The sequence below is a fragment of the Puma concolor genome, chromosome A1, assembly GCF_028749965.1.
Source record: "Puma concolor isolate L17-30 chromosome A1, mPumCon1.1.hap2, whole genome shotgun sequence".
Lineage (NCBI taxonomy): Eukaryota > Metazoa > Chordata > Mammalia > Carnivora > Felidae > Puma > Puma concolor.
The window spans coordinates 734007-869321 of record NC_141667.1 but is presented as its reverse complement, the minus strand read 5'-3'; the positions used below and the strand labels follow the sequence as shown (position 1 = coordinate 869321).

General features: G+C 62.3%; 4 protein-coding genes, 3 long non-coding RNA genes and 1 pseudogene across 23 annotated transcripts; 6 read left to right on the top strand and 2 right to left on the bottom strand.

The window, feature by feature from the left end:
- The first annotated feature begins 8755 nt into the window (after positions 1-8755).
- On the top strand, positions 8756-15368 carry LOC112861723 (ADP/ATP translocase 2 pseudogene; annotated as a pseudogene).
- A 3744-nt stretch (positions 15369-19112) lies between these two features.
- On the top strand, positions 19113-34079 carry CLPTM1L (CLPTM1 like). 2 transcript variants are annotated; one of them, XM_086675385.1, is made up of 17 exons: positions 19113-19545; positions 19947-20047; positions 20974-21163; positions 22373-22521; positions 23525-23603; positions 26019-26136; positions 26362-26456; positions 27194-27278; positions 28308-28411; positions 29307-29372; positions 30529-30579; positions 31284-31366; positions 31828-31862; positions 32328-32383; positions 32460-32504; positions 33075-33190; positions 33576-34079. In XM_086675385.1, the coding sequence occupies exons 1-17, from the start codon at positions 19384-19386 to the stop codon at positions 33658-33660; spliced, it is 1620 nt and encodes a 539-aa protein (XP_086531511.1). In that variant the 5' UTR covers positions 19113-19383; the 3' UTR covers positions 33661-34079. The 2 variants fall into 2 exon arrangements, with proteins under 2 accessions (XP_086531511.1, XP_086531517.1); XM_086675391.1 differs by having other exon boundaries at positions 19115-19545; positions 22376-22521.
- Positions 34080-43994: 9915 nt separating this feature from the next.
- On the top strand, positions 43995-46172 carry LOC147583975 (uncharacterized). Its single transcript, XR_015240295.1, has 2 exons — positions 43995-45065; positions 45341-46172. It is a non-coding gene; the product is annotated as an uncharacterized LOC147583975 (long non-coding RNA).
- Positions 46173-47229: 1057 nt separating this feature from the next.
- On the top strand, positions 47230-72803 carry TERT (telomerase reverse transcriptase). 12 transcript variants are annotated; one of them, XM_086675345.1, is made up of 16 exons: positions 47230-47458; positions 47573-48863; positions 52759-52954; positions 54282-54462; positions 54967-55146; positions 55532-55690; positions 56285-56380; positions 57004-57089; positions 57812-57925; positions 58283-58354; positions 60218-60406; positions 63581-63707; positions 64093-64154; positions 67107-67231; positions 68070-68207; positions 68670-69435. In XM_086675345.1, the coding sequence occupies exons 1-16, from the start codon at positions 47240-47242 to the stop codon at positions 68771-68773; spliced, it is 3339 nt and encodes a 1112-aa protein (XP_086531471.1). In that variant the 5' UTR covers positions 47230-47239; the 3' UTR covers positions 68774-69435. The 12 variants fall into 12 exon arrangements, with proteins under 12 accessions (XP_086531471.1, XP_086531468.1, XP_086531459.1 ...); XM_086675342.1 differs by lacking the exon at positions 68670-69435 and adding an exon at positions 71091-71202 and having other exon boundaries at positions 47230-48863; positions 56282-56380; XM_086675333.1 differs by having other exon boundaries at positions 47230-48863; positions 56282-56380.
- Positions 72804-73654: 851 nt separating this feature from the next.
- SLC6A18 (solute carrier family 6 member 18) lies at positions 73655-89157 on the bottom strand. Of its 3 annotated transcripts, none has more exons than XM_086675352.1 (13): positions 88955-89157; positions 84564-84704; positions 83704-83841; positions 82930-83225; positions 81399-81509; positions 80533-80645; positions 79148-79276; positions 77218-77374; positions 76540-76744; positions 75989-76148; positions 74739-74901; positions 74172-74222; positions 73655-73916 (listed from the first exon to the last, which is right to left on the bottom strand). In XM_086675352.1, exons 1-13 carry the CDS (start codon positions 89112-89114, stop codon positions 73746-73748), a joined length of 1995 nt encoding a protein of 664 aa, XP_086531478.1. In that variant the 5' UTR covers positions 89115-89157; the 3' UTR covers positions 73655-73745. The 3 variants fall into 3 exon arrangements, with proteins under 3 accessions (XP_086531478.1, XP_086531496.1, XP_086531486.1); XM_086675370.1 differs by having other exon boundaries at positions 82930-83111; positions 88955-89156; XM_086675360.1 differs by lacking the exon at positions 74172-74222.
- A 2141-nt stretch (positions 89158-91298) lies between these two features.
- On the bottom strand, positions 91299-107191 carry SLC6A19 (solute carrier family 6 member 19). The gene is made up of 12 exons (XM_086675269.1): positions 106895-107191; positions 101083-101223; positions 100216-100353; positions 98981-99162; positions 98579-98689; positions 98303-98415; positions 97049-97177; positions 96804-96960; positions 95022-95226; positions 94774-94933; positions 92742-92904; positions 91299-92559 (listed from the first exon to the last, which is right to left on the bottom strand). The coding sequence occupies exons 1-12, from the start codon at positions 107094-107096 to the stop codon at positions 92356-92358; spliced, it is 1905 nt and encodes a 634-aa protein (XP_086531395.1). The 5' UTR covers positions 107097-107191; the 3' UTR covers positions 91299-92355.
- Positions 107192-110773: 3582 nt separating this feature from the next.
- On the top strand, positions 110774-112294 carry LOC147583974 (uncharacterized). The gene is made up of 2 exons (XR_015255052.1): positions 110774-111321; positions 111828-112294. It is a non-coding gene; the product is annotated as an uncharacterized LOC147583974 (long non-coding RNA).
- A 5785-nt stretch (positions 112295-118079) lies between these two features.
- Positions 118080-124889, top strand: LOC147583973 (uncharacterized). 3 transcript variants are annotated; one of them, XR_015240253.1, is made up of 4 exons: positions 118080-118917; positions 122440-122620; positions 122938-123020; positions 124017-124889. It is a non-coding gene; the product is annotated as an uncharacterized LOC147583973 (long non-coding RNA). The 3 variants fall into 3 exon arrangements; XR_015240254.1 differs by having other exon boundaries at positions 118082-118917; positions 122488-122620; XR_015240252.1 differs by lacking the exon at positions 122440-122620 and having other exon boundaries at positions 118298-118917.
- The last annotated feature ends 10426 nt before the right edge of the window (positions 124890-135315 follow it).

Sequence of the window (135315 nt, the reverse complement as noted above, 5' to 3'; positions counted from 1 at the left end):
CTGACACCATCCGCCAGATCCCACAGGCTCAGGGCTCGGTCCCGCAAGACGTCCACTTCCGCTCTGGGTGAGTCACAAGCGCGGGCTGTCACCTGCACTTCTGCCCGAATGGCCGCAAGTCAGAGGTTCCCACAGCCCCCTCTTCAGGTTCAATGCTTTGCTCGAGTGGCTCACAGATCTCAGAAAACCAAAGAGCACTGGTTTGTTACCAAGGGTGTCAAAGGTGACGGGTCAACAGCCAGAGGAAGACATACACAGGGCGACGTCCCCAGCCAAAGGATTTCTGGGATTCGGGCCCAGCACGGTGCTGCACGGAGCGGTCCGGCCCGCCAGCCGGGATGCCCCCTGAACCCCGTCCTTCCGGGTTTTAGGAGGCTTCACCGCGCACTGTGGTGGACTGAGTCATGGGCCACTGGTCGCTGATCCAGCCCCAGCCGAGGCTCCCCCAGAAACCAGGGGTGGGGCTGAATCTTCCAACCCTCAATTCAGGGGGGTTCCTCTGGCAACCAGTGCTCCTTCGGGGTTTCCCACAGTGCCCTCGTCGAGTAAGCCCAGCGGGGCTGGAAAAGGGCTGCGGGTAAGACACACACTTCACCCTGGTGGCTGCAAGTGATTCAGGAGCCGAGGACCAGAGACCAAATGCTGTAACACAAGATGCTCCCATGACTCTTCTCTCAGGAAACTCCAAGAGTTTTGGGAGCTGTGAGCCAGGAGCCCTGGATGAAAACCAAACGTATACAAGTATGTGCGTAAGTTATAATTTACAATGTCACAAAAACCCAGTAGGGAGACGGGCAGGTGCAGAGCAGAGGACGCGTGTCCCCGTGGCCGATGTGCCTATGGAAAGGTACTCAGACTTGTTAAAGAAGCGAGGATGTGCGAGGCAGACCACGACGTGACACCACCCGTCACCTGCCCCACGGGCGAAATTTGAGAAGTCCGCCCCCCGCCCCGTGCCAGTGAGCAGGCAGGGGCAGGGAGCCCCGTACATTTCGGGCAGGAAAGCAAATGAACACATCTACTCAGGAAAGCGTTTGCACGGCCTACAAAGTTGAACGTACCGTCGCAAGCCCAGTTTTGGGTGCTCCGGGGCCCCACCCCACGTGCGGTATTTCTTCCGCCACCAGGTGTGACCATTCCCCACCTGCCCGGGCTGCAGCCTAGCAGTTTAGGTCCGGAGCACCCCAGGGACTGCCTCGCCCAGAGATGCCTGGCATTCAAGGCCCACCCGGGAGTGGCCGGTTGCCAAGCCCCGGCTGAGCCGAGTGTACACAAGCCGGGCACCCCACCTGAGGCACAAGTGTGCTCCGGACCCCCCGAGGGTCGGGCCGGGCTCCACTGCACCTGAAACCAGACCTGTTCTTGGCCACCCCTCCCCCTCGCTTTCTCCTGAGGGTGCCCCCTTTCCGAATCGGGCGCACCCCCACGTCAGGCTCTGCTGCTCAGGAGTCCCAACCGGGGATGACGTGCTCCCCCAAATGCCACAATTCCACCCCCAACTATGTGCCCCCCCAAGCGTGTGCACATCTGTCAGGAGCACGTGCGAGTGCTTATGAATGCACAAGGGGACCAGCGGAAATGCCGGTCAGCCCGGGGGTGAGCGCGGTCCAGCTTAGCAGGAGAGGACCTGTGGCAGATGGCAGTGACCTCGGGGGTGGTATCGGAGGTGAACTCGTGGCCCCCCAGCATGTCAGAGCAGGACCTTATTTGGAGATGTAATTACTGTTACGCTGGGGTGGTTCTGGAGGACATTTGAGCCCATGAGCGTTTCCGTGGCCCCACGCACTCGACAGCACAAGTGGTTGTCATTGCACATGTGAAGTGGTGTCCTACGTGGGAAAGACATCTAACGGGACGTAATTAGTTAACGTGAGGTCATAGGAAGGAGGTCCGTGTAACCCACCGTGTCTGGTGACCCTGCAGGGGGAGGAGAGAGACGGAGACGCAGACGCGCAGGGAGAAGGCCATGTGACCACAAAGGGACAGTATGGAGCGATGTGGCCCGAGACCAGAGGTCACTACCAGAAGCCAGGAGAGGAACATGGGATAGAGGAACTCTCTCTCAGGGCCCTGGGGAAGGGGCAGCCCTGCCAATAGCTTGCCTTCAAACTTGAACTCTAGGATAGTGAGAGAGTATGTTTCTGTTGTTTTAGGCCACCCGGCCCTGGCTGTTCTGTGACAGCAGCCCCAGGGAACTAGAATAGGTGGTGGGTTTGCCCAGCATGGGAACTCAGGTTCCCTGTCACCACATGCTGGGGTCCACCTCACCAGTCTTCTCCTCTGCCTGTCCCTCTGTCTAGAACAATCTCCTTTCCACTCCCATCCCCCACTTTCTAACCACTGAACCCTCACACCATCCCTGCTTCTCTTGGACATCACCTCTAGAAGTCTGCTCTAACCCCTGCTCCTGGGCTCAGCCCTGGTGCTGCTTCTTAAACCCCTCCACTCTCCCCAGCTGGCCCCAGCAGGTGCCCCATGGAAGGGGAGTGCTGTCTCTCTCTTCAGTGGGCTGGGAGCTCCCCTGGGAGCAAGGACTGAGGAGTCGGTCTTATCATTTCTGCCAATGTCTTGAATAGGCCCCACGCATGGTTCATAGTGGCACTTAATATATATTTACACAAAAATGAGTTAATGGGTGGGCATTTACATGAACGGGTGGATGAACGGATAGGCGGGGATTTGGTGAATGGGTAGATGGATGAACAGAAGGATAGGTGGAAGAAGGTGAGAAAGGAAGGAAGAAGGAGTAGAGGAATGGATGGGAGGGTGGGTGGGTGGGTGGATGATGAATGGATAGATGATGGAGGAATGGATAGATGAATATGCAGATGGGTGATTGATGGGCAGGTGGCTGGGTTGTTGGATAGTGAATGGATGGATGGGTGGATGGATGGTGGATGAATGGACAATGGATGGATGGATGGGTGGATGGATGGTTGGTTGGATGGGTGGATGGATGGTGGATGGATGGATGGGCGAATGGTTGGATGGATGGATGATGGATGGATGGAGGAGTACTTGGATGGATGAGCAGGTAGGTGAATGGATGGATGGATGGATGATGGGTGAATGGACGGACAATGGATGATGGATGGATGGTTGGATGGGTGGATGGATGGTAGATGGATCGATGATGGATGGATGGGTGGATGGATGGATGGATGGATGGACGATGGATGGATGGATGGATGGTTAGTTGGGTGGGTGGATGGATGGATGAATGGTGGATGGGTGGATGGAAGGATGGATGGGTGAATGGTTGGATGGATGAATGGTGACGGATGGAGTAGTACTTGGAGGGATGAGCAGGTAGGTGGATGGATGGATGGATGGATGGATGGATGGATGATGGGTGAATGGATGGACAATGGATGATGGATGGATGGTTGGATGGGTGGATTATTGGATGAATGGATGATGGATGGATGGAAGAGTACTTGGATGGATGAGCAGGTAGGTGGATGGATGGGAGCATAGGTGCTGGACGGGAGTATGAATGAGTGAAAGGTCCTGTATTACACCTAAAAGTCTGTCGTTCTGGTCCAATCTCAAATCCCTGCTGTGGGACTTGACATGAATGCTATATTTAGCATTTATTCTTCAAGGACATGGCACTCTTTAATACAAGTGAAATTAACCTCCAAACCCTGAAGCCATGTTTTCTCCCCACACTAACCTCCTGCAGAAAGCAAGCTCCCTGGGAGGGAAGAGCCTGCCCCTGCCCCATATCCTGTCTACGCAGGTCTCAGTCCCTGTGTCCACGCTGCACTTTACCATCGGATTTATGCTCTTCACCAAGTGACCTTTAGACACAAAGTCTGGCTGTTAAAGCCCAGAAAAGCCATGTAATTTTTCCTTTGAGAGAAGCATTTTAATAAAGTTTCTGTATCCGTGAAACAGGTGATTTACAGAGTAAATGGATTCTCCGTGTTTGGCTTTTCTTATATTTATTCCACAATCCCGCTTTAATCTCTGTAGATGCATCTGACCAGCCAAAGTTCATGGCTTTTACCTGCTTCCTGATTACTGACAGCAGAAAAAGAGGTTGCCTTTTTTGAGATACAGTTAATTAGTAAGTCCTGTGCGCCACTGTCCCCATGGAAGACACTGCCCGCTGCCCTCTTCTTCCCAAAGACCCCTGGGTCACAACCGTAGCACAAAGCCTGGGGCACCCGCCCGCCCCGCAGAGCAGGGTCCTAAAACCCAGCCCACCTGACTTGCACAGAGAAGGCTCACCCCAGGGCTGGGAAAACAAAACAAAAGCCAGCGGCTCCCCCACCTGTGTCTGCAGGTGGGGGTGGGGGGTTGCCTGGACTCCCCCCCACCCAGCTTCCCGGTGCGGAGTTGGCTGGGCGGGGGAGCAGTCCCTTCATCCAAGCTCGAGAGCCATGGCCTTCTTTCAACTGCCATTTTTGGTGTCCTTACACAGAATGGAAATGGCAGAATATTTCAATTTAGTGAGTCTGGCTTCATTCTTCATTTTAACAAAACAGAAAATACGAGTCAGTGCACCTGAGAACAGGGCAAGTTCCACTGTGTGGAACATGTGCTTCAGGTGTGTGCACATGAGAGCGAGAGAGGATCAGAGACAGAGAGAGATGGAGAGACACAGAGACAGAGCAGGGGAAGGGGTGGCAAGGCAGGAGGAAGGGGCGGGGAGAAGGAGAGAGGGAGACACGAATTTTCAGGTCAGGTTGAAGACTCGGGGCCCTGCACCCCCTCCGTAGGGCGGGCAACCACTTGATCTGCTCAGGAGGTGGGTCACCCCAGGCCCCACTCCGCCCCTCGGCCCAAGCTGGCAGGTGGGGAAGGGGAAGGCCCAGGGCAGGCAAGTCTGAGAAGGGACTGGGTCCCGGGGGGTGGGGGTGGCCAAGAGGGGGATTTGAGGACAGCAGACTGCCCTCGTTGTCTGGGTACACGACAGAAAGGCAACGGAGCCCCGGTGGACTGGGGGGGGTGCTGAGTTACCCCCGTTTCCCTGGGCAGAAGACCTCCCAGCCTTTAGTGTAGAAATATGCACCGCTGTCTGCAGCAGGAATCAAGGGCCCTGGGGCCACAGGTCACAGACACCTGCACGCACTGGCCAGGAGTCAACAGGTGAGGGGAATGGGTGCAGAGCAGAGCAGAGGCTGCTGATGTTAGAGAACCGTTCAATCACATAGAAATGCAGCCTGGTGTCGGCCGGTACCTGTGTCTCCGGGGAGGGAAGCCAGAACCTCAGACTCCTGAGCGAGTGTAGGATGCTGTGTCAGTCAGGATCCTTGGTAGGATCTGTCACCTCCACCCAACTAGAGGACCCGGGGTCACTCACAGAGGCCCCTGGGAACGGCCGGTGTGTGCAGGGGACACAGGAGCTGGCCTAGGGGCAGGCCTCCCCACCACCCCTGCCCTGGCGCCCAGCCAGCGCCTCCCACAGCCACCGCCAGAGCCAAGATCGCAGCGGAGGCTGGCTAGCCGTGGTGCACATCCTGGGCACCCCACAGGAAGTCACGCGGGGACGGCAGTGCCCCCACGGCCATCCACCCCGCACGGGCTGCGGCGTAGCCCAGAAAGGGCAGAGTCCCTTTCTTGTGACTTTACTTGGTCTGTTACAAAGCCGTGAGTCTGACACCCAGGGGAACTTGCTCAGAAACTCAGACTCTGAGTCTCCCCAGGCTCCAGTCTTCCAGCAACGTACGAGGGACCAAAGACATCCCTCCTGTTCCTCCCGGCTTCCTCCTGCTCTCCCCGAGGGGCTTAGACTACCACGGGACCATCATGACACTGGGAACTTCTGCCCTGAGTAGTCCCCTGCTCTTGAGGGGGTGGTGTTTTCCAGGAAGGCTGCCCCCCTGGGGACAGCTGCCTCAGGTGTCCCTCCAAGCACACAGGGTGAACAGAAGGCATGGGAAAAAATAGCACAAATGCTATTTGCTTAGAAATCTGGCTTTTCCAAACAGAATGCAAAGGACTTCTGTTTCTATAACTGAACTTTAAAAACCCAGCCAGTATTGACTTATGCACTAAATGTATTTGTCTAGAATCTAAATAATTTTACTTATTCCAGGAGCTAAATTCCTCTCTCTTCAAGTTGTCAGTCGTGTGGATGAAGCGTCCGGCAGACGCTTCGTCGGGTTCAAACCAGAACGCCTCCGCCCTGGGGCCTCACTGCACGCTCCTTCCCCGTCTGGATCAAAGGCTAATATTTGGAGAGGCTTTTCGACAAACGCATTCAAAGGCGGGTTACAATCCACCAGCTATTAAACATTCGGATATCCGTTAAGCCTTTTTCACACAAGAAACTTCAATCGAAGATTCTAAAAAGTTCTATTATACACAAAATGATCATTTTAAAAGCTGAGAAGGAAAAGGTGATAGTCACCTACAGATCCATTCCAGAAGGCGGCAAACTAACTCTTCCAGCCGCCCCGGCGGCAGGGGGGGGGGGGGGGCGGGGGAAGGGGTGGGCGCTCTGGGGTCTGTGCACCGAGGGGGACGCACCGCAGGGGAGGACAGGCCTCTTCCGCTCCCTCTGCTCCCTCACCGTGCCCGGGCAGCTGTCAGAAGCCTTACGGGAGCTGAACCCTAGCAAGGGGCCCGACAGGTGGGGGCGTGGGTCCCAGCCCCAGGACGACGCTCTGCAGGCCACCGGCTCCTGAGAGGGTGTTTCCAGCACGTAGAAGGGGTGGGGTTTTTTTTTTTTTTTTTCAATGTTTATTTTTATTTTTGGGACAGAGAGAGACAGAGCATGAACGGGGGAGGGGCAGAGAGAGAGGGAGACACAGAATCGGAAACAGGCTCCAGGCTCCGAGCCATCAGCCCAGAGCCCGACGCGGGGCTCGAACTCACGCGAGATCACGCGAGACCTCGCGAGATCGTGACCTGGCTGAAGTCGGACGCTTAACCGACTGCGCCACCCAGGCGCCCCAAGGGGTGGGTTTTTAATCCAGTGAGTAGCTTTCTGACGGCTCCGCGCGACTTTCTAGCTGGAGATGCAAATAGATGGAAACTACCAGCTGAGCTGTCCTGGTGACCATGGCCAGGGGCTGCCGCTGCCCCATGGGTCCCGGCCACGCAGCCTCGGCAGGCCAGGGGTGTGTGCAAGAAGCTGGCCCCGGGGCTGCTGTGCCATAGGTGCGCTCACTTGCTCCCGTCCCCTTCCCTGCGCCTCCCTCCCAGGGCAGACGCAAGGCCACTGCCTGTCTGGTGAGGTGAGTTAGCCTCCCCCACACACGCCGGCCCGCCACCGCCGAGGCCAGCTTCTCTCCACCCAGCCAGAGCCCCCGGGGGCCAGCACCCCACCTCCTGGGCACCTGCCCCCAACTCCATGCCCCTCGGTCCTGCCTCCCACCTCCCACCCCAGCCCCTCCTTGCCCTAAGCAGTGGCTCTGAGGCCTGTGGGGACGTCCACAGGCGGAGGGATGCCTGACCCCCAACCCCCAGCAGGCCCAGGCTGGGCGGACATGGGTTTGGGGGTCCCACTCCACGCTAACAGGTATTTAGCCAGTATTTTGGCCGTATGCTGCAAGACAGAGGGACCTGCGTCTGGACACCGTGCCCTACTTAGGAAATCTCTCTTCGCTGAGAGACAGGAGTTAGCAAGCCTGAAATTACTTTGTGCGTGTTCTCGAACCGAGCAAGCAGCAGATAATCAGAACCCGCTGCATCATTTGCAGGCAGAGCACAAAATGAGCATCCAGGGGCCCTTTTCAAAGCTCATTAAAGGGTCTCAGGGTGGCGGCCGTGGAGCTCTGAACGAAGTCCCCGCAGAGCGCGAGGCCCTGGGGGTCCTAGGAGGGTGTCGCGTCGGGAGACAGAAGCAGCAGAGAGAGAGAGAGAGAGAGGCTGCAGGGAACGGATGGGCTGGGTGCCTGGGGGGTGGTGCAGGGTAGCCCTCAGCTCTGTTCCCAGACAGCCTGGGGTCTAACATCCACCTGCCACGGGGTGGGGGGGGGGGGGGGTGGGTCCGGAGCTGAGACCAAGGAAGTGCCAGGAGGCTGGGCCACGTGAGAGACGCAGGGCCAGGGCGCACCCCGACAGCAGGGCTGTGGGAAGGACCCAAGCCGGCCCGAAGGTTCCCACAGGCCAGGTTTGCCACAGTCTGTGCAAAGCTAACAATGCCGGTAGTGGCCCGGAGCCCCCCGTCCCAGCTCCGGCTGCCACAGGGAAGTGCCTTAGACTGGGGAGTCTGCAGACACATTTATTCCTCACGGTTCTGAGAGCAGGGCCTCCAGGCGCCACCCTCACTCACGTGGGCGGAGCGCACGCTCCGGCGTCTCTCCTACGGGGGCGCCGATCCCACCCTGCGGCCCACCCCGGGAACCCCGTCCCACCCAAGCGCCTCCGGAAGGCCCGCCTCCCGACCATCACAGCGAGAGTCAGGGCTGTGGCACATGAATCCGGGGGACACACCTGTTCAAGCCCTGGCACCACTGAACAAAACAAGTGCCCACAAGTCCACAACAGAGGGAAGGCGGGGCAAGCTCCTCCTTTGGCAGAGTGCTGGGGACAGTAGAACCCGAGGCCAACGCCAGGGCCAGCGATCGTGCCGTAGGCAGGACCCCCAGGGGCGTTAAGTCAGCAGGCAGGTCCTCACAAGGTACCGAAGCGGGAAGTGGTAACTTTGCAGCAGAGAAGCCGCAGACGCCGGGTCACCGAGCGGTCAGGAAGACACAGCGAGCGCCTGGCCACGACGCTCCCAAGGGGGGCCCTGCAGGGCTTCGGCAAGACCGCCAGGAGACAGCAGACGGGCCCAGGCTGGGACACGTACCTCACCATGGCCGACGCCCCCAAACGTGCGGAGGACGAGGCTCCGCCCCCGGGGGAGACCCAAGAGACACTGAACGCGGTTGTGCCCTGGGTCAGGTCCCGGCCCGGAAAAGGAGCGCAGGGCAGGCTGCAGAGACGGGTCTCCCGGCCGCTGCTGTCGGGGAGCCACTGTGGGCCACGTCCGTCTTCCATCGCGTTTTGTAACGTATTTGGTAAGTAATGATTTCAGAGTGAAAAGCTGGACAATAAAACCATTAAAGCAAAGATCTTCTCTGGTCCTCTGAGTCCATCCCACTGAGGACACAGTGCCATGCTCCGCGTCACTGGGACAATTCACTTCTCTCGCTCAGTCTCCCCGCCTCCCACTACACCCGTTAGTGGTGGAGTGGGGCCCCCAAATCCACGTCTGCCAAGAACCTCAGAGCAGGGCCTCGTCTGGTAACATGGGACCGCCCTGGAGCCAGCTGTGCCCTGGCCGACCCCCCACCCCCACCCCCGGCATCCTCGCAGGAGGAAGAGGGACACGCAGACACCTGGTGGAGACGGGTAGAGAAGGGTTGACACAGCCACAAGCAGGGACACCTAGGATGCCAGCAGCCCCAGGAGCGGGAGGGAGGCCCCCAGGGGTTTGCCCTCAGAGCCCCCGCAGCCAACGTGCCCACTCCCCACTCCGTGGCCGTGGACTCTGGCCTCCAGGACTCAAGGGACCAGATTCCTCTTATTCTAAGCCTTGCAATCTGTAGATGCTCCGGGGACAGCTCACTTCGCCGACGTCCACACTAGCATCGGCCCGCTTCCTTCTCTCTGATTCTACGTGTGTGGACCTCCCGCAGAGGCCCGGCCTGCCAGCCCTGCCTCACCTCCCACGTGGCCGCTCCCCCAGACGTTTCGCTTCCCTGTAACTGGATGAACACTAGGTGCATTAACACCTTCTGTTTTCACTTCGGTTCACTCTCAGGAGACAGCTGCCTGCTCCTTCCACGGCTGTCCTTCCCTCCGCATCTGGATGTCGCCGGCGCTCTCCTGCACTTGGGCGTTCCGGCCGTCTCCGATCCTCACTGCTACAAACACCGCCACAGCGAGTGCCCTGTAGCGCAGGACAGATGCCAGCATGGCCAGCCTTGGGGCTGTGGGGACAGTTTGGTGGCCGCAGCCACGGCCCCTCCCCAGGGCAGCAGCCTGCCCCGCGACCTGTTTCCTCATGAGATGCCTTGGAAGGCACCAGAGCACTGCCCTCGGTGCCCTCAGCGGTGGGAACCTGCTTTTGCACGTGAGGTCTGCTTGCCCACGTCTGGGGCGCTGCAGGGGTGGGGCGGGGCGTTGTCATGAGCGGTGGACATGTTTGAAGCCCAGAACCCGTCTCCGCAACCCGGGGCTGAATTCAGTCTGGTTACAGATGTTTACCTGAGTGGCGTGTCGCTTGAAAGGAAAACCCTCCAACAGCAGTAAGCAGATGGGCATAAACTGCCCGCCCCGAGGGCCCCCAAGGCCACTCTGAGCTGGGTCAGTCCCTGGAGGGGCCAGGCAGGGACGTGCACGGGACCCCTGCCCAGCCGCCACCAAAGCACCCAGCGCTCACTGGCCCAGCTTGCCTGACCCACGGCCCCTCCTGCCTAGCCTCACCCCGGGTCTCGGGCACCACGTCTGGGACAAGCCACATCTGAGTTCCCGACTCTCTACCCCCATCACAGATGCGCTGTCACCTTCCTGGCTTCTGTGGTTTCTTCCTCTTGGTGTGACTGCTGCTGTAGGTGCGTGGCCACCCATGGTGCCACGTGGGCACAGTCGGGGGACCCTTCTCCTCACTGACTGGCCCCCGAGTCTGCAGGTGCATGGGGGCACTGCTGACCACCCTGGTGCTCCCTCTGCTCCGGTCCAGCCCAGCTCCTGCAGCTCCGGGACCTGAGACACAGCCCATGTTGGGGCCTCCTGCCTATGGGAAGCCCCAGGACTCCGCAGCCACAGGCATATCCACCCCTTCTAGATGGCTCGGTCTCTAGAGAGGCAGGACCCTGTGCCCTCCCGAGGCACCCCTAGCCCTGCTCTCCTGCCTGGGGAGCACTCACACTTCACCAGTTCCCCCTTCCTTCCTTCCAGATCCTCGTGTATCCACCATCCAGCCCTTCACACACTAGGGGGTGGCAGGCGGCACGAGCTCTGCTCAAGGGGCGTCGGTGGCCCGGCCCCCAGCCCCAGAGGCTTCTTGCTTCAGTTTCCTTGTGTGCAAATCGCTCCAAAGTGGGTAAGTTGTGGGCACTGAACAGAATCGATGCGTGTTGTTCTCAGGACAGCGCCTTCACATGGCGTCTCTTCCTTCCAGACCAGCGGACAGGAATGTCGGGTGCCCTGGGGCCGAACCTCAAGTTAAGAGCACCACCTCCGAGGCCCTGCTCCACGCGTGCACCTGGCGTGGTTTCCAAGGGTCCACCGGTGCCCCTCAGCCTGTGGCAGCGTGCCCGTGCTCCCGGGAGGCCCGGTGCCCTGGCACCTGGGCTTACCACGTAGGAGGTCCAGAGCGATCATTACCACTCGTGACCGAGGGGCAATTACACCAGCAATCAGAGCCCAGGCTGGGAGTCGGGGAAATGTCAGCATGGGAGACAAGGAAGCTTGATCAAGCATTATTTAGGCACAGCCTCCGGCTGACTTCTTCCTGCCACTGAAAGAGCTGTTTCCATGAGCCAGTCAGCTTTCAGACGTTGTTTGGCGGCCCGTGTGTTCCAGAGAATAGAATCCATTACTCGTTCAAGACGGGTTTCCTGAGGTAACCGCGAACCCCAATATTGACACTAAGTCGTATAAAAAGCGTTGTGGGAAGGCCAGCCTGGCTTTTTGTAAGATAATAATAGTGCTCGTGTGTTCTAAGGCTGAAACCTGTAATCTCGTTGATTTTCCACCGGGAAATGGGGCTGTTGATGAGGCCTAACCCTGGGGACCATCAGCGCTGCCCCGGGGGCAGTGGAATCAAGGGACCCCTCCCCCCACCCAGCTCCCGACACCTGAACAGGCCAAACTTCCTCCTGAGACCTCCTAGCAAGACACTGGACCGCCCTTTCTCCTGAGACCCTCCTGGGGGACACTGGACCTCCCCTTTCTGACACCAGCCCCCTCCAACAGGAGGCTGGGGAGCATCTCCGGGGACCAGTGTGCACTTAAGTGTCAGGGATGCAGAGGGACACACAGTCCTGGCTTGGCCTGCATCTCCCCCCTTCCCACGACCTCACGTGCCCCCGGCATTTCCTCCGACCCTCAAAACAACAGGGATTAATTACGGAGACACACTGGGGGGATTTGCAACAGAACTGAGGGCTGCTATGGAAGGAATCGTTTTCTGCAAGTTCGTCTGTTGAAGCCCTGACTCCTAACCCCTTAGAATGTGACTGTGTTTGGACGTCAGGTCTACAGAGGTGGTCAAGCCAAAGCAGGTCACTAGGGTGTCCCTGATCCAACATGACCCGTGTCCTCCTAGGAAGACGAGAGCCGGACACAGACACGCATGGGGACGGCCAGGTGAGGACACAGAGTCGGCACATACAGGCCAGGCAGAGAGGCCTCAGGAGGAACCTGCTCTGCCCCCACCCGCGTCCTGGCCTCCCAGCCTCCCAGCCTCCCAGCCTCCAGCACCGCGAGAAGTAAATGTCTGACGGCTAAGCCGCCCACCTGTGGGACCCAGTTACGGCAGCCACGAGAACTCACTCAGAGCCCAGGGCCTGGCCCTCGCCTCTCTTACCCCAGCCCACCCGACACCTCGCACATGGGCGTTCTAACCAGCGAAGATGACGGGGGTGGTCCACGCAACGTGGCCACTCCTCCGTGCCAGGCACTACTCTGGGGGCCTCTGATCCTTACCCTTCCTGACCACTCTGCCGTGGGCGCACTATGCTGACCACATGAAGGAGAGCGCCAGGGAGCCCACACCTCACCTGAGAATGGGGGCCACCTTCCGGGCTCCCCGGCTGTGGCCGCCTGACTTTCTGAGATAACGTGAAGAAACCCACTTGATCCCAGAGAAGATGCGCAGAGCTGGGCCCCTACCCCAAACTGCCTCTGGCAGCTGTTCTCTCTAAGGTGTGCACCTAGGTGGCGCCTCAACTGCAGCTTCCAACTTCCCGGACCCAGCAGCCCACCGACAGGATCTTGTTTTTACTGGACGAGCCCCGCAGAGTCGGTCTCCGATGCACCGAGACCCGGTGATCCGCGGCGGGGGCTGCTCCTTAGCTTGGAAACACCGCAAGCACAGCACGGCCCGGGACCCAGAATAGCCACAGCCCCTGCTCCCGAGGCCGCTTATTCTCCACGATCAGGGAAACAGAAAGGAAAACGACCCCCAGTCAAGGGACAGCATCTCACCTGTCAGACCGGCAGAACTCCACAGGTCGGACACTGTCCTCTGCTGGCACAGCTACAGAGAAACAGGTTTCCTGAGCCTTTGCCAGCAGGATACCAGCAGCCTGCCACCTGAGGGGAGGCGCCGGGCAGCCGCTGGAGAAGCGTCCCCACGTCCATCGTCTGAATCGACAGTTCCCCGTCCAAGGATCTACCTCAAAAACACACTGGCAAATTAAGACATGGAAAAACGTATGTTCGAGGTCACGCGTTATAGTCCAAGTTTTCACAGCTAAAGGCTAGAAACAACGCAGGTGTCTATTAACAGGGAGGTAGTTGAATAAACTGTTACACCCCCCAAAACAGAGAAGCGTGCCCGCACAAAGATAGAAGAAAGAGATCTATTTGCCACATGGGGTTTTCTCCAGGACACGCAAAAGATTGTAAAACTCAATGAAACTTCCAGAAATGAAAAACAGAACATCTGAAATGGAAAATTCACAGGATAAGCTTAACAACAGTTTGGAAAATACACAAAAGAATCAGTGAACCTGGATACATAACATTAGAAAGGGTCCAAACCTAAGCATGGGAAGGGGGAGAAACTGAAAAACTAAACAGACCTTCCTCACCATCGAACAGCGTCAAGCTGTCTGATATACACACAGCTGGACTCCAAAGAGGAGGCAGACCAAATATTTAAAGGCTTCTTGGCTGCACATTTGCAAACTTGATGAGACTCCCGAAGTAAAGGAGTTCGGTAAGCATCCAGCGGGACAGACAAGAGGAACCACGCTACAGCACGTCACCGACGAATTGCTAAAAAAGCAATGGCTTTAAAAAAAATTCTAAAACCAGCCAGAGAAAAGGGACACACTCTAGGCAGAGAAACAGGACCAGAAAAAACTGTGAATTTCTCATCAGAAACAACACAGGCCAGAAGGTACTGCAACAGTGTGCTTCCACACGCTGAAGAAAACACGCGTGTCAACCCGGGACTCTACAATTACTGAAAATACCTTTCCAAAAAACGAAGGCAGCCCAGGGACCTGGAGTTCCAGCCGGTTCCTACCACATTCCCCCAGTCACCTGCCTCCTCTTTCCTTGGAACGTGACAGAAGCCACGGTGTCCTTCGCGGGTGCAGCGCCCGAGACCATCTCCGAGACCACGACGGTGCCTGCCGAGCGGGTCAAGCTGCCGCCGCAGGTGCAGGGTGCCAGCAAGCACATCGCCACAGACGGCGATGCAAGGGCATCACAGGCTGTGAGGTTCGTGTCCCCAAGGAGCAGGGGGTCCTGTCCTCCTGGCGTGGTCACCGGCCAACGTCGTCAGATACTTCCCCACCCAGGCCCTCGACTTCGCCTTCAAAGATAAACACAAGCGGGTCCTCCCGGGTGGTGTGGACCACAGAGCCCAGTTCGGCGCTACTTTGCAGGACATCTGGCATCAGGTGGTGCCGCTGGGGCCACACCCCCGTGTTTTGTGTATCCTCTGGATTTTGTTCGTACCTGTCTGGCAGCTGATGAGGGCAAAGCTGGACCGGAGAGGGAACCCAGGGGCCTCGACGACTGCCTGGGTGAGATCTACAAATCCGATGGGATGGAGGGCCTGCGCTGTGGAGGGTGTTCTCATGTCCCGAGCTGCCTACCTCAGTGTCTGTGCCGCTGCAAAGGGGTCGCTCCCAGATCCCGAGAAAACACACACGTTCCTCAGCCGGGTGACAGCACGACCCGTCACAGCGGCTGCAGGGCTGACTTCCATCTGTTTGACGCTGTTCATCGGACATCGGGTCCACAGGCTCGCTTCGCTGCCCGAGCAGGACACTCCGCAAGGAAGGAGGCAAAGCTTTCTACAAGGGGGCTAGTCCAGCGTTCTCAGATGCATGGGGCGCTTCTGCGCTTGTCTCGTGTGATGAGTCGAGAAGCTCGTGCAAGTTACGCTAGTGTTTCTCCCTGTGAACAGGCATGTTGTATCATAGAACATCTCTTGAGGATTCTTGACAGACTGTTGGCCCTCTATTTATCAACGATAACTACTGGTTGGAAATGGAAAGCAATGATGTTTGTCTGACCCTTTTATCTCTTAAGGCCATTTCCATGATGGTGGGACTCCATTGTATTTTTTTATTTCAGTCACTCCTGAAAAATAAATTCGAGGAAATAAAAAAATGAAGGCAGGTTAAAAGTATTTTCATTCAAAAATGGTTGACACAATTCACCACCACTAGATCTACGTCGTAAGAAGTGCTTTAAAAAAGCCACGGAAGCAAAGGAGTAAAGAGCAGCTAGAAATCAAGACACGCACAAAGGAGCCGAGAGAGCAGGTGGGTGCATGTGAACTGATGTCAAGTACATCTGTGCTCCTGCTTAACTTACTCAAAGTACAGCTGACCGTTTAAAGCAAAAGGGACGATGTTGTCATGGACTTGACGGCATACATAGAAGTGAAACGTATGACAAGTTAGAAGAAAGCAACAGGAGAACAGAATAGAACTTTGCTGTCCAAAGTTGTTACGGCCCATAGCAACTTTTTTCCTTTTTTCCAGCGATGTCTTCTGAGACACCAACAATAAAATAGCAGAAAGAAACTACACCAAAATGAAAAAGCTTCTACACAGGGAAGGACACAGTCAACAAAACTAAAAGACAACCTACAGAATGGGAGAAGATATGTGGCAATGACATAGCCAATAAAGGATTCGTGACCCAAGATACATAAAGAACCTAATACGACTCAATACTCAAAACACAAAATTTCCAACTAAAAAATGGGCAGAAGACATGAGCAGATATTTCTCCAAACACAGAGATGACCAACAGACACACGAAAAGATGTTCAACATTCCTCATCATCAAGGAAATGCAAATCAAAACCACAATGAGACAGCACCTCACACTCCTCAGAATGGCTAAAATCAAAAACAAAAGAAACAACCAGTGTTGGTGAGAATGTGGATAAAAAGGAACCCTCGTGCACTGTTGGTGGGAACGCAAGCTGGTGCAGCCACTGTGAACAGTACGGCGGCGCCTCAAAAAGTTAAAAATAAGGGCACCTGGGGGCACAGTCAGTTAAGCGTCTGACTGTTGATATTGGCTCGGTCATGATCTCACGGTTCGTGCGACCGAGCCCCGTGTCAGGCTCCGCGCGGTCACCCTGGACTCACATTTGAGGGGCCCTGGGAATGAATAACAGCCTCACCTTGCAGGAGAATGGTTAGCTTTCAAGGGTCCCTAACCAGACACCCACGCCAACACGTGAGTATCCCACCACCCACCAGCAGCAGGAGGGCTAACCCTAGACACAAGAGCTCCTCTAAGGAACTGACAGTGGGATACGTCTCATGGGTGGGAAGGAAAGTCCTGTGGGAGCCATGCCCTTGCTAGGAGGGCCAAGCATCAGGCAGGTCCGGGCTGGACACTCGGGAGTGATCTGCAGTCTAGAAGCTGGGTCCCCAAGTCCCCGCACGGCACCGGGTTTCTATCTGACCTTCCAGAAAGCCACGCAAGGCATTTATTTATTTATTTATTTATTTATTTATTTATTTATTTATTTATTTATAGTCTCTTTATTTTGCGAGAGAGCCAGTGCAAGTGGGGGAGGGGCAGAGAGAGAGGGAGAGAGAAAATCAGAAGCAGGCTCCGCAGTCTTCTTGGAGTCTGATGTGGGGCTTGAGCTCACAAACCTGAGCCACCCAGGTGCCCCCATGCAAGGCTTTTTTATAGCTGTGACGTAGGGAAACTGAAGGACTTTGTAAAAATCTGCTTTTCGCTCCTTTTCCTGATCCTATTCCTGCTAGGACCCGCATCCCCACTTTACACATGCCTTGTAGCACCAACAGTGTGTGTCCTCCTTATAAGGGACAAGAAGTTAACGTTTATCTCAAGTCTTCCAGCACAATAGACGACATCTAAGGAAGAACCAGGTGAGAATAACCAGACCACCAGGAACAGACGTGTGGACGCCAAGGCTCCCTGGCTCTCAGGAATAACTGATGAAGGGCAGCTGGGGGCCTGAGGGGACCTACACAGCAGGCCCCAAGCAAGATGAGATTCTCTCCTTTCCTTTCCAGAGTCTCCCAGACACTCCGTACCTGCATTCTGTCTATACCTTCAGTACACTCTGCACTCACCTCCTGCTGGCTCACATTCAATTTCTATCCTGCAGAGGGCCGGGGACACTCGTGCCTGGTCTCGCAGGACCCCCTCTGGATCCTTGGACCTGACCCGCCTGCATCGGCTTTAGATTCATGAGCAGCAGGACACTCAGCGTCGGGGTGTGGCTTTTGCCCCCGTTGCCAATAAATCTCGACACCTGGGACAGAGTACAAACCAGATCAAAAGTCAGTCTGAGAGGGAGAGGGGTATGAACCTCAGCGTTCTTGGGGCTTTGCGGCCCCTTCCTGAGGCCTGGCTGCATCCTGGCCTTCAGATTCCACGAGACCCCCCATGTCCCTCGTGTCCCACTGATGCCCTCTTGTGCTCACACAGCTGGAGCTGGTCTTTGTTCCCTGCAGACTAATTAGCCTGGCGTTCCTTCCTACACTGTGTAGGCCAGAGCAGTGACAGCAAAGCCGCAGGGTGCGAGCAGGGGCTCCTTAGGTGTGGCAAGAACACGATGGCTCAGGGGCAAAGGTGGCTCTGTGGCCTTGATTGCACAGGACTGGTAAGCCTGTTAAGAAGGGTGGATTTTACACTCAGGGTAAGAGGCAGGTTTGCTAAAGCAGAGGACAGACCAGATAGGGGAGGGTGGAGACGGTCTGTGACACACCATTCCATCGGTTGAACCAACAGAGCCAGGAGTGGATTCTACAAGGGAGAACATGCAGAGGAAAGTTCCTAGTGGCCCCCCAATCTCTGGCCCAGATCCTAGGAGCAGGTGGTCCAAGGCCTCCCTGCACTCAGCCTCAGTGCTTTGTTCCCGGAGGTCTCCATCTCTGCATGAAGTCACATCCCGTCCACAGCGAATCTACTGCCCTACGAATTCCCGCCCAAGCCCCCACCCTAAAGCAGTTTGCCTCCTCCTCTGAAAACCAGGAATAGCACTTTCCATTTCTCTAGGTGCCTCACGCGAGTCTCCCGCAATCAGGCAGGAAAAGCAAGCCCCTGCAGAGGGCTGGCCCACGGCCCGGGGAGTTCTGCCAACGTAGCATGGAAGCAGGAAGGGCGCGGGCCCGCGGGCGAACCGGGACAGCTTTCCCCCGAAGGTTCCCAGCGCCGCCGAACCTGGGAACTAGGAGCTACAGCCCCTGGCTGAGCAAGCCCGGCTGAGGGCAGGGGCGCTTCAAGGGGAAGACCCCTCCCCAGGCCCCCCTCTCTGCGGTGTTGTTTCTTCAAATCGCACCCCCCCCCCCCAAGAGGCTCCTATTGAAACAACCACCTGAAATCAGGTCTCTAATTTTCGGGAGTCTATTGACCATTTTCCTCTATTTTGACGTAACTCCAGACGTAGAAAGGGTTTCAAGAACAGCACACGGTCTCTGTATCGCCTCCAACCAGCTTTCCCAAATGTCAACATTGCACCCACTTGTGGGCCCGGTAGGCCGGGGGACAGCGCAGTCCCCACGGCTGGGCGGTAGGGGGTGGTCCAGTCAGTGTCCGCGGATGTGGGGCGGTGCCTTGGAGACCCCGCGACCCCAAGGCGACGGCTCCGCTTCGGCCCCCGGTCCATGCCCCGCCTCCGCCATGCCCCGCCCCCGCCTCGACCCACCCCCGTCTCACCGCCCCTCCCCACCGGCCCCCTCCGTCCCCGGCCCCTCGCGACCGCCTCGCAGCCGCGCCGCCGCGCCCCATCCCCCTCTGCCTGGCGCCCCCTGCCGGCCGCCTCACCACCCGGTTCCCCGTCCCGCTCCCCTCGCGACCCCTCTGCACTCGACAGGCCCCAGCCCAAGCGCCCGGAACCCGCGAGGCAAGCCGGGAGGAGGACGCGGGCGGGAGCCGTCACCAGCGTGCGTCGCGCCCCTGACGCGTGCGTGCGTGCGCGTGCGTCATTGGCTGGACTGCGTTTCCCAGGGGGCCGCGCGGCGCGCCCACTTCCGGCGGGAGGCACGGGACCCGGAAGCGGCCGCGGGGCGGCGAATCCCGCGGCGACAGGTCGGTCGGAGGGCGGCGGGAGCATGCAGGGCGGCCGGCGGCCCGCGGTGCGCGGTGCGTTCGTTCCCCCGCGGCGGTGGCGGCGGCGCGAGGCGGCTCTTGCGTGAGCGGCGGCGGCCGGAGTGGCCGGCGGCGCGCCGGGCGGGCGGCGGGGTCCGCGGCTGCGAGGCGGGCCGGGCCGGGGTGGGCGCCGCTCTCTGCCCGGGGGGCGGCGGCGCCATGTGGAGCGGTCGCAGCTCCTTCACCAGCCTGGTCGTGGGCGTGTTCGTGGTGTACGTGGTGCACACCTGCTGGGTCATGTACGGCATCGTCTACACCCGGCCGTGCGGCAGCGACGGCAACTGCATCCAGCCCTACCTGGCGCGGAGGCCCAAGCTGCAGGTGAGCAACGAGGAGGTGTGGCCGCGGGGACTACGTGGGGGCGGGGCTGGGGCCCCTTCTTACCGAGCCAGGTCCAGGACAGCCCCCCAGCCCCACTTGCTCCAGGTCTTGGTGCATGGTGGCTCCGGGAGGGCTCGGGGCGCTGCCCCCTTACCCCTCGTCCCGCCTCTTGAAGGCGCCCGGGTCCCTGCCCTGTTCTGCTCAGCTGCACGCCTCAGTAGCTTGTTTGCAGTGGACACAGCAGATCTCTTCCTGGCGCGATGGGAGCTAAAGTGAAACCTTTTCCCATTTGGTAGCTGGTCAGATTGCCACCGCGGGTGTAGCAGTTGGATGCGTGTTTTCTGCCGAGGGGGGGTGTGGGGGGTCCTTGCAGAGCCAACTTTCTTGACGCTCCTTTCCAGCTCAGCGTGTACACCACCACGCGGTCCAACCTTGGTGCTGAAAACAACGTGGATCTGGTCTTGAACGTGGAAGACTTTGACGTGGAGTCGAAATTTGAAAGGTATGATTGGGGAGCAGCGCGTGCCAGTGATGGGGTAAGTGCTGGTAACGTTTAGGTTGTGGAAAAGGCAGTGTCATGTGTGAGGAAGTTAGCGAGGAGAAGCACTGTTCCCTTCTGTCTCGTGAGTGGGGCGGCTTTTAACTGCCCTCGTCTGTGATACGTAAACTAGCCAAGTTTTGCTCTTTGTGAAAGTAGGAGGTGATGAGTTTGTCCCTTAAAAGGTAGCTTCCAGTGTCCGACGGTCCCAGGATGCACGGCAGCCATGGGCGTTTCCAGAGGAGGAGGTGAGGTGGGGGTGACGTGGCTTCCCACAGCAGACAGCTTGTCTCTCTCTTCCTGGCGAGAGTTGCCAGTTAGGTCAGTGTAGTGATGTAAATGCTCAGGTACGAAGAGGGAGCGTGAGAAGTTACACTTGCTGTGTCGTTCTAGTTTTAAGATTTCAAAAGTAGAAGTCGAAAAGCAGCTTGCTTGTCCGGGGTCTCCTTTTTTCCTGTGTGTCGTCTGGGTGATTTCAGACAAAATAGCAGAAGCGTGTAGTCGTTGGCATGAGCGTCCTCTGGCCAGCCTGCCCCATTCGAGAGCTGCGGGAGGCAGTGCAGCAGACGGGGGAAATAGGTGCGGTTGGGGTCAGCCACTGCCTGCCTGGCCACGTGAGCCCTGTGACCAAGGCGAGTTCCTGCCTTCCCTGAGCGCTGCGAAATGTAGGCAGGAAATGCTGCCCGTGGTTTTAGAAAACGGTCTGTGAGCATCTGCACTTTCAGGATTTCGGTAAAGTCTTTGCAGGTGGGTGCGTTTTCAGAACGTGTGAGCTAAAATTAGTTTGAAACGGCATGATTTACAGAGGTACTCGGGTAAGCTGTGCTGTGTGCACATACGAGGCAGCTAACACGCACGTGGTTGTAAAACAGTCGTTTCTTTTGTTTTAGGACGGTTAACGTTTCCGTACCAAAGAAAACTAGAAATAACGGGACGTTGTATGCGTACATCTTCCTCCATCATGCCGGCATTCTGCCATGGCATGATGGGAAGCAGGTGCACCTAGTGAGCCCTCTGACCACCTACATGGTTCCCAAACCAGAAGAGGTCAACCTGCTCACGGGTGAATCCACTACACAGGTGAGTGTGCCTGTTAGGTCACTGACCGCATGAGGCCTGCGCTCTCCCTGTGGAGTTCACACCCACAGGTTTCTGCACGTGCAGCTTACACCGGGAGCTGGGGTGACCATTGGGAAGGGAAGCAGTTTGATGTAGGGACAAGCACGTCTGTCTTTCAGCAGAATTGCTTCCTGTGACTCGCAGATAAATTTTATGCCAAGTTAGTGACGTAGACTCTGAGTAATGCAATGACAGGTTACTTCTCAGGCCCCGGGCCCTCTCAGCCTCCAGGGAGTGTGTGTGCACCCCATCAAGGTGTGGGGGCCTCCCTTCTGCAAAGTCGGCCGCAGCCTTCGCTCACAGCTGGGGGACTCACTGCCCTGTGTGTAGGGCAGGACGGCACTTCGGTATATCTTTTCAGTTGTCATTTGCGATTACGGGAGAGATACCTGTACTGCATACGTGCCATACTGCTGTGAAAAGCTGTGTATACGAGGAAACTAGAGCGGCTTAAGTGGTTATTGACGATACTGTGGGTAAAGCAGAGGAATTCTGTCTTTGGGTCTGTGTGGACTAGAAGGTGAGCTCGTTTACAGATGGGAAGTGTCTGTGAGGCTGCCCCATGCTGGGTCTCCTTGGAAGGACTCCCTCGGCTGCTTTTTCTTGGGGGGACTGTATGGCCCTGCCTCTCGGGGCCTTCCTAGGGAGTCAGTGAGGTGGTGGGTGTTAGTGTGAAGTGATCTCCAGAACATACAAATAAACGTGTGCGGTTAGTATTACTTAGAAAAGCATTCTTAACGTAACTTACCGGAGCTGTATTCTATCTATTTAGGTGGGAGATAGGCGAAATGGTCCTGCAGTGTGGAATTTGTCAGTTAGATCTGGGAGATCTTCCTGGCAGTCATAGCTTCTTTGCTGAATAGAGCTCTGTGTGCGACTGACGCCCAGCCCTGACCCTGTCTTTGCAGACGACGTGACGGACCGGGCCTAGGGCCAGTGTCCTCAGTCTCGCTGCCAGCTGCAGGGGCTGTGAGCTCCGATTGCCTGCCCCCTCCTGCAGGTGTCCCGGGACTCCCTCTTCTCATGGTCCCCGCTCGGGCTGGGGATCTAAATGACAACCCTCTGGCTCGTGTTAAGAGAAGGAAGTGAGGGGTGCCGCTCTGGGGGAGCCGGCGGTCATGCCTCCACCCAGCACTGGGCTTTCCCTGCTGAGCCACTCGTTTCCTTTAGCAGCAGATAGAGGCAGAGAAGAAGCCACCGAGTGCCCTGGACGAGCCTGTTTCTCACTGGAGACCAAGACTGACACTGAACGTGATGGTGGACGACTTTGTCTTTGACGGGGCCTCCCTGCCTGCCGACGTGCATCGGTACATGAAGATGTAAGTACCGCTGGGCCCGCCGGGGAGGAGGGTGGCTCTTCGCGGCGCACGCCCCCGTGCCCAGCCTCGAGCTGGCGGTGCAGGAGTGGCCCCGGTGTGTGGGGTGTGGAGGACACCTGGGGGTCGTGGCCCACCAGAATCCAGAAACGGGGGCCCGCAGTGCTGCCTCGAGCACCCCTGAACCTCTCGAGGTCTTGCTGATAGAGACTGCCACCAGGGCGTGAGACCGTGTCGTGCTGCACCCACTGAGACTTTTGTCCCATCTGCGTACTGATTACCTCTGTTAGGACCCCGTGTTTTGTTTTAACTTGACTTGTTTACGTTAAGTTAAAAACTAGTTTTTAGGTCATTACGTTTAGTGTTTAGCATCGCTAGTTAAACATAAGCGTTGAAATTGTGTGAATAACTTAGACCGCCTCGCGTTTTGGGGGAGCCCACTGTTAAAGTAAGATCTGTTGCCGATGTCACGCAGCACCTAAAAACGGTCGCGCTAAGACTCGTCTTCCTTCACGGGTTAGTTGTAAACGTGCTATCGTCGTGAGGGTTTTTTCTTTTTAATGCGTATGTGTCATTTTTGAGCGTGCAGAAGAGTCACGTAATTAGAAACGTAAACGGTACGAAGGGTCACAGAAAGCCCCCCACTCCTGTTCTCTGGCCCCCGCCGCCTCCAAGGTACGGAAGGCAGGTGGGTTTTTATTTCCACTCTCCCTCTGCATCCCTGACCGTCCCGCATCAGGGCACATGTGGGCCTGTCGCTCTTTTGTGGCCTGGATGGTGTTCCGCTCTGTGGCCACTGGGGTTTCCCTCCCACGGCTGTGACTTCAAGGAAGAACAGCTGGTTAGAGCCCTCGGCTTCTGTGGGCAAGGTGTGTCCCGGGGCTGTGTGCCCAGAGACAGCCGAGGACGTGGGCGGGATTTCTCCGCGCTGCGTCTCCGAGCCGTGTCTGATTCCTCTAATGGTGAAAGTGTTCACGGTGACTCTGGGAACTGCTTGATCCCCCAGGATCCAGCTCGGGAAGACCGTGCACTACCTCCCTATCCTGTTCATCGACCAGCTCAGCAATCGGGTGAAGGACCTCATGGTAAGTGTGGCTCCTCTGGGCTGCTGTCGCCCCGCAGGAGCTTGCTGCGTCTTTCTGACTTGGCAGAGCTGTGCTCCGGGTCTGCCTCCGACTCCCTTCCTGACCCCTGTGCTCTCTGTGGTGGAAGGCTCTGGAACAGTTCTGTATTAAGTGCTTGGATGGCGAGTCTCAGAGCTCGTTGGAGAACCGAGTGTCGCTCAAACAGTTCATGAAGGTTTTTCCACCAAGCCCTAGTTGTTTGGCTCAAAGGCACAGATGGGCTTAGAGGGGGTGCTGAGCAAATTGCTCCCTTTAAAGCTGGCCCCACACAGTGTCACCGCCTGTCTTGGAGCCTGCAGTTGTTCCCCCCGCCCCCCACCCTCGGGTGGCCCTGGGCAGGGCTGAGTGTGGGAGTGGAGGGGAGCTGGCACCCTGCCCTGCAGGGTGGATTGGAGGGCCAGTGCAGGATGGCTGACTTCCGGGCAGTGACAACAGCAGTGACCATTGACACGGAGGGTCACCTACGGTGCCCCAGGCACTGTGCCGAGCACTTCACAAACGTCCCGGGGTCTCGCCCCATGGGCTGTGGAGCTGTGGCATGAGCCGGACCAGTCACCCTCCCTGTGACTCCTGGCCGCCATCCCAGTCTGTGGGCGTTTACCACACGCTGGAGTCCGTGTTCCTTGCTCACAGACGAGACAGCCTGGGCACAGAGAGCTCGGGTCCCCGTGGGATGCACGGCAGTGAGCGGAAAAGGAGGCATCTGACCCGGAGCCCAGCCTCGCGGGCCCCCGCCCCAGCTCTGCCTCCCCCTGCTGACCAAGGGGTCCCTAACACGCGGGGTCCTGCGCTTCCTTTGGGGGTGCCACCTAGATCTATGGGGCTCGTCGGCCCCGGGCAGACCGTCATCCTCCCTCCTGCTGTGTGCAGACCTGGAGCCGGCCCAGTTCTGCCGAAGCACGTGGTCAGCTTTCTGGGGGCCCGGGGCTGCCATGGTGCGGGCAGTGGTGTGGAGAGGCTGCTGGCTGGCTGGGCCGCTGGAGCTCCGAGGCTGCGTCTGCAGGGCGCCTGTGCTCTCCTCATCGTGTGGGTTTAGCGGCCTCATGACGTGGCACCGCTATTCAGACGTGGAAACAAGCTCACGGGCCGCCAGCGTTTCCTGTGGCGTCTTCGTGACACGAATGCCTTGTCTGGATCAGGGCTGCTTTCTGGAAGGAACGCCATCTTTGGGGAACAGCTAATATGCTGGGGTTTAGACAGTGGCACCTGTGTGGGTGGGGTTGGCCCATGCCCGCCTGCCCTGGAGCCAGTGCGCCACTGTGGTGTAAGGGGGTCCGGTGCCTGGGCCTGGCGTCTGGTCAGTCCTGGTTTGGGGTGGGGGGGGGGGGTCCCAGCGCCTGGGCCTGGCGTCTGGTCAGTCCTGCTGAGGGGGGGCCCTGGACCTGGCATCTGGTCAGTCCTGGTCGGGGGCGGGGGGGCCAGCACCTGGGCCTGGCGTCTGGTCAGTCCTGGTGGGGGGGCCCTGGGCCTGGCATCTGGTCAGTCCTGGTGGGAGGGGGCCCGGCACCTGGGCCTGGCGTCTGGTCAGTCCTCGTGTGGGTGGCCTGGTGCCTGGGCCTGGCATCTGGTCAGTCCTGGTCCGCTCCTGTTGCTGGACTGGCCACGTCGGTGTTGACCCAGGAGGGTCTGCTGAGTGAGCTCCGGTGGGTGGAATCAGGTGGCACCATGTTCACACGATGGGGCGTGTGGTGCCTGTGGACTCACCGGCCTCTGGAGGCGTGGAAGGCCGCTGCAGCCAGCGTGGGCCACCAGACCCCACGACCACAGCCGCTCGCAGCTGCCCCTTGCCTCCGCACACACTTAGGTCAGGTGTCGCATCTTCCTGAGGCTTTCTGTTGTCCCCTGGGGGGGCAGGCCGACCCTCCACAAGTCAGTCTCTCCGGGAGCCTTTAGCCCACACACCAGGGCCCCAAGTGCCACCCGCCACGTTTCCCTTCCCTGCGGAGAGGTGTGGAGGCTCCGTGGGGCCCGTGCCCGGCTCGTCCGCAAGAGCAGGTTCCTGGTGCGTGCCGGTGCTGCTCGTGCCGAGAGGCCGGGGTACAGGGCCAAGCCGACACGGGGGTTCGAGAGATACGGGGTTCAGGTGGCAGAGGAGACGAGAACACGTTGCTCAGAAAAGCTTTGAGCCCAGGATGAGGGTGAGTGGCGGGAGGTGGGAGCCACGCCTCCCCCCCACCCCCCGCCCCCTGGGACATGGAACAGACGGTAGTCGAGTAGGCCCAGGGGTGCAGCGTCGGCCTCCAGTGCACGGAGCCGTGGTCGGTGGGGAGCCCACGGCGTGGGGTGAGCCGTGGGGTGAGTGCCCGGCAGCGGGTGGGGGCAGGCGGCGGACCCGGGAAGGGCGCGGCCTCGCTGCCCTGCTGTCCTTCCCGCCAGGTCATAAACCGCTCCAGCACCGAGCTGCCCCTCACCGTGTCCTACGACAAGATCTCGCTGGGGAGGCTGCGCTTCTGGATCCACATGCAGGACGCCGTGTACTCCCTGCAGCAGTTCGGTGAGGCCACGGGCCGACCTTTACTTCCGGGTCTGGGAAGCCGTGCTCAGGCTCCAGCCTCGGTGCCTCCTGCTGGTGTCCTTGACCATGGCTCCCGGCAGAGCGTCGGGTTTCCGCTCTCAGTGCTGAGAGCTGTCCTCGTCTGTGGCCGTGAGCGTGAGGCGCGTGTCTGGCGTTGGATGTCGCTGACCTGGCTCGCCTCGTGCTGTTTCCTTTTCCGTTCAGGGTTTTCAGAGAAAGACGCTGATGAAGTGAAAGGCATTTTTGTCGACACCAACTTGTATTTCTTAGCTCTAACCTTCTTCGTCGCCGCATTTCACGTGAGTGGGCACCGGGCCGGGGGTTTGCGTGGTGCGGCCTGGCGACCTGAGACTTTGTGGCCGCCACGCTGGGGGTCCCTCTTCCGGCTCAGGACGGGGTGTCTGCACCTGGGGCGCTGATCACCTTAAGGACTTGGGGTTTGTCTGCTGGCCCTGGAGGTCATTTTGAAAAGAAACCCAAACTCCACGAGATCAGTGGAGTTTTGCAAAATAAGTATCTCATTGTATAATTCTAGCACGGTGCTTTCGATGTTGAAAACCCAGCCTTTGCGTAGAATCCCTTTTTGAGCATGGAGTCTTACAGCTGGTGGAGGAAAGCTGTCCCCCACGTGGCAGCCGTGTTAGATCTGAGGTCAAGGTGGGCAGGCGTGGTCCCCCAGTGCCTGGAGATTGGCTGCCAGTCTGGCTAAACTTCCCAAAACCGTGCTGGGAAATAGTGGTTTTGTTAAAGGAGCAGGGTCTGAGAATGACCCGTGTGCACGGCCTGGGCACCAGGTCAGAGCCGGCAGCACCTGGCGAGGGAGCCGGGACGTGTGGCCCACGACGGCTGTCGGATGCCCCGAGGTCCCGGCGTGCTGGGTGGGGCACGAGGCCGTGGGTTTCTGAGGTGTGGCGTGTGGCATCCACCTGGCTGTGACCTTGCGATCCGGGTCCCGCGCACACCTGTGTTCTCGCTCGGCGGAGACGAGCCGTCGGAGCGACGCGAGCCGGACGTTGCCGTCCTCTTCTCTTTCCAGCTTCTGTTCGATTTCTTGGCATTTAAAAATGACATCAGTTTCTGGAAGAAGAAGAGGAGCATGATTGGAATGTCCACCAAAGCAGGTAGGTGCCCTCAAGTTTCGGCCGTTCCCAGAGCGCCGTGTCCTGTTGATGGATACGGATCTCTAGGCTTCACTTTGGAGCTTGGGGTCTGCGGTCGTCTCTGGTCCGTGCCAGTCAGGGAGCCAGCTCTTGCGCGGGCGGCGCCTGCGAGCCTGGCAGAGCCTGGCCTCTGCGAGCACAGAGGGGCTGTCTGTGGCGTGTGAACCCGAGGCCACGCGCCAGGCCCCCCCGGCAGCGACACCAACGCGGGATCTTGGCCTCCATCTGTTTGGCTGCTAATCAAGCGTCTCAAGAGGCAGTTCTTTTCCTTCCACAGAAATGACGTGCCCAGGGGTGGTCCGGGCACCTGGGCTGGCCCCTGGTGTCAGCCGGGTCTCACATCCTCCTGTCCTCTGGTGTTCTTCGGGGGGCACAGGGCCCCTGCTGGGTCCTCCGGCCCTTCCTGGGGAGCAGCCGTGAGCGGGGCTCGTGGGTCCCCGTCGGTGCACACGGGGCAGCCAGGTGTCCCCCTAGCAGGCACCCACGGGGGTTGGCCCCGCTGCTCCTGCCCCACAAGAGGCCGTTAGGAAGGTGCATGTTATCAGTCAGTTGTAGCATTTTGTAAAGTTCGGTCTTTATGGAGAAGGTATAGTTTTTAAAAGATGAGTTTCTCACGGAGTTGGGAGGGAAACCGGTAAGGGGAAGAGGTCAAGGAGGCGGGTTCTAATCCCCACCGGTGACCCCTCTGGTCAGCGTGCTCTCTGTGTGTTTGTGTACCTGCGCGCACGTTTCTGTAGCAAAGGGGACCTTGCGTTCCGTGCTGTGGCCTCCGTGGTCGCTATAGAACATTTGCACGTCACACACACCTTGTCCGGTGCAGTGGATGGAGGGGGTGAAACCCTTGAAGCTTTGTGTACGCTGTGGGGGGGGGGGGTACGGGTAGGGGGGTGAGTGTGCACGTAGGGGGGTGGGGGCGTGATGGGACCTGTCAGGTGGGGTGTGGACAGGGCGCGGCCGGCCGCTCAGCGCAGCCCCCTTTCCTGCCCCCAGTGCTCTGGCGTGGATTCAGCACAGTGGTCATCTTCCTGTTCCTGCTGGACGAGCAGACGAGCCTGCTGGTGCTGGTCCCCGCAGGCATCGGGGCCGCCATCGAGGTGAGACGTGTGGCTGTGCTTGGCCGCACCCAGTCCCGAACCACGGGAGAGACGGGGCCCTGCCGAAGGCAGGGAGGGGCGTAGCAGCTGCCGCGGTTCCGGAACGCCAGAGCCCGGCTGCCGAGGGCCCTGTCGCTGGGGTTGGAGCTTCCGCCCATCACACCTGTCCACGCGACGTGTTTTACCACGTCAGGCAGGGAGCCACACGACTTGTGCCGCCCACCGCATGAGGCCATGTGGGACGTGGTGCCCTGTCACAGCCCGGGCCGAGCTGGGCTCGGAGAGCGGTTCCGTGGGGCGGGTGGCTTTGGGCCAGGACACGGCGGGGAGCAGAGGGGGTGGCGGGCTGGGACGTTCTCTGTCCTCTGGGGCTGCCCTGTCCCGGGCCTCAGCCCCGGCCACAGTTCCCCGCCCTACCCGTGCGCCGTGGGCACCGGCATGTGTGGCCGTTGGGCCAGAGAACGCACTTGGTCTGCCCGTGAGCCGTGCCGCGAGGACCCCCCCATAGCCACCCGTCACAGCGCGGAGACCCAGCTCACCGGGTTGTGGAGGCGGGTCCCCCGAAGACGGCAGGACTCAGGGCAGAGGCGAGGGGCCTTGCAGTGACCACCTGGGAGAAGGGGCCGGTGAATCAAGAGGCAGGCAGGATGGGCCGGGAAGGGGGCCCGGCCCAGAGGACGGCAGCCAGGCCGAGTGCCGGTTCCGTCGGTGCAGAGGGCGGCCGAGCTCGATGTTGGCGTGGAGCCCACGAGCACCAGTCAGGCTTGGTGGTGTGACCAGTCAAGGCTGGGGGCGCGAGCAGGCACACGCTGTGGTCCGTCACCTCCCGGGGGTGAGTCCCGGGGACTCCTGGGTCTCAGAGCCGTGAAAGTGTGTTTCTCGTTCTTTCTTTCAGCTGTGGAAGGTGAAAAAGGCCTTGAAGATGAGTGTTGTTTGGAGAGGCCTGAGACCGCAGTTCCAGGTGGGCATTTGCGCGGTAACAACTGTCCCCCCACCCCATCTGCCCCTGGACGCTCCGTGCCTCCCCCCGCCCCACTCCTCGTCTGCCCCTTGGATGGTCTGTGCCTCCCCTCGCCCCCCCCCTCCACCCTGTCTGCTCCCTGGACACTCTGTGCCTCCCCTGGCCCCCGTCTGCCCCCCTGGACTCTCTGTGCACCGCCCCCGCCCGCTCCCACCACCCCATCTGCCCTGGATGCTCTGTGCCTCCCCCCCCCCCCCCACCAGCAGTCACCTTGTTCCTTTGTGTGCCGGTCGCCAGCCCATTCTCATGTCCCAGAGTGTCTGCCCTGTGGCTGCTAGCTGTGCCCCGATCAGACGCCACACTCGGGGGCTGGTGATCCTTGGGCCACCCGGCCAGCCTCCGGCTCCGAGCCCCCCCTCGGCAGACGTAGGTGGCATCGTGCGGTGGAGGCCGGTCCCCTGGCAGCCCTGAGGTCTCCTGGCGGGCCGGCGTGGGCAGCGGCTAGTGTGGGCCCCACGTGGGCAATCCGTCAGGGACAGAGTGCTCCCCCTGCCCTGACGGGATGGGATGCGGGCGTGCTGGGCTCTGGGCGCTCCTCCCGTGCCCGCAGGCCAGCACGGTGCTGCCTGGTGCCCCGTCCCCGCCGGAGTCCAGCACGTGGTGCTGCTCTGGGTTGGCCCTTGCCCCCGGTGACAAGATTTTGCTGCGCCTCCGGGCAGACGGGCTGGGCTGGGGTGCAGCGGCACTTTGGGGTTTGTGGTCCTGAGCCTGACTCCTGCTGGGATGGACCCGGATCGAGGGAAACTCAACACCCTGTCGAGGATGGGAAATTGGGGACCGGGACAGAGTTTGTCCTATTGGGAACTGGCTCTGTGAGTCTGCCTTCACTGACCTGAGTGCAGTGCAGGGGTGTGGCCATCACCGTAATTGCTGGGGGGGTGCGTGGCCCAACAGGACACACTGGCGGGCGTGCCTCTGCACACGCGGCACGTGTCTGGGCCCCGGGTGACCCTGGTTGCGGGGAAGTGGCTGCAGGGGGCCGCCTGGGCTGAGCCCCCTGCACCGCACAGCTGGGCTGTGCACGCCTGCCGGTCCATGTGCAGCTGTCCCTGCCAGCGGCCTGGAACTAACGGGACCGTGTTGGGTTCTGTGACAGTTTGGCACTTACAGCGAGTCCGAGAGGAAGACAGAGGAGTACGACACTCAGGTGAGTGGCGGGGGTGGGAGGGGACGCCAATCAGCCTGGGCTCTCGGACTTGGGGGCAGGCTCCGGGGCGGCTCCACGTCCCGGCCTCGCAGGAAAGCCAGGCCCGGTCTTCGCGGGCGGTCGGGAGGCCTCCTCCTCTCCTGTAACGAGATTTATTTCTGGGGAGTTAGCGGTACGTGCTGTGATCTCCCGTGGTCACCGAGACCCCGGTGACCCTCATCGTCCCCAACCCCCCTGTGCAGGTGTAGCTGCAGCTTTCGGGTTGCCCGGAGACAGCTCCCTTGTGGGGACGGTGTTACTTGCCGCTCGGATGGGCACGTGTTTGTGTGCCAGGGCCAAGGCAAAGCTCAGGGTCAGCATGGTGACGAGCCCCAGCCCCCGAGGGCACTTCGTGCACACGGCTCTAGCCGGGCGTCTCCAGATCCGTTTCCCATCGCTCCTGATCAGTGACCGGGTGTTCACAAGCCGGACGGATGCTGTGAACGTCCGTGCGGTATCAGGCCTAGCTTCTGGAGCCTCGTTCTGCAGGTGTCTGCCGTCCCAGCAGCATCCAGACTTGGTTCCCCAAGGCCGTTGGCCTGTGTGCCCTCCTTGCCGGTTCCCCTGTCCCGGACTCAGGTCCCCAAGGTCGTGGCCCATGTGCCCTCCTTGCCGGTTTCCCCGTTGCGAGTTGGCTTGTCACAGAGGCTCTGTGTTCCCGGCAGGCCATGAGGTACCTCTCCTATCTTCTCTACCCCCTGTGCATCGGTGGCGCCGTCTACTCCCTGCTGAACGTCAAGTATAAGAGGTAGGACGAGCCAGCCTCCGTGCTGGCAGCCAGGGACGCCCCTTGGCCTCCGTGCTGGGCCTGCCCCTCCTCCCCCACCCACCCCGCCCGGGAGACACACGGCCCGCCCAGGGGGCACAAGGCCGGCATGTGGTATTCCCCAGGCCTGTTCCCCAGCAGCGGGCACGGAGGTGCAGGTGTCCGGGGCCCTGGTGTCAGGAACGAGGGCGGACGTGTCTGGCGAGGGGAGCCTAGGGCGGGTGGCCTGGCCAGTGCGTTCGGGACACAGAAGCCCCGGAGGCGCGGCCCTGAGGGCTGGGGCTTCTGACGGAGGACACCGGCCAGTTCAGCCCTGCAGCTACCACCTCACGCTTGTGCTCCGGGAAGAGGGCTGTCCCCGCGGGTCCCCCCACCAGCACTGCAGTTTCCGGGGAGACGGGCGCCGCGGGACAGGGGCGGTGATCACGGTCTCTCTCTTGCAGCTGGTACTCTTGGCTGATCAATAGCTTCGTCAACGGTGAGTTGTGGGGATTCGGCTCCGCCAGTAGCGCCCGTGGCTGTTCCTTGTGGTTCCCGCACATGGCCCGTGTGGTTCGAGGACGGGCAGGCAGGACCTCTGCCGCCAGCCACCCCTGCTCCCTTTGGCGGGGCCCCCCGACACCTGGTTTGTCTACGGCGGCCCCGCTCAGGCTGCCCGTGAAAACGGTTTGGGGCGGGCGGGCAGTAACGCCGTCCGACGTGCAGTTTCCGAGGGCGGCTACGGGGCCTGTGAGCCCTGTGCGTGGGCTGGGTCTGCATCCTCGGAGGGCAGAGACCCAGGACCTGACGGGCCTGGCTTCCTCGCGGGCACTCGCGGGCCCGAGCCGTCTGTGCGGAACACGGTGACAGGCAGCCGCGCTGGGTGGTGGGAGGGGCCGCTGGCAGAGAGCCGGTCTCTGGAGATGGACCCGGGGCCACCCCAGCCTGCCGTCTTTCTCCCCAGGGGTGTACGCCTTCGGCTTCCTCTTCATGCTGCCCCAGCTCTTCGTCAACTACAAGGTAAGACCACGCCCTCCCCGCGCTCGCCCGCGTCCTCCCTACGCCGGCCGCTGATCTGCCGCGTCTCGCCCCCCAGATGAAGTCGGTGGCGCACCTGCCCTGGAAGGCCTTCACCTACAAGGTCAGTGCCCCCCCGCCCCCCCCCCTGCAACTTCTCAGGGCCACCACACCCAGTGGAGGGGTTTTCTCAACCGTGGGCCCCCTGGTGGTGACTTAGGGACGCTGGTTCTCGAACTGTCACAGCAGCACGAGACGAAGCCACATTCCTTTTCGGGGACACGCGTGAGAGCGCATACCCCCAGCCACCCCCAGAGGCCCACGTCCACACGCGGACGCAGACCCTGGGCTCGGGCACACCGGCCGGGCCGTGAAGTGCCGTGACACGCTTGTCAGGGCAGGTGGAATTGAGGTGTGTTTTCCTGTTCGTTCTGCGAAGTAAGACGACTGGCTCTGAGGAGGAAGACGCCGGGGTTTTCAGGGCAGCCCTCGTGGGGGTGCAGTATGTGGAGAACGGGGGCGCGCGAGGGGGCGCCTCGGTGTCCAGCGTCCTTCCGCACTCGCTCCTTTTCTCTTGTCTGTTGTCGCCGGGACCCCGCTGAGCGGTGAGAGGGTGAACGGGCCCCGGCCCCTGGGTAGGCGTCCGGGAGACCCTGACGGCCGGTGTTCACACCTCCCCCACCCCACGTGGCAGGCCTTCAACACTTTCATCGACGACGTCTTTGCCTTCATCATCACCATGCCCACCTCCCACCGGCTGGCGTGTTTCCGGGACGACGTGGTGTTCCTCGTGTACCTGTACCAGCGATGGTGAGTGTGGCCGCCCCTCCCGGGTCTTCTGTGGGCACAGAGGCAGTTTGCAGGTGGCGTGTGTCACCTGCAAGGCCGAGTGAGAGACCACCCCACGGCCTAGTTGGGAAGGACAGGTCTCTGTCTGAGCGACTCCCTCAGTCTCTAAGGAATGCCCCGGCGTGGCGGCAGTCGCTACAAGCACTGTCTGGAGAGCGCGGAGGGGCCGCCACCCCCAGGGCCTGGGGATGGGCACGGAGCTCCGTCCTGACGGTGAACACACGACAGGCGGGCACGAGGGGACTCCAGACATCCCTCCTGCGGCAACTTGGGGTCTCGCGTCCTAACTGCTGGGACTCCAGCCCCTTCGCAGATGGCAGAGCCCGGGGGGCCTCTGTCCTTGCAGGCTGTACCCCGTGGATAAGAGCAGGGTGAACGAGTTCGGGGAGTCCTACGAGGAGAAGCCCCAGCGGAAGCCCCACGCACATTGAGTCCCCGCCCGGCCGCGTGCGGTCAGCCCCTGTGCGGCAGGGCTGGGTTGTCGGCGGAGTATTTTCGGACGCTTCTGGCGGAATTTCCTGGACATTACACCGTGTGCATTGCCAAAACCTGAACGTTTCCCGTCGCCCCCCGAGTCCCTCTGCGTCGTGTTAGGGAGGGGCTCCAGCGGACAGACTTCTGGCCCCCGCATCAGGCTCTGACCATCGGAGGCTCGGCACGGAGGGCGGGGAGCCCGGGCCAGGGGCCTCTCGAGGTGTCCGTGAGTGCTCCCCACACGTGCAGGTGGCTCTTTAAGTCCATTCCTTAGAGACTGGGATCAAACGGCTTTTTTCTTTTTGTTTAAAATTTGACTATTTTAAAGCTTAATGTACGTATGTTTCTATTTTAAAATAAATTTCTTTGGCTGTGACGTTTTTCCTGGCCCGGTGGAGCGTGTCTCCTCTGGCTCACTTTTCCTGTTCTCAGAAACCCACGCACGACGTGGGCTCACGTGTGTGCTTGCCACAGCAGCGGAGGTAAAGACCGCCTCCCCAGCTCTCGAATCGCAAACGTTCCTGAATCTCCGGTGTTGAACGTGTTTTGCACGGTCACCACCTGTCCCCCAGACGGTGTTTTTCAGAAGTGCTCTGGGTTAAGGCGGAGATGAGCTGCATGGCCGGGCGGGCCCGTGCTCCGTGTGGTTCTACGTGTCCGTGAGCACGCGGGCAGCGTGTGCCCTGGGGCTGGCTGTGCACTCCGTCTTCTGCTGTGTCCACCTGGCGTGCTGGGCTCCTCCTCCCGGGGTGAAAGGTGGGGCCGGTCGGAGTCTGAGGAGGCCCAGGCTGAGGGAGCACGTGTGCGTCCTACCTGTCGCCACAGGCCACGCACACTGTCGCGGGGGTCTGTTTGCCGTGGAAACGACACGTGCGTGCCACTCAGGAGCCTGTGGCTTCTGGCTCAGCTGTGTGAGCCGCACGCAGTGAGGGTAGGAAAACAGTTCACGTTGGCCTGATTCAGTTTCGGTGTGAGCACGCGTCAGGAGCCCAGTAAGGAGCGCACAGCGTCCCCCGGGGACTACCCGCCTGCTGCACCCGCAGGGCCAGCTGCTCAGAAGGGTGCAGATGTCCCTGCTGGCTCGGCCTGGGGGCACGGCACCTGCCGGGTGCTGGCTGCGTTGTAAGCGAGAACGTCCGGGTGTCCACCTGTGCGTGGGGCCCGCGGGGCCTGGGAGGTTCTGCCGAGGGGGCCCCTGCAGGTCCCGGGACAGCACCACCGAGTGGCTTTCAACAGCGCGCGCGCGCACACACACACATACGTCGCCGGAGCACCCGGCCAGAGCCCAGCCTTTCCCAGCTCCTGGAGGGGCTGCGTCCTCTGTCTGGGTCCCTCCCTCCACACCTGCTTCCCGCCTCCATTCTCCCATCCCCCCTCCCTGAACTGTGGTGGCCACGTCCGGCCACGGGGCGATCCAGGGCCGTCCCCCCGTGTCCGGGCCGTACCGCAGTCTCAACTGCCGTTCCCAGGCCCTGGGGTGGCACGTGCCTGCCGCAGTCCTCCGGTGCCTCCTTGGCACCCCGCCTCCTCTTCTTCCACCCTTCTGTGTCCTGCCGTCCAGAGTGCCTTCTGTGCCCCACACTGCGGGGGAGCACTCCCTCCGTCTCTTCACACGGCACAGGGACAGTGGAGCAGGAGCGTGTGTGTGTTCTTGTACCCACCACCCAGGTGGGGCTCCCCCATGCCTCCTGGCTGCTCGTCCCCAGAAAGCATTTGGCGACCTTTGTGCCCATCGGCTCCTGGGCCTGTTCCCAGCCCCACCCAGAATCCCACGCTCGACTCTGGCTGCCTGGCTGCTTTGGTTCAGGATTCTCCCTGACCTTCATCCCAGCCGTGGCCGTGGCATTCGTTTGTCCCACGTAGTCTTTAGCAGACTGTGGACAGACGGCAGGGTTTGGCCCACTCTGGTATTGGGAGTGCGTGGGCGTGTCTTCTGTGGACACGGGGGTCCTGGCGAAGCAGAGCCGACGCCCCCGAGCCCCGTGCGGCACACCTGCCTTGCACCGAGTGCTGCCCTCTGGTGCCCACGAAGGGCGACCTTACCGAGGCCTGGGTTCGCATTTCCCAGGCAACAGATGGTGCCGAATGCCTTCTCATGTTCCTCCTGTCCATCTCCACACCTTTCTTGGATGAAGGGCCTGTTCTCTCTTTCCCTGTAATCCTGTTTCTAACCGCATTCGTGCCGCCCTGCTGGCCGGAGCGACCTCACATAAGGCCAGGAGTGCGCATCCCTGTTTTCTGCTCTGGAAAACCTCCTTTTGTGACCGCTGGAGCCTCTGGGCCCCGGGCTTCCTTGCTGGCTTTCACCGCTGCCTGCGTCTCTGCTGTGGTGAGAGTCCCACACGGGCATGCTCCTCTGGAAGTTCTGTTCCGTCTGTCTAAAGAATTTGTCCATCTGGCCTAAGTTGCTCATAACACCCTCTTGTGCTTCTAGCCTGTGGGGCCGTGTCTGCCCTCCGCCCCTGGGTGGTCGTGTCCCCACAGACTGGGTGGTGAGCCGCTGGATGACTAAGCGGGCAGGTGTGCCGCGGGAGTCACACGGGCGGCCCTCAGACCCCGCAGCTGGCGGTGGAGCCGGCGGGGGGTGGGGGGGGGGGGTCCTTCTAGAAAACTGTCGGCCTAAACGGCATTTGTTCCATCCTGGAGACGGAGGCTCGGATGCTGAGGCCGCAGGGCCGGCTCCTTCTGAAGCAGAGGGAGAGTCTGTTCCCGCCTCTCTCCTGGGCCGAGAGACGGCCACCGTCCTCCCCACGCGACGTTCTCCCTGAGTGTGTGTCTCCAGGTTTCCCAGTTTGATGAGGACGCAGTCACGTCAGGTCAAGGCCCACCATGAAGACCTCACCTGGGCCCGGCCGCCTGCAAAGACCCCGTTTCCAAACAAGGTCACACTCGTGGCCTTGGAGGTCAGGATGCCACCACGACCCTAACACCTTCTGACAAAAGCATTTGTATTTTTTTCTTAATTAATCTGCCTTTGTCAGTTTTATTGTTATGGGTTTTTCCAGAAAGAGTAAAAGCTTAGCTTTGCTTGTTCTTTATATTTTGTTTTCTCCTTCACAGATTTCTGCTCAGGTCTTTATTACGGGTTTCTCTGTATGTTTATTCGATGTATTTCAATACCCTCTTCCATACTTTTGGAGATGGTTAATTGGCTCATTAATTTTCAGCCTCTGTTTTTCTCAAACAAGACATTAAAATTGTGTTTTGGGAGTTTCTACTTCTGGACAGGGAGAGGCAGCAGGGTCCCATCCAAAAGGACGACAGTGGGAAAAAATATGTGAGGTGACTGTCCTGAAAACCTGGACATCAGACACGGAGGGCGGGGGGTGCGCCGGGGCCCCAGGTCTCCCTGCGAGAGATGGGGCTGGGAGTCTCGGGGGCCGAGGCGACCAGGGTGCTCAGCACCGGTGCTGGATGGGAGGGGGCTGCACGGGGCCCCCTGCTCGTGTGTGTATGTCAGGAAACGACAGCCACTGGCCAGGATCTGAAGGAATGATCCGTGCAGCTCGCACACGAACTGCAGTTGAATCAGCCAGGGCAGCAGCCTCACGAGTCAGGAGCACTCGCAGGGGTCCAGCCTCAGTACTTGGGGGGAAACCTAATCGCCAACTAAGCACTGCTTCTGTCCCACCAACAAAGTTTAAAGACAACATCTAAATGGATCAAGCTGTTTCCGAGGACTTAGTGTTTCCCAGTAAAAAGCTTAAAAATACCCTTCATCCAACAAGGTGAAATTCACAATGTCCGCGTCCGAATTACAGATCTATAAAGAAGCAAGAAAATGAATCCACAAGGAGAAAAGCCGGTCAACTGTAGCTGAACCAGATACGGAGACAAGGTTATTGAAGCAGTTGTTAAACAGATTCTACATGTCCAAGTAGCTAGCTGGGAGATTAAAGAATTTAAGTGGAAACAGGAAAATACATTGGGCAGGATCACTGGAAGATGAGGTCTTGCACAAGAAGAGATTAATGAGTTTTAAGACAGCAACTGTGTGAATGAAACAAAAGAGTGAGGAAAGACAAGAAAACAGCATCCGTAAACTGTGGGGGCACCTTGGGGGCTGCTGTGTATAAGCAGACCCCCCCCCAGCAAGGGAACAGGAGCTGGGGAGACATTTGAATAAATGATATCTGACAACCTGTCAGATTTGATTAAAAGATTCAACAAGCTTACCAAAAACCAAGCAAAAGAAACAGGAAGAAAACTAAAAACTGTGCCAGAGAAACAACATGCATGATATCCAGAGGAACAGCAAACAATACAGGAGATTTCTCACCAGAAACAATTCAAGTTAAAAGATATTTTTAAAATACTGAAAGGGAAAAAAACCTAACTGAATTCTTTACCCAATATAAGTAAATATAAAAATATATTTACTTAAAAATATATTTAAAAATTAAGGACTTTTACAGACAGAAGCTGGAACAGCAAATCTGTTCTATAAGAAGTGTTCAGGGGCACCTGGGTGGCTCAGTCGGTTAAGCGTCTGACTGGCTCAGGTCGTGATCTTGCAGTTTGTGGGTTCGAGCCCCGCGTCGGGTTCTGTGCGGACAGCTCAGAGCCTGGAGCCTGCTTCGGATTCTGTGTCTCCCTCTCTCTCTCTGCCCCTCCCCTGCTCTTGCTCTGTGTCTCTCAAAAATAAGTAAACATTAAACAAATTTTTTTAAGTGCTCAGAGGAGTCCTTCCAGCAGCAGATGGAACTCTGACCTGAGAAATAGTAACTATTGGGCAAATATAGGCACTTGTTTTCTTACTGCTTAAGTTGTTTTATTTATTTTAAAAAAAATTTTTTTTCAACGTTTATTTATTTTTGGGACAGAGAGAGACAGAGCATGAACGGGGGAGGGGCAGAGAGAGAGGGAGACACAGAATCGGAAACAGGCTCCAGGCTCTGAGCCATCAGCCCAGAGCCGACGCGGGGCTCGAACTCACGGACCACGAGATCGTGACCTGGCTGAAGTCGGACACTTAACCGACTGCGCCACCCAGGCGCCCCTGCTTAAGTTGTTTTAAAAGATAACAGGCCACTTGAAGCTGACATACAGACAATGTTCTGTGGAGTTCTCACACATGGAAGTGACATGTCTGCAACAGTCGCACGAGTGCAAGGAGGGCTGTGCACGGACACTCATGAGGTCTCACGCTGGATGTGAGGACTGATATGTTCTCGGGTAGATGAAGAGAAGTTAAACACGTTCTATAAACCCGACAGCAGCCTCTCAAATATACAGTTACTGCTATTAAGCCAAAAAAGGAGATAAAATCATCATTGAAAAGTACTCGATGCAAGAGAAGGCACAAAAAATATGAACAGAGGAACAAAGAACAGACGGGACAAACAGAAAAGCCAACAGCAGTGCAGATTTCAACCTGTCACAGCAATGCTCACAATAAATGTAAATGGTGCAAACACCCCAGTTAAAAGGCAGAGACTGCCAGACTGCATGAAGAAGTAAGGCCCAGTTGTGTGCTGCATATAAGCAAGCCACGCCTTGGAAATACAAGGACACAGACAGGTTCAAAATAGAACACTGAGAGAAGACCCACGATGTTAACACTCACAGAAGGGAAGCTGGGGTGACTGTATTAACATCAGGAAAGTAGATTTTAGAGGAAGAATATTACCAGGAAATAAAGTCTTTGCATCAAAATAAAGGTATAATAAGTTCATCAAGAGGACAAGATAATCCTGAACGTTTATGTGCCCAATAACAGAGCTTCAAAATATATGAAGCAACAGTTGTCAGAACTGCAGGGAGACATGGGCGACTTCAGTGTCTCTCGGTGATTGATGGGCCGATGCAGCAGGCACACAGCAGATACGCGAGAACACGGAGCAGTCGACCTGTGTGACCCACAGAGACGCACCACCCGGCACCAGAACACACACTCTCCTCAGGGGCACACAGGACAGTTACCAAAAAAGACTGTTCTGAGCCACGAAACAAGCCCAAAGAAGTGTAAATGGTTCCACTCAGACACATTCTGTTATGTTAGAGGCCAGAAACAGACCTCTGGGAAACCTCCAGATATTTGGAAATTAAATATCACACTCTGAGATAACCCGTGGATCAAGAAAGAACTCAAAAGGGAAATTGGTAGGTATTTTGAACTGAATGAAGGTAAAGGTTGTTATATTTTGACAGTGAGGTCAAAGTCCAGCTGAAGCTGCGTGTAAGGGGACACACCTTGTGCTAAAAACCTAGAACAGAGAAAAGGTTTCAGTGTTCTCAACTTCCACCTTGAAAAACTAAGAAAGCATGGGGTGCCTGGGTGGCTCGGTTGAGTGCCCAACTTCAGCTCAGCTCGTGATCTCACAGTTCATGAGTTTGAGCCCCGCATCGGGCTCTGTGCTGACAGCTCGGAGCCTGGAGCCTGCTTTGGGTTCTGTGTCTCCCTCTCTCTCTGCCCCTCCCCTGCTCATGTTCTGTCTCTCTCCTTCTCAAAAATAAATAAACATTAAAAAAATTTTTTTAAAGACACCAAAAAAGCAAATTAAACCCAAAGTAAGTCAAAAAATACAATAAATATCAATGAAACAGAAAAAGTAATTCCAAAAGTTAAACTCAAGCCTTGTTCTTGGAGAAGATGATACAGCTAATAAACCTGTAGCCAGGCCAAGCAGGAGAAAGGAAAGCACGCATTTTGATATCACATGTGAGGGAGATGGCCTCACTACAGAGGCCACACGTGTTTACAGAACAGTAACAGGATGGACAACTTTATTCCAATATGGCCAACGATCCGGACAGATGCACGGACCCCTTGAGACACACAAACCACCAAAGTTCGTGCAGGTAACCTGGGTAGCCCTCCATTTATTTAAAACATTGAATTTGTAGTGAAAATCTTCCCACGACGGAAGGACAAGATGGCTTCGTGGGTGGATTCCACTGAACGCTGAGGGAAGAAGTAATAACGCCACACAGAGTCTTCCAGAAAACTGAAGAGAATGGAGCGCCTCCCGTCTGGCCACACCCTCGTGTCAAAGACGTTGCCGGAAAAGAAAACTATGGACGGTGCCTGCCGAACACGTGACTCCAACCAACCACTGCACCCACCACCACTCCCGTCCCGCGTCACACTCGTGCGTCCGCATCCCTGCTCACATTGCCTTCCATCATCAAGGGCCATCCCTCTCGAAGTCCATTCTTGCCAGCAGAATCCTTCAAGGTTGGTTCAGACGAAAAGGTCCTAATGCCCCTCATCTTTAAAGGCCACGTGTTTCCGGGGTGCCCACCCCCACACTGTCGGTGGGTCCTCATCAGCCTGCAGTCACGCCGTGTTCCTCTGTCCATCCTGGCAGAGTATTCGTGTCTTCCTTCAACAATAGAGAAATCCCAGCCACTGTCTCCCCGAGAGCGCCCCTCCCCTCTTCCTGTTCTCTCCTTCCAGGACTGTGGTCTTTCCTTCCAGGACTGTGGTCTGTTCTGACCTCTTAATCGGTTGTTTCCTGTGTCCGGCCTCCTGCTCTCTGTGCGTCTTTCAGTCCTGTTTTCCACGTCGCTAAGTCTCTCTCCTTTGGTACCTGATTCTCCCTATTTAATCTTGTATTATTTGCTAACGCACATAATTCCAGACGTTCTATTTGACTCCCTTCAAGCCGCCTGGTCTGATTTCAGGGGCTGGCCCTGTACTCATGCTGTACCTTCCGCTGTCGTTCCCAGATGCAGAAAACAAGTCCCGCCACAATATGGACCCTTCCCAACAGCTGCAGAATTTGCGTATCTGGTTCTGCTGCTTTGTTGTTTGACCCTGCTCACCCTCAGTCATGCTTTGTCGTGCGCTTGGAGGGTTTTGATTGTGTGTTCACATGTGGCTGACGGCAGGAATCCTGAAACCCAAAATGTTGAAGACTCCTTCCAGGAGGAGCTGGAGCGTGGCCGTCCACATCTGCTGGGAGCCAGGGTCTCTGTGGACATGTGATGTGTGGGTCTTCCCGGGGCCTTGAGTCACACAGGTGGAGAGACCAGATAAGGTAGATTTCTGAAAATTACAGTAAAAAGTGTAGACTCTATTCCTGGAGCCACGAGCAGATGTTAACAAGGACAACCAGACATGCCGTGTTCTTATCTGCTCTTCGAAGTCGTTCTGGATGCCGTGAGGCTGGGGGGGGCGGTGGGGGGGGGTTGGTGAGCGAGATAGGAAGCCTGTTGCAGCCGACCAAGTAGGAGGTGAAGCAGGGGAGTCGAGGACGTCTGGACCAGTGGCTCTGATCGTTATCCTTCACGGCGGCAGAGCCGTGCCCCTTGTGACCACTGGGGTTCTCGGGGAACAGGCAGACGCCCGGGTCTGCTGCCCTCACCTCCTTCCCTGCTCCCTGTCGTTCCCCACCTCGTGCCGACGGCAACCAGCGGCCAGTCACTGGTTTGCCCCTTCCTCAGTGTCCAGGAAGTCAGCCTTGTCGCTGGGCCTTGCCCGCCAGGGAGCCGGGATGCGGCCGGCGGGGGCGGGGGGCGCGTGCTGTTCGCAACATGAGAGATTAAGGACATGATTCTGTAAGTAAATTCCACCTTCCAGCCTCCAAGTGGGTAATTTTATCTTACCATTTTCTTAAATTTCGACAAATAAGTTTTAAGAGTGCGGAAATCCAGAGCTGGGCACACAACAGGAACCGAGCTGTTTGCCAAGATACGAGAACCAGATACCTGCACTCGGAGGGATTTTAGCCCTAAGTGCTTTTTATTGGTTTTCCTCGGGCGGTTGAGGGCGGGAGAGGGAGTACACAAAGCGGTGGAAGTAGGTCAACGTGGATTAACGTCGCAGAGCAGCCAGGGGAGGGGGCGAGCGGCGTCTCCCGCTAAGGGGACGGGAAGCACGGCCCTTCTCCCGGGGAGCTGCCACCCGGCCTCCCGGCCCCAGGGGCCGCGTTTCCCGAGGCCCCCGCCCCAGCTCGCTGCCCCGCACCAGCCCCAGCCGCGCGCGCTGCGGACACGGGCCCTGCACTTGGAGAAGCTGGGTCTGTGTCTGGCTCCGCCCCGAGTGATGGGGGATTTGGGGAAGCCGCTGCCCCTGAACCTGTAGGAAAGGACGATGCTCGAGCACCCGCTTCCCAGGCTGCTCAGAGACAGCAGCGAATGTGCGAAAAGCTGCCAACAAGGCCCGTTGTCCCTCTGCGGCTCCTGCTCACCAGTAAGGGCAGCAACCCCATGGGGCGTGGCCTGGGCGACGCGGGCGCCAAGCAGACACCTTTTTACTCTGCTCACAGGGACCTGTCCCGCAGAACGGGGCACGGAAAATAAAACGGGGGCTGCTCTCAGCCCCAGGTCGGGGTAAGAGTAGCAGCAGGAACCAGGGGCTCCCTGGATCCAGAGAAGCTGGGAGACGGACAGACACCGAGGTTCCGGGGGCCACCCGCCACCTGGGCGACTGGAAACCGGCAGGGCTGGCCGGGCGGCCGCTGCTGCCCACGTGGGTGCTCCACGCTGCCAGGCACGCGGCCCGTGTCCTCTGCTCCGTCCCCGTTACGTGTTGGTTTGTTACGATTTCAAATCCACTTGTTTGTGACTTAAGCTGTCTTGATGTCAGGGTGAATTTCTTTACTCTGGGGAGGCTGATGGGGGGTGTTGTCTCAGACACCTGTTGCTGAGAAGCACTACGGTGCAGCTGTGGGTGGGGACGCAGAGATGGGGGCGTACGGAAGAGCGGCCCTGATGGGGGGGGACTTAGGGGGGCTCCCAGATCTGGCAAGGCCGGGCTCCGCCGGTCTAAACAGCTCGGCCGCGGCCAGGCGGCTGCCACCGCGGTGAAGCCGTGCAGCAGCCCAGAAGGGGTCCCCTTCCCGCCGACACAGCGCCCACCCCCGGCTGGCTCGGTCGACACCTCTGAGAACCCACTCGTAGAAAGGTGCACCCCAAGTGAGTCGGACACATTCCTTCCATCTCCCCCTTGCCTGGGACACTAGTGTGACGTGTGACCCATCTGCCATTGGCTTCAGTGTGCTGTTCCCGCGTTGTTTATTCAGAGACGTCATCGCACACACGGCCGGCTCGGGTGAGAACCCCCACAGCGAGCCTGTGTTAGATTCGTGGGAAGACAGTGACAGTCTCGAAGGGCGGTTTGCCTCAGACAAAAGAACCCTCTTCCCAGTGGGGACATGTGGCGGCTTTGGGTCCCTGGGGTGCCACACGGAGGTCCCGCTACACCGCCCACTTTGCTTCCGGAAAACACCCCCGAGCCCCAGGTCCCCAACCCTGCCCTCTGCGCCCCTCCCTTCAGCCCGTGTGGTTTGGACGGTGCTCCTCCCGTGACTCCTCCCCCGTGCTCCCTGAGCCGCGTTCCCTGCCCACGCCCAGGCGCCCCCGTGCCTCCCTGGAGGCCTGCGGACAGTCCACACCACCTCGGAGAGGCCCCCAGAAGAAACGGTGAGGGCAGCGAGTGCTGGCGAGAAGCCACAGCAGCGGAGCCCTCTGGGGGCCGGTGCCGCTGGGAACACTCAGCCCTGCAGACACAGTGGACGGTGGGACCCGACACGGCCCTCCCGGACCTTCATCCAGGAAGACGACGAGCTACGTGGTCAGGCACAAAACCCCGTCTGCGAACACGGACAGCAGCTCTATCCACAACAGCTCTGAGGCAGAGGGTCCCAGATGTCCTTCCAGGGGCACGCGGTCACGTTAACGTGCGTCCCCGGCACAGGACCGCGCTGCCCCCACAAGAATGGTGCTGAGTAGAAAGTCAGTCTCCATTTACATCTAATCCTCAAAACGACAGTTTGGCTGCAGAGCCGGCCGGCGGTTGGGGCTCGGGTGCCAGAGGGCGGGGGGGGGAAGCAGCGCGGTGCCCATGGAGCTGGTGGCACCGGTCCGCATGGTGACAGCAGCGCTGGTCACGCCCACGGGGCGGAGAGAGGACAGCGGGCTCTGTGCACGTGCCGCCCCAGGCTCGGCGTGCTGGCTCTGGCCGAGGGTCAGCTGGGTCCGGGAGATCATCCGTCGGGGCACCAGGACCAGCACCCGGAGCCACAGCCTTTTAACGGCTGTGTTCTCTGTCACGCTGAGCGTCGAGGCCACAGTGGGCCAAGGATGCCACGTCCTGTTCCGGACCCTGGGGATGTGGCCTTGCCTGGCACCAGGGACTCACAGCTGGCATTTCTCCAGGAGGGTCAGAGTCGGGGGCACGCAGGCTGAGGCAGAGGCTGGCATCACAGCAGCTTGGAGGGCGCGGCACGGAAGGCCCTTCCCGGGAGCAGGGACCAGCAGGGCTTGGATCGCACCGGCCCGTCTCTCGGACCCCATTTCTCTCTTGTGCTGCCTTCACGGACAGCCTCCACGAAGACGCCGCCTTGCGCTGTGTTCGTGTTGGCCGTGGCCTAACGGGCTGACACCTGCCGGGAGTTGGTGCGTATTTGCCTGGGAGGTAAGGGGGAGGGCACCCGGTGGGGGAGGGCGCCTGGCCAGCATGCCCCCCAGAAGCCCCCCCCCCCCCCGTCCCCCTGCAAGCCCCTCCCCGCACTGCCACCCAGAGCCGGCTCCCCTGCCGGGGCGGCCTGCCCACGCCAGCCCCCCAGGCCCTCAGCCCCGTGGCAGCCCACGAGCGTGCGGAGCAACTTGCTGCCTGCTGGGGAACCACGGACTGACCCTCCCCCCTCCCCCCTCCCCCCCAGGGCTCAGGTCAGGCCTCCCTTTGCTCAGACCACCCTCGTCACTTTCTGGAATCCCTCGTAGACCGGGGACAGACGGCCTATGGACACCCTGCAGCTCCTCCCCCAGCTCCCTGCACGCATTGTCAGCCGTCTCCTGACGTCAGCCTCTCTCGCACGTGCTGCGCCCCCCGTGCATGGGCTGGGGGGCCCTGCAACTCATGCACCGAACGGACAGCACGGCGGCATTCTGGGCTCCTGGCACAGACGCCACTCTGTTTAGAAACCTGGAGGGGGGAGCCGTGACGCCCACAGGCTGCCTCCCAGAAGGCCCCGCATGAGACCGTTGTACTTTATCTTAAGCCAACAGCACAACTTTCTCCTTGGAACACTGTTCAGGTTTAAGGCGCAGTGACTTAAGACCACCCACTTCTCAAGAGAGGTTAACCACACACTACGGCCAGGGGGAGTGTCCTGGAGAGGAGTGATTTCCATTCAAGCCTGGGGGCGTTTCCTCACCGTCAACACGGTATTGATCACGCCGGTGGTTTTCTGCCTCACTTTCTCCCAGCCTCCTTTTTCCTTTTTAAATATGTTTTCTGAAGTCTCTCCAGATGAACCAGAGTAACTTCGTTTTTGGAAAAGAACAAATTTCCCCCAGCAGTGCCAACCCTCCAGTGGCCGAAATGAGCAGTTCTCAAACAACCTTGAAGATTCCAGTGCTCCCTCCGCAGAATTCTAGAACAGCAGCACGTAATCCGAGTATTCCGCAGAAGGGCAGACTGCCCAGCGAGCCCAGTAACTATGCAAACCCTCTGCCCCCTCGGGGCCCAGAGGGGAGGCCTGTATAAATGCTACAGCCAGGAATAAAAGCAATTTCCCGACTCAGCTTCTTACATTATTAAAGGTTAACATTTGTTTGGCCATCCAGTGTTTGCCAAGCTCGGGCACGTCGTCCCCGTCAGCCTCCTGAGACCCAGAGGTTTGTCTGCTTCTTAGGGAGTCAAACTTGGACACGCGGTGGCACCTGGGTTCAGGTGAAATCCCATCTGGGGGTCTCCTCCGAAGTGCCTTGTTCAAGTGTCATGACCAGCATTGTCAAAACTGGCCCCCTGGTCTGGGTGGGGGGCGGTCAGTGTTGTGGGGAGTTTCTAGCTGGGCCGCACGGGGGGCTTCTGGCTCTTCCAGGGGCGCTGCAGGCTGCAGGCAGGTCCGTGACCTGCCGGCGGAGGCTCTGGGTCTGAAAGGAGCCTGCAGATGATGCCGCGGGGATCGTGGGCCTCCGATCTCTCCCCTTCCTGTCTGGACATGGTTTAGGAGGGAATTGATTTAGGTTTTTTGTTTACGGTGGGGCAACAGAAGCCTAAGAACCTGAAAAAGAAAGCCCACAGCTCAGGTCAGGAGGCGGCCGTGCCAGCAGCTAAGTGCTGCCGCCACCAGCTCACTGCCCACCGCCCTCAGCTACCCCCCAGGCCCACGTGGACCAGCGCTGACGACCTTGGTCCTTGCGCATCTTCGCACATTTGCAACCCTGCTCCTTCCACCCCACTCCCACCCCCGGCTGGAGCCCCAGCTCAGTGCCTGGGCCACGGCCTACGTGACAGTGACAAACCACAGGCCCCTCTCAAGAGGCGCTGAGCGCGCACCAGGTGGCCCACGTTAGGGCTCCCCCCGGGGTACTCCCCAGGTGATCCCCCTGACTCCATCGCTGCCCACTGTGCGACCCTCGCTGGGACCGCAGCGTCCTGGAAGGGCTCGTGGTCCCTGGGCGGGGAGGCTGCGGTCAAGGGAAGCAGGGGACTCGCCACACCTTGGTGCGAACACCCCGAAAGGCGCCTCCCCGGCCAGGCCCCGCCCCTTCCTCCGCGAAGCCCCGCCTCTTCGCACCGACACCCTCACCCCCCCCTCCGGGCCCGCCCCTTCCTCCCGCGGACCCCGCCCCTCCCCGACCATGCCGCGCGCGCCCAGGTGCAGAGCGGTGCGCGCCCTGCTGCGTGGCCGCTACCGCGAGGTGCTGCCCTTGGCTACCTTCATGCGGCGCCTGGGGCCGCAAGGCCGGCGGCTCGTGCGGCGCGGGGACCCGGCGGCCTTTCGCGCGCTGGTGGCCCAGTGCCTGGTGTGCGTGCCCTGGGACGCGCGGCCGGCCCCCGTCGGCCCGTCCTTCCGCCAGGTGGGCTGCCCTGGGGACCCCGCTCGGGCCTGCCGGGGTGGGAGAGGGAGGGCTGCGCGCTCAGGCCCCGGGGCGCCTCCGTCCCCAGCACCTCAGGACCCCTCCACCCCGCAGGTGTCCTGCCTCAAGGAGCTGGTGGCCAGGGTGGTGCAGAGGCTCTGCGAACGCGGCGCCAGGAACGTGCTGGCGTTCGGCTTCGCCCTGCTGGACGGGGCCCGCGGCGGGCCGCCAGTGGCCTTCACGACCAGCGTGCGCAGCTACCTGCCCAACACGGTAACCGAGACCCTGCGCGGCAGCGGCGCCTGGGGGCTGCTGCTGCGCCGTGTGGGCGACGATGTGCTCGCCCACCTGCTGACGCGCTGCGCGCTCTACCTTCTGGTGGCCCCGAGTTGCGCCTATCAGGTGTGCGGGCCGCCGCTCTACGACCTCTGTGCACCTGCCGCCACTCGGCCCCTCGCCACCTCCGGCCACCGGCCTGGGACCCGGATGGACCTCAGACCCACGCGCCAGGCCCGAAACGCGGGCGCGAGGCGGCGTCGGGGTGGCGGCGGGAGCAGCCCGCCTCTAGCCAAGAGGCCCAGGCACGACGTGACCCCAGAGCCCGAGCGGGGGCCAGACAGGCCGTCTTCCCGGGCCCCCCCGGGCAGGGCCCACGGGCTGAGTGGCGGCGAACCTGGCGCAGTGACATCTGCCAGGGCCGCGGCGGAGGCCAACTCCGGGGAGGGAGGGCCCCCTGGGACTCGGCTCACCTCCGCAGCAAGCGCACAGCTGTCTCGGCCCCGGGGCGTGCCCCTATCACACCTATCACACCCTGAGACCAAGCACTTCCTCTACTGCCCGGGAGGCAAGGAGCGGCTGCGCCCCTCCTTCCTGCTCAGTGCCCTGCAGCCTAGCCTGACAGGGGCCCGGACACTCCTGGAGGCCATCTTTCTGGGCTCTAAGTCTCCGCGGCCAGGGGCTGCCCGCAGGACTCGCCGCCTGCCCGCTCGCTACTGGCGGATGCGGCCCCTGTTCCGAGAGCTGCTTGCCAACCACGCCCGGTGCCCCTACGACGCGCTCCTCAGGACGCACTGCCCGCTTCGAGCCCCGGCCCCTGCGGAGGGGTCTAGCGACCGGGCCGGCCGGGGGGCGGGCGGCTGCGCCCTGGGGCGGCCCCCGGGAGCCCCCGGAGGCCTGCTCCAGCTTCTCCGGCAGCACAGCAGCCCCTGGCAAGTGTACGCTTTCCTGCGGGCCTGCCTGTGCAGGCTCGTGCCCGCTGGACTCTGGGGCTCCGGGCACAACCGGCGCCGCTTCTTGAGGAACGTGAAGAAGTTCGTCTCCCTGGGGAAGCACGCTAAGCTCTCGCTGCAGGAGCTGACCTGGAAGATGCGGGTGCAGGACTGTGCCTGGCTGCGCGGGAGCCCAGGTGAGGAGCCCGGGCGAGCAGGTGCCTGCTGGACCCCTCCCAGCCTTCCCGCACAGGGGATTCCTGCCTGAGGTGGGCGGTCCACCTGACTCCACCTCGGACCCCCTCCCGGCCTGTTTGCATGCACCTTCGAGGTTCTGACGGATTCAGGCAGGCCCTGGGTGCCAGGGACAAGCGGTGATCAGATGTGACACACACACGGGCAGGGCTATGGCAACAGACGGAAGTGTCCAGAAGCTCTCACGAGCGTACCTGCACGTTGTTCGTCGTCCTTTTTGACTTCAAGGTTTAGCACCTTGAAACGGCGCCGCACGGATAGGAGTGGCCGCTGGGATGAGAGTCCGCTCCTCTGGGGGCGGGAGATGAGGCTCCAGGGTTTCCACACACATCCGCTCAGCCAGCATGCGGGTCCGAACGCCAAGGCAGGGCTGGCGGAGGAGGATGGGGCCCCAGCCCCATCTTTTGGAACAAGGGGGTCCCCGGGGAGCAGCGGGGTGCTCTCCTGCCTCAGGGAAGTGGGCTGCCTGTGGGGCCTTGACTCTGAAGCTGGGCCCGCGGCCTCCCTCCCGCTTTCGTTGTCTGGGCTTGATGTTGAGTTTTCTCCCGTCCAGCCACCATCCAGCCCCCCCGCCGGCCAGCACCCTCCTCCTCGGCACACCGGTGCCCGGAGTGCCAGGGACCAGCCAGGACAGACCGGGTGTCTGCCACTTGGCCTCTCCCGGGCTCCCAGACGTCTAGATCGAAGAAGACTGCGGAGGTTGGCAGCTGGGCTGTATGTCGCAGGCTCCGGTGGTGGGGAGGGCTGGCCATCTCCAAAGACCTCCCTTCCAGTGGCCTCTGCGGGGGGCAGTTCCCTGGAGGCTCTGGGGCCAGCTGCTGGCAGGCAGCCAGGGCGACCTTCTGATAAGTTGGGTTTGTAAGTTGTTTTTTTTGAAACTGGGAGAACAACACACAGCAGCGGCCTGTTCTCCCGACAAATAACTGTGCAGGAGACACTGCCGAGCGTAAGCGTGCTGTCACACGGCAGACCTCTAGAACGTTCTCGCCTGACGTGCTGATGTATCCATAACCAGCGGCTCCCTGCCCCGTGCCACGTGGATGGGCCTCGAAGGGTCCGGCACCCTCGGACAAGCCTCCACAGGGCTTGCGCTCTCGGGCCGTGGCTCACTTTGTGCAAAGGGTTGAGTTCTGTGGCTCCGTCCCAGCTTCACACGAGGTCTGCCTTGCCTCTGTGCACCGCACACGGAAGGGGGCTGGTGCTCCCCTGGGGAGGGGGGGGCCGAGCCCCTGCACCTCCCTGTGTCCCTGCACACTCGAGCTGTGGCTCTGGCCATCTGCTCCTTCCCAAGGCTGTGGTCGCACCAGTTGCCCACCGGGCCGGATAAACGATGCAGGAACAGCCTTGGTCTCTAAGCTCTGCTCTGGCGGTCGTGTCTTCTCACCCCCTGCACCCCCCCCCCCCACTGCTGGAGCACCCCTTCCTCTGTGCAGGTGCTCAGTTCGCAGCTCCCGGGCTCCCTGGCCTCTGTCAAGCCAGCCCTGACCATTGTCCTGCCTACTGACTCCCGTCAGAAACCTGGTCCCCATCCCTGGTGGCCAGACGGCCGGGCTGTCCACGTCCGCCTCCGGGTGTTGCTAGACGTCACACAGTGAATTCCTGGTGGAAACTCTGGAGGTGCCTCAGCACCTCCCACTCACTGCCTGTTCCCCGGAACCTACCATGGGCTGGCGGCTGCCCTTGTCTCCTTACCCTGGGCTCACGTGGCTCTTGTAGGCTGTGCTTTGCTCCCGTCATCCCGTCCCGTTGACTTCTCTGTGACCACGCGATGGCTTTTCCTAACTGTGGGTGGGAGTGTGCCCCCCACCCCCCGCCGGGGCCCCTTTGACCCTTGGAGTAGAAAATGCTGTCTCAGGGCCTCACCGGCTCAGCTGGGTCTCTGGGGGCCGCATCCCACCTTCCCCCAGGGCCACCCGGACTCCCTTCCTAACTTCTCAGGGGTGAGCGGCTGTGATTCCCTCCTGGCTGTGCCTTAGCTGTGCCCCAGGTTTCCACGTGATGCATCGTGTTCCCATTTCAGTCTCCATCGGCCAGTTATTCAGCTGCTTGTTACTGGTTTTATTGACAACAGGAGCTGTGCAGCAGTGTGTGTGTTAGACCCATTTCTCTGAAGCTGTGCAGACACGTGTTCCGTGTGCAGACGTGTGTTCCGTGGGCAGCTGGTCGCCCGCGGCAGGTTGTGGTGCTTGTGCCCCAGGCGTCTCCCTCCCCGAGGGGAGGCGCTGATGGGGGTGTGGGCGTCCTCGGGGGTGGGCTTGTAGGTTTTATCAGGTGGGAGCACATTTCAGAATCCTGATGTCCCTGACGATCGCCTCCGAGTGCCTGTTCCCTTGAAGTGTGTGTTCGTGCCTGCAGGGCGCCCGCTGGCTCTCTCTGGAAGGGTGCTTGCCTCGTGCACACTTCTGATCCGTTGCAGCTCGTGCCTGGCCCTCCCACGGCCTCGTGGTTTGGCTCAGACCAGCAGCACCAGCTGGAGTGTTCATCCTCCCTGCCGTCCAGCCTGGTGATCTCTGCCACTGGCCTGCAGGCTCTCGTGTCTTTCCCGTGACCACAGTTGAGCCTGGATGCCCCCCCTTTCTTCCCGATCCGGCCGCCTTTCCCACGCGGGTCCTCCTTCCCGGTCTGCCCCCGTGCTCTGCGTCTTCTCGGTTTCCCTCCCCCTGAGCAGCACAAGGGCCTAACCCCCACCTCGGTTTCCCCACTGCCTTAGTTCTGTCCCAAGCTGGGGGTCGTTGTGTGCTCTGTGGTCAGTGTGGGCGAGCTTTGTCCCCCGCCCTGCCCTCTTTCACCGTTGTGTCCTCTGTCCCAGACCAGCTTCTGGACCCCCTTTCTTCTCCTTTACGGTTTCTTCTGTGTCAGTTATTGGTGGTGAAGCCCCCAGCCGTATACATGCCACCGCCTCTCACCCTGTGAGACCTACTCGTGATGTTTCTGGGTGCACGTCCCCTGCTGTGCGTCCCACAGGGTGGGGGGCCCTGGTTCATGTCCCTGGGCCCCTGGCGTGCGTCCCGAGGAGGCAAGGGGGCCCCGGTGTGCGTCCCCAGCCCCGTGTGAGTGTTCGCGGCCCCACGGCGTCTGGCCGCCCTTAGCTCCTGTGTGGCCACCTCTGCTTGTCTGAACCTTCGCAGGTTCAGCCTGGGAAACCGCAGGCATTTCTGGGTCCTGCTGCGGCTGGTGATGCCGCTTAGCGTCCGTGCATCACCGTGTGGAGAGCACGTCTCTGCTTCTCCGTCACCCTGCTTGTAAGCCGGGACTGATGATGGAGCCTCGTCATCTCTGGCCGGTAGAAACGTAACGGAGGCACGGGTAGTTCGGCTTTCTGGTAGCCACGTTACAAAGTAAACGAGAGGTGGAGCTAATCTGCTGATGTCTTTTCTTTTTTTTTTTTTTTAATTAAAAAAAAAATTTTTTTTTAAACGTTTATTTATTTTTGAGACAGAGAGAGATAGAGCATGAACGGGGTGGGTCAGAGAGAGAGGGAGACACAGAATCTGAAACAGGCTCCAGGCTCTGAGCCGTCAGCACAGAGCCCGATGCGGGGCTCGAACTCACGGACCGCGAGATCGTGACCTGAGCGGAAGTCAGATGCTTCACCGACTGAGTCACCCAGGCGCCCCTACTGACGTCTTTTCTTAAAGCCCAGCGTGCCCAGAACATTCTCCCCTCAGCGCATGATCGCGAGGAGCATCATCACTGACGCGCGCCCCTCCTCTGGCTGCGTCCCAGGCCCCCCGCCCCCTTTCAAGCAGCCAGTGGTGGCCGCCACGGGCAGTGCCAGCGAGGGGAGCTCACCGAGCGCGAGGCCGAGGCCGGGTTCTGTGCCTTTTCCCGTTTCAGGGGCCCGCTGTGTCCCAGCCGCCGAACACCGCCGCAGAGAGGAGGTCCTGGCCAAGCTCCTGTGCTGGTTGATGGGCACGTACGTGGTTGAGCTGCTCAAGTCCTTTTTTTACGTCACGGAAACCACGTTTCAGAAGAACCGGCTCTTCTTCTACCGGAAGAGTATCTGGAGCCAGTTGCAGAGCATAGGAATCAGGTGTCTTAGTCAGCGTCACTCGGTCGTGTCTCGTCTGGTCCGTGCAGATGAGAGTCCCGAGTCCTGCCCACCCAGCGGGCTCTGGGCTCCCTGCGGGCCCCTTGCCGGGGGAGCCACGCTGGGCACAGACTCCTGGCACCAGCCCCCTCCCGCCGCCGCTTACCTGTGGAGTCAGAGTTTGGGCCAGCTGGGCTCTAGGGTCTCAAAAGCACAAGTTTGTGCCGAGCGGAAACAACCGTACAGGCAGGTTGTTGGCTCACCCCTGGCCTACGGCTCAGATTCTGTTTTAGTTCACACAGAATAAATGGGACTGTGTCACAAGTTGGTAAAACCTGGCCTATTTGACGACATACCTGGGGGAAGTGTCTGGGGACAGAGGCATCTTTGTGAAACTGCCCCGACGCAGTAAGCTCCCGCTTGAGTGGCCTCCAAGTGGCTGCTACATCTGTCTCCGCTGCCCAGAGGCTGTTTTATGTAAAGGACTGAAGGATTGTGGTGAACGTAGGCTGGACGGGGTCCGGTCAGGGGATGGCGTGACTGTTGGAAACCCGAGCCCTGCATCTCTGCAGCCCGGCCGATGTGCCCAGCGTCCTCTCGGGCCTTGGCAAGGACCCTAATGGCGGGACCAGGGGTGCTGAGCCGTGTCTGGCATGTGGGTCAAGCCCACGACCTGAGTCAAGATGTCTTCTGCGGAGGAGGCTGGGCCGGAGTCCCCTGAGCCACGTGGCGCTGGGGCCCGTGTCCTCCTGCATCTGGAAGAGGGTCTGGAGGCCTTTATCGTAGGTTTGAGTTAATAGACAGCACGGCCTATTTAATAACTTAAATATTTCCTGGTACCAGACCCAAAGCAGCCATTGAGGCTTCTTGCGGGGACTGTGGAAACCATCCCCCTGCCCCGGGGGGGCATGTGACTACCACGGTGGGCTGGGTGGGCCACCAGCCCAGGGAGCACCTGCCCCTGCCTGTGGGTGGTTTTGAGGGAAAGGGTGAAGGTCACAGGTGACGAGCCAACAGGTCCACAGAGAGATGATTCTCTTCCCCTGTGGGGGCCACACCAGTCACTGCCTCCCCCTACCCTTGCCCAAAGGTCCCACCTGGTCCCAGCCTGTGCCACTGGCGGCTCTGTGCTGGAAGGAAGCAGGTGTCCTGGCACCCTCGGTGGGAGGGCGCTCCAGCAGGCAGCCGGCCACGGCCACAGCCACAGCGTCCTGGGTTGCTGGGCGCCTGACTGTGCCAACATGCCAGCACTGGTGCTCTCTTCCAGGCTTGCCCACCCTGGGCTCTGGCAGGGCTGTTGAGCTGTATCCCACGAGGTTCTCTGTTTCAGACAACACTTCAATAGTGTGCATCTTCGAGAACTGTCAGAAGCAGAGGTCAGGAGACACCAGGAAGCCAGACCCACTCTGCTGACATCCAAACTCCGCTTCCTCCCCAAGCCCGGTGGGCTTCGGCCAATCGTGAACATGGACTACGTTGTGGGAGCCAGAACGTTCCGCAGAGACAAGAAGGTCATCGCTATTGTTTCATTTCTAAGCAAAGTGCATTTAAACCCCAGCTTGGTTTTGAGGCCGACAGGAGGCCCAGAGAGGGGCCTGTGGCATTGCCAGATCCACAGGAGGGCAGAGCACCACGGGTGGGCCATCCATCCAGGTGTGGAGAAGGAGCTCAGTGGCAGGCCTGTCTTAGGAGATGCCCAAGGTGTCCCCCCACCCCCCATCTGTGGCCGGGGGCTCAGCAGGTGAAGGGTGAGCCCTGTCACCAGCTGCAGTTTGTATACGTAGTTTCCAGGATCGTGGGACAGGTCCCAGGGAGGCCCCAGGGGCTGGGGGTGGGGCATGGTGGGATCGGCCATCTGGCCCTTCTGGGCGCTGGGTGGGTGAGGGGACGTGCAGAGGCAGGGAGCCGCCTCCTCTCTGGGGGCCCGGTAGGTGGGGGCGGGGAGGTCCGACCCGGGCCCCCTTTTGCCTGGAGTTCTCTGATGATGCTGCCCGTGTGCCTGGCTGGCCCCACAGGTCCGGCACCTCACCTCGCAAGTGAAGAACCTGTTCAGTGTGCTGAACTACGAGCGGGCCCGGCGGCCCAGCCTCCTAGGGGCCTCTGTGCTGGGCATGGACGACATCCACAGGGTCTGGCGTAGCTTTGTGCTGCGCGTGCGGGCTCAGGACCCAGCGCCCCAGCTGTACTTTGTCAAGGTGGGCACCTGGCTCCGGTCCCACCGTACCAGAGGGAGAGCCAGCCGGGGACACGAGGCCCATGGGAGCGGCCCCCCCACCAGCTGGCCCTGCACCGTGGGCTCTGGCCAGGGGGTGGGAGCGGCTGGCCTTCAGGCCCCTGCGTTCGCCCCAGTGAGGCGCCCCTCGGTGGAGCCACATCACATCTCGGGGAACCTGGAAGGACGCAGGCCTCCGCTGGGGTGCCGAGTCTGGGGGCCACGGGACAGGTGTGTGCGGGGGCAATGGGGGCTGTCAGTGGGCATCAGGGTCTCTTACCTGGGTCTGCTGATGGCAGGACCTGGGAACCCCGGGGGCCGGGTGAGCACATGAGCAGCTGTAAACAGACACCTCCATTCCCACACAGGTGGACGTGACGGGGGCCTACGATGCCCTCCCTCAGGACAAGCTGGTGGAGGTGATTGCCAACGTGATCAGGCCTCAAGAAAACACGTACTGCGTGCGCCAGTATGCAGTGGTCCAGAGAACTGCCCAGGGGCACGTCCGCAAGTCCTTCAAAAGACACGTAAGACCCAGAGGGGCCTGTGTTCCACACCGAGGGTGTCTGTGGTGCGGGTGTTTCTTCCCAGGCCCCTGTGCTCACCGGGGAGCCCCCTCCTCCCACCGCTGCCCCCTGTGCTCACCTGGCTTCCTCCCTCCAGGCCCCAGGTGGCAGCTACGGGCTGTGGTCATTGCCCCTGTGCAGCCGGAGCAAGCCCCTCGGGCACCTAGCACTGAGGGTTGGTAGGACTCCGGAGGGAATCACGGCATCGGCTCGTTTCCCTGAAGTCCCTCCTCCCCGGACCTGCCCCCGTCCATCCTGGCTGCTTAGGTGGCCCCGGACCCCAACCGCCATCCGCTCGGGCTCCACCTGCCACGACAGAGGCGTCTCGGGAAGGCGGGCTGCCCCCAAAGACTGGACCCCCAGCGGCTTCCTTCGGCATGGCCTCAGTTGTCAGGGGGTGACCAAGGGGCTGTTCTGTGGTCTGTGGCCGTGACCTGCTCCCGGGGCCGTTCCCAACCTCCACTGTCAGACGGCCTGCCTGCCCCTCATTGCGACTAGGTCTCCCGGCCCCGGGGGGTGTGCACCCGTCTCACGCCCCCTCCTCTTTGCCAGCAGGTGTCCACCTTCGTGGACCTCCAGCCTTACATGAGACAGTTCGTGGAGCATCTACAGGAGACAAGCTCCCTGAGGGATGCCGTGGTCATCGAGCAGGTGGGGGTCAGGCACGCAGCTCGCTGCCAGCGTGGGGCGTGGACGTGGCTGAGGCCGCCGTCAGGCCGGAGGAGCCCCCAGGGCAGCCTCTTAGTGAACCACACTGGCGGAGGCTTGTAGCTGCCTGTGGCTGCCTGTCTCCCTTTCCCACCTGGCCAGGTTCTCTGCTGCAGCCCAGTTTGCTAGACGTCCCTCCCCTCAGCTTTGACCAAGGCTGAAGGAACAGGTGCCCCCTTCCTTGGGACAAGTCGGACTTGCTCTGTAGCCCCACCTGGGATCGACCACCTAGTGGGAACCCGTTTTTCCTGCATGTAAGCAGGGGCTGTTCCTGAGTGCGGGGCCCTCGGTGACGGACCAGCCCACGCAGAACCATAACTGGTTGGTGCAGAACCAGTTACCAGGGACAAGCTGGCCCCCCCACTGAGGCTCTGACGTCCCGACCCCTTCTCCGCAGCCGGGGCCCCACCGGGTGATGCAGGTCACACCCTGACGCGTGCCGTCTGGGCCTGCGTGGCTGGAGCCCGGCCGGGGCCACGGGCCACCCGGAGCAGCGTCCGGCACGGTGCACCTGCCTGTGTGCGTCACGCGCCCTGGCCCGCCCGTGTCTCCCTTTGTTCCCCCAGAGCTCCTCTCTGAACGAGACTGGCCACAGCCTTTTCCACCTCTTCCTGCGCCTGGTGCACAACCACGTCATCAGGATCGGGGGCAAGTAAGTCGGGTCCTTGGCACCTTCCCGTCCTGTGAAACCCTCTGTGCTGGGTGGGGTCACGGTCCGGACAGGCGCTGTGGCCACTCGGCCGGCATAGCAGAAGCGAGGCTCCTGGGGTTCCAGAAGCCCTTTGGCGTTTAAATGCTGGTAGATAATTTTTCTGTCTGTGCAAACAAGACTTAGCTTCCCTGGGTAAGCAATTGTACGAGGACCCCAGGGTGTGTCTGCTGAGAGCAGGTCCTGGGGGTTCAGGCTTACAGCCAAGGTCGTTGGAGGTCGGCCTGGAGGGTGGGCACCTTCCGTGGGACCACGCCCTGTGCACTAAGGGTGGGAAGCTTTCTGGGAGGGGCTGTTATGTTATGAATGACCGTAGTTCTTATTAAAACGTAACTACGTGAGGAGGATAAGCCAGCATCTTCCTGAAAAGCACCCTCACAAGTGCACAGCAAGGTGAGCCTTGACGAAGGAAGTGCACCTGCACGTGCATGTGAGTGGCACTGAGGTCAGAAGGGGACTTTCTCCGTGGACAGGGCCACGCCCGTGACACCCGCTTGCTGTCTGCTCTGATCTTTACGAAAAGGGTCGAGCCCCTTGTGGCCATCGCATGTGTGAACAGACCGGTTCACACGCCCCCAGGTCTGCGTGCCTGCGTGTCCGCGGGATGTACAGGAGGCCCACCGTGGCCTGCTGCCACCCGCCGCTACCCACGTCCCATCCCCCAGGTCCTACGTGCAGTGTCAGGGGATCCCCCAGGGCTCCATCCTGTCCACTCTGCTCTGCAGCCTGTGCTACGGGGACATGGAGAGCAGGCTGTTTTCCGGGATCCAGCAGGACGGGTACAGGTCCCCTTTGTGTGTGTGTGTGTGGTCCTGCCTCCAGCCGCCTCGTGTCTCGGGTCCTCTTGACGCGGACGGGCCACCCTCTCGTCTTTGTGTCGGGTCACGTGGTGGTGCTTGCTAGCAGGTCGTGAACACAGGCTCGTAAGCTGCTGCGAATGCGGCCAAGGCTCGGGCTCCCACCGGAGCCGCACCCTGGCCCCAGAGCCCGGCCGCCGCCCGGCCTCCCCCCCCTCGCCCCGCCCCGCCCGAGGTGCGAGCCTTGGGTCAGGTTCTCTGGAGAGAGTTACTTCGTTCCCGTCCTGGTGAACCCCGACACGGGGTCCCCCGCTGCAGTGCTGGGCGGTCCTCTCGTAGGGTGCTCCTGCGTCTGGTGGACGACTTCCTGCTGGTCACGCCTCACCTGGCGCAAGCCCAAGCCTTTCTCAGGTAGGGGCGCTGCCCGTGTCCCACGGCACGGCTGTGGCTCATGAGCCCTCGCCGACTCGACGGGCGGAGTAGTAGTAATTCTCGCCTGGCGGCCGTGCCTCCCAAGTGCCCCAGCCTCGGGCGAACGGCGCACTGCGCTGTCCCGGCTGTCCTGAGAGCCAGGCGGCAGCCACGCTCGCTGAGCCCCGAGGGGGCTGGAGCCGCGGGCGTGGCGGCAGGCGTGCATGCTGCTGTGGGTGGGGGGAAGCGGGCTTGGGTGGCCGGGTGGGCGGGGACTGTGTCCCCGGAGGCCCCCTGCAAGTCAGGGTGTGCGCTGTTCTGGGCAGACAGCAGAGGGGGCAGGGACACCCCCGATGGGGCTGTGCCACACACGGAGGGAACAGAGGTGAGGGCTGCACCTGCCCATACGGCTCCTGGGGCATCTTTCTCTCTGCAGGCCACGTGGGAGGGACAGCGGGCTCAACGGTGCTCCGGGGCCTGGGACCACGTAGGGGGCTGGCTCATTTCTGCAGAGTGAACATGTGGGGGGCCGGCTCATTTCTCCAGAGTGAAGTCTCAAGTTTGGGGTCCTTGCCTTGGGAAGGGCATCCCCAGCACTGCCCCTCCGGGGCCCCAGGAATCCGGGGCTGATTTTCTTTTTTTTTTTTTTTTTAATTTTTTTTTTTTTTTCAACGTTTATTTATTTTTGGGACAGAGAGAGACAGAGCATGAACGGGGGAGGGGCAGAGAGAGAGGGAGACACAGAATCAGAAACAGGCTCCAGGCTCTGAGCCATCAGCCCAGAGCCCGACGCGGGGCTCGAACTCACGGACCGCGAGATCGTGACCTGGCTGAAGTCGGACGCTTAACCGACTGCGCCACCCAGGCGCCCCCCGGGGCTGATTTTCAAGTGTGCTTTTCCAGAGAAGGAGAAGATCATTAAACCCAGGGGTGTTTGCTCCGGTCACTGTGCTATCGTTGGACAGAGCCATCTGGGCAGCGTCCCTGCACCCCGAGCCTACCCACAGGGGTTCCCGGCAGCCCGGGGCAGGATTCCCACAAATGTGCACTCCTCAGAGTTCAGCCCAATGACAAATTCGGATCCTCAGGCACAGCCATGTTCTAAGAGCTCCTTAGCCACACGTGGCCAGTGGCTGCCTGGGGGTTCCGCACGGGGTCCTGCTGCCATCACAGAAAGTTCTAGGGGTGACGCTACAGGCAGGTGGCTCAGTGTGTGTCGGGGTTCCACCCAGGATGCAGACCACTTGGGGTAGACATCCTGTGTCCAGGGGGAGATTTTTGAGGATTCATTCAGCCCTGGCACCGGCGTGGGTGGGCCTGGAGGCCGGAGGTCCACGGGGCAGGCGCTGGGGCTGTGGTCTCAGGAAGACGCTCCCTCCTTGGTTCACCCATCCTGTGTGTCAGGCCCTTCCTGATGCAGAGCCCGCCCCATGGCAGACAGTCACTTCCTTTAAAACTGGCATATTACAGTTGTGGACCTTGTCAGCCGCCACTGTGACACCGTGACCTGTAGCTGTACATGTGGACGCGGCTGGCTGTCCCCAAGAGGGTTTCAGCCCCTGAGCTCGGCCTGCCCCCCGGGCCCCGCCTCCCCCATGGTCAGCTGGTCCCGAGCTGACAGCCCACCTGGGACCTGGGGCCTGGGACCTGGGACCAGGGTCGTCTGGTGTCTGCTCATCCCCCAGGTTTCAGCCTTAGCCCTTCCCTGGCCCAGCCACCCTGCTCTGGGCGCTGGCCTCGCTCACCCAGAAGCCTGTGGGCACGGGCCCCTGGAGTCAGAACAGGGCCCTGCCTGGCTTCCTCGGGCACCTCGCTGGGGCCTGCAGACCCCCTCCGGTGGCTGATGCGGCCTCTCTGCCCCAGGACCCTGGTCAGCGGTGTTCCTGAGTATGGCTGCACAGCCAACTTGCAGAAGACGGCAGTGAACTTCCCCGTGGACACCGGCGCCCCGGGCAGTGCGGCCCCCCTCCAGCTGCCCGCCCACTGCCTGTTCCCCTGGTGCGGTTTGCTGCTGGACACGCGGACCCTGGAGGTGTTCTGCGACTACTCCAGGTGCGTGTGACGCGGGTCGGCATTCCCCGTTCCTGCCTCCGCGTGACCCCGAGAGCTCAGGCCAGGGGTGCCCAGCTTCAGAGGGCGCGGTGGGCACTCGCCAGGTGAGCGGTTTCCTGGGCTTGTTCCTGGCAACAGGAATTTGTGCAGCAGACTTGGGGGTCACCAGTGTGTTCTGCGGGGACCTGCTGGGCACAGGTCTCTTTAGGACCAGGGCACATGCCGTAATGGCCACCATGGCCTCGCTGGGTCGCCTTTACCCCTCGGGAGCGGGGCCGTGGAGCGTGGGGGCTGCTCTGGACACAATACCGTGGCACCTCAGGCTGCCGGGAAAAATGCCACGGGCAGGGCCGCTAAACCAGGTGTTCATGCACTCACATCCTGGAGACCGTGAGCCTGGGATCCAGGTGCGGGTGGGCTGGTCTCTCCTGAGGTCTCTCTCCCCTCGGACCTCCTGCCCCCCATGTTCAAGGGTCACTGGTGTCTTTTTCTTCCTCTAAGGACATCGGCCCTGTTGGATCTGGGCCTATGGCCCTAGCCTTAATCACTTCTTAAAGACCGTGGGGTCGCGTGGGTTAGGGCTGCCACACATGGATTTTGGGGACACAGTTGAACCCCTGACAGCCAGCTTCCCTGAGCCCGCGAGCTCCCAGGCTGAGCTCGGGCTTGGTGTGGACACAGACTCAGGTGGATGTGGATGCACGAATCTGCCTTTTTATGGATAAAAAGTACAGATTGCAGATTCCAAGGCAGCGGGGGATGGCGGGCCTTCCGCTTTGCTGTGTTGGTGACCAGCTGTCCCGGCTTGAACACTCCTGGTCACACTCGGTCCCGTTTTAGGGGTGCTCTCCGGGGAGAAGCGGGTGCAGACGCTCCCCGCTGCCTCAGCCCTGCTGCCCCCGCCCCTCGCTCCGGCCCTCATCCGTGCTCCGTCCGGGGGGGCCCTGGCCTCTCCCCCTCCCCCCGCGCCCCTGTCTTTGGTTGTTGCCGGCTTCTGGCCCTCCCTTGCCGTCTGGGCCCCATCACACTGCCCGGCTCTCTGTGCCCCAACCACACCACTTGGTCATAAACTGCACGCCAGTGTCCTGCTCCCCAAGAAGCTATGGCCATTTTGGGGACAGCATCCCATCCGGGGACTGTCCCTGGGTAAGGACGATGCCCCAGAACAGGTGGGTGTCGCCGGGCAGCTCTGCTCCCGCAGGCCCTGTCAGCAGGTGCCCGTTCACAAAAGCAGCCCCAAAGACCCAGCCGCGGAGGCAGAGGCGCCTGGGAACCCGCGACGGCACTCGAAGCAAGGGCTCGACGGGCTGAGGAGGAGGGTGAGCGCCGTTTCGGGAAGGACAGTGACAACGCAGACCTCCCAGTCTTCCCCGAACCCCAGATCAGGCGAGGTGGGGGAGTGGGGGGGGTTCTGGGCAGTCACACCCGGTGACAGGCGAGTTCGCCTTGGTGCGGCGGGTGGAGCCAGGGTGACTTTATGTCTGGGCGAGTCGGCCCCAGCCCTGGCACCTGGAGCCCAGGAGACAAAACAGCAGACCCAGCGCAGCAGGTGGGTGGAGGCCACCCTACCTGGTGCCGGGGGCGGGGGTGGGGCGTGCAGCCTGGGTGGGCCTCAGGCCAGGGGGAGGCGGGGAGCAGCTCTGAGCACCTGTGAGCAGGGAAGGGAAGGCCACCTCGCAGCCACGTGTCCTCGCTGAACCCGATGTCTGGGGCCCACAGCTGCGTCTTGGGCATGTCCTTCGGGGGCGGGTTAGGGACCTGCCCCGGGTCACCCAGCCGCAGGGAGCGGGAGTCGAACGCGGGCCCGGCTCCAGCACTCTCGCTTCCGTGCACCGAGCTCTTCACGGGTGGACGCGGGGGCTTGTAGCAGACGGCAGCAAGAGGCCACGGTAGCCACCCGGCACGGAGCAGAGGGCGGCGGTCCTGAGTGCGGTCGGCCGGGACCAGCCCGTGGAGGCCCTGGCGGAAGGCTCTGCCCACCCACCTAGGGCGCTCAGGCCCCGTCCGTCCCTCGGGCCCCTCGGCAGTGCTGTGGCTAGCCTCGTGGGCACATTCCTGAGGGTGGGGCAAACTGGACCGACTTTTCTGGAAAGCAATAAATTCACATCATGGTCCTTGAAACGGTCATACGTTTTCCCGGTAACTGCACATCCAGAAACCCGTCCTCAAGAAAAAAATTCCTGGATGTTATCAGAGGTTTCACCTGACCGTTTGGGCCGCGTGACTTAGCACAGCTAACAACGAAACGACCTAAATCGCGGCCGCGTAGGTGTTGATGCCTCACCAAGAAGAAACCTTATTCTGCCATTAAAATTGCTGTCAAGAGGTGCCTGGGTGGCTCAGTCAACTAAGCATCTGGTTCTTGATTTCAACTCAGGTCACGATTCCAGGGTCCTGGGTCCGAGCCCTGAGTCAGGCTCTGCGGTGACGGCACGGAGCCAGCTTGGGGTTCTGTCCCCCTCTCTCTTTCTGAAAATATATAGACGTTTTTAAAAAATTGCTGTCAAATAACATTTAATAAGATGAGAACTCGGACTCGAGATAAGTGTGTCCTAAGCTGGTACAAAGGAACACGTCCCAGGACACATGTCACGCGGGTCAAGGGCTCATTTTGGGGGCTCAGGTGCAGGGAGGCGGTGTGGCTGGAACGCCCACAGGTGTCACTGCTGCCGAGTGGGTGACTTTCCTCCCATTGCCCGTGTCCTCCACATTTCCCACCTTGAGACCACGTCAGAGGGGTCAGGCTGTCTGTGGGGCAACCTCCTCCTCCGAGAAGCCCTCGGGGCTGTCGGAAGGCACCAGGCTGTGGCCTGAAGGCCCCAGCTGCCCGGCCGAGCCTGACGAGACCCCAGCCAGCCTGGACCCTCTCCCAGGAAGGCGCGTGCTTGCGTGCGGTCAATGCGTTGGTTGAATCGCACAGATCTTGCTGGTGCTGTGTGCCATTTGTCAATAACAAACACGTAAATGACCCGCACCGTGACCCAGATGCCTGTGGTGCGTGGGTGCCCCACCCTGTCTGAGTCCTCGTGCCGTCTTGCCGCTGCCACCGGCCCTGGCTTCACACGCGGGCGGGGCCGGGTGCGGGCGGGCCGACTGCACGCCTGGCGTGTGCGGAGGGCTGGAGTCTCGGGGGCCCCCGCTCTCGAGTCTCAGGGGCTCCCCTCTGTGCCGCAGTTACGCCCAGACCTCCATTCGCTCGAGCCTGACCTTCAGCCAGGGCACCAGGCCCGGGAGGAACATGCGTCGCAAGCTGCTTGCGGTCATGCGGCTGAAGTGCTGCGCTGTGTTTCTGGATCTGCAGGTGAGCCCGCGGCCAGGGGGTGCCAGCAGGTGCCCGAGCTCAGCCCGGCCCGCTGAGAGCTACGCGTGTTAAATACATGAGTGTTTGTGTGTGTGCGAGTGTGAACACACGGGTATGAATGCCCTGAGTCCCGCCTGGGCCCCTCGTCCTGGGCACCTGGGTCCCTCCCCACGGAGGGGTGGGGGTCCGAGGCCTTGGGGCTCAGGCTCTAGAGCCACTGGGCGCTCACGTCCCGTCCCTCCCTGACTGTCCTTCCCTCCAGCAGCCCCTGCCACCATGGCAGGGCGGGGCCGCCCAGGCCACTTCCTTCTGCCTCCATTTGACCTGGTGACATAAATTGACGTTCCAGAGGCATTTGCAATGTTTTTCTTTCTTTGTGACCCAGGTAAACAGCATCCACACGGTTTATACAAACATTTACAAGATTTTCTTGCTGCAGGCCTACAGGTGGGTTCACCAGCCACACCACCACATGCCACAGGACCCTCTGTGCCCTGGACCTCCCTCGGCCTGGAGCACACCCTACCCTCTGGGTCCCAGTATCTGCAGAGTTTTCAGTCGCACACGCTTCGGCTTCGTGCATGTACACGGATGCTTCTCAGTGTGGGAAGTGCCTGTGTCACCAGGCAGTGAGGGGTGACCAGCGTGGCCTGGGGTGTCCCCACTCCTGTGCCCTGACCCAGGACCTCGCAGGGGCCTCGGGTCTCAGAGAGGATCAGGCCAGTACCGATGAGGGTCCACAGCCCTCTGATGTCCCCCGGAAATGGGTGGTGGGACGTGGCTCCCGAAGAGCCCAGAGGTTATTCTCGCCCCACTGATCATGTGCTTCTGGAACATTCTCCATCCCTGGGAGCTTCCAGGTCGTCCCGCTGAGAACGAGGACGTGGCTGGGCAGTCGTGGATCCCTTCCGTGCCTGTGCTTTTCTGAGTCGTGGGGCGGGGGGGACGTTTCCCCCTTCAGGCTGTGCCGATGCCTCAGGTCACATCACCGGCCCTGGCCTCAGGGTCGCAAAGTCGGGCTTTGCTTCAGCTCAGGGGAGCAGGCAGCCTCTACCCACAGTCAGGACAGATGGGTGTGTGCACCGCGGGGCCAGACAGGGGCCGAGCATCTGTGTAGAGCCCCCCTGAGTCCGCGTTAGCTGGTTGTGTATTTGTTGTGGAATGAGGCAACTGTCTCACGGGAACTGGGCACGGCTGGGTGGCTGGGTTTCCTGCCAGAAACCCCCTCCAGGCCCCAGAGCACCTGTGCCCCTTGCGGCCGTGGGGGCAGAGCCTGCCCGTCGTTCGTCCACCGTCGTGTCCTGGGAGGGCCTCGCTCAGGGCTCCTGTCCTGTGCTCTGTGGTTGTAATGCTGCCTTTCCCTGCGTCTTCCAAACCCCCTGCCTCTGCTCTCGTGGGCGAGCTGCCTCGAGGTCTCTGACAACGTGCTCGCTATAAGCATGAAGGTGCCCCCACCCCCCTGTCCCGCCACACACAGCTAAAGACTGAGGTGGACACACCCTTGCTTTGCAGCCTTCCTGCAAGGGCAGGCCAGTCCCCCAGCCAGCTCCACGCCCCGGTGGCCAGGTCATGTGTACCTCAAGGAGGGGCCCCACTCTCGTGTCCCCACTTGTGGACCTGTTCTTCGTGAGCCCAGGCCCGGGACACCTGCCCACCAGGGAACATATTCAAATCCTGGGTTCAGGCGAGGCACCCTCGGCAGCTCTGTGCTCCTCATGAGGGCACATGCGGCCCCCAGACGGCGGGTACCCAGAGCTAATGGCTTCTCTGGCCACATGCAGAAGCATCAGCCGTTTCCAAATACAGAGGCTGTGGCAGGTGGGAGGCCCTAAGAACACCACCCTTTCTGGGGCGGGAGTGTGGAAATGTGAGGCTGGCCGGTGATGAGTGGGCGAGGCCGTGTGTGTCCACGTGGCCCTTGGGGCAGGACCCTCTCGTGCAGTGTCCGATCGGAACCCTCGGGCCCAGCTCCTTCCACAGCTGAGGGTGGGCGTCGGGCTGGAGGTGCTGGGAGAGCAGCGTCCACTCAGGAGGGGTTCTCCACCTGCAGAACGTGCTCCCCCCCAGCGCCCTCCCCCAGGGCTCCAGGGACCGTGCTCCCCCCAGGGCCCTCCCCCAGGGCTCCAGGGACCGTGCTCCCCTCTAGGGCTCTCCTCCAGGGCTCCAGGGACCGCGCTCCCCCCCAGGTCCCTCCCCCAGGGCTCCAGGGACCGCGCTCCCCCCAGGGCCCTCCCCCAGGGCTCCAGGGACCGTGCTCCTCCCCAGTGTCCTCCCCCAGGGCTCCAGGGACCGTGCTCCCCCCCAGTGTCCTCCCCCAGGGCTCCAGGGACCGTGCTCCCCTCTAGGGCTCTCCCCCAGGGCTCCAGGGAATGTGCTCCCCCCCCCCCAGGGCCCTCTCCCAGGGCTCCAGGGACTGTGCTCCCCCCCAGTGCCCTCCCCCAGGGCTCCAGGGACCGTGCTCCCCTCTAGGGCTCTCCCCCAGGACTCCAGGGAACGTGCTCCCCCCCAGGGCCCTCCCCCAGGGCTCCAGAGACTGTGCTCCCCTCTAGGGCTCTCCCCCAGGACTCCAGGGAACGTGCTCCCCCCCAGGTCCCTCCCCCAGGGCTCCAGGGACCGCGCTCCCCCCAGGGCCCTCCCCCAGGTCTCCAGGGACCGTGCTCCCCCCCAGTGTCCTCCCCCAGGGTTCCAGGGACCGTGCTCCCCCCCAGGGTCCTCCCCCAGGGCTCCAGGGACCGTGCTCCCCCCCAGTGTCCTCCCCCAGGGTTCCAGGGACCGTGCTCCCCTCTAGGGCCCTCTCCCAGGGCTCCAGGGACCGTGCTCCCCTCTAGGGCTCTCCCCCAGGACTCCAGGGAACGTGCTCCCCCCCAGTGCCCTCCCCCAGGGCTCTAGGGACCGTGCTCCCCTCTAGGGCTCTCCCCCAGAGCTCCAGGGACCGTGCTCCCCCCAGGGCCCTCCCCCAGGGCTCCAGGGACTGTGCTCCCCTCTAGGGCTCTCCCCCAGGACTCCAGGGAACGTGCTCCCCCCCAGGTCCCTCCCCCTGGGCTCCAGGGACTGTGCTCCCCCCAGGGCCCTCCCCCAGGGCTCCAGGGACCGTGCTCCCCTCCCCTGACCCTGGGGCATTTGTGCCTTCCAAACCCATTTCCGGTTCCTGCGGGTAGGAAGTATTTCGCACACCAACATGGTTGCCACACCTGTGAAGACAGGTTACTGGTGGGGCGACGCGCACGCAGAAGGGGCCCGGGTGGTCAGTGAGCACCCGGCGAGGCCTTGTCGTGTGGTCGGCCGCGTGCACGTGCGTCCACGCACACACATGCCCGTGCGCGTGCCTGCCGGCCGGGCACGCGTGCACACGCACGTTGCAGCCAGGGGACGCCGCGCTGACCGGTGTCCCTCACTCAGGTTCCACGCGTGCGTGCTCCAGTTTCCGTTCAACCAGCCGGTGAGGAAGAACCCCTCCTTTTTCCTCCGTGTCATCGCGGACACCGCGTCGCGCTGCTACTCCCTCCTGAAAGCCAAGAACACAGGTGTGCGCAGTGAGCCGGCGCGGCTGGCGGGTTCGGGGGGGGGGTCACTCGGGGTGCCGGCAAAGCCCAGGCTGCTCGCCCGCCTGCTTCCGATCCCGGGCGCCGTGTGTGCTCCAGGAGCCCCCGTGCTGCACCTGCCGCCAGCGGAGTCGTTGGGGGGGGGGGGGGGGGGACTTAGGGAGGCCGGCTCGTGCCGCCTGCAGATGCGGTGGCCCTTGCGGACGGCGCACTGGCCTCTCAGCCGCCCTCTGCCCGAGGGCAGCAGTCCTGTGTGCTGGGAGTGTGACGGTCATTCCTGGCCTCCTCCTGGTGGGCACCTCCGTCAGGCCCGGGCGTGTTCACGCCTCTCCCCGGCCACTTGCGCAAAGGCGGGCCAGGGGTCGGCAGGGGGCCGGCCCCCGCACCGGCTGCCCATCCCAGGGGAACGTGAGGGGCGCCCACGTGGGCCGCTGGCCCGCCTCTGCCTGGGGCTCCCCGTCTGCAGCTCGGCCTTCCTCCGGGCACCCCCAAGGATGGTCTCCGCTCCCCGTGGCCTCTCCAGAAGGTTCTGGTCCGTCTGCAGCCCAGGCCGAGCCGTGTCCCCAGGGTCCTTGCTGTTTTCCGTTTTGTGCAAGTTTCTTCGGGAAAGTGGAAGGAAGCATTTCAGCCATTAGGGTCCCTGGTGCTTGTGTTGGGGCCGTCCTTGAAACAAAATCACCTGTTTGACCCCTGGCCTCTGCCCCTGCTCCTGGGCTCGGGGTGGGGGGCAGGGACCCCAGCTGGCATCGGGAACATCAGAGGGGAAGAGGGTGGGCGGGGCCTCAGTGGTCCCTGTGTCTCCCCCCCCCCCCCCCCACAGGGCTGTCCCTAGGGGCCAAGGGCGCCTCCGGCCCATTTCCTTCCGAGGCCGCCCGGTGGCTCTGCCTGCACGCCTTCCTGCTCAAGCTGGCTCGTCACAGCAGCACCTACAGATGTCTTCTGGGACCGCTCCGGGCGGGTGAGTGGCACAGCGAGCACCAGCCCCTGGAGCGCCCCGCTGGGCAGGCACAGGGCCCTGTCCTCCCATGTGCTTGCACGGGCAGCGTGGCCCCTCCACGTCTCACTGGTGGTGGCTGGGTCTGGAGCCCAGGTGATGGGGTTCAGGTGTCCCGGGTTGCAGGCTCTTTCTCACCGCAGGACCTGGACACCCACCAGCCACCCCACCTCCCCACACCTGCTGTCCGTGGGGAGAGGCCCCCCTCCCTCCACAAGGGAGTCCCGCAGGCCCCTGCCCCGACACTGGCACAGGGCCCCCAGCAACAAGTCTTTCCCTAACGCCCCTCTTGCCCTCCCCACCTGGTGCCCAGAGCCTGGCCTGTGCACACAGACCATGCCTGCCTGGCCTTCAGCGGAGTCCCGAGGCCCGGGGTTGGGGAAGGCGTTTCTTCCAGGCCGGTCTGATTTCACTTGTCCCTTACAGCCAAAGCACAGCTGTGTCGGCAGCTCCCGAGGGTCACCCTGGATGCCCTGGAGGCAGCAGCCTCCCCGGGCCTGCCCGCAGACTTCAGGACCATCTTGGACTGATGGCCCGTCCTCCTGGCAGGCCAGGGCGGGCTCCACGTGGCTCCACGTCACGGGTGGGGGGGGCCAGCTGACCATGCACCGCTGGCCAGGCCAGTGCCCGTGTCCTTGTGGAAGAGAGCCCACCCACCACCAGCTAGCGATTGGAGTCCTGTCCCTCAGCTGCTGACCGAAGGAGGGGGCAGGTGGGAGAACCTGGCTGGGGCGTCAGGCCGTCTGAATAGAGCACGTCCCGACCTTTGTCACGCCCCCATCCCACCCCCTGCTGTGGGGCAGCCCCAGTCTGGAGTGCGGGCGCAGAGAGGCATGTGGGGTGCTCGGCGGTGGATGTGGGCTCCTTCCCTGAGCTGCGTCCAGATGCGTGCCCCATCGAGCTTTCTTCCTCAGAAGCCAAGGGCCCAGTCAGCTGTTTGAGACCCATCCCTGCCCCTACCTGTGACCTTGCCCTGCCCCTCCCCCCACTTCCGGACTCTTCCCTGCTGGCCCTTGCTCAGCACACGGTGGCCCCAGGTTATCCTGGGGGTGCTCCTCTGCTTGGCCTCCTACCTCTGCACCTGCCACCTCCCCTGTGACTCCTAGGGGCCACGGGAAGAACACTCTGAGCCCTTGTTCTCATAGGCTTAAATGTTCCCACGTTTGCATTAAAGCACACACTGTGTGAGGTATCCATGCCGATCTCTGTAATTACAGAGACTTACACTTGTGTCCCTGCATGATGTGCGGGGTCCTTGGCCTGGCAGGGGTCCCAGGGGGCTTCTGGGGCAGGGATGTGGAAGGGGGGAGGGGGAAGGGGCGCCTCCCCGGGGCAGGTGCGGCTGGGTAGGGAAGGCCCCAGCCCAGCACGCACCCTGTCTTCAGCCGGCTCTGGCCGCACCATGGGCTCTGGAAGGGGGGGGTGGGCCTGTGCCCAGGACACCGGGACTTCGAAGCACGTTTCTCCTCTGGCCGCTAGCTTCAGCGTCCACATGATCGGCGCCTTCCAGAGGGTTCCTCGGAGTGGACAGTGGGGGCATGATACGGGGGCTTGGGGGGTGGGTGGTAGCCCACTGCCCTGCATCCAGCCCTGTTCTGGACCTGGGCCAGTGGATGTGCCTGTCCGCCTGCCCTCGTCTGTTCTCTCTGTCACTCTCCCATTTGCACATCCTGACCGCCGTGGGGCTCCTTAGTTCATGTACAGTCACATCTGTTTAGCTGGACTGTCCGTGCTCGTGTAGAGCAGACCGTCGGCCAGCAGCATGGGGGCCTGGGAACAGGTGTCCTGCGTATGGCTCTGCAGGCTGGGCTGCCTGAGCGGGGTCCCCGAGGGTGAGAACTCCACAGGGGATCCTGCTCACACACCTGCGGGCCTCCCCGGCTGGACAGCAGCAGGGTGCCCCAGACAACCTTTTGGGGGAGGCAGAGCAGTTAGAGGTGACCCGGGGAGGTGAGATGGCAGATGTCCTGGGGGTGTGACTGCACACAGGCATTCCCCACCCCAACTTTCTGATTCAGCAAATCTGGGGAAGGCCTGGGATTTGCACCTTTATGGAGTTCTAAATGAGGCTGGTGCCATGGGGGACCCCATGCTGAGAACCAATTCAGGGTGGATGGGGCCATCTTTTAAGCAGTGAGTGGCCCCCGGGGCAGAGCAGGCAGTGTGGCTCCAAGGTCAGGGTTAGGAGTTTGGAGGTGTGTAGAGGGCAAGGTCATGGGGGACGCAGCTGAGGCCATCGGGGAAGTGACCAGAGGTCCTGGAGAGGACTCATAGAAAGTAGAGGGTCAGGAGCCCCGCCCCGGCCCCTTGGCCTCCCTGGTCAGACCCTCACCCAATAGGCCACCCCGGGCTCACAACCCCTGGGAGGTGCCCCAGGAAAGGATGTGCTGTCCTTGGGGCTGTGGGCTTTCTCAGGGTGCCCTGCTTCCCGTCCATTAAGGATGAGCCCATGTGTGGGAGACACTCACGTGCCCTTGCAGACCACCAGGTGGGGACTGTGCTGTGCATGTGGGGCTATGCAGGGTGCTGGACAAACATCTTTGAACAGATGGAAAAAGCTGGAAGGATTGTGCAGAGGGTAGCTCAAAGGGGGCATAGCCTGTGAAGAAAGGGCCCCACCAGGGAGCTGGCTCTCTGCCCTGTCCCCCGCAGCAGTGGGAATACCCGTAAACGAGCAGTTCCCAAGGCTTTCTTCCAGGGTGTCCCTGATGGGGCCACATGACAGATGTGATGGGATACCATCAACTGGACATTGGACGGGGTCGGTGCTAATGCAGCCCAAGTTATCCAGGAGCGAATGTGTCTCATGTTGGGGTTTATGGATATTGTCTTTATGGCCGCTGCCAGGCTGAGCATCCAGATGACTGAGCTGACACGTTTATGGCCGACCCAAGTCCAGAGAGGACGTCGTCAGCACACCGGAGGTGAGCAGTGCAGAACTGAGCCCCACCCAACCCCCCCCCCCCGGCCAGCCCTGTGGTGCCCTTGCTTTGTAAACACAGGGAGGACAGACTGCCCAACACGGGGGACACCCCCAGGACCCCTCACCGGGCGTCTGGGCACCCGCTGCTGGCCCCCACCCACTCACGTGCCAGGGGCCCGGTTCTGACGTTTCCGTCACAGACCAGACCCAAGATGGCACCCACTCATCCTCTACACACACCAGAGTCTTCTGGTACAGGTATTTTGTCGGCATTTTGCTCAGGATCACGAATCTGTTTTGGAGTGTTAAACCCTTGAAAAGACATGTGCTTGGTCAGGCTCAGTCACTGAAACTTCCTGGTTTTCCTCTTTCGAAAGCCACCGTGCGCACTGCCAGACCTCCTCCAGGTGAAACGTGGAAATAGGATTTGTAAAAGGCAAAGGAATTCAGTTTTCTGGCCTTCCTTAGATCTAAGCTGCATGTAGAGAAGCTCTTTCACTCATGCACCCTGCAAACGTGTGTGCAGTAGGTGAGTTCAAGGTGAGTAGCTCAAGAGGAGACATAGATGGTGTCCCCAGGACCCCCGAAGCGCTGAGTGGTTTACCCCTTGAGCCCCGGTTCCTGCCCCTCCCTCAACTGCCATACCCCTGGGTGCGTGCTTGGCACCTGGCCACGTGAATACGCTGCTGTGGAGGACACTGTAGAGTAAAGGGCTTCTCAAACCTGGGTGCCCTCAGAATTGCCCAGGCACTGTAGGAGGTGGAGTAGCGACCCCCCAAGAGCACCTACTTCCTAACCCCAGAACCTGCAAGTGTTGTGTGACATGGCAAAGGGGAATTATGTGTGCAGGTGGGATTAGGTACCTTATCAGTTGACCTCAAGATGGGGAGATCATGCTGAATTACCCAGGTGCACCCAGGGAGATCACAGGGTGAAAGGAGGGCGGAGAAACGCGGGGGGAAAAGACTCGCTGACCTCACTGGCTTGTCCAGGCAGGAAGGGGCCACGAGCCCAGGATGGCAGCATGGGGGCCAAGGTGCAGAGCTACCCGTGGGACTTGGGGCACATTTCGGGGGGGGCACTCTTGAGTTAAATCCTTTGTAATACTCAGCTCCACTTGGGAGTGGGGGAGGGGGCAAGAGCAGCCGCGACAGGCGTCCTGGACAGGGTCCCCTGTGACCCTCCAAGAGACTTTGTCGGCCGGGACTTTTCAGCACCCCGGACAGCGTTTGTCCTGCCCAACAACAGGAAGGCCATCCGTGGTCTCCTGTGGCAAAGTCACACAGCAAGCCTGTGTGTCGGGGCCCACCTCCTTAGATCTGATGCCTGGTTCACAGTGTTGTCAGAGGAGAGAGAGAGGGGAGGAGGAGGAGAGGAAGGAAATGGATGGAGGGAGCGAGGGAGGAATTGGATAGAAGAATGGAGGGAGGAAGGACCTGGGTGGCTCAGTTGGCTAGACATCTGATTCTTGATCTCAGCTCAGGTCTTAATCCCAGGGTCCTGTGCCCTCCTGTGCACCCCTTCCTCCAACTCTGTGTTGGGGTCCATGCTGAGCGAGGAGCCTGCTTGGGGTTCTCTCTCTCCCTCCCTCTCTGCCCCTCCCCTGCTCTCACTCTCTCTCTCTCAAAAATAAACAAATAAATATTTAAAAAAATAAGAATGGAAGGACAGAGATGGGGGAGGGAGGGAGGAAATGGATAGATGGATGGAAGGAAGGGGTTGGAGGAAGGGGTGCATGGGAGGGCCGGTGGGGGTGGTGAGCATGCTGGAGCTGAGAAATGAGGAGGCGCCCCTGCACGGAGGCTGCAGGAGGCGTGGTGTGCAGTGAGTGGTGCCACTCTCCTCTGGAAACAGTAGGAACCTGTTTCTGTTCCTTCTTAACACATATTCGAGTCTCTGAGAAAGTGTTTAAAGGACAAAGGGTAGTGTTTCTCAGAAAGAAGGTCGGGAGAGTGGCCAGCACTCACTGGCGCTGGCTGTGGCTCCAGCCAGACCCCAGCCCTTGCCTGTGCTCACCCAGGGAGGACCCATCCTGGGACGGGAGTGGCTGGGCCATCGCTCTGCAACGGCTCCCCGCACGTCGCTCATAGCAGACTCTGCCCACGCACAACCCAAGTGCTCCAGGCACAGAAAGGGGCTTCTGTGGGCGAAGGCTTCGCTTCAAGCTCACCATGGGGACAGCCTCCACTTTTCCTTGGAGGTCACCCTTCAGGCTCCCTCAACTCTTACGGTGCCAGGCCCTCGGCTGCACAGGCCCTGAGATGTCTGCACAGCAACACGCCCCCCCCCCCCCCCACCGCCCGTCCTTCTGCCCGTGGATTCCCTTGCTGGGCTCAGCATCTGGCCACCCAGGTGGCAGGGCCCCAGGAGCTGGACACCAGGCTCTCTCCCATTTGGAGGACAGTGCGGACCATGGGGATGGAGGCAGGCTGTACCCAGAGCAGGGTCTGGGGAGCGCGACGGTGTTGGGAAGCAGCAACCACAGGCCTCAGGATGGGGGCAGGTGTAATGTGAGCACGTGGCACACGGGCTGGCCCTCCCCGCCACCCCCTGCCCAGCCCTCAGCAGGCCCCTCCGCCCTACAGCTTCGGGCACCTGTCCCGCCCCGTGTCCTTCTTCCGTCTGTGTGCAGCGAGCAGCTGGGCCAGTGCCACGGCCGGGACCCACAGTATAGGCAGGAAGCACAGGAGGACACAGGCGGCCTGCACCCAGCCCGGGTAGGACTTCTCCTGTCGAGACGGGAACCGCACCTAGAGGGACACGCGGCCACGGTGACTGAGCGGTGTGGGGCGGCCTCACCCTGCCTCTTCTCCAGGGGAGGGGGAGCGGTACGGGGCCCTGAAGCTTCGTGGGGATTGGGGGTCTGGGGTTCGGGACACTGTGCCCTGCAGAGAGCCTCCCACCGGCCTGAGGGGCTGCTCCAGCCTGACCTGCTGGACGCGGGCGGACCCTGTACCCCCCCGCCCCCCGCTCCCTTCTCTGTAAGGCGGGGCAACACCGCCCACCTGACTTGAGGCACCTCTTTTGAGGCCAACGTGAGGCACTAGCGTGTGAATCTGATAGGGCAAAATTCGTGAAAATTCTTGACAAATGTGCCACTGCTCCTTCTGCAGTGTCTGGCAATGTCACACTGGGGAGAAGACGCTGCAGCACAGACGAAGTTTTGAGGGGCCAGAGGTGGCGGCCGGTCAGGGCGTCACAGCTCCGAGTGCAGCCCAGGGGACAAGGGCTGGCCCCAGGGAGTGACCTATGCTCCTGTCCTCACGTGGCTTGGTGGCAGCTCAGCAACACGCATCCTGCACACCTTCCTTCAACTCGGACCAGGAGTGGGCATCCATGGGCCAGCCCCAAGGTGTGTGCGAGGGGTGGCTCGAGGCCACGTCCCTGCGTGAGCCGCTCCAGGATCTGAGGGTTGCTCTGGTCCCCCCACCACTGACCGGGGCCCACGGCCCCTGCCGGAGTCAGCTCTGATGCTGGAGTTCCGGCGGCCTAGGGTCTCGGCAAAGGCGGCCCACAGGGTCACGCAGGGCAGCACTGGGGAAGGGCCGGGCCAGGCCCCCCAGAGGACGTACGTATTGGGCGTCCCAGGCCTTGTAGCTGAGCGGCGTCCGGGCCAGGGTGGCAACGTAGGCCACAAAGATGGTGAGCAGTAGCAGCGGGCTGACAACCTTCCAGGTCACCTGCCAGTAGAGGCCGGGCCGCCTCCCCGTCATGCTCTCTACGTCATCGCTGAACCTGCCACAGGGACACCGGGCTCGGGCTCACAGGGCCACTGAGATGTGGCCCACGGGGCCGTCCCCCACCTCCGCGCTGAACTTTCTGAGCCGCCGCCAGCTGGGGCAGCACTCTCGGGTCCTGGCGGGGACTCACCCCACCCCCCCAGGCCTGCGTGGAAAAGGTCCGAGCAATCAGATCGATCGGGGGAGAGGGCTGGACAGGCGGGCCTCCTGGGGCCTCCCAGCCTCTGCCAACCCCAAGGAGGAGGCCGGCCCGGGCCCTAGTAAGTTGCCCCGGGCAGGCCCCGTGGACCTCCCCCTCAGGGAGGCTCCAGCTGCCAAAAGACAGTGTGGGCAGTGGAGCCCCGACGGGCCCCAGCCGTCCTGAGACCCCATGGCTGGTTGTACCCAGGGCTCACCGTGTCTCCCCATGTTGTGGGCCAGCCCCGCTCCTGCCTCTCTAGGTGGCCAGCGTCCCTCCTTGGGACGAGACCTCTGGGCCCTGTACCCACAGAGTAGCGATGAAGGCCCTGGCATGCAGGGCCTCCCGGGACCCCTTGAGGAACAAAGACAGAGGTCACAACTGCTGGGACCATCTGAGCAGGGCCATGGTTGGGGCAGCAGGTGTGTGACAGGTGAGACTGACAGGTGTGAGTATAGGTGTGAGTACATGTGTGAGCACAAGTGGGACAGGTGTGAGTCCAAGTGGGACAGATGGGCACGGATGTGGGGACAGGTGTGACAGGTGTGAGAGCAGGTGTGCAGTGGGCCGACACGGGCGGGATGGGTGGGACCGAGAGGGGCGTTCTCAGAGGCCTCTGGGATGGGGGCGACCTTAGCAACCTGCCCTGCCTGGTTGGAGACCAGCCATCTTGCCACCACCACCGCCCCCCCGCAGAAGGTTGAAGGTCGCACAGCCAGGGGGAGTAGAGCCCCCAGGGCGCTTCTTGGGAGCTCTGGGAGCCGCCCCGTTTGTTTTGGGGAGAGGCTCAGGCGGTCCCGCCCCGTCCTGTGCTGCCCGGGAGACCAGTTGCTGGATGCCCGGACGCCGTACCCTCAGGGGCGCAGGGAGCAGAGGGCGGGGCCCCGAGGGGCGGCTCACTCACCGCTGCACCCCATAAACGTAAGCCACCCCGACCACTTCAAAGAACGCAAAGACCATGAGGTTCAGAGGCGCAGCGTAGTTGTCGAAAATCTCCAGCCAGTAGTTTCCCGACTGCAGCGTGAAGCAGATCGCCGAGAGGAAGCAGACCAGGCAGGCCAGCCCTGGGGGAACGGGGCCCCACGGTCTGAGCGGCACCCGGCCTCCGCGGCCCCCGCCCCGGCCCGTGCGCCCCCTCTCCTCGTCCGCTCCTCCCGCCGCCGCCCTGCGCCGTGGCCAGAGACAGGAGGGCACGGGATGGCGGCTTGGCGTCGGTGAGCAGTGCTGGGGCCGGTCAGGGGTGGGGGGGCCGGTCTGCGCCTGCCCGGCCCCCTGCTCTCCTGTGCTGGCCCTCGTGGGCTGTTGGGTCAGGGAGAGAGCCACCGAGACCAGCCCCGAGGGGTGATGAGCCAGACCCAGCCTTCCCCCGGGACCAGGCCTCAGCCCCAGAGCCTTCGTGGACGAAGGGTATCAGGACGGCGGGTGGGAGGACGGGGGATGGGCCCGTCCACTCACCAGTCAGGACCTCCTTGGGGATGAATCTGTGCGTGACCCCCATATCCAGGAGTGGCGTAATGATGCTCTCCATGTTCCCGAACATGGACGACAGGCCCAAGGTGAACAGCATCCCAAAGAAGAGCACGGCCCAGCCGGGGGCCCCCGGCATGTGGAGGATGGCTTCCGTGAAGATGATGAAGGCCAGCCCCGTGCCGGAGGCGCTCTGCAATGCACGTGCGCCAGCAAGACCCAGGTGACACACCGTGGTGACCGACAACCCCTCCCCAAGGGGAAAGCAGGGGCCCCACCCTTTCTGGCCGCAGGACCAGCCACAGCTGTGCCCCTGAGGGGACAGAACCTCTTCCCCTTTAACACCTCGCAGCCAGCGGGTGACCGCGGGCCCCGGGACGTTGGGCTCAGGTGCCCGTCAGCTGCCCCGAGAACCCGCCTTCTGATGGCCCACCCCAGCCTGCTGCCCCACCCGCGTGACCCGGGCTCTGCGCACCAGCAGCAGCCGGTGTCCCGGGCCGGCCCACCCCAGCCTGCTGCCCCCGCCAGACACACTGCATCTGAGGCCACAGGCGCTCTGGAAGCCAAGCCTGGCCGAGGCACGGGGTCGGCCCAGTGTCCTTTATCCACAGCCCTCAGGCCGGTCTGGGCCAGGCCTGTGGAGAAGGTTTGCGGCCCCTCGGGTACCTTGTCCAGAAAGTCTTCCAGGCGGCAGGTCTCCAGGCAGAGCCGGGCCACCCTCTCGGGCTGGGTGGCGTTCAGGTGCGTGAGGACGGCAGCATAGTCGTCCCTGTTGACGCTCTGGTCCGGGAGCTCGAATGCGTTGATGAGCCGGAGGATGTTTCTGCAGAGACAGAGGCCGGCGCACGATGGGCTGGGCGCCCTGCACCCCGGAAGCACCCGGGAGGACAGCAGCACTCGCAGGGGGTGCTGAGGGACCGGGCCTGCGGGGACGCTCCCCGAGGGCCACAGTGGGGTGGTGGCAGCACGCTGGCCTCCTCGACCTGGGCCCCGGGGCGGCGCCCTGGAAGTGTTTCAGGAAGAACCGGGGCCCCTGCTTTCCGGCCGCCTGCTGCCTCCGTCAGTCGCTCCCTGTTTTCAAGGCTGGCGGCTCACGCACAGGCCGGTAGGCGTCCCCGGGCGTTTCGATCTGCCCACTTGCTGTGTGCGTCCGTGACCCTGACGTTAGGACCGGTGCTGCTTCTGGGGTTGGCAGTGGCCGGGCCCAGAATTGCACCGACGCCCTGCCTTCCACGAACACCTTCACAGTCCGCTCAGCGCCGTCGTGATCGCGCTTTTGTGCTCTTTGCCGGTGATTTGCTATTTAAAGTGTCCCCCGAGGGGCGCCTGGGTGGCGCAGTCGGTTAAGCGTCCGACTTCAGCCAGGTCACGATCTCGCGGTCTGTGAGTTCGAGCCCCGCGTCCGGCTCTGGGCTGATGGCTCAGAGCCTGGAGCCTGTTTCCGATTCTGTGTCCCCCTCTCTCTCTGCCCCTCCCCCGTTCATGCTCTGTCTCTCTCTGTCCCAAAAATAAATAAACGTTGAAAAAAAAATTAAAAAAAAAAATAAATAAATAAAGTGTCCCCCGAGTGCGGCGCTCGAGTGCAGTCTGGTGTCCCACGTGCCAGGCGGCCGAGCCGGGGCGCACAGGGGAGCCTCGTCAGCCCTGCCGGAGTCACTGCCGCCACCCTGGGCAGTGTCCACGGACCGACACTCGTTCACAGTGCTCCGTGGAAACAGCTGGAAGTACTGACCCCCCCCCCCGGCCCCCACTGGGGGTCACGCTGTTCACCGTGTGGGCGCTGCAGCCTCTGGAACATTCCGCAGGGTGCACGCACCCCGCTGTGCCCAAGCTCAGGCTGCCCGTGGCACAGCTGCTCTGTCTCCCCCTCTGCCCTCAGCGTGGCCCGAGCGTGGTCAGAACAGGTGGCGCTGTGGACAGGGGCCTGGTCATGGGGCCACTCTGGGCGCTGTGGGCGCTTGGCAGCTGGTACAGGGTGTGCCTCTGCTCCGCTCTGGTTTCTGGCGGGTGAGCCACCGCCGTCTGCAAGCTAGAATCAGCCGTCTTGGCACAGCTGGGCCATCGATGCAGTAGCTCCAAATGTGAGGCCATCCCGACCGCCTCCATGTCCTGGGCTGTTGTGGCAAATGACCACAGACGGCCTCGAAGCAACATTCATCCTCCCCCAGCTCTGAGGCCGGAAGTCCCAGGTAGGGGTGTGGGCAGGGCTGCGCTACGTCCTGAGGCTCCGGGGGAGGGTCCTTCCCGCCTCTTCCAGCCCCTGGTGCCCCAGGCGTCCCTGGGCTTGTGGCCGCGTCCCTCCAACCCCTGTCTCTCTCATCCCATGGCCTCCTGCGTGTGCGTGTTCACGCATGTGTACACACACGCATGCCCCTGCCTGTCTCTCATGAGGAACCCGCTCACTGGGTCATGACCTCATCTTAACCCACATCTGCCAAAGACCCCACGTCCGCATTAGGTCACATTCCAGGCTGCAGGTGGACGCGGGCTTCTGGGGACTCTCCACCTCACTCCCTAGGGATATAAGAGTGGTAGTGTGGGGACCTGTGCTCCGCGGACACCTCGCCCTCAGAGCCACCACGGGCACCGTGCTCACCTGTCCAGGCAACGCCCATGGTCATTGGCCGCCTTGAATCCCAGAACGGAAAACATAGCAATGGACGCGTAGAGGGAGGTCAGGCTGTTGACCAGGGAGATGATCACTGCGTCCTTCTCACAGTTGTTCCTGGCGGACACACGCACACTGTGCCGCTGTGCTCCGGGCCACTACGCACACACCCCCCCACGCCCCACCCTGCACACGGAGCTGGTATGCCGGCGGCCCTGAGCGCCGGCGCTGTTCCCGACGGTCTCCGGACTGGCTCGGACCCCTCCCCACTGACCCCCTCCCTGCCCACACCACCCTGCTGACCCCTCCCTGACCACACCTCCCTGCTGACCCCTCTCTGACCACACCTCCCTGCTAACCCCTCCCACTGACCCCTCCCTGACCACACCTCCCCGCTGAGCCCCTCCCCACTGACCCTTCCCACTGACCCCCTCCCTGCTAACCCCTCCCACTGACCCCCTTCCCATTGACCCTTCCTCACTGACCCCTCCCTGACCACACCTCCCTGCTAATTCCTCCCACTGACCCCTCCCCATTGACCCCCGCCCTGACTACACCTCCCCACTGAGCCCCTCCCCACTGACCCTTCCCCACTGACCCCTCCCTGACCACACCTCCCCGCTGACCCCCTCCCTGCTAACCCCCACCCCAAAAGCCTCCCTGCCACGCACCCACCCCAGCTCAGGGCTGTGGATTGGCTAAAGCCCTCAGCCCCCACCCTGCCCCCAAGGCCTGGGCACAGGTCGCTGAGGATGACACAGGGCACCATGGAGCAGCCTTGCTGAGATGGTCTCCGTGTGAGAGAGCACCCGAGCCCCTTGGAACAGGCTGGGGCGGTCACTTGTCAGGGGCAGTCGTGCGAAGCACCCAGGCCCAGCACCTGCATCCCCACCCCTGCGCCTCTGAGGGGAGAGGTCTGGCCTCCTCGTAGAACCATGTTCGTGTGGAGGTGGCCTGGTTTACGACGCGGCGGATGGTGCGTTAGTGACCGAGCAGCTCGGGTCTCCCCCACGAGGTGGGAGAGTGAGCAGTGACCAGGGAGGCTGACACACACTGGGTTTCTGCTTTTCTGGCCTTGTGCATGGCACACATACATGGTCCCGTTGGCGTCAGCCTCCGTTACGGCCTTGTCCCTGGGATTGATTATCCGGCGCTCTTCCTCCGGAACACGCCAGAAGCTGCCGTAGGGGCCCTAACCCCAGCCCTCAGGGGATGGCTGAGTAGCTGGTAGAATCCCCACGAGTCCCTTCTTATCACAGGTTCACAGCAGTTCACCCTCCCCCTGCGCAGGGTGTCCCGACGCGGGCGCTCTGTGCTGCTCCCAGGAGCTTGGGGACAGGAGGCCCGGAACCCGCCCTGAGTCCGGCCCCTACCTGTGCGGGTTGTAACTCGCAAAAGCGATGTGTCCTCCGAAGGCCAGGGACAGGGAAAAGAATATCTGTGTGGCTGCATCCAGCCACACGCGGGGGCTCTGGAGAATCCGCACCTGGAAAGACAGGGGGACCCCGTCGTGCAGCAGACAGGCCACACTGACCGGGGAGCCCACAGCCCCGGATGTCCCAAACGGGACATGTGAAATAAACCCACGGCTCCCATCTGCGTGGGGCACACGGGCTCTGAGAACGCGGCCGACAGGCCTCTCAGGGCTGAGGTCCCAGTGACAAGACGCGGGCATGCTTCCTCTGCTCCTCGAAGACGTGGGGGCTCTGAGCGACTGAAGGGCCCCGGCAGCTCCACGTGCACGCGCTCCCTGGTGTTTCTGCTGCGGGGGACGGGACGGGCAGGCCGAGCCCACACCCTGTGCGGCCCCCGGAAACTCCCAGGGGACGCCGGGGGCCCACAGAGCGTGGGGTGGTCTAGGAGGGTGCGGGCTGCGGCCCTTTACCTGGCGGGGTGCACTCAGCGGGAGAAGCCCTTGGAGGTGGGGGGTCTGGGCACTAGGGGTGGGACGTCTGGGGCCCCGGCCGGCTTCTCCTGTGAACCCCACCCGCAACATCCCTCAGGCACCAAAGTCCACGTGTCACGAACCAAGCCCTCCGTCTGCTCCCTGCACTCTGACCCTACCCTCCTCCCTGAGACCCCATAGCATCCCCCCCACCCTCACCCCCACACGGCCCCGGGTGCCCTGGCCTGTGGCTCACGGCCATGCACATGGCCAGGGGATGGAGTGAGCTGGGCTGGGCTCTGGGTCTGACTCAGGTGTTTCCAGAAGCCCAGACTTCAGTTCAGACCAACTTACATCTGGCGTGAACAGGTACGTTAACCCTTTGACCGCCCCGGGCAGGCTGAGTCCTCTGATAAGGAAGATTGTCAGGACCAGGTAAGGGAACAGGGCTGTGAAATAAATTGCCTTAAGAGAAAAAAATCGTTAGACTTTGCAATGGTATCTGTTCGGTACAAAACCTTTAAGAGGCAGACGTGACGTGAACGCCTCAGTGGCCAGGCTCCCGTCTCTCATCCGGGATTCAGGCTGGGGGGAGGCGGCCAGCAGCCCGGGGCCTGGGGGTGTGGGCCCCAGTCAGTCTCTGAGGGTTGGGGGCTCACGGGGACGGTCACACGTGGGTTCACATATGCCCTTGTGTCTGTGGGTGGGCACGGTCCCCACGGGGCAGGTGGGCCTCCCTCCTCCCCCGCCCCCCCCCCCGGTGCCCACAAGTGGCCACTTCGCAGGGACCACACACCCACCCGCACCCCTTTCCCCAGCCTAGGACCAGGGCCCCGTCAGGTGTGGTCAGGGGTCCACACAGAAGGAATCCGCAGACGACGGACGGTCTTCCCTCCCCACCGCCCCCAGGTCCCCGAGCACAGACTGACTGGGGAGTCGCCCGGGTGCCTCTCTAGGGCGTCTGCCGCAAGGTCATTTGGAGTTTCTGGCTGGCTGGTTGGGCCTCACGGTTGCTTTGGTCTAATTCAGTCATTCCGGTCCCCTAAGTCATGAAGATGCTCACGTGAGAGCAACTATAATGCTCACACCCGACTGAGTAAGTGTGCAGGCACGTGCACACGCCGGGATCTGTGTGAGAGGGCACAGCTGTGTGTCGGGAGCCGCGTCGCTGGCGTCGTGAGGGGGGATGCGTGAAGCCCCGGGCCTGTCCGCGCCCCGGGAGAAGAGAGGGTGCACGCCCGAGGTGGGCTCGTGGGCCCGGGGCCCCCTGGGTCCTCTCTGCTCAGGAACCACGTAACTATCGCTACAAGACGGTAAGCTGTTGAACACAAATGTGCCAGCCACGCACCCGCTGCTCACAGCAGTGTTTGTGAAATGTGTGCCAGTCGGGGGAAAGCGGAGGGGGCAGTGCAGCGGGAGCGAGGGCCCCTGCCTCACTCGGTGGGCAGCATCGCTCCCAGAGGGACTGATGGCCGAGCCCCGAATCCATCCCTGAGACTGAACGGTCGCCGCCGAGAAGCTGGCACAGGACGTGGACGGGCATCACCAGAAGTACCCGGGGACCGGGAGAAGCGGGGACGGAGAAGGGAGGGGACCCGCGGGACACAGGATGGCGGGCTGAGACCAGATTCAGAGTCGCACCGAACGCAGATGGTCTGAACAGCCAAACAAGGGCAGGGACTGCCAGCCCAGGAAAAGAAGCAAGACCCGAACCGGGTGTGTCGACGAGAAACACACCTGACACGTAGAGACCCGAACAGGTTAAAAGGAGAAAGCGAAACACCTGCCACGTTCACAGAGCGGCGCAGGGTCCTCACATCTGCACCCTCCCAGCAAACACTGAGCCGAAGGGAGCTGGGCAGTGGGGTCTGCCCCAGGGGCTCACCTTCCCCGTGGATTCGATGCCTCTGATGACACACAGGTACACGACGGCCCAGGACGCGGCCAAGCAGGCCAGCAGCCGCCACTGGATGGAGCCGCTGTCGCTGATGTCGGCCGTGATGTTCAGCGTCCGCCGGTACCAGAAGTAGCTCACGGGGCTGCTGGCCTGGCACTCTGCCTCGAACCCTGGAACCCGGGAGGGCCCGTCAAGGGCTGGCCACGGGGCTCGGGCCTGGATCCGGGCTCTGCAGGCCTCCGCCCAGGGGTGCAGTTCGTAGATCATTGTCCTGGGGCTGCTGGCTGAGCACCAGGCACAGCAGGTGAGACCCGTGCCCTCTGCTGCCCAGGGTGTCCAGCTGAGGCCTAGAGGGCTGACCCGGGGAGCTCCGGGGCCCAAACTTGCCCCCCCCCCCCCCGCCCAGTCTGGCCTTGTTCAGAACGTGCCGAACTCAAGTTAGTATCAGCAGAGGCAGGAAGGGAAGGGGGGGTTGCACAGCTGGGCAAGCCAACTGGAAGACAGCTTTGACGCTCTCCCCTGACGGAGCGCTTGGCCCAGGTCTGGACTTAAGTCAGCAAGAGCCGAGGTGACAGCCACTCACCCTCCCGCCTCCGGGCAAGCACGAAGCTGTGCTGTGAGTACAGGGGTCCCTGGGGGCCCCGGGTCCATCAGGGGTTGGAGTCAGTGGGGTGAGAACGGGATTTCAAATGTGATGCTTCGGGGAGCCCGTGCGGGGCCCCTGGGAGCCGGGGCACTGAGCCTCCCAGCCCTCAGCACTACCTGTGCGGTTGAGGTCCAGCGGGCACGAGCCCCAGGGGAGCGGGTTCTGGAAGGAGTTGAGGAAATACCACAGCACCCACGTCAGGACGCTGTTGTAGTACAGGCTGACCAGAAAGGACACGGTGAGGCAGCCCAGCCCTGCGGACGGGCGACAGTCGGCGCCTCGCCGGGGTCCCGGCCACCCCGCTCCTCCTCCCTGCCGTCCCCAAGGCCTCCCGCCGCCCGCCCCGCCACTGGCCTGCCTCTGGCCGCACGCACTCGGGGGCCACACGCCGTTTCCACGGCCGCGCGGCACTGCCCTCAGCTGCGCTACGGTCTGCGCTTCCGCTGGCCACCGTAGCCACCCGGCGGGGGGTGTCGCGTCACAGACCCAGGGGTGCCGCTCGGCCCCCCCCCCCCCCCCCGCAGCGCCCACCTCACAGGCACCCCAGGCCCGGGCCTCTCCTCTGCCCGGGGCCTCCCCGGACACTCGGGAGCTCCCAGGGTGTGTGTGGGCTCGGCGCCTGTGGGACACACACCCACGTGACGGGGGACAGCCCGCTGCCTGCCTCCTCCTCGCGCTCTCTGGGGTCACCCCACACGGCGCCCCGCACCCGGGTCCCCGCTTGGGCTTTGGGGGAAAAAAACGGCCTCCTGGGATGGGCGTCCTCAGACCGTGACTGGAGCTAGCTTCACAGGGGCGCCACCGCGTGCGTGTCCTGCCCCGTCACGTCCCCATCACGTCAGGGCGTCTTTGGGGCGGGTGTGAAGCCACCAAGCATGGCCTGGCGTGACAAGCCGACACGGGGCTCCCGCGGGACCCGCGGTCTCCCGCCCTCCCAACCGCTACGGGCGGGGGGGCAGGGGTGGGGGCAGCCTACCCACTCCGCCCAGGTAGGGCGACACGGCCTTCCACACCCCGACGCTGCCCGTCCGCAGGTGCTGGCCGATGGCCAGCTCGATGTGGAAGAGTGGGATTCCCTCGAGGACCAGGGCGATGAGGTAGGGGATGAGGAAGGCCCCTGCGAAGACACAGTGGTCGCCGGAGGGTCACTGTCTGCCCGGTGGGGCCTCGGGCTCGGGGAGAGGTACCCGCGGCCTCCTGAGAGGGGACCCGGGCCCGCACGTCGGGCCCTGGTTCTGCCACCGTTTGAAGTTGCTCGACACGTCCCACCGTGTGACGCTGTGGCGGAGGGTTTCCCGCCACAAAGGGCAGTCTTGTCCTTACGGGGACGCCCCGAACCCCCGTTACGGGCCCTCCTGTGACGTGGGGCTGCTCCGTGCTCTTGGGGGAGCGCTGGAGCACGGTGACGTCCCGCCTGAGTACGGGCTGGGACCTGTCTCTCCACGCCTTGGGCCGAGCGGGGCCTCTGCTCCCTGTCCGGGCGCCGGGAGGTGTGGGGCGGGGGCTCCAGAGGCCTCCAAGGGGACCCACACGGGGTGGGCCTCCAAGAGCACCCCTTGGGGTGGCTGGGGGAGCTACGCCTTTCCACGTGGTGAGCCAGCTGTAGAAGGAGCGGAAAAGCCACGGGGTTGAGGAGTGAGGCGCCCGGCCTCTCCTGGAGCCCACAGCCCCGAGGGGTCCGACCTGGTCGCCTGGGGGGGCTCCTGTGGGGAGATGCCGGTTCCCTGAATCCCGCTGGACTCCGAGATGCTCTCATTCTGCCGGGGGGAGGGAGTCCCGGTCCCGCTACGGTGGGAGCCGCATTTTCTTCCAGGTAACCACAGTCCGTGGACACACTGGCCCTTAGACGCTCCGGGACTGACAGCCACTCCTCCCCCCTGCATGCACGGGCCTCAGAAACGCCAGGGAACCGCACTGGCCGAAATGGGTGCAGGGCAGCGACCGTGCTCCCCGCGTCTGCCTGGCTCGGCTGAGACTGACTCTCCCCCGTGAGCCGCGGGCTTGCCCTCATCGTCTGCCAGCCTCCCCCTCCTCTCTTGGGTCGCCATCAGACGTTTTGGCACGGAGTTGGGGCCCCGGACGGGGCTACATGGCTACAGAGCCCTCAGCCCACATAAGCTTCTGCACAGGGCTCCCGTGTTTGGGGCAAAACAGTGCTTGCTGGGGTCGTCCATGTAGCAGCGAACAGGTGGAGGGTCAGGAAAGTACAATTCTGAGGACACTCGGCCTCAGTGGCCACCCCGGGGAGGGGCGGGGAGGGGACAGGGCCTCAGGGGCTGGCTGAGGTCAGTCCGGCAGGAAGCACCTGGGAAGGGGGGACAGGGCCGAGGGCGGGGAGGGGACAGGGCCTCAGGTGCTGGCTGAGGTCAGTCCGGCAGGGAGCACCTGAGGGGGGGTGGGGACAGGGCCGGGGGCGGGGAGGGGCGGGGCCTCAGGGGCTGGCTGAGGTCAGCCGGCAGGGAGAACCTAGGAGGGGCAGGGCCAGGGAGGGGTGGGGAGGGGAGCTTGTCTTCGTAGCTAAGCTGGTGCAGCTGAGTCTGCCGTGCTTGGGGGAGAAGAAACAGAGCAGGTCTGTGATTACAGAGACCGTGCGGTTAGGAGGGGGCATCTCTGTGCGTGAGGGGCATGTAAGCCCTACCCAGAGAGCGTGCCGACCGCGGCTTAGGTGAAAACCGCGCCTGTCGGGGGATGGCTGCTGGTCCCAGGAGGACCCAAGCATGTGCTTAGAGGAGTGGGACTCGAGCCCCACCAGACCTCCAGGCTGGCGATTCGGTGGGCTGTGCCTCCGAGCGGAATGTCCACGAGACCCCGAGCCACCCGGTTTGGAGAGCTTCCAGGCCGGTGAACACAGGCGGTTTTGGGAGGGCGCTGTGCCGGGAGCTCTGTCACCCCCACACCTGGCCCTGTGCACGCCTTCCGTCTGGCGGCTCCTGAGCCGTGTTCCTTATAAAAATCTGGTAACAGTAGCGAACTGCTCTCCTCAGTTCTGTGAACCTGAGGTGGGGCTGGGCGCAGCCCTGAGTTTGTAGCAAAGTCAGGTAAGAGCTGTGGGTCAGCAGGGGACCCGCCACTTGAGGTCCGATCCTGAGCTGGGGGCCGTGCCGTGGGCTGAGCCCTCGACCTGAGGGGTCTGTGCTCAGTTCAGGGAGATGCGGCGGAAATGGGTTAAATTCTGCCGAGTCTCGGAGAACCGGTTGGTGTGGCAAACACCCTCATGCGTCCGCCGTCCGAGCTCGAGAGAAGCGGGAACTTTTCTTGTCTCGTCCCCGCCGGTCTCCGGGGCCGCTGAGACCACACTTCACGTGCCCACGCGGGGCGTCTGGGAGAGCCCCGTGCATCACCAGTGCCATCACCACGTGAGGGTGCCGGAGGCGACGTGTACCCGTCCCACGTGCTCAGCAGGTGGAGGAAAAGACGGCCCTTGCGTTCAGAGCCCCACACCGCTGAGAATCAGCAGATCAGGATGGAGAGAACGGCCAGGGGACAGAGGAGAAGACAGGAGAGTGATGTGCTGTCTGTGTGGAGGGTTGACGCGGTGTTGCCAGGGGGAAATCCTTCCCCACGCAGTCCAGACCCCACCCGACGCCTGCGAAGCCCTGAGAGTCTCGTGCGCGTTGACGACCCGGCCGTAAAGGTCACGTGGGAGGTCAACAGCCAATACAGAAGCCAGTGCAAGAGAGGAGAATGGCGACTCTCCCTACGGGACGGCCAACCGCAGTGATTAATTCCGTGTGACTTTCCGGGCAAGGTTCTGTCGCCTGGATGGAGCCTCCGGAAACGGAAGTCCGGAACACGGCAGTGCGGAAATCCTGGACCGCTTACGAGATGACCCACTTGTGTTGCCACAGACGCAGTTAGAAGGGTTCCTGGGCTGAAGCCCGAGACCCCGGCAGGTGCGCGAAGAGGCCACTGGCGGGTTCCACGTCCCTTTCTCTGGGAAGCGCTGACCGCTCACCAAGAAGCCGGGTGGGTGTGAGAGAATCACGTGGAGGTGCGCCCAGGGTTTTGCTCAATTCTGTGACGATGTTGCCCTTTACAGACCTGAATAATCACTAATGAGAGAGAAAGTATCCACCCTCAGGAGCGTGAGTTCGCGCAAAATAAAAATGTGATCTGTTATCTGCTTATCACTTACATCTTCTTATCGAAATATTCAGTAGTGGCCAAAGTGAGACAAAATAGGGCATTCTCACACGTGAGAGTTCCTTGTTCAGGAAAAGTAGGAGTTTTGAAACGTATTTCCCGACATTTCACCGAGAGTTTTCACACCTGGAAATAGGGCCTAAAGGAAGCATTTGGACACCAGGACCCCCTAGAGCCCAGGTGCCGGGGACTCAGACACCCTGAGCCCTCGGGGAAGGCAGCCCGGCGCATGACCTGCGGCGATGAGGGTTCCGGAAGGTACGTCCCTGGACGGTCCTGGCACGTCGCAGCGCTGAGCCAACGGGCTCCCGTCTGTGTAGGCTCGACACGGCGCACGGGGCTGCACGGGGGCCTAGGGAGCCAGCCGGTCTTCCGCCCCGGGCTTTGCGTGATCCGTGCCCAGGAGCCTCTACTCTCAGGCGCCCGCCCGCCCCCGCCCCCGCCCCCATGGAAGCTCCAACACCTGTGGGCCAGCGGTTCCAGGACACGGGTCTCTTCCAGCTTCTGGTAATCAGAACAAAACTAATAAACCTTCCAGAAGCAGTATCCTCATAAACAGGGAAGCCACGCCAGACAGTGGCCCGGCCACGCGGCTGCCGGAGACCCCCACCCACATTCCCCCACATGGCCTGACCACTGTCTACCGCTGCCAGGGGGGCCACTGTGTGCCCTTGAAAGCGGGAAGGACGACTCCCCATCGGGAAAGGGCGGCGTGGGGTCACCCGTGCAGATTTCCGTTTCTTCTGGGGGGGCTGACGAATCTCCCCTGCAGGAGACGCTCCCCACATTGCCAACTGGATGCCTGGGGGACCCGGGAAGATTGCCCCGTGGGACTGTTGGGGGCCCTCGGGTCTTATAGGTGCAGAAGGAGGCTTGAGGGCAAGTTGACCTGGCACCAAAACCAGACGGGGCCCAAGGTCGGACCCCAGAAAAGGACCAGCCTGGCCCGGGCGACGTTCCGTGTCAGCTCCCGAGGGCCCTGGGTGACAGGGCAGTCGCCTGACACCACCTCGGACTTGGGAAGAGATGAGGGCGGTCTGGCCGTGCAAAGGACGGGCGGTAGGCGGCCCGACCAGCGCGCACCTGCAAACCTCAGGGGAACTCGGGGGAGGGCGGTGTGCAGAAAGCACCCCTAGTCCCGTAAGGCCGAGACGCCCTCGGACTGGACCTCGAGGGCCGGGATGCCCCCCGGGGACGGGCCCGGAGGCCCAGCCCACGGCTCACCTCCCCCGTACGTCTGGCACAGGTACGGGAACCTCCAGATGTTGCCCAGGCCCACGGCAAAGCCGATGCAACTCAGGACGTACTGCAGCCTGTTGTCCCAGCTGGGCCTCTCGTGCCCGCCGCCGGCCCCGCGGGGGTCTGGGCCCAGGGCGCACGCCATGCCTGCCACTCGCTCCCTCACGGTCCCCCTCACACCCCACGCACGTCCGCGTTATTTAAAGGAAAACCAGTGGAGCCAGTTAATTGGTAACTCGGGCTGGGCTCCTGCTCTAACTCGGGCGGTTGCTCCCTGACCCCACGGCCTCTGCCCGCCCCCCGCCCCCCGGCTCCTGCCCGGCCGGTGCGCCACCACCTCGAGAACATGCCCGCAGGGGCTCCCTGCTCCCTGTCGGGGACCTGCAGGCCCCCAGCACCGGGGCACGGTGGGTTGTTTTATGAAAATCGTTGCCCTCCTCATCAACTGATTGAGACACGGTTGCAGCCTCACACGTCGCCATGAGCAGTGGCCGAGCCCAGGCCCCGCGCCCTCACCCGCTTTCCCCCGATGGCAGACACCCTGTCCAGTCCCAGTGGGACGCTGACCGGTCACCTCGGCACACGCCCGCCACCTGAGGGTCCTTCCCGGCCCCGTCTCTCCTCTGCACTGCACCGTCATCTCAAGAAGGTTATGCGAGCGGCACCCGCGTGTGGGACCTGGGGGCGGGCCTGCGCCACGCGGCCGTGACCTCAGGCGGCCCATCGGGGGCACGACCGCCAGGCTGTCCTCCTCACGGTGGCCGTGGAGGTGCACAGTGCGTTCACCACGCAGAAGAGCGTGGTCTTCGTGCAGACGGGGGACAAACGTCCAGGGAGGGAACAGGTGGCCTCTGGTGTCCTGTCCACTCCTAAGCCACGTTCATTTTCCGGAGACTGAGTGCAAACTTCTGGCCGGTGGCACATGTCCCTCTTCCAGGGACGAGCACACGAGCTGAAGGCCCACCTCACCCCTGCACGCCCGTGTCCCAGAGGGACTCCCCAAGGGGGGCGAGTGTCAGGGGTCAGGGCCGGGGGTGGAGGCGGTTCTCTTGCTTCCCAGCGCCCACCGGCACCGCAGGCAGCGGGTGGGATGGTGTGACGCCCACAGCACGGGGGAGGGGTGGGCTCGGCCAGGCCGGGGGCCCCCGCGCGGTGGGCTCGAGGGGGACGGGCAGGCGCAGCAGACTCAGCCCGGGCCACCCGCTGAGGCTCCGGACCCGTGGACGCCCCGTGGATGCCTGCGGGAAAGACGGGGACCCCAGTGGACACACTTCCAGGGGCTCCTTTCTGGGTGGGAGGGGGAGTGAGAAGGCGAGGGGAGGGTGTAGCCCCCGCCCAGCCCACCTGACCTCTGACCTCACAGGGCGCCGCGGCCTGCCCTTCACAGGGCCTCTCACCACGCCCCGGGCTCCGCGGACACAGCGACGTGGACGTGGCGTCCACGTGGCGCCCCCCAGCCAGACCCGCAGTCCACGCCGCCCGGAGCGACTGGGGCTCCACCGTCTGCTCATCCCTCTGCCTCCAGACAACGTTTAGGCCGAGAATATGAAATGGCGATTTATTTAGACCGGTACACGTGATGCCCACGAGACCTGCGTTTCCAACAACTTTCAGAGACGCCGAGTCTGTGAGCAAGGCACTGGCCAGGGGTGGGACGACCGGATGATCCCCCCCGGGTCACACCCCCAGAATCCTCTCCACACGCCCCAGGGGGCAGCGCACGGACCAGTTACTGCAACTGTGTTCTCACAGCGGGGGTGGGAAGGCTTCGAGGAGAGGCCGAGGGGAGGGTGGAGGCCGGAGCGGGGCGGGGCGGGGGTCCCGGGAAGGCCCGGCACTCGGGGCTGCAAGCCAGCCGACCACACTGCCCCGAGGATTCCCCAGGTGACGGCACAGGACTGGACACGCCCCGATGTTTGGAGGTTCGTAGCGGGGGCTGCAGGGCTCCGCTCCGTGGTCACTGCCAGATGGGAGGCGACGGGACAGGGACGTCCCGGTGGGGGGGGACACGGCGCCAGGACCCAGGTCCCCACCCCTGCCCAGGGGATCCTCAGAAAGTCCAGTTTAACTTAAGTCTCCAGGCTTTTTCTGTGGAGGGTGGAGGCGACCAGCCCATTAAGAAAACCACCCCAGGGGGCGCCTGGGTGGTTCAGTTGGTTAAGCGTCCGACTTCAGCTCAGGCCACGATCTCACGGTCCGTGAGTTCGAGCCCCGCGTTGGGCTCTGGGCTGATGGCTCAGAGCCTGGAGCCTGTTTCCGATTATGTGTCTCCCTCTCTCTCTGCCCCTCCCCCGTTCATGCTCTGTCTGTCTGTCTCAAAAAAAAAAAAAAAAAGAAAAAAAGAAAACCACCCCAAGTGCCACGTGACTGAGACTGGCTGTCGAATCCCAGAAGACAACCTTCACGAGACAGGGAGGGAAGAGCCAGAGCCCGACTTCACTGAGTGGCACCGAGCGGTCAGGCCTCCCGGTCCTTGCCGTGCTCGGGACCGTGGACTGTCCTCGACCGTGGTGGCCACGGCCGAGTTACCGTATAACTGGCCTTTCCAACACCTGGCTACGCGTTCATGCGGTTCACTTCCTTTTAAGGAAAACACAGAGGTGGTTTCCGCCTCAGCCTGGGTCGAGCTGAGCTCCGTCTAACTGCTCATCTACCTGCGGCGGCAGAAACAATGATTAACTGGCTTGGAACTCACTGGAATTCACCGAGCTGGCACTTTGCCAGAGCTCGGAGCTGGGGGGGGCGGGGAGGGGCAGTGGCGTGGTCAGGCCTCCGAAGGACCCAGCCGAGTCTTCTCAGGCTCACAGCCAAGGGGCCTGAGGAGGGCCATCCTCAGGTGGGGCACCAGTGTCCCGACCTCACAGGTACCTCCTAGGTCAAGGGTCGACAGCAAGGTGAAGGAGGGTGGCAACGAGGCCGGTCCTGAGGGGCGCAGGCGAGCAGTGCAGACGCGGCCTCCCCAGGACGCCGCAGCTCCGACTGTCCTCGGAGCGTGTGCACACAAACACGTATGCACGTATTTATACTCGTGCACACAATACATCATACACATGCCCACCACGTACTCACGCACGTGTACACACACACATTTCAACATATATACACACACAGACATGCACGCATGCTCACATACACCCCCCACGCTCACATGTGCACTTGTGTATATGCTCACGTGTACACGCACACACGCACACATACACACGTGCACACATGTACACACGTGCCTATGTGTGCACACACATGTACACACAGTACGCACATGCATACACTCATCTGTGCACACATACACAGCCACACGTGTATATACACACACACGCACACACTTTCAAGTGTGTGGCCTGGACTCCCCCCTCACTCTGACGGCCACACGCCCTGGGCCAGGCCGTTTAGTACTTCAGGTCCCCATTGATGGAGGTCGTGGACACCCTGCTGACCAGCCCCTGGCGGTCCCCCCGTCTCTGGCAGTGGTTCCTGATGAGCTTGTAGATGGCAAAGCCAGGGATGGCCAGGCAGGGCACCCCAGCCACGATGACCACCACGGCATACACCCAGCCTGGGTACGTGACCTTCTGGGATTTAGGAAACTCCTCCTGGGGAGAGAGCAGGGGTGACAGCCGCATGTACAGCCAACAAGGTCTTCTACAGGGTACACGCCCCTCCCCCCGTAGGTCACCTCCCGGCCCTCGCGGCAGAGGGGAGGGGCACCCTGGGCTCCCGACCCCACAGGGAGCAAGACCCCCGCTGCCCCCTCCGCTGCAGCCCCTCGGCTCACATAGGCAGGGTCCCAGACGCTGTAGATCAGCTCCTCATTGACCTTGACCACAAAGAAGAACAGGAAAATGACCAGCATAAGCAGTGGACTGACCACCCTCCACGTGACTTGCCAGAAGATGTTGGGCTTGTGGCCAATCATGAACTCGATGTCCCTGTTGAACCTGGACACGGAGGTGGGAAGAAAGCTGTCACCGGGACATGGTCAGGCCTACGGTCCCCTCAAGGTCGAGGGCGGCTGGCCTGTCCAGCCCAGACAGACGTCGCCGTCTGCAGCCACAGCCTGGCCTTTCCTCTGACCGGAGTCCCGGCCGTCCCTGTGCACGGAGACCTGCCACCTCAGGGACTAGCCTCTGGAGGCCCAAGGCGCCACGGCCAGGGCTCCAGCCCGCAGACTCGCCACGTGGAGGTCCGGGCAGGCCTCGCTGAGCAGGCTTAGAGCTCTGGGGACGAAGGGCAGGCTGGGAGGCCGTCCCGTCCCAGCCTCCCTGCAGGGCAGCGACTCCACAGCTGGACAGCCCCGCCCCCCGCCCCGGGCCCGACTGCCTTCTGCACCAGAGCCTGCGTTCCGCAGGAATGAGCGTGGCGCCCACGGAGCGTGGCCACGAGCTGCCCAGGACACAGAGAATCCAGAGGACATTCCTGGGAAGGTACCGCTGCCCAGGCCTCAGCCTCAGGCTGGACCCAGCAGGGCCAGGGAGGCCGTGGCGCGTCTCCTCTGTGCCGGTCCGTCCCCCCGTGTGTCGTGCGGCGACCCCCACGAGCGTCCGGCTCCGCGCCGTCCCGGGGCGCTCACAGACGGCCGTGCCCTCATTCGCTCGGTCACGGGCCTGCATCACAACTCTCTTCCCCGAGTCTGCTAGAGCAGTGAGCGCGGGGCGCGTTCCTCGGTGGCCCCAGGGCTGGTTCGAAGCGTGTTATGTCCCAGCGCGGGCAAGCTCTCGCGGGTACAGAGGCTGCATCCCGACATCGGCGCGCCTCCCAGGGCTCGTGCGTGCGCACTGGTGCTGGGCACCGGCCGGCGGTCTCTGAGGCCCTGGTGAGCCCGGCCCCTGGCGAGGGCACCTCGGCCTCGTTCTGGGCCCCGGCTCACCTCCGAGCGGGGCGTGATGCCCTGAGCGTCCGGCCGAGCAGACCACTGACGGGCCCACTCACCACCTGTCTTCACCTGGGGCTCCGTCTGGCTGCGTGGCACCGTCTCCCCTAGAAAGGCCCAGAGCCCCCGCGCCACGGAGCTCCCCTGGCCACGCGCCCCCAGTTGTAGTGAAGCACACAGCACCCCCCTCCCGGGCCGGCAGCCCTGGGGCCCCACAGGGAAGCCTTGCTCCCCACGGCGAGCGCCCTGCCCCGGCCGTGTCCAGCTCTCGCTTCTGCCGCTCGCGCCCCGGCCCCGCGGCTACTCAGCCCCTCCTCGTCCACCTGCGCCCGCGTCTCATGTAGTTCAGGGCTTCGCGGCCTGCGAGACACGACAGTGCTTCGCCTCCGTGTGGCACAGCTGTCCTCAGTTAGGAATTTCCTTTTTTTTTTTAATTTTTTTTTTTTTTTTTACGTTTATTCATATTTGAGACAGAGCACGAGCCGGGGGGTGGGCAGAGAGAGAGGGAGACACAGAATCCGAAACAGGCTCCAGGCTCCGAGCTGTCAGCACAGAGCCCGACGCGGGGCTCGAACCCACGGACCGTGAGATCATGACCTGAGCCGAAGTCGGCCGCCCAACCGACCGAGCCACCCAGGCGCCCCTCAGTTAGGAATTTTCAATCGCATGGTCAGACCGGAGGGGTCTGTTTCTGGTGGTTGCCGATTCCTCTCTCCCACCCCCAAGACCGCGTGGCCTGTCAGTGCTCATCCGTGCCGGGTCTGGAAGCACCCACGGCTGGAAGTTCACACGGCTCCGGGCGGCCCGTCTCCTCTGCCCACGGCCCCGCCGACCCACGCCCCGCGCGCTCTCCAGGGACATGCACGCTCGGCCCCGCGTCACACACACGCCCGTCTCCCCCTGCCCCGAGCGCGGGAGCTTCCTGCCTCCCTCTTACCTGTCCACACCGTACACGTAGACCACGGCGAACATCTCGCAGAAGGCGACAATGAGCAGCGGGATGGAACCGGCGTAGCTGTCCAGCAGGGACAGCCAGTACTGGCCCGAGTTCAGCGTGAAGATGAACGCGATAAGGTACATCCCCAGGCAGATGAGGCCTTCGGGACAGAGAACACGTCTGCTGCGGACCCAGGCCCCGCGCCCCAGCCGAGGCCGCAGCCTGGAGGCCGTCCCGGCCCCACATACCTGTGAGCAGCTCTTTGGGCCACTTTTCGGGGATGATCTTGAGGTCCTGCAGGGGCACGACCACGCCCTCCATGTTGCCAAACATGGACGACAGGCCCAGGCAGAAGAGCATGATGAAGAAGAGGACGGACCACAGCGGGGACACGGGCATTTTGGTGATGGCCTCCGTGAAGACGATGAAGGCCAGCCCCGTGCCCTCCACGCCCTGCAGGGTGGGCAGCTCCATCAGCGAGGCACACGCCCCCCCGAGGGCCCCTGTCCTTGCCCGACCCCGCACCTGCTGAGCACCCCTCCTCCGCCCCCCGCACAAGGAAAGCGCTGATTTCAGCCACCCGGGGAAAACCACCAGAACTCATCTCTTGGACCCAACTGCATTTTTAAAAGCTGCCTGAGTTCAAACACCAGGAAGTGGGTGGCACTGCTTGGCAGCAGTCAGGGCCCCACGTGGCCCAGACAGACATGTGGCAGGCACGGCAGACCGTCTGCTCGCTGACAGGTGTCACCCCACAGGACGCTTCCTGAGCCGCTCCCCACACAGCTGGGCTCAGAGCTCAGGATGACTTTACTAGCCTGAGCACGCGTCCCGAACAGACGCCCTAGGGCTGTGAACAGCGGGCCAGGCTGTGCGCGCCGACGGGCTTGCGGACGCAGAAGTGCCAGGGCTCCGTGTGGCACCCCGGCTGACCCCGTGCCCCTGCCTTTGGCCCCACGTGGGTCAGCGAGACCTCTGCCTTGGCTCCTCCCTCCAGGCAGCAGGTGTTCCTGGTGGGGCTGAGAGGCTAAGTCGGGAGCCCGGGGCCCCCGTGTTCCCTGCAGGTCACGGGCTCCGGTCCCGGGGACCCACTCAGAAGTCAGGGACCCCAAAGTAACTTCACGGCATCTACGTGAGTCTGTGGAAAACGTGCCGCTGCCCTCCACACACCAGCTCCGCCCTGCGGGGAGAGCCAGGACTTCGGGAGGACGTGGTAGCGAAGGGCAGCGGTGCGCCCATGCGAGGAAACTCAGGATGCCCGGGCGAGCCCAGCCAGCCTCGGGGCACAGACTGCAGCAAAACCAGAGGCAGACGCAGCAGCCTCGTGGCCTGGGGCTGGGGATGGGGCGGCGGGGACCCACTGCTGATGGAAAACTCGTGGCCAGGGCCTGGCGGCATGTGGCATGCCCCCAAATACCGTGCGGCTCCAAATAAGAAAATTGCAGAATTAAAACTGGTAAATTCGGGCTCATAAACCTTAACGATATGGAAACCTTACTCATCATTAAAATGGGACTTAGAGGGGCGCCCAGGTGGCCCGGTCAGTTGAGCGTCGACCTCGGCTCGGGCCACGACCTCGCAGTTTGTGAATTCGAACCCCATGTCACACTCTGTGCAGACAGCCTATCCGTGCAGAGCTTGCTTTGGATCCTCCGTCCCCCTCTCTCTGCCCCTTCCTACCTTGCGCTCTCCCAAAAAGAAGATACTAAAAACATGTTTTTAATAAAAGAGAAAATAAGACTGGAGTTCAAAGGCAGTGGCACATTAGAGCAGATTTGCAGCTGTACTAAGATGCGTCAGCCTCCCCGAGTGACATATGCCAATCAAACGAGATTGCAAGACGGTTATAAGGACACTGGCGTTTTTGTAGGAGGAACTATAGTAAAAGTAGCCCACGGGGTATTTTCACGTGTTTGACGTGAGGCACTGGAGGAGGCCAGGCCCGTGGGCACCGGGCTCGCAGGGGAAGCTCAGCGCCCGCCCCCTGCCCCCAGAGCCCGAACCGCAGGGGCGCCACCCAAGGCACCGACCTCCGAGAGGAAGGAGTTCATGTCGCAGGTCTGGAAATGCAGTTTCGCGTAGGCCTCGGGCTCCGTGGCATTGAACCACTGCTGCACCTCCGCGAAGTTCTCCTGCGTCACGTTGCCCTCAGGCAGGTCGAAGCCATTGATAAGCGTCAGGATGTTCCTGGAAGAGAGCCAGGCTGGCTGCAGGCCGGGGGGGGGGGCTCCCTGGAGGCAGTTTGCAAGCTCCTCAGGGCGGGCGAGCCACCTACGTGTTGAAGCAGTCGTCGAAGCGCTCGGTGGCACGGAAGCCGATGATGGAGTAGACCACGGTGGCCGCGTACACGGACGTGAAGCTGTTGATGACCGACACGATCACCGAGTCCCTCTCACAGTTGTTGCTGCAGTGAGAGCACTGGCTGGTCACTGACGGCCGGGGACGCCCGCCCGGCCCGTGTCGGCGCTCAGCGAAGACGGCGCAGCCGCGTCCCGACCCCGCTCTGCCCTTCTGCCACTTCCCCACGCCCCCATAGCCGCCAGTCCTGGAGACCCCGGGTTCAAATCCCTACTCCCCTGGGTCGTGAGGCTTCGAGGTGCTGGGCTTGGCCAGGACCCCCAACTCCCCCTGGACGCCCAAAGCCCCCCTGCAGCCCAGAGGGCCCAGAACATGGCCCCTGACCTCCCACCCCCACCCGCTGATGCTAACACCCTCCTTCCAGATGCTTCTGATGGCCGGCATCAGAAAGTGGGATAATAAGGTGTTGGCGAGGGTGTGGAAAAATCGGGCCCGCCACGGGACGGCTGGGTGAACACAGCGTGCCCATCCACACACCGGGCGTGGCTCGGTCGTGGGAGGAAGCACGCCGCGACACAGGCTGCAGCAGGGCCGGACCCCAAGGACATGGTGCGGTGACGGAAACCAGACGCAGAGGACGACTCCCGGGTGTCCGTGCCCTCGAAACAGCCCAAGAGGCGGCGGCTGGTTCAGGGGAGGGGGCACGGGGCTCCCTGGGGCGGGCGGCATCTGCGGGGCCTGGAGGCAGCGGTGGCACGACCCTGGGAACGTGGGAGCCCAGCGGGCGAACGGCCAGGGGGGGGGGGGGGAGGGGGGAGCATGTCCTGTCCCGCCCAGCACCACGGCCCCTCCCCCTCCGCGTCTGCTCCCGAGGCTCGCTCGGCTCTCTGCTGGACCACTGGTCCCAACCCGATGGTCCTGGAGACCCTGGGGGTTTGGGCCCCTGCCATGTGGGTGTCGGCCTGGGCTGGGCTGCAGGGACGGGTGCCCCTGGGGGTCCTGGGTGCCTGGGGGCGAGGGGGGTTGAACACCAGGGCTAAGGGTCACGGAGACCGAGGCGCCAAGGGGAGGCTGGGTCGTAAACGGGCCTCACTGGAGGGACCCCCCTGGTGAAAGCCCTCTGGAGTCACCAGCCAGCCTCTATGCACCCTGTGGCCACCCCCACTGCTGGGACCCAGGTCCCTGTACCCATCCACCCCCGCCCTCGGTAGGGAGGCCCGCCCACACTCACTGCACAGAGTTGTAGCTGGAGAAGGAGATGAGACCCCCGAAGGCCAGCGAGAAGGAGTAGAAGACCTGAGCCCCCGCGTCCAGCCAGGTGACCGGGTTGGCCAGCTCCGTGACCTGTGGCAGGACAGAGACCCCTCAGCCTCACTCCCAAGGTGTTGGTTGACACACGGCCCGGTGGCGGCCACCCTCTGTCCACACAGCTGTACTTGAGCCGATGGGCCCCTGACGCCCCCGGCCGGGCCACCCCCTGCCTCTGAGCGGACCTCACGGGACTCACGTTGGGTGTGAAGAGAAACACGATACCATTGGTGGCTCCCTTCAGTGTCAGACCCCGGATGAGAAAGATGGTCAGGACGACGTAGGGCAGCGTTGAGGTGACGTACACGGCCTGTGGGCGGGGCAGGTGCAGGGGGTTGGGAAGAGAGGGCTACGGGTTAGGACCCCCTCCCGGGTGCCCCTGGCCCCCAGACTCCAGGCAGGGAGGTGTGCCCGGCCCTCCACTTCCCAGCGTTCTGCGTGACTGTGACCATCTGGTGCCTCCCGACTGGGGATACCGTGGGTCCCACGGCTTCCTGAGCACGTGGGCAGCAGAGGCCCCGCCCAGAGCATGGTGGGGGGGAGGGGTCACAACCCTCACAGCAGCTGAAGGTGCACGGGGGCCCCCCAGCCCCGCGGGCACCTTGCCGGTGGTCTCGATGCCGCGGATGGTGCACACGTAGAGCACGCTCCAGGCACAGGTCAGGCAGAGCAGGACCCACCACTGCACGGAGCCGGAGTCGCTGATGGAGGTGGAGATGTTGAGGGTCTCCCGGTACCAGAAATAGTCCACGGAGGAGCTGCGCGCGCACTCCTCCACGTAGCCTGGGGGCGGGCACTCGCACACATCAGAGCGGGCACGGGGTGCGAGCCAAGGTGGGGAACAGGGGGACCGGGCCCGAGCCACGAGAAACACAGGTCGTGTTTTTGAGACATTGACAGTGGGGACGTTGTATGTGCCCGTGCACACCCACACATGCACACCCGCACACACACCCATACACGCGCACATGCACACACACCCATACACGCGCACGTGTGCACACGCACACCCACACACCCATGCACACACACCTGCACACCCACACACCCGCATGCCCACACATGTACACCCACACCCGCACACCCACGCATGCACACCCACACCCGCACATACACACATACACATGCACACGCGTACCCACAAATGCACGCCTACACATGCACGCGTACACCCGCACACCCACACCCACACATGCACACCCACATATGCATATGCACCCACACACGGTGCACATTCACACAAATATGTACACACGAGTGTACCTGCACGTAAACACACCTCCCATGCATACATGTGTGCACATGCACTCAGACCTATGTGTACATGCGCATATGCACACCCACACACGTGTGCATGTGTGGGGTGTGCACCCGGGCCTTGACTGCCTGCCCTCTCCCTCTTGTCCCTGCTGCGGGCAGACAAGAACCCCACAGGCTTGGCCCCGGGGAAGGGCTCACGACGCCGTCCCAACAATGTCGGGGAGCGGCTTCCGGGACACCCCACGCACACCCCACCGGCAACTCAGAACCCCACGCACGGCTGTCCTCGCTGCAAGGCCCAGGCGGATGGGCAGCACCCCCTTCCTGGGCCACACCGCCCCTCCTGACGGGGAAGCCACCATTTTTAAGGGCTTTTCTCCTGCAACGTGCCCTTCTTTTAATGCCCTGTTGCCTTAAGTGTGCCCTGGGTTTTGCCCGACCTGAGCTCCAGGCATCCAAAATCTGGAAAATCAGAGGGCAAGTGTCCGTGGACGGTCAGCCCGCGTGATCAAAGGTGCAGCCTCCCCACCCTGCCAGTGGCAGCTCCCCAGCTCCCCGGCCCTGCCCAGGGCTCACCTGTCCTGTTGGCGTTGAGCGGACACTCACTCCAGGGCAGGGGGTCCTGGAAGGAGTTGAAGAAGTACCACATGACCCAGGCGATGATGGTGTTGTAGTAGAGGCCCACCATGAAGGACACGAACATGGACGCGATGCCTGGAGGGACCAGACGTCACTGCTCAGGAGTGGGGGCCACTGCTGGGTGAGAGGTCAGTGCCGGGGGAGGGGTCACTGCTGGGGGAGGGGGCAGTGCCGGGCGAGGGGTCACTGCTGGGTGAGGGGTCACTGCTGGGTGAGAGGTCAGTGCCGGGTGAGAGGTCAGTGTCGGCTGTGGGGTCACTGTTGGGCGAGGGGTCACTGCCGGGCGAGGGGTCACCTCCGGGTGAGGGGTCAGTGCTGGGGTGAGGGGTCAGTGCCAGGCGAGAGGCCAGTGCCGGGCGAGAGGTCAGTGCCGGCCGAGGGGTCAGTGCCGGCCGAGGGGTCAGTGCCGGCCGAGGTGTCACTGCTGGGGAGGAACCTCCTTGCTGACCGTAAGGAGTGGACGGAGGAAACTTGGAGAGCAAGAGTGTGGCCTCAGCAGTCAGCCCACCTCCGGGGCAGGGAGTCGGCAGGGGCGGGGTCTCTACTCTCCCCGTGCGTGCGTCTACACCCTCCAACCCGCTGGTCGCCTGGGGACTCAGGATGGTGTCCGCTGCCCCGCTGGGCCCTGGCGGCCAGCAGTGACCCAGGCCCTGACCTGAGCTTGTAAGGAGGGGTCTGCGAAGGCCCGGGGGGCGGGGCCCAAGCGCCGGGCCCCTCCTCTCCCTGAAATCTGGCGGTGAAGGCGGGAAGGAAGGAGGGGCGCCTGCTGCCAATACGGGACCCCAGCAGAGCCCGGCGGCGCACCTACGCCCTTCAGGGCCGGGTGGATGGAGCTCCAGACGCCCACGCTCCCCTTCCGCAGCCTCTGCCCGATGGCGAACTCCAGGTGCAGCAGGGGGATACCCTCCACGACCAGCAGGATGAGGAACGGGATCATGAAGGCCCCTGTGTGGGCAGAAGCGACAGCGTGTCAGAGGACAGCTCACGGGAGGGCGACGGGCCACCCCTGGCGACGCAGGCGTTTGTAGGAAGCACCCGCAGAGACACAAACTTGGGAGCTTCCCGACCACAAGGCCACGAGCACCGCCGCGCAGGGAGCCACCACGCGCCACCTCCCGGCGGTGGCGTCCGTGGGCCGTGACGGCAGCCCCCGGAATCAGCGGAGGCGTCCGCGTGCCGGGGGGGAGCTGGGTGCGAGGGTCAGAGGGGAGAGGTCACGGGAGCGGAGGGTTCAGACACCGACCCAGGGGGAGTGCACGCCGGGGTCCTCGATCTGAGCCTCCGGAGGCTAGCTGGGGAACACTGAGGGCCTCGGAAGGCCCTGACCCGGAGCCGCGACCACATGAGGGGATGCAGGGACCCCTGGGACTGGGGGCACCAGGACCAGGCTGGCTCAGCTCAGGACGACAGGTCGAGACGGGAAATTAGTGAAGGTGGCGGGCTCGGGGGCCCCTGGGCCGCTCCCTCCTCAGGCCGAGCGTGACCTAGCAGAGACCAGCGCAGCCGAGGTCAGCAGAGTGTGAACTTCGGGCCAGGTCGCAGCTGCGCTGTAGGGACTGCTGACGAGGGTCTGGACACACCGATGGCTTCAGGACTGACTGGTGCGGTTGGCGGGGGGTGGGGGAGGGGCGAGCATTCGGTCCCTCCCCTGGGCCATCTCTGCCAGCATCAGCCTATACCCCCTCTGCCCTGGGTTCGCTCCCTGCCTCTTTCTCCTCTGCGGGGGCCCTTGTGTTGGGAGGGACAGCCCCCCCGCCCCCCGCGCGGAGCCCAGTGGCGCTCCCACCCCGCAGTGGGCCATCCTCGGTCTGCGTGCTGGACTGCCTGAGTGGCCTCCCTCCCAACGCGGGGCTCCAGGGACAGGCCCCTTCGGATGCCGAGGTCAAAATTCCAGGACAGCAAGGGGCATGGGCCACGACTGGGGATGTGGCCCTCAAGGTGACAATGACAGAAAATCAAAGAGCGAGGACGGGCACGGGGAACGGAAGACCCACCAGCTGGATCCCCTTGGGTCTAGGGGCCCAGCCCGGGCCACAGGCTCACGGGCAGGGGCCACCTACACCCCACCAGGACCTGCTCACTGGGTCACCGTGTCACCGTGTCCGTGAGGGTTAAGATAAAATAAAAGAGCTGCCTCTCCAACGTTTTCTTAGGGGCTTGATTTGAATCTCTAAGCGGGGCGCCTGGGAGCTCCGCCAGTCAAAGGTCCAACATCAGCTCAGGCCACGATCTCACTGTGAGTTCGAGCCCTGCGTCAGGCTCGCTGCTGTCAGCACAGAGCCCACTTTGGATACCCTGCCCCCCTCTCTTTCTGTCCTCCCGCCACCTCGCATGCTCTATCTCTCTCAAAATTAAACATTTTTTTTAAATAAAAGAGAGAAAGAAAAAAAATCTCTGAGCAAAATTACCAAGAAAACAAGTCCATTTGGGGACAAGGCTCCAGAATGTCCTTCAATCTCCCCTTTTCTCATGACACCACTTTCACCCACCAGCCTTCTGGTCCCTCCATCCCCATCAGGAAACTCCTATTCATCCTGGGAAACCCCATTCGGATAGCCCCTCTTCCAGGAAGCCTCCTCGGCTCTCCTGGCACCCTCCCTCACACAAGCTCCTCCAGGTGGGCGGCTCCCCTGAGTGTGAGGCTCCGCCCCGGTGGGCACAGCCAGCGGGGGAAGGGGGGGAGGAGAGGTCAGGCACATGCCCACTCCACCCCCAAAATGAGCCGTCTGTGTCCCCATGTTGTGGGGCCCATCCCAGCGAGGCAGGTGGGTCTGCCTACCCAGTACCCCGGCCCGGGGCAGCGTCCAGCCTGGAGCAGCCCCTCGGCCCCATGCTCTTTCCAGGGATGAGAATGTTCTCCAGCAAGGCCAAGAGCTCTTTACAGATTAGGCCCTGGGGGATACGTGGCTTTTTTTTTTTTTTTTTTTTTTTTTAAACCCAGCTACTTCTTTCCTTCCCGTGGGTAAAGGTGGAGGAAGCAGGGAAGGGCAGAGGAGGGAGAATGGCCAGCGGGCACCGTGGCGCCCGGATGTGGTTCCAAAGGTCCCTGGAGACGGGCGTCCCTGTGCTGCCCAGGCTTCCGCACCGGTGGACACGCGCGCACACACACGCAGAGGCAGCCCGCTGCACGGGGGAGGGGTGGACGGCACCCGAGGGGGACAGACCCGCCGGTGCGGAAGCACGGCTTGCGTTCTAAGGAACCGGGAAACAGGGCGGGGAGTCTGGAGCCCCACGGGAGGCCCAGTTGTGTTAGTCCTGAGGGGTAACCATACTCTCAACAGGGTGGCACTCATCACGGAATTGGTCCCGGGGAAACTGGCATCATTTCCCCAGGCTCCCGTAGGCGATGGCGACAGATGTGCGGGTGGGGGACCAGACTCCCAGGACACTGCCTGCCTCCCCCAGGGTCCCTCCCCCCCAACCCTTTCACTGTCACCCCCAGGGTCCCTCGCCTCCATCCCTGTCACTGTCATCCTGAAGGCAGATGTGGGTTGCTGCCCCCCATACCCCCCACCCCCGGGCCTTCCCGCCTTCCGTCCACAGTCCAGACCAGACTGAACTCTCCAGAAATCACCCAAACGCCAGAGAGCCATCTTGGGCGAGCAGTTCTGCCCTCCCTGCCCCTGGGGACTGCACCTTAGAGCCCGTGCCCAGGTCCTTTCCAGGCCCGGGAGGACAGCACGGGGTCACCATGGCCAAGGCACAGAGGGCGATACTATCTGAGCTCATAGAGGAGGAAACTCCTAAAGAGAAGTGCACCCGGAGACGCGTCTGACATGCGGCAGCAGTGACTCTGGGGGAGGGGACAGACAGGGACCCTTGGAGGAGTTCCTGATGCAGCTCTGGGCTCAACTCATGTGCCCCTGCCCAGCACCCCGGCCCAGGCCCAGGTCCACACGCGGGTTTCCTCCTAGGACAGCGTGACCCACAAACCCTGCAGCACCTTCCCATACCCACCCCAGTCCCACCCCAGTCCCACCCTAGTCCCACCCTAATTCCATTTGCATCCTATTCCCACCCCACCCCCCTCCGATGCTCTCTCCTGCCCCAGGAAGCTTCCCTGTGAAGGCACGTGCCCCGTGCCTGCTCTGGGTCAGGGCGTGGGGTGGCTGTGTGCCACCCCACCATGTGATGTGGGGATAAACCTGCCCTTCAGGGGCTCGTGGACCTGTGTCACTTGCAGGCGAGCACAGAGCCCGGTGCCCAACTCCCACTGAGGTGGGACAAGCACTAGCCAAACAAAGCCCCCTGAGGTGGTGCAGGCGGACGACACAGCCCACCCGGGAACCACTGCACCTGCGCCCTTCACAGCGCTGCCCCGGGGACCCCAGAGAGACCCAGCGTTGGGGACCTTTTGAGTGACCACACAGTCTCCTAACGCCATGCGCCGGGGGGGGGGGGGGGGGGGGGGGGGGGGGGGGCACTGCGCGTGGGTGCACGCGCGCGTGGGTGAGTGGGTGTGTGCGTGCATGAATACGTGCGTGTGTGGGTGCACGGGCGTGTGAATGTGTGTGTGGGTGCGTACTGTGCGCGCATGCGTGCATGGGTGCGCGCGTGTTGTGTGGGTGTTGCGCGGATGTGCGGGGGGCGTGTGTGCACACGCGTGGGTGTGGGCTGCGCGCGTGTGTAGGTGCGTGCGGTGTGCACGCATTGAGAGCGTGGGTGCGTGCGCACGTGGGCATGTGCGTCAGTGCGTGATGTGTGCGCGCAGGCGTGTCGGGTGGGTGCGTGCGTGCGCACCGCCGCGGCCACAGCGGATGCGGCAGAACGTTGTCGGCTGAATCGAAATCAGGGGCCGGGATGTCGTTTTGTCTACTTTTCTGACTTTTTTTTCCCCAAAATATAAAGTTAAAAATAAAGTAAATGAATATTTGTCGTACTTTGCATATTACCCAAAAGTCCTGGAAGTAGTTGGAGGCATGTTACGTCTTCACGGAACCATCTCCCTCAAGTCACGCCACCCCCCCCCCCCACCCCTTACAGCTGGGGCCGCAGGCGTGGGAGGCGTCGCGCGGAGGGTCACTAGCTGCGGTCACCTCCCTGCGGCCCTCCGCCTCCTGGGCTCCGCTGCTGGCCTCCCGGTGAGCGTGGGTGGCCTGGACGGGACAGAGCGTGAGCCACGGAGGGTCCCAGAGCTCAGAGGTCGGACCCCCCAGCCCCGCCGCCAGGGTGGAACCTCGCTGTGGGGGCGCAGCGCAGGCCTCCGCTCCCCGGGCTGACTGGGGGACAGCCCCGTCAGTCTGCAGGGTCTGGGGGCACGGTTCCCACGGGTGAACACGGCACCGGGACCGCAGTGCAGGGGTGCAGCCAGCCCCCTTCCCTGTCCAGGGGGCAGGAAATCTGCGGGGTGCTGGGCTCCCAGTTACAAGTGAGCAGGAGCAGGCTGGGACCCTCTCTTAGGGTGGCCCTGTGGCACGTGAGCGGGAAGTCCCAGAAGGAAGGGGCAGCGGCCCCAGAGGCAGCCGGGAGGCAGGCTCACGGTCGGACCGCAGAGGCTGCACTGCTGGGGCCCCTCCTCCCTCTGGCTCCCCCTGTGCTGTGGCTGCCGCTTCCGCTTCCGGAGTCGGAAGCTGGACCAGGGGTCTGTGAGACACACCCTCCCAGACCTTGGGAAGCTCAACCCTGGGAAATTCAGGGCCCCTGAGGCTGACCCAGGAACGGGCACTTCTGCCTTTCCCGGGGATGCTTTTAGATCACAAAGCCCAGGTGAGAGCCTGCGGGTGCTTCAGAGTAAGAAGCAAACAAACAGCCCCGCAAACACGTCACTGGGGCGCCCGTCCCCGGGACAGCCAGCCCACTCTGCATAGCCGGTGTCCCCAGTGAGCACCTGCCCCTGCCCCTGCCCCTGCCCCTGCCCCCTCCTTGTTTACAGCTCAGCCCCAGCCCAGGGTTCCCCAGGGCTGCGGCACCCCTCCCTGGGCCCAGGGCCCGGCCGCGGACTCATGGGGGTTCCGTCCCTGTCGTCCACAGGGACCGGAGGCGGGTGAAGCGAAGATGGTGAGGACACAGAGCCAGCACCACAGGGCTGGGGGAGAGGGAGAGGGGCAGCCTCGGCCTGTGGAAGGAGACCCCTGCGGTCCAGGCAAGGCCCTCCAAGGCCTCTGGGGGTGGCAGGGTGGCCTGAGGTCAGGGAGTCCTTCTGTGGGTCGCCTGCTCCCGGCCCAGCTCCCTCCTCTGTCCAGGCAGGAGTGCGGTGCCCGCGTGGTGGCCCTGTGAAGGGCTGTCCCCCGCTGCCCCTCCCGCTCTCAGAGAGGGGGCTCCATCCAGAGGAGTGGCCGGTTCCCCTCAGACCCCTCACACCCAGGTCAGGTGTGCTCTTCGAGGACGCACACAGACGCTTGGATGCGCGGGTCCGGGCGGCAGACATCCTTCGCCGGCCCCACGAGCCAAGAGCAGAGCGCTGTGGGGGCCCGGACCGCCCTGCAACCCTGCCCAGCCCTGCCCCCGCTGCGGACGTGGAGGCTGAATCCACAGGGGAGGCAGGTGGCACTCCAGGAGGACGGCGTGTGTGACCACGGCCCCCCCGGGACTCCTCCCCCTCCCTGCGAATGCGCTCCTCGGTCCGGGGCCCCATCCCGTTGTTCGCAGGCGGACCCCCTTCCAGCCCGGGGCTCACCTCCGCCATGGCTCTGGCACAGGTAGGGGAAGCGCCACACGTTGCCCAGGCCCACGCAGAAGCCCACGCAGGTGAGCATGTACTGGGCCTTGTTGTCCCACTGGGGCCGGGAGCCGGCCTCCTTGGCCTCGATGCTCTCCAGCTGGTCCAGGGACGGGATCCGGTCCTCCAGGCCCGGGTTGGGCAACACGAGCCTCACCATGGTGGTCGCAGGGCCGGTCCCTGGTGGCCCAGGCGGGTCGGGAGCCAGAGGGCGAGTGGCCGCAGGCCCAGAGCCCCAGCACTTTATAGGGAACCTTTGGCACCTCGCCCCGAGCACCTGGCGTCAGCAGATCTGAAGGTGAGTCCGCCCCAACTGTTAATGCCTTATCTGTGGAGGCGCCGCAGACCCTCGGGACTGCCCCACAGGCGCTGGCCGGCCCCTCCCACTGAGCAAACGCAGCCGCCAAGGCTCCCGCCCCCAGGGTGCTCCCGAGGCTGGGTTCCCCCCCCACCTGCAGGACACCGCTGCTCTCCAGACCCTGGGATGCTCGGCTCACCGTCACACTCCCCAGCGGCAGAAGGAGGTGGGGCGGCCCTCCCTCTCCCCGGCTCTCTCTGCCAGCAGGCTATGTGCGGGGGCATCCCTGCCCCGCCCCACCCCGTCCAGGGCCGTGAGGTGGACCTGGGCCCTGGGAGCAGCCCACTGCCCTGCTCACTCGGAGTTTGGAGCTGCCTGGACCCCTCCGGGCCCCGAGCACCAGGCTCTAACCAGACTCCCAGGGAGCTTTGGGTCCCCGCTGGCATCTGGATACCGAAGCCCCTTCAGATGCGGGGTGCCTGTAGGTGGACCCCTGGGACCCACAGCAGCCCCCAGGGCGCTCGGCTCCCCGGGTCATCACCCGGCTGTCCCCCAGCCTCTCCGGGCAGCTGTGGGATTTCTGTCCTCCTACCCAGGGCCGGGCATGGGGCGGCCCCGAGAGGGGTGGGGGGACAGCAGTGGGAAACGGGGCTCCACTGCGGTCCAGCAGGGAGGCTTGGGGGGCCCACAGCACACGCAGAGAGCCTCGTAGCCTCCACCTGGTGCCCTCTGGCCCCGGGTGCCCTCCAGCCCAGCCTGGCCTCTAGCCTGGGAGAGCAAGAGAAGAACCCCACCCGAGGGTTAGGACGGCCAAGCCGATCCTGAAGGCAGAGCAGAGTCTGGGACAAAGTTAGTGTGGGCGGGGGCGTGCCCACCAGTGATCTGCACCTGGCAACCCTTCCGGCCCGCTGCCACTTTTCCTGGGGTCACTGACCAGGCCACACCCAGCCCCCTCGGGGCCGTTCCCTCGGGAGCCCCCTTCACTGGCCTGCGGGGCCGGCTGGGTGCAAAGCCCTCTCTGATGGCCCTGTTGACCGGCCTCCACTCCCACCCGGTCCTTCCCAGAGGGATGGGCGCTGTCGCTGGGAGTCCTTTGCTTATCTGTCTCCCCAGTGACCCGCTCCACTGGACAATAACGTCCCTTCCGGCCCCGGGGCTGCCTGACCCCGACCCCACCCCACTTGACTGGTTCATGCTGACATTCGAGGAACAATCCAGGGAAGGCGGGTGAGGGTCACTCGGGAGGGGTGAGTCAGGAGTCCGACCTTTGCCCTTAGGACAGGGGACCTGGGGAAGGGTGGAGGCCTGAAGGGAGGAATCAGGTTAGAATTTAGGCGCATCTGGTTCCTGAGACGAGAGCAGGACAGGCAAGCAGATGCCACCACAGAGACAGAGACAGAGGGAGAGACAGAGGGACAGAAGGGGAGACAGAGGGAGAGAGATAGAGCAAGTGACAGAGACAGAGGGACAGACAGAGGGACAGAAGGGGAGACAGAGGGAGAGACGGAGACAGAGGGAGAGATGGACAGAAGGGGAGACAGAGACAGAGGGAGAGATGGAGACAGGGACAGAGGGACAGAGACAGAGGGAGAGACAGAGACAGAGGGAGAGACAGAGGGACAGAAGGGGAGACAGACAGAGGGAGAGACAGAGACAGAGGGAGAGACAGAGACAGAGGGAGAGACAGAGGGACAGAAGGGGTACAGAGGGAGAGACGGAGACAGGAACAGAGGGACAGAGATAGAGGAAGTGACAGAGACAGAGGGAGAGACAGAGGGACAGAAGGGGAGACAGAGACAGAGAGAAAGACAGAGACAGAGGGACAGAGACAGAGGAGAAACAGAGGGAGAGACACAGGAACAGAGACAGGGAGAGACACAGGAACAGAGACAGAGACAGAGGGAGAGACAGAGACAGAGGGAGAGACAGAGACAGAGGGAGAGATGGACAGAAGGGAAGACAGAGACAGAGGGAGAGATGGAGACAGGGACAGAGGGACAGAGACAGAGGGAGAGGCACAGGAACAGAGTCAGAGACAGAGGGAGAGACACAGAAACAGTGACAGAGGGAGAGACAGAGACAGAGGGAGAGACAGAGGGAGAGACACAGAGACAGAGGGAGAGACAGAGGGACAGAAGGGGAGACAGAGACAGAGAGAAAGACAGAGACAGAGGGACAGAGACAGAGGAGAAACAGAGGGAGAGACACAGGAACAGAGACAGGGAGAGACACAGGAACAGAGACAGAGACAGAGGGAGAGACAGAGACAGAGGGAGAGACAGAGACAGAGGGAGAGACAGAGACAGAGGGAGAGATGGACAGAAGGGGAGACAGAGACAGAGGGAGAGATGGAGACAGGGACAGAGGGACAGAGACAGAGGGAGAGGCACAGGAACAGAGTCAGAGACAGAGGGAGAGACACAGAAACAGAGACAGAGGGAGAGACAGAGACAGAGGGAGAGACAGAGGGAGAGACAGAGGGAGAGACAGAGGGAGAGACACAGAGACAGAGGGAGAGACACAGGAACAGAGACAAAGACAGAGGGAGAGACAGAGAGACAGAGGAAGAGACAGAGACAGAGGGAGAGACAGAGACAGAGGGAGAGACACAGGAGCAGAGACAAAGACAGAGGGAGAGACAGAGACAGAGGGAGAGACACAGGAACAGAGACAGAGACAGAGGGAGAGACAGAGACAGAGAACAGAGAAACAGGGAGGAAAGAGGTGCCCCAGGCTGGCCCAGGTCCAAGGGGTGGGGACGGGGATGGCGGATGGTCTGGACACAGGGCGGAGGTGCTACCTGGACCCCGAGGGCCAGCGAGGGAGAGGAGTCTGGGCTGAGGTGGGGAGCAGCCCAGGGCTCTGTCCTGGGTGTGTCCGGAGTGGGGCCCCCTCCCCACAGGAGCCCTGGGGTGGGGGAGGGTCCCCGCCCCACCACAGGCCCCCCTGAGGGGTGTACCTAGGGCTTCCTCCGGGCAGCTCTCTCTGGAAGCTTCCACAGGAACCCAGACCCCGGACCGCCTTCCCTGTGGCGGCCAAGGCCCCCACCCCTGCAACCGAGCCTCAGCCCCAGATCAGGTCTCGGGGCTCTGAGCCCCAGCTTCCCCGTCTGTAAAACGTGATCGCGGTAGCCAACTCCACGGCTATCTGCCGGGAAAATATCTGGAAAGTGTACGTGGGCGAGAGAAGGCCAGGTGCCTGAGAGCTAGGCCTGAGCAACCAGGGTCCCCGCAACAGGGACAGGGGCTGCAGCCAGGCCCCAGAGCTTGCTTGGGCCCCGCAGCAAAGCAGTACTTTCTGCCCTGCCCTGGGGTGCAGCGGAGTGCCCCCGAGGCCGGGTGCCCGGGTGCCACCCACGGGCTCTCCGGGCTCTGCCCTCCTAGGTGGGGGGCCGGAATTGGGGTGTGGAATGCGGGGCACAGACATAGACCCAGCATGAGGCGGGGGGCTTCTGCCACAGCCCCCATGAGGCTGCGGGCCCTCGTGCTCCCCTGCCTCCCCCCGCTTCCCCTGCCCCCTCCTGCCCCCTCTTTCCCCCTCCTGCCCCCCTAGAATCAGCTCCTGCACTCTAAGGCCAAGGGTCTCAGTGCCAGGAGTCCCACCCGACCCGCCTTGACCCCGACCCTGTCCCCCCACTGCAGCCCACCGGGCCCACATCCGCCCCAGGGCCTTGGCACTCTGGATGCTCCCCCTGCCCGGCTCCCTGCAGCGTCCACCAGGCCACGGGCCCCCATGGTCAAGTGGTGACGTGAGCACACAGGGCTGCCCACTGCCCGCCCCTCTGCTCCCCTCTCTACTTTCCTTCCCTGGTTGGTGGCATCATTTCCTTCCGAGGTGCGGTTCATCCTGCTATTTCTCTAACTGCTTTTCTTCTCTCTTCCCCCGAAGGCCCGAGGCTGCCTGGGCTCTCACGGTTGGCCAGATGAAGGGGTCCCGCGGCTGTCCCCAGATGGGTGCATCCAGGGAGGTGGCTGGACAGGCACCTGGGCCTCCGTCCCCAGCTTCACTTGCCCAGGGGCCACGGGAGCCCCGCAGCCACGCTCAGTGGTCTTCGTGGCAGGAAGTGCCAGGCAGTTCCGGCGAACAGGTGAACCGACTAGATGAGCCTTTGCTTTTACTACGGTCGTGGTTGGAAACAGACTGAGGCGCTAAAAGCATCCCCACCTCCCGACCCCTGTCCGGATGCCGGGTCCCGGGGCCTGAAAAGTGATGGCCCCAGCCTCGGCTGCACAGGGTGGTCACCTCCCTCAAAGCCCAACAAAAATGAGGGCGCGTTGTGAGCAAACGGAGGTTTGTCGTGGGACCGGCGAGGACCCCGAAGTGGAGCCCCTCCCGCCCCCCCTCCACACCTCAGACCGCAGCCCCTCCCCCACGTTTGCCCAAAAATTTCTTTTACAAAAGAAGGTAAAGGCCCCTGAGCGTTTTCAGCCCCCCACGGCGGATGAGCTAAGCGTCCCCTCCCCTTGTTCCGTGGACCCCAGGATCCCCCACGGCCCACCAGCCGCCCCGGGACACTCCGGGTCCTGATAGACGCGGGACAGGACGATGAACGTATTCTCCTAACTCGGCTGGTCTGCTCTGTTGTACGAACAGGGGACAGGGGACATGTAAATCACAGGACACGTGTCCAACCGCTGCTTGTGTCATTGGTCAGGCTTCCAGGCAGCAGGACACTGCGAGGAGGGAAGTTTTCAGATGCCAGAAGTTGCACGTGGGATCTCTACTGCAGGGTCTGTGCACAAGGGCCGAGGGTCACCTGGATAAGTGTGCACGTGCGTGAGTGACACACGCACCCTCACTGCCTCACTGCTTGAAGTTATACCGTCTGTGCATGATTTTTATTTCCCTTTTATTAAATTAAAAAAATTTTAAACTGAATGTACAGTTTCATTTCATTTTTTTCACCTTCTATTAAATTTTTCTTTCCGATGCCATGTTTGATGTGGAACACGAGAGGTATTCAGTGTGTTGGGAGTATCTTCCATGATTATAGCAAATTTCCCGAATGTGGCTCATCCCCGCGGTGTCCATTTTCCCTGAAATAAATGTATTTGTACGTACGTGTATTTGTTACTGTCTTATGGGTTGATGAACTTCCATAAAGCAGGCACATCCGGGTAACAGTCACCCAGACAAAGGCATAGAACATTCCAGAACCCCAGCGCCCGCCCCCCCCCCCAAGAGAACCGCACAGGGGGCTCAGCTCTGGTGGGCTGTCCCTTCCTTCCCTCCCTCGGAGATGCCTGCTCAAGTGTCCTTGTCTCTGGAGGCTCTGCCCCTTCCCGTCAACCTGCAGGGCGGCTTGAAACATCCTGGAACATGTGTGCCGTGAGCTTCCTCCCCACGCAGCCGCTGTCCTGGCCTCGCTGTCCCTGGCGTCTCCCTGCTCCCTGCCCACACGATCGATGGTGAAGATGCCCTCATGCTTTATTCTGGAAGCAGTGGGGTTTTGCCTGAGACTAAGTGCCCCGCCTCGAATTGTTTCCAGGGCAGCAGGTTCTCCAGAGGGGTTTACCCCGGGGCTGTTTAGACGTGGCCTCCCCGCCTTCCGCAGGGCCGCTCGGCCCACACTCCTGGTGCTGCCCCGTCTCCCGTCTCTCCCTTCTCCTGTCTCTTGTCTCTTACGTCTCTCCCGTCTCCCCCATCTCTGCTGTTCCCTCAGCTCCTCTGCACATTTTGTCGAGGGCACACGTCTTGTGTGGCCTTATAGTGAGTGCACCTGAAAAAGCGTGTCCCCCTCTGCTCTCCTTCGCGAACGTGCTCTGCTCACACGTCTACATGTGGCTCACACGTCCACAGCGAGCCACCCCCACGGAGAACCTGCCGGATTTGCAGCGGTGCTGGGTGCCTGCCGGCCCTCGGATGGAGGCCATGGGCCCAAGGAGCAGCAGGTTCTCCTCCCGCAAAGGAGCAGGTCCCTCCGGGAATCCAGGCCTCCTCCTCCTCTGGAAGCTCCGCGGCTTGGGGGTGGAGGTCCTGAAGGCCTGTCGTGAGATCCGGTCCGGGGTGTGTGTGCGCTGCTGTGAACCGCGTGGCTCCTCAGCGTTTGCCTCCCGGCGGCCTCCCCTCCCTTGGAAATCCGGTTCTAGGACTTGTGATCTTTGATTTTTACAGATAACTTCAACACAAAATCACACCGATGGAAACGACGGTTTTTCATCCTTTTGCCTTTCATTGTTCTTGCCTCATGACAGCTCGTGGGGCACGACGCGGGCACACGCGGTGCGAGCCACGCTCCCGCCGTCACCCCTGGGCCCGTCAAGGACGGCGGGGACTTCTGCACAAACACCCACTGGCCTTCCTTCTCCCGGCAGCAGCTTTACCAGTGATTGTGAACGGGCGTCAACTCTATGAAACGCCTTCCTACGTTTGCAAGAGGGTTACCAACTTGCCGCCCTTCGTCCTCTCGATGTGGCGATTACATGCCTTGACCTTGCCCCACGAAACAGTCTTGCATTCTTAGAGTAACGCCACTGTCCCTGGCGCACAATCATTCAGTCACCGGATTCGGTTTAGCCCAGGTTAGTTTGTGGTTTTTACAACTGTTCCTGGACCATGTGAGTCAATCCACAATCGGAGTCCCCCCCGCCCCCCCAGGCAGCCGGCTGTGCGGAAAGAGGGGACCAGGGCCGGTGAGTCACATGCTGGCCTGCTCACTGCATTGTCAATAACAATAGAAATTTTCACTCAGAAATCTTTGCTAGTTTCATAAGTTTAAGAACCTGTGAGGGCACCTGGGTGGCTCAGTCTGTCGAGCATCCGACTTCAGCTCAGGTCATGATCTCACAGTCCGTGAGTTCCAGCCCCACGTTGGGCTCTGTGCTGAGAGCTCAGAGCCTGGAGCCTACTTCCGATTCTGTGTCTCCCTCTCTCTCTGCCCCTCCCCGACTCATGCTCTGTCTCTCTCTGTCTCAAAAATAAATAAACATTAAAAAAACAAACAAACAGGGCCGCCTGGGTGGCTCGGTAGGTTAAGCGTCCGACTTCGGCTCAGGTCATGATCTCACAGTCCGTGGGTTTGAGCCCCGCGTCGGGCTCTGTGCTGACAGCTCGGAGCCTGGAGCCTGTTTCGGATTCTGTGTCTCCCTCTCTCTGTGACCCCCCACCCCCCCGTTCATGCTCTGTCTCTCTCTGTCTCAAAAATAAACGTTAAACAAACAAACAAACAAACAAACAAAAAAAAAAAACGTGTGGCTGACAGGGACCAGACAGCTGTGGAAGCTGTTACAAAGTGGATCTGATCCTTGGTCAACTTTGTGGTTTGGTGTGCCGGGTTTTATTTCAACAGGCCACAAGTTCAGCGTTAGATATTTTACACCTTAGTCTTCGGGGAAGGAGGATACCCCCCTTTGAAATCATGGAGAATGGGTGGAGGCGTCTGCATGCTGGGCAGGAAGCCAAGGGGAGGGGCACCGCCCTGGGACGTCCCTCCCCCAGGGCGTTAAGGACAGGATGTCACCCTGAAGCCCTGGGGCCCCTGGCATTGTGGAGGGGGAGGGGATTGGTTGCTTGTGACACACGCCCAGCTTCTGCTGTTCCCTGGAGCTGAGGACCGGCCACAGCAGGTGAGGGCGGGCCCTGGGCTGTCCCGTGATCACCAAAGTCATTAACCTTTGTCTTAAACGGGGTGGTTTGTTTTCATGAAGGAGCCTGAGCCGAGTTACTGAGTCATCACAAGTCACGGGATGGGATGTTTGATGCTTCCCCGCCTCCCCGCCCCCCCATTCCTGGACTTCACCCCCACGGAGTCGCCTCTGATCTGTTATCTGTCTTTCCTGTGCCTCTGCCTTCCCAGGGGAAGGGGGAGCACTGTCTCTGCAGGGTCAGGGGGCTGAGGAGGCAGAGGGAGAAGAGATGGAGACAGACGGAGAGTTGGTGCCCCTCTGTCCTGCTGCCCGGCACCAGCAGGTGCCCAAGGTGATGGCACGCATTGGCAGGAGGCTCTGTGCCCACAGGCTGTGCTCACTGGAGCAGTTGCCCACCCCCCTACAGTGCAGCTGTCACTCACCCTGGCCCAGAGGGAGGCCAGAGTCACCTGGAGTCCCATCCCTGCCTGTTTGTTTACTGCGAGTTATCAAGAGAAACGGTTGTTACTGACCTGGGTCTTTGAGGACATCCCCCCAGATAGGCTGGGAGGGATGCCCCGATTCTGCCTTTGCTGTGATAAGAGCGGCCCTGGTGGGGGCGGTGGGGGGCGGGGAGCCTCCCCGGGAGGCCCAGGGTCCAGGCACAGCCTCCCCAGCATGTTGTGCAGCTGGGAAAGCAGACATGGGGTTGGATGGAGGGTCTGGGGTAGTTTTGTCCAATGAGTAGTAATTGGGCACATTTCTACTTCTATAACTTTCGTGATCACAAAAGTAACACATTTTTGTAACCTAGTTGGCAAATGCAGAAAGGAGCTGAGTAAAGGGTGCTCATTACCTCACCGGGCACGGGGTGTGGGTAAATCCCGCGACAGCATTTTCTTCTGATAGATGTGCGCGTGCACCCCAGCCACCTATACGTTCTGACACACGTACTCACGACGGGGGTCTGTGCTTACCGTACGGTGCTCGTCCCACCCCATAAAACCCCACGGCGCACGGGGCCTGTGCTGGGATCCTTCGTTACCTGTTTCTCTATCGCTGGGCACTTATGTCGTTCTGGGTTTTATATATTGCAAATATCGCTGCACTAAACATCTTTGTTTAAATACCCTTTTCCCCATCTTTTGACTTCGGGGACACATTTTTCTGCATAGAAGACTATGAAAACTGCTTTCTGGAAAGATCTCGAAGCAGGAGCGTCCGCTTCACGCAACGCCTTGGAAGCGGTGGGTATCGTTTTAATTTTTGCCAATTCAATGAGTAGGAGTTGGTATCTTAACAGTATTGGTTTGTGTGTCCGATTCCTGGCTATACTATTTATTTCTTCGTGTGTTTCTTTACCTATTTGAAAATGTCCGTTATAAATTGCAAGGCCCCCTTTTCCTGGAGTGAGGGCCTCTGGGTAGTTGTCTGGCCCCTCATGTGTTTGGGCCTCCGTCCCTCCTCCCCGCGTGATCGGGTTCTGGGATGGGCCTCTCCGGACCTCTCTCCCCACCTCCCGATCAAGATGGCCCCCAAGCCCCCTGGGCTATCAGCAACCTCCACGGGCTGGCGTCCCTGAGCCAGACTCTTGGGGGAGACGCTGTCCCTCAGTAAGAAGCGCCCACAGGGGCGCCTGGGTGGCGCAGTCGGTTAAGCGTCCGACTTCAGCCAGGTCACGATCTCGCGGTCTGTGAGTTCGAGCCCCGCGTCGGGCCCTGGGCTGATGGCTCGGAGCCTGGAGCCTGTTTCCGATCCTGTGTCTCCCTCTCTCTCTGCCCCTCCCCCGTTCATGCTCTGTCTCTCTCTGTCCCAAAAATAAATAAACGTTGAAAAAAAAAATTTTTAAAAAAGAAGCGCCCAGAGGCCGGGAGGGTAGGGTTCCCACCTGTGGACATAGAAATCCCAAGGGCGTCCCAGCTGGAGCTCTTGATGGGATCAGTGCCCGGGAGGAGGACAGTCTCGGCTTGAGGACCGCAGGAGACACAGATGCAGGTGAAGGTCCAGCCAGGTGAGGGCAGCCCAGGAATCCAGAGGGGCCCGGGGGGGAGCCTGGCCTGCAGGACAGCGCCGTGTGAGGGCCCAGGGCCCAGGGAGGGGGGAGTCAGACCGTCAGATAGTCTGGGGCAGCACCCGTGTGTGGGGCCAGGAGGCAGCGGGCAGCGGAGACCGGGGCTGTGGAGAGGGCAGACGTGGGGCTGCCTGGCCATCCTGCTCCTACGTCTACCACGTGTGGCCACTGGGCCCGGGAGCTGGTTTCCGGAAGACTGGACGCCGCCGAGGAAGGCAGTGTCTGCCCGGGGCGCGATCCGCGAGCAGGACTGGGGAGGCCACAGACGGCCGAGCCCAAACTTCAAGGAGGGACGTTACAGTAGGTCTGGGGGTTCCAGTCATGCCTTGGAGCAGTTTCTGGAACTTCGAGTGAGGCTCAGAGAGGACACTTTGCCTCCGTGTGGGATGACGTGAGAGGATGGGGAGGGGCCGGGAATGGGTGCCCCCAGTGCCACACCCCTGCTCCCCTGCTCCCCTCACACAGACCTCGGCAGGAGGGTGGCAGGGTGGGGGAAACGGAGTCCCGGGCACGTGAAGTCCTCCTAGGCTGGAGGCCGAGCGGAGACCGACCCCTGGCTTCTTTCCTCCCTGCTGCTGCCACCAGGCCCCTCTGACGGCAACTCCTGCCTGTCCCCAGCCCCCCACGAGGTTCCACCAGCCTCTCCCCAGGGCGGCACCCTTCCCCCCTGGGGGATCCAGGGCCCATCGAGGGCTGGGGGTGGGGGTGGGGTGGTTGGTGAAAAAGCCCAGACCCCAGAGCAGGAGCCCAGAGAAAGTCAGAGGACAGTGGGCCCTGGGCTCCAGGGGGCCCTGACATGTAGGGGGGTCCTCACATCTGTCCACCTGGCCCCAGGGCCTGTGGGGGCAGAGGGCAGTCCTGCCCACATGCTGTCACTAGGTCCTCCCCGCTGCGGGCATTCCCAGAACTCGGTCAAATTGTTTTCAAGGGGACGCACTCGATTAACCATCAACCTGGGAGAATGACTTCTCAGTGGACTCCGGGCTGCTGGTACTTTTCCAGAGCCACTGTGCCCCAGTCCCCACCCAGTGTCCCTGGGAGAGTTCCCAAGCTGTGGCAGAAGGAGTCCAGGAACCCCACCTTTGCACCTGAGGCCTTATGGGGGTCCCCCCGCAGCACCCCGCAAGGCACCATCCCAGTTCCCAGTTCAGACCCCTTCTCCCCAGACCTCCCGCCCCCGCCCCCCCCCCCGACCCAGGCTCAGTCCAGAGCACCCCCAGTGCCTTCCCGCACTCCCACCGCTCAGTGATGTTCCAGATCCTTCCTCAGGGCCTGAGGGACCCGGCCCTGGGGCTGCCTCCGACTCCCTCCCCACTGTGGACCCTTAGGTGCACACAGATGACACAGAGTAGGTCCAGGGGCTCTGCCTGTGGGAGGGGTGCCCCGAGCCCACACGTCAGTGCATTTGTGCTCTCGAGCTGACCACGGAGGCTTCGGCAGGGCACCAGGGCGCAAGCCAGCTGTTTCCGGGGAGCAGGGCAGCCGCGCGTGAGCACGTCGGTCACTAAAAGGACATTTGGCTTCAGGCTCCTCGTGTGGACCTTTGACAGGCAGAGTGAGCCTGTGGGGCAGCCTTGCTGTGAACAGGTGCACGTTCAGGAATGTAGGTGGGGGTGGGGAGCGCGTTCAGCACCATTTCTCCGGGGACCAGGGCTGGCTGCGCGCAAGGCACCAAGCGGCAGACCGCACCCGGAGCCCAGCGGGCCGCGGGACGGAGCGGTGATGCTCGCACCGTGCCCGTCCGGGTTTGCTGTGCTCCCACGGCACTTACTCGCCTGCCTTCCACGAGGGGCCACAGCTGAGCAAACGGGGGCGCGTCCATATGGCCGTGCTCATAACACCCTCCGCACCACAGCCCGGGGCGGCCCTCCCACGGGGGTGACCAAGCGCTCCCTGGGCACCGCTCCGTGCGGGCACCCTGTGTGCCTGACGGGACAGCAGACACCGGCCACCATCACTGCCTGCGTCCGCGGAAGTGAGCAGGAGTGGAGAGGAGCCCGCGAGGAGCCCCAGGGACCCCACAGTCAAGGACGACCACGGGAGTCAGGTCTGGAGAACAGGCCAGAGAGATGAGCAGGGGGCAGGCCCGCGGGGGGGTGGTTCATCACCCAGAGAGTGAGAATTATTCCACGCCGGGAGGCGGGGTGAGGAGACCCCTCAAAGGTCCTGCCTGTGGGAGAAGTATGAATGGAGAGGGCAGGGGGAGGCCCTGGCCCAGGGAGGGAGCACCGGGGATGGGCTCACCTGGGCACCGACGGGACCCGAGATTGCCAAAGGGGAGTGGGCTAAGAAGACCCCCATCTCCCAAGATGCAGCTGCCCCGGTACAGGTGTGGCAGGTGTCCTCCTGAAGACAAATCTGCCCGCCCCCCCCCCCCCAGCACAGGTGCAGGTGTCTCCTGAAGAGGCAGCCACCCGCCTCCCCAGCCTCACCCCTCCAGCACAGGTGCAGACGTCCTCCTGAAGAGGCAGCCACCCCCCCCAGCCTCACCCCCCCCCAGCCAGGTGCAGCAGGCGTCCTCCTGAAGAGGCAGCGCCCTCCCCCGCAGCGCCCTCCCCCGCAGCCTCACCACCCCCAGCACAGGTGCAGGCGTCCTCCTGAAGAGGCAGCCACCCCCCCAGCCTCACCCCTCCAGCACAGGTGCAGGCGTCCTCCTGAAGAGGCAGCCACCCCCCCCAGCCTCACCCCCCCCCCGGAACAGGTGCAGGCGTCCTCCTGAAGAGGCAGCCACCCCCCCCAGCCTCACCCCCCCCAGCCAGGTGCAGGCATCCTCCTGAAGAGGCAGCCACCCCCCCCCAGCCTCACCCCCCCCAGCACAGGTGCAGGCGTCCTCCTGAAGAGGCAGCCACTCCCCCAGCCTCACCCCTCCAGCACAGGTGCAGGCGTCCTCCTGAAGAGGCAGCCACCCTCCCCCCCAGCCTCACCCCCCCAGCCAGGTGCAGCAGGCGTCCTCCTGAAGAGGCAGCCACTCCCCCAGCCTCACCCCTCCAGCACAGGTGCAGGTGTTCTCCTGAAGAGGCAGCCACCCCCCCACAGCCTCACCCCCCCCAGCCAGGTGCAGCAGGCGTCCTCCTGAAGAGGCAGCGCCCTCCCCCGCAGCGCCCTCCCCCGCAGCCTCACCACCCCCAGCACAGGTGCAGGCGTCCTCCTGAAGAGGCAGCCACCCCCCCAGCCTCACCCCTCCAGCACAGGTGCAGGCGTCCTCCCAAAGAGGCAGCCACCCCCCCCCAGCCTCACCCCCCCCAGCCAGGTGCAGGCATCCTCCTGAAGAGGCAGCCACCCCCCCCCCCAGCCTCACACCCCCCAGCACAGGTGCAGGCGTCCTCCTGAAGAGGCAGCCACTCCCCCAGCCTCACCCCTCCAGCACAGGTGCAGGCGTCCTCCTGAAGAGGCAGCCACCCTCCCCCCCAGCCTCACCCCCCCAGCCAGGTGCAGCAGGCGTCCTCCTGAAGAGGCAGCGCCCTCCCCCGCAGCGCCCTCCCCCGCAGCCTCACCACCCCCAGCACAGGTGCAGGCGTCCTCCTGAAGAGGCAGCCACCCCCCCAGCCTCACCCCTCCAGCACAGGTGCAGGCGTCCTCCTGAAGAGGCAGCCACCCCCCCCAGCCTCACCCCCCCCAGCCAGGTGCAGGCATCCTCCTGAAGAGGCAGCCACCCCCCCCCCAGCCTCACACCCCCCAGCACAGGTGCAGGCGTCCTCCTGAAGAGGCAGCCACTCCCCCAGCCTCACCCCTCCAGCACAGGTGCAGGCGTCCTCCTGAAGAGGCAGCCACCCTCCCCCCCAGCCTCACCCCCCCCCAGCCAGGTGCAGCAGGCGTCCTCCTGAAGAGGCAGCGCCCTCCCCTGCAGCGCCCTCCCCCGCAGCCTCACCACCCCCAGCACAGGTGCAGGCGTCCTCCTGAAGAGGCAGCCACCCCCCCCAGCCTCACCCCTCCAGCACAGGTGCAGGCGTCCTCCTGAAGAGGCAGCCACCCCCCCACAGCCTCACCCCCCCCCCCCAGCCAGGTGCAGCAGGCGTCCTCCTGAAGAGGCAGCGCCCTCCCCCGCAGCGCCCTCCCCCGCAGCCTCACCACCCCCAGCACAGGTGCAGGCGTCTTCCTGAAGAGGCAGCCACCCCCCCAGCCTCACCCCTCCAGCACAGGTGCAGGCATCCTCCTGAAGAGGCAGCCACCCCCCCCAGCCTCACCCCTCCAGCACAGGTGCAGGCGTCCTCCTGAAGAGGCAGCCACCCCCCCAGCCTCACCCCTCAGGCACAGGTGCAGGCGTCCTCCTGAAGAGGCAGCCACCCGCCTCCCCAGCCTCACCCCTCCAGCACAGGTGCAGGCGTCCTCCTGAAGAGGCAGCCACCCCCCCACAGCCTCACCCCCCCCCAGCCAGGTGCAGCAGGCGTCCTCCTGAAGAGGCAGCGCCCTCCCCCACAGCGCCCTCCCCCGCAGCCTCACCACCCCCAGCACAGGTGCAGGCGTCCGCCTGAAGAGGCAGCCACCCCCCCAGCCTCACCCCTCCAGCACAGGTGCAGGCGTCCTCCTGAAGAGGCAGCCACCCCCCCCAGCCTCACCCCCCCCAGCCAGGTGCAGGCGTCCTCCTGAAGAGGCAGCCACCCCCCCCAGCCTCACCCCCCCCAGCCAGGTGCAGGCATCCTCCTGAAGAGGCAGCCACCCCCCCCCCCAGCCTCACACCCCCCAGCACAGGTGCAGGCGTCCTCCTGAAGAGGCAGCCACTCCCCCAGCCTCACACCCCCCAGCACAGGTGCAGGCGTCCTCCTGAAGAGGCAGCCACTCCCCAGCCTCACCCCTCCAGCACAGGTGCAGGCGTCCTCCTGAAGAGGCAGCCACCCTCCCCCCCAACCTCACCCCCCCAGCCAGGTGCAGCAGGCGTCCTCCTGAAGAGGCAGCGCCCTCCCCTGCAGCGCCCTCCCCCGCAGCCTCACCACCCCCAGCACAGGTGCAGGCGTCCTCCTGAAGAGGCAGCCACCCCCCCCCAGCCTCACCCCTCCAGCACAGGTGCAGGCGTCCTCCTGAAGAGGCAGCCACCCCCCCACAGCCTCACCCCCCCCCCCCAGCCAGGTGCAGCAGGCGTCCTCCTGAAGAGGCAGTGCCCTCCCCCGCAGCGCCCTCCCCCGCAGCCTCACCACCCCCAGCACAGGTGCAGGCGTCCTCCTGAAGAGGCAGCCACCCCCCCCAGCCTCACCCCCCCCAGCCAGGTGCAGCAGGCGTCCTCCTGAAGAGGCAGCGCCCTCCCCCGCAGCGCCCTCCCCCGCAGCCTCACCACCCCCAGCACAGGTGCAGGCGTCTTCCTGAAGAGGCAGCCAGCCCCCCAGCCTCACCCCTCCAGCATAGGTGCAGGCGTCCTCCTGAAGAGGCAGCCAGCCCCCCAGCCTCACCCCTCCAGCACAGGTGCAGGCGTCCTCCTGAAGAGGCAGCCACCCCCCCCCAGCCTCACACCCCCCAGCACAGGTGCAGGCGTCCTCCTGAAGAGGCAGCCACCCGCCTCCCCAGCCTCACCCCTCCAGCACAGGTGCAGGCGTCCTCCTGAAGAGGCAGCCACCCCCCCCAGCCTCACCCCCCCCAGCCAGGTGCAGCAGGCGTCCTCCTGAAGAGGCAGCGCCCTCCCCCCCAGTCCCAGATGCAGGCGTGGCAGGTGTGCCCCGCGACTCCATCGCAGCTGCTGGAGGACACAGAATGGAGGTGGCTGGGGGTCAGTGACCGGGTCACGACGCCCGCGGCTAGAAGCCAGAGTGGGTCTTTAAAAGGTGAGTGAAGGGGCGCCTGGGTGGCGCAGTCGGTTAAGGGCCCGACTTCAGCCAGGTCACGATCTCGCGGTTCGTGAGTTCGAGCCCCGCGTCGGGCTCTGGGCTGATGGCTCGGAGCCTGGAGCCTGTTTCCGATTCTGTGTCTCCCTCTCTCTCTGCCCCTCCCCCGTTCATGCTCTGTCTCTCTCTGTCCCAAAAATAAATAATAAACGTTTAAAAAAAAATAAAAATAAAAATAAAAGGTGAGTGAAGAGTAAGATGGAGAGGACGCCCCGAATGGAGCGTCACCTCCTCATGTTAAACCGCACCTTTCCCAGGAGCTCATGAAGACAGAAGTTAATTCCTTCAGGAGAGTTGCCCTGACCGAGGGGAGAGGAGACCAGAACAAGCCAGGCGACAGGCAGGCGTTGGGTCCTCAGCCCACCAGCCCCTCAGGCTGTAGGGGAGAGGCCGAGAGAGGCAGGGGAGGGGCTGCGGAGGGGCGGAGGGGGTGGCTCTGAGGGTCAAGAGCCACTCCGGGCTTCTGGAGGCTTCCGGCAGGTCTGGGGGTATGGGCCTTCTGGAGACTTCTGGCAGGTCTGGGGGTGTGGGCACCTTGAAGGGCTGGGCGCAGGAGGGGGGCAGTAAATCAAGCAGGAGCTCCCAGAGCTCCTGGGGACCCTCTTTTGAGACAGAGGGTCAGAGAGCACCCCTGGGGGAGATGCGGGGCCGGCCTGGAGCGGTATTCAGGAAGCTTGGAGGATGGGGACAGGAGGGTCACCTACCGCCCTCGCACTTTCACCGGGGCTGTGTCTAAGGTTGGTGCTTGGGAGAAGGTTCTAGAGCATGAGGACAGGTGAGGGCAATGGGGGAAGGTTGACGACGGAGGCGAGCCTGCCCAGGATGTCAGGCCCTGAGGCAGGCTGGCCAAGGTCCGACTGGGGAGAGGCCAAGGGCACTCAGCAGGCCAGCTGGCAGCACAGCCCTGGACTCTGGGCCGGACTCGGGGCTGGGGGTCAGACTGGACCCCGGGAGCAGGGGGTGGGGGTGGGGAGTGGTAGGCCTGTGGTGTGGTCTTTAGTGGTGGCCAAGGTTCAGAGGGCAAGGTCACTGGCTGGGAGGCTGGAGGGTGGGGTGGGCAATGCCTGAGTCAGCTCTGCGAACAGGTAAGGAGCTGAGAAAGTTGTCACATAGGGCAGAGAGCCTGGCCAGAGTCTTAGGAGGAGGGACCCCGACTCAGAGAGGTCAGAGGTCAGAGGTCAGAGGGAGGGAGAGGAGTAGCTTGGGCGGCGGTTTGGGAAAGGCAGAGTCGGTGATGGTGGGGAGCAGGGCAGACCCTAAAGTCCAAGGGGCATCCGGGGACACACCTTCCTCATGTTCTCAGCCAAGCGCCCCTTGGTTCTCTCTCCACGCTCAGGAGCCCAAGTGTCTCTCCAGGGACAACTACAGGCTCCTTGCTGGCATCGCGTCACATGAGAGAAGCCAGGTCCTCCCCTCCCCCTGTCACCATCCGGGGACTCTGTCTAGGATCAGCCCTCGAGGCCCATCCCTCCCGGTTCACCTTGGCCGCGGGGCAAGGCCTAACCCCGCCACAGACCTTCAACTTCAGCGAAAACCCGGCAGAAACCGTAAAACACTGGAACAGCTTTTTTGGGTCTTGGGAGATGGAGACAGAAAGTGCCCTGTGGCAGAGAGTTTATAAGGGCCAGAGCCACAGGCTTAAGGAAGTCCTTTGGAAAGAATCGCCATTGGGGTGCCCGGGGGGCTCAGCCAGTTGAGAGGCCAACTTCGGCTCAGGTCATGATCTCATGGTCCGTGAGTTCCAGCCCCACGTCGGGCTCTGTGCTGACAGCTTGGAGCCTGGAGCCTGCTTCGGATTCTGTGTCTCCCTCTCTCTCTGCCCCTCCCCCCCCTCACTCTCAAAAATAAAACAAACGTTAAAAATAAAAAAAAGAAAGAATTGGCGACTGGTGCAGGCAAAAATAACGAATGTGGGTCTACATGAGACAGGTCACCGTGCTGGGTGCTGGGTGCAGGTTCAGTGAGCCGCACGGGATGTGCCGGCTGGGCAGGTCTACAAGCTCCCGTCCCAGGGCGCCTGGGGGCTCCGTCGGTGAAGGGCCCGACTCTTGGTTTTGGTTTAGGTCATGATCTCAGTTTGTGAGTTCAAGCCCCGAGTCAGGCTCTGTGCTGACAGATCCTCTCTCTCTGCCCCTCTCTTCTGCTCCCCCCGCCCCCCCCCCCCCCCCGTGCCCTCTGTGTCTCAAAATAAACTCACTTTAAAAACTCAGGTCACATGCAGGCGTGGGCTCCACGCCAGCTTGGGGCCGCCTGTGTCCTTCGCATCAGCACAGCTCCGAGCCCGAGGCTGGCCTACCTGGCAAGCTCCGCAGGACAGCCGCACGCCTGACTCAGACCATCCGGGGCTCTGCCCGCAAGACTGGATGGCCCACAGAGGGCGTGTGGAGCCCACGTGTGGACTGGAGAAGAGTGAGGTGCCCGAGGCCCCTGGGGACGAGGGGCCCCTGGCGGTGGTGACGGGTGGCACTCACCCCACAGAGTGACGGGTGTACCCCCTCCAGGCCCCGGGGACTTGGGGGACACTCGGGGGCTCATAGCCCGCAGGAGACGGACGGCGGGGTAGGAGCTCCTGGCGCTTACGCGGTGCTGGCCGAGGTCACTGACTCGAGAGCGCTCAGCTCTCGGTGCTTGCTTTAAAAGCTGCCCTGGGAAGAGCAAGACAGAACGGGTGAGGGGCTTCCCGAGCTCGGGTCGTGTCCAAATGTCCACACTCCGGATGCCAGCAGGTGGCCATTCGCCACGGGCCCGGGCAGCAGCTCAGAAGGAGTTGTTTTTCTCATCACCGCGGGGCCATCCAGGGACCCACCCGCCCCCCATCCCCGCCGGCCCGCAGCAAGCCAGGGAAGCGTGCAGGGGTCGGGGCGCCGGGGAGGGTCGGCTGCCCTTGGTTCCAGCAAAGCCACCGGCTGAGCAGTAACGGGAAAGGAGGGTCCCGGCACGTTCTCTGCTCTGAGCCACCGCCGTCCTAGGAAATACTCCAGCAGGCAGCCAGACCACCTCTGTGGGCAGCCCCTCCTGCCGGAGGAGGGGATGGGGCCCTGTCCCTTCAGGTTCCCCAGACCCTGTGCACTAGGGGGTGATATGCTCAGCCGAGGGGGCTTCAGGGAAGGGGGTCCTGAGGAGGGGGAGGGGGTCTTGACGAGGAGGAGGCGTCCCTGAGGAGGGAGGAGGGGCCCCTGAGGACGGGGAGGGGTCCCGTGGAGGGGGAAGGGGTCCCGTGGAGGGAGAGGGGTCCCGTGGAGGGAGAGGGGTCCCTGAGGAGGGGGAGGGGCCCCTGAGGAGGGGGAGAGGTCCCCGAGGAGCGGGAGGGGGTTCTGTGGAGGGGGGAGGGGTCCCAGAGGAGGGGGAGGGGGAGGGGGTCCTGTGGAGGAGGAGGGGTCCCTGAGGAGGGGGAAGGGTCCCGAGGAGGGGGAGGTGGTCTTGAGGAGGAAGAGCGGTCCCCAAGGAGGGGGAAAGGATCCCATGGAAGGGAAGGGGCCCCTGAGGAAGGGGAGGGGCCCCTGAGGAGGGGGGAGGGGGAGGGGCCCCTGAGGAGGGGGAAGGGGTCCCGAGGAGGCGGAGGGGGTCTCGAGGAGGAAGAGGGGTTCCCCAAGGAGGGGGAAAGGATCCCATGGAGGGGAAGGGGCCCCTGAGAAGGGGGAGGGGCCCCTGAGGAGGGGGGAGGGGGAGGGGTCCCTAAGGAGGGGGAAGGGGTCCCATGGAGGGGGAGGCAGCAGAGGAGACCCCGTGGAGCAGAAACCCCCCCACCGCAGCACAGATACACCCAGAACAAGGAGTGTGTGACCCGGGTGACCAGACCCCAGGAATGGCGCATCTCTGCCCCGGGGGAGACCCCTGGGAGGGATGGGGAGAGGCCCGCTTCTTCTCTCCAATCGGGAAACCCGATGCAGCTGCCCAGACTGCCTTCCGTCTTTCCACAGGGGTGCGGGTGGGCACAGAGGGCGTGGGGTCGGGGGCCTTGTCCTTCCACCTGCGAAGCTAGGGCCCCCCTCTGGGCCTGCTCCCCTCCTCCGGTGATAGTTTAAGTGACTCCTCTGTGACAGGGACCATTAAAGGCCACCTTGTGTTTTGAAAGCCCCCTCTAAGCTGTGTGCTTATTCCCTGACCTCACGCTCTGCTTAGACAGTAAACGCTGGTGTCTCTATTTGACAGGCGGCAGCGTGGGAGCCCGCCTGGTGACATTCGCAGACTCAGAAGCACACGCTGGAGAGTAAGGGTGCCACCAGCCCCACCTCAGACATGGATGGGACCCCAGTGACGGTCTTCCAGATCTGAGTGTCGTGTTGGGACAGACAGGGCAACCAGGGGAAGGCACGGCATCAGTGAGAGCCCGGCCTCCTCCCTCCCAGCCTCCTCCCTCCCAGCCTCCCTCCTTCCCAGCCTCCTTCTGCTCCTGCCCTGCCAGCCACAGCATGGGTGATAGAGAAGCCACCACTGCAGCTTCCCCTTCCAGGAGAGCGGAGTTGGCTGTCGGAGGCCTCCTGTCCCTCTGAGCTCTCCACACGGGTCCTCATGGATTCGGTGCCCCGCCCCCGGGGAGCCCCACCGTGCGCCCCCCCAGCCCTGTGCATTTTACATGCACCAATGCCCTTGGAGGTGGGAGCTGCCAGTGTTCTCACTTACCAGATGAGGAGACTGAGGCACGACAACGTTAAAGACCTTGTCCCGAATCATGGCCGGTCATGCCCCGCGCCCGTCTGCCAACTCCTGGAGGGTGGGAACCACTCTGCTCCCATCCGTGTTCCTCACCAGGACGGAGATGACCCCAGAGCACCTGAGTCAGATCTGGTGCCTGAATGAAGCGGTGGGAGCGTGGATAGATGGAGGGACGGCGGGTGAACGGATGCGCACAGGGACGGCCGACGCGTGACTGACACAGCTTCTCGTGGACTTGCTCTGGGACAGGCTCACGGACTGCCCAGCTCCAGCCCCGCCCCCAGATCTGTCCACACAGGGGTGCACGGGGATCCGTGCCAGGGACTGGGCCAGCAGTGCAGGAAGGGTGCCCAGCAGGGCAAGGAAGCCAACGGAGGAGACCTGCTGGGTGGGTCCCAGCCCCCACTTCGGCCCTGCAGTCCCCCAGAGCCCCTCTGCACAGAGGCCCAGGAGACAGGGGAGAAAGGGGCGTGCAGGTGCGTGCCCAGCGCGCAGAGCTGAGCGGGATTCAAGGGGGGCCGGAGCAGAGATGACACCGAATAACTGCGCAGATCCTGGCAAACAGCTCCCTGCAGAGGGGCTTGTTCTGGAGCCCAGGGAGGTGTCCTCGTGGCCCCGAGGCCCAGGCAGGGGTGGGAACGAAAGGCAGCACGTGGGGGAAGTTTTCCAGAAACCAGTGACCCTTTGAGCAGGACCTCCTCCTCAAATAAAGAGCCAACATCCCATCTTCCCTGGGGCTAGGGGTGTCCACAAGAAAGAGTATACGGAAGGCAGGTGTGCAACCCCTCGGGAGCGTTCCTAGAGGGAGGGGAGGCCCTCTCCGTCCCCTTCTTCCTTTCTGCTGGCTGGAAGGCACATGGGATGACTGGAGTCTCAGCAGCCATCTTGGGCCATAAGGATGAAGCCCCTGCTGCTGACACCGGAGCAGTGAGTCAGAGAGACCGAGGAGCCTGTGTCCCTGACACCTGGAGTCCTGCACTGGCCCTGTGCCCCTCCTATGGGCTTCTCTGATGAGACAGAAACAAGCTTGGGCGAGTCTAAGGCACTTGGGGTGGAGCAGGAGAGGGGGTTACGTGCACTTCCTCTCCTGGCCGAACAGTCACTGTCCTCCAGGAAGCTTTGCTGATGCGCTGTCTGCATAAACCAGCAGAGGGCGCACACACTCAGAGAAAACGAGGTCACACACACGCGCGTGCATGCACGTCTGCAGGTGAACACACACACACACGCCTGAAGGTGCACACACGCACGTGCACACGCACCTGCAGGTGCACATGCATGCGCACGCGCACACACACGGCCCCCACGACTCCCCTTGGGACTGAAGTTTGTAGACCAGTGATGAAAGCTGCACACATCTGCCAGCACTGAGAAGTCCCGGCCTTATGAACGCTATCGGTCAGCGCACAGATGCGAACTTCACAGACCACAGAGTAAGGTAGTGACGTCACTGGGCACCAGGAAGAGCAGGGCCATCAGATGTGATCTGCCCTTGAGCTTCTCGGCCTCGAGGACGGTAGCTGAGGATGAGGGAAAGGGTCACATTCTGTGAGAACGTGGCCTGGCCCCTGGGGAGGCTGGTTGGCAGCCGCTCACCCCGGGTTCTGCAGGCTGAGGTCAGGCGGAGCCCCGTCTCAGAGTGACCCTGCTTCCTGGACCAGGGGTTGCCTTTCTTTGTCCACATGGGGGTCTGAGGGCGGCCTCCGCCATTCCCTCCGCCTGGCCCCTCCCCAAACTGGGGCCCAGGTGACCTCTGGAGGCAAGAAAGGGGCCGCTGGGCCGTGGGAAGGGAGGTGGGCGCAAGACGGGTCAGAGGGCTCCCTGAAACGGGCCGGGAAGAGGGGCTTCAAGCACCTGCTATGGGGACAGCGGGGGGGGGGGGATCCCGGGGGGGACACTTCCCACTGATGTTGTCCTTCCTGGTAATATACCTGTGAGAGACTGACCCTCAGGAGGAGTGACCCTCTGACCCATGACCTGCAGCCCGTCGTCTATGGCAACCGGCCAGGGTGCCCCCAGCCCAGCCAGCTCTGCCCCAGGTCCCCCCTGGTTGATGCCCAGGACCGGCCTCTGCCTCCTTGGAAGACCACCCGTGGGCCCTGGGCCTCCACAGTGCCTATGCCGCGTGAAGCCCGGGTCGGGGCGCCTCAGCGGCACAGACCCCGGGGAAGGCCCAGTGAAGCTGAACTTGGAGCCGAAGGAGGAGGGTCTCCGGACGCCCTGCCGTCGGTGGACAGCCTCCCGCCAGCTCCTCGAGGCCCCCTCACACCCTGTCGCCTCCACAGCGGCTGACGCTGAGCCCCCAGCTGGGTCACCCGGTGCCAGAGCGACGTGTGAAGTGATGTCCTCAGCCGGGCTGACCGGGGGCCAGAGGGGGGGCGCCACCGGGAGGGCTCTTGGTGATTATCACAGCAGAGGGATCTGGACACGGAAGGCTTTGCAGCTCAGTTTGTATTTTTCTTTATGGTTATCATCCATTTTTTTCCTGCTGCAAGAGCTTTATTGTTTCCCTTTGGTCAATGGCTCTGGAGCCGGCTCCCGCGAGCTTGGAAAACTGTCAAGTGACCACAGGGAGAGGCTCAGGCACCAGTCGCGGCTCCAGGGGGACACCACAGGGGCCCCTCAAAGGCTGCTGGGCTCGGAGGCTCCCAGTCGTGCTTGAGGGTGAGGCCTTCAAAGGGATGCTGGCCTCGCCCAGCCTGGGGGCAGCCGGCCTGCAGGGGTAGGTGAGGGGGTCGCCCATCTCCTTGACAGTTCTCCTCCTCATCCAGGAAGGGCTCACCAGGAAGTCACAGAGCTGGGGGGCTGTGTGGGCAGGACCAGGGCACGCAGAGCCCAATGGGCCTGGTTCAGGCTCTTCTCCAGAAGCAGGCGGCTTCCCCGGCGCCCGGGGTTTGTCCCCCTCGTCCGGGAACGGTTTCTGCACATCCTGGAAGAGGGCATGGCCGTCGCGCTGATATTGTGTCTTCGAGAGATGCCCACGCCCTCCGGAGCCACGTGGTCGTGGTGGAGACAGAAGAGGGCCCGGAGAGAGGGAGACAGGGGGCCCACAGGTGCACGTGGACCAGGCAGTTGACCGCGGTCTCCACCTCAGGGGAGTTCTGACGAATCTGGTAAGACATGGTGTTGCAGGGGGTGGCCGGGAAGACGGCTCGAAGGTGGAGACTGGAAAACAGGTTGGAGGGTGGTCGGAGGCCGGCAGACGGGGCGTCCCTGGGTCTGTTCTGTCCAAACACCGTTGAAGCAGGAGGCAGGTCCGCGGGACCACGGGCGCATCGCCGCAGCTCAGTTTTTAAAGTTGCCGTTGTTTGAACACAGCTGAGCAGACGTGTCAGCTGACTTCTCCAGTCTCCTCTCCCTGCTGGTGTCGTCGCAGGTGAGCAGGGCCTCCCTGAAGCCTCACCGGCGGCCGCAGCCTGCCGTGCACCAGGGCACTGGGCTTCCCGCGCCTGTCTGACCCCCCCTATTCTGCCTTCTGCTCCCAGGTATAACTGCCCCTTCTGGGCGACCCTCACATTCCAGAACATCCTATCTTATGGAAGGTGAATGGAGCTCCTGAGAGCGTCCAAGGCCTCCGTGAAGTCTGAGAGCATTGAGGGCGCCAGGCCCTCGGGACGGGAGGACGGGAGGGGACCGCCAGGCTGGCAGAACACCGTGGACGGCCGCAGGGTGCCGTGGACGCGTGTGGATCCGTAACAAACGCGGAGATGGTAAGGCCAGGGACCACCGCAGCCCCAGGCCAGCCGGGAGCAGGGCCCAGCACGCCCCCAGGGCTGGTGGGGCGAAGTCCAGGCCAACCGGTGCCCTGGGATCCAGAGGACCAGGGCTGAGGCCTGGAGAGGGGACCCTGAGTCGGGCGGCGGAGGAACACAGGCTGGAAGCAGGGCCATCAGGGGAAGGCCTGGTGTCGGGGGGTCGGACAGGGGCAGAGGTGGAGACGGGGAGCAGGGGCGTGTCTGAGGAAGGGTGAGCTCCCAGCGAGCAGCCCTACTGGGCAGGGGCCAGGCGTGAAGGGGCCCCAGGAATGATGGTGGCCGACCGCCCCTGCTGCAAGGACCCCACAGAGCCCCCAGGAGGCCGGGACCCCTCAAATGCAGCGACTCTCGAGAAGGCCCCTGGGGAGAGTCTGCATGTGGAATTGGTCCTCTCCAGACCCTGGTGGAGCAGGCTGGCACAGCAGGGGCCCCGAGCCCCCGCCCCCCAACCGGCCCTTTCCTGGGTTTTCCTGGTCCCGAGGGCCCCTTCTGTACGGAGCAGGCCCGCCCAAAGACCTCATCATCTCCAAACAATCACATTGTCCAGTGCTGGGGGTAGGACTTCGGCACACGAATTCGGGAGAACGCTCTTCAGCAGTAACAGCTGAGCCCGATTTCTCGTTGCTAGATCATCGGCAAGTCCGAGTTACTCCATTCACAGGCCTGCGATCCCACGGGGCACCGGCCGGTGCTGGCAGTGTCTGGCCCCGGACACACACTGAGCCTGTGCCGCCTCCAGGGTGAGGGCCGTGACCACACCCTGCACCCGCGGCTCCTGAGACCTGCCGAGAGCGGCTGAAGGGACAGCCAGCTCTGGATCCCGTCCACCGGCAAGACCCTTCGCCCGGGGCTGAAATGTCTCGCGCACGCGGGTCCTCGGATCCTGGCCGTTTCTGCCACATGGAGGCCTGGAAGCGTCGACAGCACGACCTTTCCTGTGGCCGTAGCGCTGGCCTGGGAGCTCCAAGACGGCCCGTGCAGGACGGGCCCCCGGCACATCTGGGCCGAGACGGGAGGCTGGACCACACGGCAGAACACGTGGACGCCCCGGGGGTGCGGGAGCCACAGGAGGGGGCCGGGCAGGGAGGAGCGTGGAGAGGCTGGGAACGAGCCAACCCTGGGGGAGGAATAATCTCTGGGGGCAAGCCAGGGGGCCGGCGATGGACCTCACGGGCAGGGCTGGCGTCCACGGCATCCACGGCATCCACAGAGGGGAGGGGGAGGTGGATGGAGTATGGAGAGCGGGGAGGAGGAGCCCCAGGAGCCCCGACAGCCACACAGGAGTTAGCCTCGGAAATAGGGAGCCACCGAACGACCCAGGTGGAGGGCAGCCTGAGTGGAGGAAACAGGAAGCACTGGATGAAGGAGGTCACGCCCTTTGTTTTCATTATCACTCTCCGGACCCCAAGTGACAGATGAACAAGTTGAAAATGTCTCAACAACAGAAGAAAGAGGCCACTGCAGCTCAGGAGTGTGACAGGCAGAACGTGGTCAGGACGCTGACAGCAGGACCAGTCTCCCATCTTTCCTCTGCTTCAAGCTGCCTGTAGCCTGGGGCCTCAGCACAGACGACTTCTGTCTCTTCCTAACTGCTCTGAACCTCCCCTCATCTTGTCCTGATGGGCAGGTGGACCCCATGCTCCTTCCCCATTGTACTGCTCACCACAGCTTTGTCCTCTGGGCCCCTCACACATACCCTTGACTCCCCTTGCTTTCCTCCTGATAGAGTTGCCTCTATCAGGAGAACTGCCACAGGGGCCCCATTTGTGTCCCCAGCCCTGTGTAGGTTCTAATTTTCTTCATTCCCTGTACCATGATGGATGCATGCATGGATGAATGGAAGGACGGTGGCTGGACGGATGGATGGATGGATGGATGGTTGGTTGGATGATGGATGGGCCATGACAGATGGGTGTATGATGGATGGATGGGTGATGGGTAGATAGGTGATGGATAATGGATGGGTGGATGGATGGATGGATGGATGGATGGATGGATGGATGGTTGGATAGATGGGTGGATGGGTGGATGGGTGGATGGATGGATGGATGGATGGATGGATGGTTGGATAGATGGGTGGATGGGTGGATGGGTGGATGGATGGATGGATGGATGGATGGATGGATGGTTGGATAGATGGGTGGATGGGTGGATGGATGGATGGTTGGATGGATGGATGGGTGGATGGGTGGATGGGTGGATGGTTGGATGGGTGGATGGGTGGATGGGTGGATGTTGAATGAATGGATGGGTGGATGGATGGGTGATGAGAAGTACATTGCATGTACTGAATGTGTCCTGTCTTAGTCATTCTCAAAGAGCAGACGATCTGTGGTGTGAGAAGCCTTTGAGATTCAGACTGCCCACCTATGGGCAGCACCCAGGCCACCTAGAATGGGAGGCAAATCCAACTGGGGTCTGCAGCCCCTTGAAGCTTGAGGGCCACAGGCTCTGACATACTAGGGGCCCCAAACCTTGGGAAGTAGCTTGGGGAGGCCCAGAGCCAAGGTTACCCCAGGCACCCTTCGTCTGAGAGGCTGAGATGTGCAGCCCAGGAAACCTGACCTCCCAGGGGACTGAGGGACCAAAGGAGCCCAAGGGGATCGGGTCACTATGCTGAGCAAGGCAGCAGGTCGGGTGGCCCAAGTTTCCGTGTTTACACGTCCAAGTGGGGCAGGTCTCACCATAGAGAGGGGCCCACGGCCAAGTACCGACCCAGTGATCTGGGAGCAACGTGGCCAGGGTGGGGACAGGGGCTTCCAGGCAGGAGAGGTACAAGGTGTCCATCATGGGGCCGTCTGAGCATCTTGATCCTGGGATCCCCCGACACTGATTTCAGAACCTGGGCTGACCTGCCCAACTTGACCCCCACAGCACCAACATTGCTGCTGAATGAGCCCAAATAACGCCCAGGCTACCACCCACTGTGCTGGCCACAGGGTATGAGCAGATGGACCGCATACCCGGGCACAGGGGTTTCCACACCCCTGCCTTGGGCCGGAAGAGGAGACCGCCACTCTAGCTGGAACATCGTCACCTAGCCCCACAGAAATCGTTCCCAGAAAGCAATTCCTCTTTCTCCCATCCTTGCCCCTCACATCCACCCCCACGGCTCATTGTCTAGACGCCTGCCATCCATCCACACCAAGACCCGGCAAAAGCAAGAGGGCGGGTCTGGTTGGGGCTACGGAGATCGGCTCAGATTGCGAGCACCTGCGGGAGTCCATCCAGCGAGGTAGGCGTCCGGACAGACCCAGGCTCCCCCAGCGGGGTAGGATGACAAGAAGGGATGGCCGTAGGGCTGGAGGGCAACGGGGCCACTGCCTGCGGCTCAACTGCCCCTCCCATGTGCTCCTGTGTGGCCTCCCCCAGCCCCTTGCTTCGGCTTCTATCCATTCCCATCAGATGATCCCAGCCAGCCTTAGAGACAGCTCACCATGTCTGGAGCCAGTCCCGGCATCTTCCCCGGCAGACTCCTGCCACATGTGCCTCCCATGTGCCTGGTTCCTTGCCTTTCTTCTTTCCCCTCTCTTTGGCTAGACTAAACTCCTTGAGGGTTTAACCTACCTTAGCACACAATTCAAGGGAGACACAAAAGTTAAGCCAGAAAGCCCTGAGGATCGAGGGCAGGCAATAGCCATTCCAACGCTTTCCAGAAGAAAATACTAACGAGAATCAATATTCGCTGAATGTCAGCCCTTCTGTAAGGAAGTTCCAGACATTTACCCATGCTTCTATTATCCTTCCACCCACCACTCATCATCCCTCCATTCCTCCAGCCAGCCAGCCATTCACCCACCGTCCTCCTCCTCTATTATCCCTTCCCCTATCCATCCGCCAGCCCTCCCGCCCTCCCTCCAGCATCTCTCCATCCTTCCGCCCGCTCGCCATCCATCCACGCACCCATCCATATATCCCTTCATCATACATCCATCCGCCATCCATCTAGCCGTCATTCCATGTTGACTCAGGAAAGTTAGAGGCACCGTATGCCATCCTGGATGCGGAAGCAAAGCGGGAACTAACACGGAAGTGTCTCCTGGGAGAACCAAGGGCCACGCTCAGCTGCTTCTGTCCAAGAAGGTGTGCTGGGTTGGCGGGAGCCATCAAACAAGCACGCAGGGGACCTCTTGGTGGGCGTTAAAAAGTGGGGAAGTGACACCAAAAGAAATACAACTCCCCGTAGGTTGTCCTGGGGACCCCGTGTGTACGGGGCCCGGCTCT

Bases quoted from the DNA above. Each gene is read 5' to 3' on its own strand.
- CLPTM1L (XM_086675385.1), top strand. From the start codon at position 19,384: ATGTGGAGCGGTCGCAGCTCCTTCACCAGCCTGGTCGTGGGCGTGTTC. The intron at 26,457-27,193 runs GTGAGTGGGCAC...TTCTCTTTCCAG, and splicing joins TCTTCGTCGCCGCATTTCAC to CTTCTGTTCGATTTCTTGGC. The intron at 33,191-33,575 runs GTGAGTGTGGCC...CTGTCCTTGCAG, and splicing joins GTGTACCTGTACCAGCGATG to GCTGTACCCCGTGGATAAGA.
- TERT (XM_086675271.1), top strand. From the start codon at position 47,240: ATGCCGCGCGCGCCCAGGTGCAGAGCGGTGCGCGCCCTGCTGCGTGGC. The intron at 52,955-54,281 runs GTGTCTTAGTCA...TCTCTGTTTCAG, and splicing joins TTGCAGAGCATAGGAATCAG to ACAACACTTCAATAGTGTGC. The intron at 55,691-56,281 runs GTAAGACCCAGA...CCTCTTTGCCAG, and splicing joins GCAAGTCCTTCAAAAGACAC to CAGGTGTCCACCTTCGTGGA.
- SLC6A18 (XM_086675352.1), bottom strand. From the start codon at position 89,114: ATGGCGTGCGCCCTGGGCCCAGACCCCCGCGGGGCCGGCGGCGGGCAC. The intron at 83,842-84,563 runs GTAGGCTGCCCC...GCCCGTCCGCAG, and splicing joins GCCCTACCTGGGCGGAGTGG to GGCTGGGCTGCCTCACCGTG. The intron at 74,902-75,988 runs GTGAGTGAGCCG...TCCCTGTGGCAG, and splicing joins TACGTTTATGGGGTGCAGCG to GTTCAGCGATGACGTAGAGA.
- SLC6A19 (XM_086675269.1), bottom strand. From the start codon at position 107,096: ATGGTGAGGCTCGTGTTGCCCAACCCGGGCCTGGAGGACCGGATCCCG. The intron at 101,224-106,894 runs GTGAGCCCCGGG...CTGCCCACACAG, and splicing joins GTGCCAGAGCCATGGCGGAG to GGGCCTTCATGATCCCGTTC. The intron at 100,354-101,082 runs GTGCGCCGCCGG...TGGTCCCTCCAG, and splicing joins CCCGGCCCTGAAGGGCGTAG to GCATCGCGTCCATGTTCGTG.